The 129283-nt window shown below is 34.6% G+C and overlaps 24 protein-coding genes, 5 long non-coding RNA genes, 2 other non-coding genes and 2 pseudogenes across 45 annotated transcripts; 15 read left to right on the top strand and 18 right to left on the bottom strand.

The window, feature by feature from the left end:
- Nucleotides 1-2214: 2214 nt before the first annotated feature.
- Nucleotides 2215-4334, bottom strand: LOC123224248 (O-glucosyltransferase rumi-like). The gene is given in 6 exon segments (XM_044647855.1): nucleotides 2215-2671; nucleotides 2750-2960; nucleotides 3060-3228; nucleotides 3231-3316; nucleotides 3445-3977; nucleotides 4091-4334. Coding segments are annotated over 6 exon segments (1524 nt in total). The 5' UTR covers nucleotides 4259-4334; the 3' UTR covers nucleotides 2215-2314.
- Nucleotides 4335-4794: 460 nt separating this feature from the next.
- Nucleotides 4795-5429, bottom strand: LOC123223329 (annotated as a pseudogene).
- A 3258-nt stretch (nucleotides 5430-8687) lies between these two features.
- Nucleotides 8688-11726, top strand: LOC123223831 (uncharacterized protein At3g61260-like). The gene is made up of 5 exons (XM_044647228.1): nucleotides 8688-8923; nucleotides 10563-10613; nucleotides 10706-10793; nucleotides 10942-11023; nucleotides 11307-11726. The coding sequence occupies exons 1-5, from the start codon at nucleotides 8788-8790 to the stop codon at nucleotides 11499-11501; spliced, it is 552 nt and encodes a 183-aa protein (XP_044503163.1). The 5' UTR covers nucleotides 8688-8787; the 3' UTR covers nucleotides 11502-11726.
- Nucleotides 11727-12054: 328 nt separating this feature from the next.
- LOC123223830 (transcription factor MYB17-like) lies at nucleotides 12055-14141 on the bottom strand. Its single transcript, XM_044647227.1, has 3 exons — nucleotides 13587-14141; nucleotides 13102-13231; nucleotides 12055-12974 (listed from the first exon to the last, which is right to left on the bottom strand). Exons 1-3 carry the CDS (start codon nucleotides 13717-13719, stop codon nucleotides 12305-12307), a joined length of 933 nt encoding a protein of 310 aa, XP_044503162.1. The 5' UTR covers nucleotides 13720-14141; the 3' UTR covers nucleotides 12055-12304.
- LOC123223832 lies at nucleotides 12316-14518 on the top strand. Of its 2 annotated transcripts, none has more exons than XR_006503870.1 (4): nucleotides 12316-12439; nucleotides 12526-12630; nucleotides 12719-12904; nucleotides 14180-14518. It is a non-coding gene; the product is annotated as an uncharacterized LOC123223832 (long non-coding RNA). The 2 variants fall into 2 exon arrangements; XR_006503871.1 differs by having other exon boundaries at nucleotides 14171-14518.
- A 4061-nt stretch (nucleotides 14519-18579) lies between these two features.
- Nucleotides 18580-24397, bottom strand: LOC123224070 (DEAD-box ATP-dependent RNA helicase 8-like). Of its 3 annotated transcripts, XR_006503894.1 has the most exons (11): nucleotides 23740-24397; nucleotides 23250-23310; nucleotides 22288-22522; nucleotides 21483-21721; nucleotides 20858-21109; nucleotides 20588-20768; nucleotides 20058-20146; nucleotides 19898-19971; nucleotides 19651-19772; nucleotides 19226-19321; nucleotides 18580-18935 (listed from the first exon to the last, which is right to left on the bottom strand). XR_006503894.1 is itself a non-coding variant. In XM_044647587.1 (10 exons), the coding sequence occupies exons 1-9, from the start codon at nucleotides 24024-24026 to the stop codon at nucleotides 19694-19696; spliced, it is 1497 nt and encodes a 498-aa protein (XP_044503522.1). In that variant the 5' UTR covers nucleotides 24027-24397; the 3' UTR covers nucleotides 18580-18935; nucleotides 19651-19693. The 3 variants fall into 3 exon arrangements, 2 of the variants coding, with proteins under 2 accessions (XP_044503522.1, XP_044503523.1); XM_044647587.1 differs by lacking the exon at nucleotides 19226-19321; XM_044647588.1 differs by lacking the exon at nucleotides 19226-19321 and having other exon boundaries at nucleotides 18580-18927.
- Nucleotides 24398-27424: 3027 nt separating this feature from the next.
- LOC123223643 (zinc finger HIT domain-containing protein 2) lies at nucleotides 27425-30066 on the top strand. Its single transcript, XM_044646913.1, has 5 exons — nucleotides 27425-27684; nucleotides 27793-27865; nucleotides 28016-28190; nucleotides 28700-28741; nucleotides 28952-30066. Exons 1-5 carry the CDS (start codon nucleotides 27605-27607, stop codon nucleotides 29827-29829), a joined length of 1248 nt encoding a protein of 415 aa, XP_044502848.1. The 5' UTR covers nucleotides 27425-27604; the 3' UTR covers nucleotides 29830-30066.
- A 625-nt stretch (nucleotides 30067-30691) lies between these two features.
- Nucleotides 30692-32409, top strand: LOC123223645 (LIM domain-containing protein PLIM2b-like). The gene is made up of 5 exons (XM_044646916.1): nucleotides 30692-31070; nucleotides 31149-31248; nucleotides 31375-31400; nucleotides 31641-31730; nucleotides 31924-32409. The coding sequence occupies exons 1-5, from the start codon at nucleotides 30936-30938 to the stop codon at nucleotides 32218-32220; spliced, it is 648 nt and encodes a 215-aa protein (XP_044502851.1). The 5' UTR covers nucleotides 30692-30935; the 3' UTR covers nucleotides 32221-32409.
- Nucleotides 32410-33264: 855 nt separating this feature from the next.
- Nucleotides 33265-36029, bottom strand: LOC123223644 (bifunctional protein FolD 4, chloroplastic-like). The gene is made up of 5 exons (XM_044646914.1): nucleotides 35602-36029; nucleotides 34718-35043; nucleotides 34275-34511; nucleotides 33981-34148; nucleotides 33265-33685 (listed from the first exon to the last, which is right to left on the bottom strand). Exons 1-5 carry the CDS (start codon nucleotides 35798-35800, stop codon nucleotides 33515-33517), a joined length of 1101 nt encoding a protein of 366 aa, XP_044502849.1. The 5' UTR covers nucleotides 35801-36029; the 3' UTR covers nucleotides 33265-33514.
- A 2372-nt stretch (nucleotides 36030-38401) lies between these two features.
- Nucleotides 38402-49749, top strand: LOC123224297 (K(+) efflux antiporter 2, chloroplastic). Of its 4 annotated transcripts, none has more exons than XM_044647923.1 (21): nucleotides 38402-38637; nucleotides 38852-40571; nucleotides 40726-40897; nucleotides 40990-41080; nucleotides 41288-41424; nucleotides 41510-41569; nucleotides 41684-41803; nucleotides 42152-42220; nucleotides 42745-42810; nucleotides 43667-43756; nucleotides 44443-44547; nucleotides 44623-44751; nucleotides 45171-45380; nucleotides 45691-45822; nucleotides 46936-46989; nucleotides 47115-47173; nucleotides 47518-47584; nucleotides 47668-47844; nucleotides 48092-48148; nucleotides 48682-48756; nucleotides 48872-49749. In XM_044647923.1, the coding sequence occupies exons 2-21, from the start codon at nucleotides 38938-38940 to the stop codon at nucleotides 48992-48994; spliced, it is 3627 nt and encodes a 1208-aa protein (XP_044503858.1). In that variant the 5' UTR covers nucleotides 38402-38637; nucleotides 38852-38937; the 3' UTR covers nucleotides 48995-49749. The 4 variants fall into 4 exon arrangements, with proteins under 4 accessions (XP_044503858.1, XP_044503857.1, XP_044503856.1 ...); XM_044647922.1 differs by having other exon boundaries at nucleotides 38405-38632; nucleotides 45673-45822; XM_044647921.1 differs by having other exon boundaries at nucleotides 38405-38637; nucleotides 38934-40571; nucleotides 45673-45822.
- Nucleotides 49750-50137: 388 nt separating this feature from the next.
- On the bottom strand, nucleotides 50138-53036 carry LOC123224303 (phosphomannomutase-like). Its single transcript, XM_044647929.1, has 11 exons — nucleotides 52806-53036; nucleotides 52674-52718; nucleotides 52531-52597; nucleotides 52304-52380; nucleotides 52062-52097; nucleotides 51802-51857; nucleotides 51592-51691; nucleotides 51369-51464; nucleotides 51169-51258; nucleotides 50727-50778; nucleotides 50138-50415 (listed from the first exon to the last, which is right to left on the bottom strand). Exons 1-11 carry the CDS (start codon nucleotides 52872-52874, stop codon nucleotides 50351-50353), a joined length of 753 nt encoding a protein of 250 aa, XP_044503864.1. The 5' UTR covers nucleotides 52875-53036; the 3' UTR covers nucleotides 50138-50350.
- On the bottom strand, nucleotides 52913-56342 carry LOC123224304 (annotated as a pseudogene).
- A 2037-nt stretch (nucleotides 56343-58379) lies between these two features.
- LOC123224300 ((+)-neomenthol dehydrogenase-like) lies at nucleotides 58380-62561 on the bottom strand. Its single transcript, XM_044647926.1, has 5 exons — nucleotides 62412-62561; nucleotides 61995-62238; nucleotides 59669-59737; nucleotides 59247-59426; nucleotides 58380-58919 (listed from the first exon to the last, which is right to left on the bottom strand). The coding sequence occupies exons 1-5, from the start codon at nucleotides 62432-62434 to the stop codon at nucleotides 58542-58544; spliced, it is 894 nt and encodes a 297-aa protein (XP_044503861.1). The 5' UTR covers nucleotides 62435-62561; the 3' UTR covers nucleotides 58380-58541.
- A 1431-nt stretch (nucleotides 62562-63992) lies between these two features.
- Nucleotides 63993-64600, top strand: LOC123224305. The gene is made up of 2 exons (XR_006503925.1): nucleotides 63993-64162; nucleotides 64322-64600. It is a non-coding gene; the product is annotated as an uncharacterized LOC123224305 (long non-coding RNA).
- On the bottom strand, nucleotides 64582-67212 carry LOC123224301 ((+)-neomenthol dehydrogenase-like). The gene is made up of 5 exons (XM_044647927.1): nucleotides 67077-67212; nucleotides 66660-66903; nucleotides 65862-65930; nucleotides 65446-65619; nucleotides 64582-65128 (listed from the first exon to the last, which is right to left on the bottom strand). Exons 1-5 carry the CDS (start codon nucleotides 67097-67099, stop codon nucleotides 64751-64753), a joined length of 888 nt encoding a protein of 295 aa, XP_044503862.1. The 5' UTR covers nucleotides 67100-67212; the 3' UTR covers nucleotides 64582-64750.
- A 2053-nt stretch (nucleotides 67213-69265) lies between these two features.
- Nucleotides 69266-71968, bottom strand: LOC123224298 ((+)-neomenthol dehydrogenase-like). Its single transcript, XM_044647924.1, has 5 exons — nucleotides 71809-71968; nucleotides 71392-71635; nucleotides 70550-70618; nucleotides 70128-70307; nucleotides 69266-69805 (listed from the first exon to the last, which is right to left on the bottom strand). The coding sequence occupies exons 1-5, from the start codon at nucleotides 71829-71831 to the stop codon at nucleotides 69428-69430; spliced, it is 894 nt and encodes a 297-aa protein (XP_044503859.1). The 5' UTR covers nucleotides 71832-71968; the 3' UTR covers nucleotides 69266-69427.
- Nucleotides 71969-73389: 1421 nt separating this feature from the next.
- On the top strand, nucleotides 73390-73997 carry LOC123224306. Its single transcript, XR_006503926.1, has 2 exons — nucleotides 73390-73559; nucleotides 73719-73997. It is a non-coding gene; the product is annotated as an uncharacterized LOC123224306 (long non-coding RNA).
- On the bottom strand, nucleotides 73986-76673 carry LOC123224299 ((+)-neomenthol dehydrogenase-like). Its single transcript, XM_044647925.1, has 5 exons — nucleotides 76514-76673; nucleotides 76097-76340; nucleotides 75265-75333; nucleotides 74843-75022; nucleotides 73986-74525 (listed from the first exon to the last, which is right to left on the bottom strand). The coding sequence occupies exons 1-5, from the start codon at nucleotides 76534-76536 to the stop codon at nucleotides 74148-74150; spliced, it is 894 nt and encodes a 297-aa protein (XP_044503860.1). The 5' UTR covers nucleotides 76537-76673; the 3' UTR covers nucleotides 73986-74147.
- Nucleotides 76674-77889: 1216 nt separating this feature from the next.
- Nucleotides 77890-80701, bottom strand: LOC123224302 ((+)-neomenthol dehydrogenase-like). Its single transcript, XM_044647928.1, is given in 6 exon segments — nucleotides 77890-78393; nucleotides 78546-78613; nucleotides 78616-78721; nucleotides 79942-80004; nucleotides 80129-80372; nucleotides 80448-80701. Coding segments are annotated over 6 exon segments (882 nt in total). The 5' UTR covers nucleotides 80468-80701; the 3' UTR covers nucleotides 77890-78012.
- Nucleotides 80702-82499: 1798 nt separating this feature from the next.
- On the bottom strand, nucleotides 82500-84275 carry LOC123222733. Its single transcript, XM_044645665.1, has 3 exons — nucleotides 84116-84275; nucleotides 83786-83976; nucleotides 82500-82820 (listed from the first exon to the last, which is right to left on the bottom strand). Exons 2-3 carry the CDS (start codon nucleotides 83966-83968, stop codon nucleotides 82746-82748), a joined length of 258 nt encoding a protein of 85 aa, XP_044501600.1. The 5' UTR covers nucleotides 83969-83976; nucleotides 84116-84275; the 3' UTR covers nucleotides 82500-82745.
- Nucleotides 84276-84786: 511 nt separating this feature from the next.
- On the bottom strand, nucleotides 84787-87973 carry LOC123222731 (methionine adenosyltransferase 2 subunit beta). Its single transcript, XM_044645662.1, has 6 exons — nucleotides 87578-87973; nucleotides 87324-87486; nucleotides 87050-87237; nucleotides 86014-86137; nucleotides 85441-85571; nucleotides 84787-85278 (listed from the first exon to the last, which is right to left on the bottom strand). The coding sequence occupies exons 1-6, from the start codon at nucleotides 87803-87805 to the stop codon at nucleotides 85147-85149; spliced, it is 966 nt and encodes a 321-aa protein (XP_044501597.1). The 5' UTR covers nucleotides 87806-87973; the 3' UTR covers nucleotides 84787-85146.
- A 1785-nt stretch (nucleotides 87974-89758) lies between these two features.
- Nucleotides 89759-90505, top strand: LOC123223266. The gene is made up of 2 exons (XR_006503777.1): nucleotides 89759-90100; nucleotides 90212-90505. It is a non-coding gene; the product is annotated as an uncharacterized LOC123223266 (long non-coding RNA).
- On the top strand, nucleotides 90042-90121 carry LOC123224598. Its single transcript, XR_006504007.1, has one exon. It is a non-coding gene; the product is annotated as a small nucleolar RNA Z199 (small nucleolar RNA).
- On the top strand, nucleotides 90415-90507 carry LOC123224601. Its single transcript, XR_006504010.1, has one exon. It is a non-coding gene; the product is annotated as a small nucleolar RNA R64/Z200 family (small nucleolar RNA).
- LOC123223265 lies at nucleotides 90462-93202 on the bottom strand. 2 transcript variants are annotated; one of them, XM_044646403.1, is made up of 8 exons: nucleotides 93050-93202; nucleotides 92607-92775; nucleotides 92447-92513; nucleotides 92244-92337; nucleotides 91650-91771; nucleotides 91412-91561; nucleotides 90999-91096; nucleotides 90462-90721 (listed from the first exon to the last, which is right to left on the bottom strand). In XM_044646403.1, exons 2-7 carry the CDS (start codon nucleotides 92771-92773, stop codon nucleotides 91001-91003), a joined length of 696 nt encoding a protein of 231 aa, XP_044502338.1. In that variant the 5' UTR covers nucleotides 92774-92775; nucleotides 93050-93202; the 3' UTR covers nucleotides 90462-90721; nucleotides 90999-91000. The 2 variants fall into 2 exon arrangements, with proteins under 2 accessions (XP_044502338.1, XP_044502336.1); XM_044646401.1 differs by having other exon boundaries at nucleotides 92447-92775; nucleotides 93050-93201.
- A 138-nt stretch (nucleotides 93203-93340) lies between these two features.
- LOC123223264 (digalactosyldiacylglycerol synthase 2, chloroplastic-like) lies at nucleotides 93341-96857 on the top strand. 2 transcript variants are annotated; one of them, XM_044646399.1, is made up of 5 exons: nucleotides 93341-93540; nucleotides 93701-94013; nucleotides 94285-94551; nucleotides 95593-95942; nucleotides 96111-96857. In XM_044646399.1, exons 2-5 carry the CDS (start codon nucleotides 93732-93734, stop codon nucleotides 96613-96615), a joined length of 1404 nt encoding a protein of 467 aa, XP_044502334.1. In that variant the 5' UTR covers nucleotides 93341-93540; nucleotides 93701-93731; the 3' UTR covers nucleotides 96616-96857. The 2 variants fall into 2 exon arrangements, with proteins under 2 accessions (XP_044502334.1, XP_044502335.1); XM_044646400.1 differs by having other exon boundaries at nucleotides 93382-93540; nucleotides 93705-94013.
- A 955-nt stretch (nucleotides 96858-97812) lies between these two features.
- On the top strand, nucleotides 97813-100375 carry LOC123224507. Its single transcript, XM_044648195.1, has 4 exons — nucleotides 97813-98274; nucleotides 99185-99316; nucleotides 99406-99516; nucleotides 99597-100375. Exons 1-4 carry the CDS (start codon nucleotides 98137-98139, stop codon nucleotides 99738-99740), a joined length of 525 nt encoding a protein of 174 aa, XP_044504130.1. The 5' UTR covers nucleotides 97813-98136; the 3' UTR covers nucleotides 99741-100375.
- Nucleotides 100376-101238: 863 nt separating this feature from the next.
- LOC123223817 lies at nucleotides 101239-106680 on the top strand. Of its 6 annotated transcripts, none has more exons than XM_044647211.1 (7): nucleotides 101239-102178; nucleotides 102451-102531; nucleotides 103106-103342; nucleotides 103717-103768; nucleotides 104174-104275; nucleotides 105464-105524; nucleotides 105848-106680. In XM_044647211.1, exons 3-7 carry the CDS (start codon nucleotides 103326-103328, stop codon nucleotides 106498-106500), a joined length of 885 nt encoding a protein of 294 aa, XP_044503146.1. In that variant the 5' UTR covers nucleotides 101239-102178; nucleotides 102451-102531; nucleotides 103106-103325; the 3' UTR covers nucleotides 106501-106680. The 6 variants fall into 6 exon arrangements, with proteins under 6 accessions (XP_044503146.1, XP_044503143.1, XP_044503145.1 ...); XM_044647208.1 differs by lacking the exon at nucleotides 103717-103768 and having other exon boundaries at nucleotides 101240-101933; nucleotides 102073-102178; XM_044647210.1 differs by lacking the exons at nucleotides 102451-102531; nucleotides 103717-103768 and having other exon boundaries at nucleotides 101240-101933; nucleotides 102073-102178.
- A 508-nt stretch (nucleotides 106681-107188) lies between these two features.
- LOC123222932 lies at nucleotides 107189-109534 on the bottom strand. Of its 2 annotated transcripts, none has more exons than XR_006503730.1 (4): nucleotides 109376-109534; nucleotides 108648-109285; nucleotides 108075-108179; nucleotides 107189-107618 (listed from the first exon to the last, which is right to left on the bottom strand). It is a non-coding gene; the product is annotated as an uncharacterized LOC123222932 (long non-coding RNA). The 2 variants fall into 2 exon arrangements; XR_006503731.1 differs by having other exon boundaries at nucleotides 108075-108168.
- A 2822-nt stretch (nucleotides 109535-112356) lies between these two features.
- On the top strand, nucleotides 112357-113271 carry LOC123222843 (BON1-associated protein 2-like). Its single transcript, XM_044645823.1, has one exon. It carries the CDS (start codon nucleotides 112436-112438, stop codon nucleotides 113117-113119), a length of 684 nt encoding a protein of 227 aa, XP_044501758.1. The 5' UTR covers nucleotides 112357-112435; the 3' UTR covers nucleotides 113120-113271.
- Nucleotides 113272-114123: 852 nt separating this feature from the next.
- On the top strand, nucleotides 114124-114705 carry LOC123223328 (BON1-associated protein 2-like). Its single transcript, XM_044646475.1, has one exon. The coding sequence runs from the start codon at nucleotides 114124-114126 to the stop codon at nucleotides 114703-114705; it is 582 nt and encodes a 193-aa protein (XP_044502410.1).
- An 836-nt stretch (nucleotides 114706-115541) lies between these two features.
- On the bottom strand, nucleotides 115542-118177 carry LOC123222392 (E3 ubiquitin-protein ligase At1g63170-like). The gene is made up of 5 exons (XM_044645132.1): nucleotides 117503-118177; nucleotides 117284-117403; nucleotides 117052-117184; nucleotides 116296-116460; nucleotides 115542-116055 (listed from the first exon to the last, which is right to left on the bottom strand). The coding sequence occupies exons 1-5, from the start codon at nucleotides 118018-118020 to the stop codon at nucleotides 115879-115881; spliced, it is 1113 nt and encodes a 370-aa protein (XP_044501067.1). The 5' UTR covers nucleotides 118021-118177; the 3' UTR covers nucleotides 115542-115878.
- Nucleotides 118178-123945: 5768 nt separating this feature from the next.
- Nucleotides 123946-124768, bottom strand: LOC123223327. Its single transcript, XM_044646474.1, has 3 exons — nucleotides 124760-124768; nucleotides 124443-124664; nucleotides 123946-124350 (listed from the first exon to the last, which is right to left on the bottom strand). Exons 1-3 carry the CDS (start codon nucleotides 124766-124768, stop codon nucleotides 123946-123948), a joined length of 636 nt encoding a protein of 211 aa, XP_044502409.1.
- Nucleotides 124769-129283: the final 4515 nt, after the last annotated feature.

The following is a 129283-nucleotide window of genomic DNA, read 5'->3' as shown; positions in this document are numbered from 1 at the left end:
CTCATTCTTATATAAAAAAAATAACGACCATATCCATAATACTTTTTTTTGGCAGAATTTAAGTTGAAACACTCCTTAGTCGAGCATAAGCGGATCATATCAAAGTTAAAAAAAAAAAAAAGTGACATCATTTTTATAACCTAAAGTACATCTTGTTAGTTATAAGAAGGCCAAAGGACTATTTCCCACCGAAAGTTTAGTGAAAAGATAAATTTTTATTTGTTAACTTTTAAAAATTTAAATATTCACTCATCTGTTGAAATTTTCTGTTAGAGTTAGGAGAAAAATTGTTATTTAATAAAAATATTTAAAAAATTAAAAATTTATCATATTTTTCCTTAAGGTTTAAAAATACGATAATTCCCTTTTAGTTTAATTTTAAAATATTACTTTTTCCCTATTAGGGCTTCATCTTTTTCCCATTCAACCACCTCCCAGACTTTTGAAAACTTTATTTGGCCCCCTCTCCTTCAACTTCAAATTTTCCAACTAGGGTTTTAAAATTTTGATGACTTCTCCCACCATATTCGGCGTCATCCTTTGCCTGAGATTGAGTTGTCATCGGCCTTGCCTTCTCTCTGGCGCTCGAGCGATCCTCTCGCGATGACACGACACTATTTCTCTTCTCTCGAATTTGTTGTGCATCTCCTCTCCATGGAAATTTGATCCAGTTGGTCACCGACTTCAAGCACGATACCTACAGAGGGATAAGTTATTGTTGACAAGGAGAGTCGAAGAGAACTCAGACATCATGTTTGAATCATGGCACATTGCCTCTGGATGATTTCATATTCATCGATCTATTAATGATGTCATCAAAAAGAGAGAGCGCCCAAAAGGAAGAACAGAAGCGACAATGACTCTGTCTGAAGCAGTGGTTGTCACCAAAGATAGAGGAAGGATGTTCATCGAAATATTATCTGCAGAGTGAAACTCAAAAAGGAGTGAAATTGAAAGTTTCAATAAACTAGGGGCTGATTGCAAATGAGAATAATATGGAGGAAACCCTAATTTGGGGGTGAAAAAAATTTAGCAAAACTGAAAAAATTCGGTGGGAGAAATGTTAGTTTTTAAACCTTGGGGGGGGGGGAATGTGATAACTTTTTAGTTTTTTAAATATTTTTAATTAATGATAATTTTACTTTTGATCCTAATAGTGAATTTTAATATATAGGTAGATATTTGAGTTTTTAAAAGTTAACAAGTGGGAATTTGTCTTTTCACTAAACCTTGGGCGGGAAATAGTCCTTTGGCCTTGAAAATATGGTGCCGAATTATTATATATTTATTAGATGAAGCTTTCATTTTTCACCAATTTATGTAACTATAAAATCTCATAAATCTGGAACGTAACACAAGAACACAAGATCTTCCAAAAAGGCCCAGGAATGGTAAATGTAGAAATTTTACTAAAACTTGAAAAAGATTAGGAGATAAAAGGATAGAGATTGAAAATTCTTTTTGAACTAAAAATTGTACAATAACAAACGTTAATAATAGTAATTTACAATATCAAAGGTTTTACGCTCTGACCTCATGTGAGAGTAGAAGTGAGATACGAGTTGAATTTATCTATCCAATCTTTTTACTAACACCATGTATTTCTTTGCAAGTTTACATTTCCAAAAACCCTAAATTTGGATAACCCATTTCAAAATTAGAATCACCGCTGTAAATCATCACAAAGGACTCTAAAATATATATAATCAAAATTTCGGATAATGACATTATGGGGGCGTTTGGTTTCTGTATTTAAAGCTTATCTTAGTAATCTATCTTTTATTCTCTTGTTTGGTTTATCAGTAATAAAATATTACAGTAATCTTTTATTATCAATGCTGACATGACAAGTAATATAAATGGTAATCTGATTACCACTTTCACCTTAGGTATTTAAAGATTACTAAGGTAATCTTGATTTTATTATAATTATATTATTATTTATTAATTTTTTGAGACAAAAATAAATTTATTTTTAATTAATATGACAAATAATATAAAAAATATTTAAAAATAATTATATTTAAAGGTATTTAAGTAAAATAATTTACTAGTAATTTTTTATTACCTTTAACCAAACATAATAATTATTTATACCTACCAAATTTTATCAAACATAGTAATTATTTATACCTAGTAATCTTTTAAGTAATCTATCTTCAAGACAATTTTTTTATTTTAATAATAAAATATTATTCAAACTAAACGTTCCCATGAGTCAATCAAATAGTATAAAAGCAGATAATGGCTTGAAGAAACAAATTGAGGCAGAAAATATAGCAATTAAATTACTGTATAACATAGGTCACAACTGCTATTTCTCTAGATTTTCCCGGAATTCAGCCTCCCACATTTCCACTTGTTTCTTTGCCATCTCTTTATTCTCGAAAAAGGCTCGAAGGGCAACGGGCTCAAAAGGAGAAGGTAATGTGCACGCAGCTGTCTCACTGGAAGAATTCACTATTGACTCCATCATGAATTGTTTCCAAAAACCTTCTTCCGAGCAAGCCATTTCCTGTGAACAAATCTGCTTCGCTTCTTGAGGTATTCGTGGCTTGAATCTCAAAAGCTTTGAGTATTCGATTAACAAATGAAGCATGTAATCATAAACGTACTTCATTTTGAGCTGCTCCTGAATGTATTTGCTTGCTGCTTTCCCTATGGCCTGAGCCTGTTAAATTTTAATATTTAATAAGATTATGTCAAATGTAAAGCTTATGATATTTTGAAGAATATATATAGCGAGTACCTGCTGACTGTGCTTATTGCCCCAGTCGACTGCAAATTTAATATCCCTACATTTCCTTGTGGTTCTGATGGGCCAGAAATGCTTCATGGGCATCAAGCTTCTTAAAAAGAAATCATGATATTCAGGCTCTAACATCAATGTCATGGAATCGCATGCCAGTATGTATTTGTCACTCACTGACCAGGCTCTGCCTTCTACAAAAATTTTATATCTGCACAACGAAATTTACAATATCTTATTAGTAAATCAAGCATAACCATTTGCAAATTAAGCTCAATAATTAATAATTTATGTGTGTGTGTGTGCGTACCTGTGGGTGCATTGATCTTCTAATTTGGAATTCTGATAGCCCTCCTCCGCTTCTTTTTTCCAGTCCTGGACATGGAGGCGAGCATTCCAGTCACGTCTTTCTGATAAATTACATTTCATTAGGTCCCATCTAGTGAAAGACACATTGGGGTTTCCTTTCCAATATGCGAAGGCTCTCTATCTTGCCATTGAATCTTCTTGTTTCCTTTTTTTAGGTCTTCCAATATGCTTCCCCATGGCTTTATATTGGTCTCAGCCCTAACAAAATACAACCACATCACAAAAAAAAAAATGCTTGGTGGCTCCTTAATGCTGTCATAAAAATTAAAGCACTATCAAATGTATATAAAATGTGCAATTACTTAAACAAACACTGAAGGCTTTACCAACCCCAGAAGGTCCAATCTGGGAAAATAATGTCCAAAGATTCATTGTGTCCACAGTAGTGAAACACAGGAGGTGGAAAAGTTGCATTTGGTCCTTGGTAGTCAATTTTGAGGATCACTGGCTTGTCCTCACACCAAAACATCAGCTCCAAGTCTGGTACCTTTCCTGGGTACAACCTCAGCAGCTGCAAAATGCCCCATATTGTGACTAGATCCCTAGTTTGATATGGCTTTTTATACTTCTCCACATAAGCCTTGCCTTCAACAATCACTAGTCTAAAATGGGCATGATCTTTTCCGCTTTCAATTATTTCCCTGGTTATTCCCGTTTTCTTCCATGGCTGCAAGTCGTTGTGGATCCATCGAAAGTACTCAGGACATTCTTCACTCTGTAATTCTCTAATTTTGGGTGGAAATATATAGTCGGCTGGGCAGATTGACAAATCAGAGGCTGAGCAGTTGATTTGAACGGCATGATTGTGAAGGGAACTTTCAGAGGTAAATGAAGGCTCAAGAGAACGTGGAATAACAGACTGAATAAACAAAAAGCACAAAGAATTAATTTTTTTTAAAGCAAAATCTCATCACATACAATTAAAATGATGAACATAAAAACTGCTAGGGAACTTGACTTGGAGAGACTTACAATATGCAGCCAATATATGAAGCAGCCAGCGTAAAGGATGGTGAAGAAGGATAAAGAAATAGTTTTTGTTGCCCATCTCTTGGCAGATCTGTAAGTAGTCTCAACAAAATGACTGCGTTCGTGAGTCCCACGTGCCCAGAAACGAAGAATTGCACCACTGTTTTCCATCTTTTCTCCACTTTGCTGGCGGCTATTTTCAGACTTTCAGAATCTTGTCTAGAAGAAAATTAACGCAAGGTGTAACAGTAAACGTAATCTGCATTCTAAATTGATTGGATGAAGGGGATTTTTTCATCTATAGTAACAAATTCAACGAATCTACCATAGGCCATATTAGAAAATTGCGCCAAATCATTAAATGACAAGTCAAATCAAATCGAAAATGTCGTTAAATATCTTTCCCATGTATTACTCTTTTGCTCTTATGCGTATTTCAATTGACACCATCTTCGGATTACAAAAATATGAAGCATGTGTCAAGCCAATTAATTATTATTGCTTCTTGTTCAGATTCTGCTTCCGCCAGTCCAGTACTTATTCTCCCAGGCCTCCACCTGCTTTGTTAGTTTAACTTTTGTGTTAACAGCAAGAGGATCATATGGATTTTATGCATTGTACATGGAAGTCTATCACTTGAAGATTTTCACCAATGGTTCCACCATAAACTTCCTCCAATTACCCGTTGTTGGGCAAGCTACCGTATCTCATGAACATTGCTCAACTGCTCCAGATATTTCAGGTTTGAATTTCAAGAGTTCAGCATACTCGTTCAATAGATGAAACATGTGATCATATACACAAAATCCATCTTCAGTTCCTCTTGTGTGAACTTGCTTCCAGCTTCTCCAATGGTTTCTGCCTTTACCATGTGTTTGTTGCCCCATTCCACTCTAAGATATGTGTACTTGCTTTTATCCCCAGTGGGCGAGTAATCTTACCCCAAACCATTACTGTGGTGAAGAAAACATGATAACGAGGCCTCACTATAAATGTTGTGGGCTTGAATTTGGGCCTTGAAAGTCTCTAGCCCGGACGACAGGCGGATCATCACAGTCAAACATGATCTCCAAGTCGGGCAATCACCCGAGGTACAAACGTAGCACCTGCAATATTCCCCATAAACTGAACGTATCTCTGGTCTATTGACTGCTTGTACTTTATTACATAAGCCTGAAATGTGCAGTCCTACGTGCCTTTTCGATCAGTATTTGCGGGATTGTGTTTTGTGTTAAGTTTCCAGAGGTGCACTCGAGGGGGGATTCTTGCTAGTTTGGGAGATTTATCCTAGTTGAAACGGCTTTTTCAAGGGAAATACCTGAAAATATACACCGCAAAACATTGAATAAACATGGTAAATCAATCCGTAGCCATAGATGACAGTTGTAATTATATTGATATACGACAAGTTTTCAGCAAAGTTTTTAGATGATATCATGCATGAAAGAAGGGGGAAATAGGATATAGGGGAAGTGAAAGTTTGTAAAAGCAAGCCATTTGGACCTGAACTGAAAATACTACAAGGAAAGCAGGTGGTGCACGACTTACAGAATGGAACCCACCCAGAAAATCTTAGGCACAATCGACGAGAGAGCAAAAGATAGCAGCATTAATTGTTGCAGTCGTCTTCTTTGTTGTGTACAAAGGCTTCACCGTGATATGAAATGTGGGGTTTAGGACGGAGGTTTGGGCCTTGGGGTGTGATAAATTGATTCCCTTTCATGTTGGTCCTTAAAACACCGTAGGATTTCTTCAGCATAATAAGAAGAAATAGGCCAAAGGACTATTTCACCCCCAAGTTTAAGTGTTATCCCAAAGTCACACTAATGAAGTTTAAAAAATCCAAAATCTCACTCATCCATTAAAAATCACAATTATAGTTAGGGATAAAATAATTATTTAATAAAAAATTTTAAAAATCTAAAATTTCGTTACATTCCCTCTCTCAGCTTGAAAACTCACAATTCAACCCTCATATGAAGTTTGAAACATTAAAATTACTCCCCTAGGGTTTGCAAATCATGGTTGGAGTCATCAGAGATGGTTGTCTCAAGTGGCTTTGGCTCTCTCTTCGGGCTCAACTCTCCCTGCTGATCACTTTCCAACCATCTCATCTTCATCGGAGGAAATGACCTACGCTAGTGGTTAGGAAGTGATCAACAGGGAGAGTTGAGCCCGAAGGGAGAGCCAATGCCACCGGAGACGGCCATCTTTGGTGACTCCCACCATGATTGACAAACTCTAGAGGAAAATTTTGATTTTTCAAACTTCAGGTGGGGGTTGAATTGTGAGTTTTCAAGCTGAGGGGGGCCAAACATAATAAAACTTTAGTTTTTTTAATTAAAAAATAGTCTTATCATTAATCCTAACTGAGATTTTTAATAAATTGGTGGAATTTTAGATTTCTTAAACCACACATATGTGTCTTTAGGATTACACTTAAACTTGGGTGGGAAATAGTCCTTTGGCCCTAAGAAATAAAAGAAAGGGATGGGAAAGTGATTAAATCAAGTAATGATAATAATTGACCAGATGAAATAAAAATAGATCAAATTAATAAATATTTTATTTTCTTTATACAAGACAACTCTATGGCTCTTGGCACTACGTAGAAGATTTGATTCTAACAAGTTGGGTACAAATTTAAACTTAAACTTTGATCCAACTAATTGATTTTCTAATTAAAAACTGCTTCATTTTCATAAAATAAATTAATTTTAACATTTACCGTCAAATCATCAACCATTAATTGATCTCAAATTGATTAACCTTTCTCAAGTTGGACTAATTGGGGTTTGACTTCGATTGATCCTCACTCAAGCATTTTTTTTTTTTTATTATAAGTAAAATTAAATCCAAATTGAGTTAATATAGTTTTAAAAATTAGTTTATTATAACTTAAATTTATTTAAACCAAACTCAAATAAAAAATAGTCATTTGTTTTTAAAATTGAATTAAAATAGAATTAAAGAGAATTTAATTTAGTTTAATTTTTTAAATTAAACAATAATTTAATTTAAATTGAACTTAGTTTATGATTAGATTTAAAATATATTAAATTATTATTAAAACAATTTTTTTTATTAATAAATTATGAACTTGGGTTACATATTTAAAAGGCCAAAGAACTATTTTCCACCCAAACTATGTTGAATTCTCAAAGTTCCTTCCGTTAACTTTGAAAATCTTATTTACCCACCCATTACCATTTAAATCTGTTAATTTTAAGGGTAAAATTATCATTTTATATTTAATATTAAAAATAAATTTAAATATGATTTCATTTCCCTCCCCCAAATTTAAAAAACTAATTTTTCTCCCCTAAACCAAGTTTGAAAAAATCACATTGCCCCCTAAGGTTTAGTTTCAAAATTCGTTCACTTTCTCCGACGTCATCGCCGACCATCTCTCCCTCCAGACGGTTTTCCTTCCTCCGACGACCCGCCTCACTCCACCCCAACCCATACGACACGATCGTCTTCATCTTCCCAAACGACGAAGATGAGATCGATCTTGCCTTCGTCATCTGAAAAGATGATTTCTCTTTTCAGAAGACATATCTTGACGTCAGATGGGTTGGGGTGGAGTTGAGACGGGCTGTCGGAGGAAGGAAAATCTTCGAGAGGGAGAGATGGCCGGTGATGACGTCGAAGAAAGTGAACGGATTTTGAAACTAAACCCTAAGGGGGAAAATGTGATCTTTTCAAACTTAGCTTAGGGGATAAAATGTTAGTTTTTAAACTTTTAGGAGGAAAAATGAGATTAAATTTTTAGGGGTTAGGGTTTCGTTAAATTTAACTAGTCATGAATGGGTAAATGATATTTTTTAAATTAACAAGAGAAACTTTGAAAACCAACATACTTTGGGTGAGAAATAATACTTTGGCCTATTTAAAATTATAAATTCAAAACTTAAATTCCAACTGAATTTCAAACTCCTAATTCATCAGTCAAATCAAACTCAAATATCTTTAATTTTAAGGCAACTTCCTTCCATTTGTATTCGTCATGAAAGCCGCATAGGGGGTGTTCTAATGGGCATCCACGTGGCGACGGGATTGATACGGAGAAACTATTCGTCATCGTTAAACGCTCATCACAGCGCGTGTCCAATAAGCCTTTGATATTCTACGTCCTCGTAAAAGGGGACTCATGCACGTTACCATAAATGTAAGTGACAGACGCGAGACATGAGAGCGTGGGAAACCTAATTGTTACTTTCAAGCTGTGTTTTACTACGAGTCCAACTCAATCCAATTGAATCTCAAGTTTGTCTCTGACTAGCTGTCCACCCGTTCCTTTCGCCTTGCAGGCTTGCATTACAACGTCGTCGTATCATGCATGCCGACACAGCCGATTCTTAATGACTTATTACGTGGCATTACGTGATTTCATCACCTACACCTGTCGGCATAAATCATTACACGTTTCAACTACGCAATTTCCGCAACGGTCATCAAGGAACCAATCTATCGTTTCATTAAACCATCATCATGTTAAAGACCATGATATTGCAAGATCAACGGCGATTAGACCGCTTGTGTACGCAACTCAAAATTCCTAAAATATATCTGATAAATTAACTACACTCTTCTCCCGCTTCACATCGAAGCCTTATATTTAGTGACAGGCAGTCCCACACAAAAAGATGAGCTTATAAGAGCAACGCTCTCCATAGGATTCTGTTCACGTTAAAATCATGGCACAGGAAGACCTGAAGAACTCGACAGTCGAGTTGCCGTTGGCTCCGGTTCCGGCTGTTGCGGAGGAGAAAACTGTTAGTCAAGTCCCTGAAAAGAAGCCTGATGAATCCAAATCTCTCGCTATAGTTGATAGTAAGCTCTTTTTCTAGCTCAGACATGACAAACTCCCTGTGAACAGTCATAAGCTTACCTGGTTAGGTTGTTAGGCATTTATCGATTGTTGAATGTTCATTGATTCTTCCGTGAGCTGTAAGCTTTGATGTTCTGAGTCCTAAAAGTTGAATGGATTGCTTTCAGTTCCCTGAAACATAGAGATCTTTTATCGAATGATACGTGTGTCTGTTTTTGAGGATCAGTATAGATCATTAGGGAGAGAGGTTCATGTTTTTATTTGTTTTTGCTGCATTTATTTTCATTTTAAGATTGCAAGCTTAAGTGGTTTCTTATCGACTAGTAAATTTTGTGTTCACTTCTCTGTTTCTGTCATATGGCTGGATTAATTAATTTCCTCTTTTTGCTCTTTCAATTATTGTAAGTTCTGAGAAAAGATATCTTCAAGAAAATTTATAATGAGATCGTCCTTTTCTTTTGAATTGTAACATTTGTTTTAACAGATTTCAACGATTCTGTTATTTCCTTGCACAAATCCAGTTAAAAGATGCCTATCTCTCAAAGAATGAAGGTTAAATGTTTTTACAGGAAGTAAAATTTTCAAAAGAATTACGAATTTCCATATCCTTTCTATTCAGATTTTAAGGTCTAAGGAGAATCTCCTTTTGGCAAGGCCGCTTTTCTTTGGGGTGCTCTTCGCATTATCATTTCTGTTCCTCTACTCTATTCCTTTTGGAAGAGATTTTTCTTGTTATTTTTATTATTGTATTACTGTTCTGCATAGTATGCTTGAGAACATGGACTTTCTTTTATTATATATTCATAATTGGATTAGCTGTAAATTAAAGTTATTGGTCCACTTGCATAGTCGCTTTTGCATTTTAAATATTTCATGGAAGAAATCTGCCATTGCCAATTATATAATGAAAAATATTAAAGAAGACAAGACAATGAAAATGATGGTATAAAATGTAGAAGATATAATATAAAAGCACTAATTCATTTTTAAATTTGAAATGGGACATGCACTTTCCTTGTAAATGAAGCCCACAACCAAATTATCTCTTCAGATTTCTAGCTTTTTTATTTACAAGGCTTGCAATGCAGAACATTCTTCTCTTTTGCTCCTAGCAGGCTTGACTTGGCTAGCCCTTTATTAGGAAATTATTATATATTGTGAATATCCTTATAAATCATGTAATGGTTCTCCTTGCCTTGAGGAATAAGGCCACTCATATCCTTATCCTTCTAATCTCGTACATACGTATTAACTGAAATGAGAAAAACGATTTCTGAATTTGTCTAAGTAGGACTTTCATTCCTGGTTCAGAAACTACTTTTATAGTTACTTCTTCTAAACAATTGAATCTGATTCAAAATCAAGCGAGGTATTAGGTACCAACAACAGTAGATATGTGAATTTATAATAGCAAGAAATCAAGTCTAGCAATTTTAACATGAGAAGAATTGTTTATTGGGAAAAGAATTCCTTTTAAATCTAATAATGGGAAATAAAATAGTTAGTTTTCATTTTACTTTGGTTGGCTGAAAAATGATACAAAGCTATTTTAAATTACATAGGTAGTATATGGCTCATATATTTTTTCAACATACGAAATTAACATGGTTTTTGTGTTTATATGTATCTTGTCTTTGACAGAGGCTCCAGATTCTGAGAAAAAGAAAATTTCTGGGGGATCGCTTGATAGAGGCAAGTAGTCATAGTGCATGATAAAAGATTTTCCTTGACACCTGGAGAACTAAGTCCCAAGTGACTAACTTGTGTTATTTTTATTTCTTCAGATGTAGCTCTGGCTGGGGTTGAGAGCGAAAAAAGATTGTCCTACATAAAAGCCTGGGAGGAGAGTGAAAAAGCAAAAGCTGAGAACAAGTAAGGCTTTATCTAATCTTTTAACATATGTTACATTTGAAGTACAGCCAATTTGCAACCATGACAACAAGTCACCTCCATATTCTCTAGCCATTGACATCTGCTTTTTTCCTTTTCTTGATGGTATATGAATCTAATTATTGAAAAGGGCCCAGAGGAAGCTTTCTGATGTTACTGCATGGGAAAATAGCAAGAAAGCATCTGTGGAAGCTAAACTGAAAAAAATGGAGGTAACCTAGCCTGTAGCATCTATTCTAGATTGTTATAATCTGTGATTTCATAATCCATCTATTTATATATCACATGAATTCTTGTTTATGGCCTCTCTTGTTCTAGATTAGAATAATCTTTGACATTGTAGTACATCTAGCTGTCGGCACGAAATTATTTTTGGTTAGCATGGTTAACAAAAAAAAAAAAGGATAATGTGGCATGAAGTGCAGTAATATAGTACTATGAGAATAGAATTAAAAAATTGCATAATCTTTACGGTTCGGATTCAATAATTGGCAGGAGCAATTGGAGAGGAAGAAAGCAGAGTATGCTGAAAAAATGAAAAATAAGGTAGCATTAATTCACAAACAGGCAGAAGAAAAAAGGGCAATGGTTGAAGCCAAACGTGCGGAAGAATTTCTAAAGGCAGAGGAAACGGGTGTAAAATACCGTGCAACTAACACCACTCCAAAGAAGAGTTTTGGTTGCTTCTGAACTCTAAATTATCAAATGCATAATTTTCTTTTTTTTTTTTTTCTGAAACTTTACATCCGTATATTTTCTGAGTCTTTTTGTTGTGTGCTGGTGTTGTCTGTAAACCTCCTTGAAACTTTTGAGAAAATGCAAGAATTGTGTGTATTGATATAGAATTCTATATTATTTAATCTGATTTGAGTTTGATTGGAAAAAAAAAGAAAAAAACAGCTGTTTTACGTTGTATTTGACTCAATTCATTTTGAACTGAATAAATTTCTCTCAAGAAAACTACACTGGAAAACAGGGGTCTCAGATTGATTCCTTTAGAGTTGATTTAAATAGGCATGAATGAGAAGTATGTTAGGAAACAAAACAAGACAGATTTTTCTAGGTTTAATTAATAATGTCTACGTTTACAATTGCATTTGGCAACTCCAAAACCCTAATTACAAATTAAAGTTTCATTAAATTTAGGCCTGTAATGACTTTCGACTAACTTTAGCCAATATGTCTTCAATGAAGTTTTAGGAACAAATGATAGCAATTTAATGTATCTAAAAGACAATCAAAGTATAATGTAGAAAGTAGTATCTGCCATTCTAAGTTTAAAAGGTTTTAAGAGATCACTAGTAATATATGAATCTGCTATACATAAATAAATTAACCTAATCAACACTCTTATCTGCCCATGGACTAATATTACCAAGAACATTCACCTTCACAAAATTCTCTTTGCTCTTACACCATTCTTCATTACTTATGGTAACTAAAAACCGACATGAAAATTCAAGCAAAAGAGGTTTCAGAACAGGCATGTAAACTCAGAGGGGGTAGAACAAAGAGTTGTCCATCAACATTGCAGAAGTTGTGGCACAGTTATCCTCTAAGAAGCTCATATCATTGTTGATGGGAAAATCCAACAGCAGTTGCAGTGCAGAGTCTGATGAATCCTGCAGGTCAGAGCTTGATGAATCAGCAAAGGCATCCTCAGTGTATGATTTACAGCTCTTGCATTCTGTATCTTCATTTTGATTACTTGCAGGAGTTGAGGAACCTGCTAAATTGTGGCCAATGTCCATGGTGATAGCTGAAATTGATCCACATTTGGTACTCGAAGAACCCTGAGAAATGGGGCTTTCGCATGCAAGTTTGTCAGCCTTACTGAGATTCCTAAATGATTCTCCAACTTCAGAATTCCATATACGAAGAAAATAATCAGAATCATTTTTTCCCAGATGCAGAGGATTGAAGAGTAAAGACTCCCTGGAAAGCCTAGCTTCTGCTTCAAGCCTAGCATTCTCCCATTGAGCCATGTGGCGAGTGGTAGGAGATGCAGGAGATTTAATGGCTGGTCCGCAGGAAGAGGCAAAGGGCTCGTGAGTTTGTGGATCAAGCCCCATGCACAGCATGCGCTTCTTCAGGTGAGTGTTCCATAAGTTCTTGATTTCATTATCAGTTCTTCCTGGTAGCTGAGAGGCAATGGAAGCCCACCTGAAATCCATCGATGGTGTAGTTATTTAATTCTATAAGAATAAACCGTTCAAAACACAAACCGGCTAAAGGCCAAAGTATATATATAAAATCAATAAAAGTAACAGATGGAAGTAGAAAAGAAAACCTATTTCCCAGAATGCCATGAAGCTGAATGACAAGCTTCTCTTCCTCTTCGGTAAAGGGACCACGCTTTATGTCCGGCCTAAGATAATTTGTCCATCTAAGCCGGCAACTCTTCCCGCATCGAAGAAGACCTGTCAAAATACCAGATCACAGATAGTCCATATATAATATTTACATAGTTTTTCTCTTAAAGGAAATACTAATTTCAGATATGTGGACTGGTTCCCTTACACAAAACTGTAGCCTTCTATTTACTTACACATAACTTCGGCCATATAAATTTTCTGGTTCATTAGCCTTAACCACATCTCCATAAGCTAAATCTTATGTAACTTACGGCAACCCATAATCAGATACACTGGTTAAACTTCGAGAAGTGCTAAATAATAGTGGTCTTTGTACAAAAGAAAGAAGAAAACCAAGCTATGAGAGTGACTAAGCAAATAGCATTAAAATGTGTACAAAAGAAGGAGAGAAAGATGAAACCTGCGAGCTTAGGAAGAGAACGCCAGCTTCCATGGCCGTTCTTCTTGATATGCTGAATAAGAATCTCATCCTCTTCAGGAGTCCATGGCCCTTTCTTCAAACCCTTCTTATCACAACATGGTGTCCTCCCCATTTCTTCACTTAATACCAAAGCTTCAATAACCAAAACCTTAACACCATACACCACCACCACCAACGAATGGCAAAACACCTTCAATCCTTAAGGCTAACTGCTCACACTCACTTTGGAGATAAAAAAGTACTGATAAGCAAATTATATTGTATCAGAGATAAAGACAGACAGATAAAAAGAGAGAGGCAAGCTTTAAATGCTTGTTTGAATATTATCTATGGAAATCAAAAGTGAATTTTATTGCTGCTGGTAATATTAATAACGTGGGTGCAAGCCAGGTCGCTCAGCGAGCTTCAAGCTGGCTTTGCAATAAATACATGTATATGTATATGAAGTGTCTGTATTTATAACGAGATTGTGAACAGGCATTGAGAAATTGAATCATCATTGAGGTTGAGGGCAAGAAACTTGTACAAACAGTAAAGAGAGTAATTAGGGTTTCTTATTTGAGGTTTTTCAGAAGCACAGGAACTGCATGAGAGAGAAAGCAAATGCAATGAAGTTGAAAGCGATAGCATTAATAGTGGATTCACATCGAAGAGAAGACAAGGGAGAAATAAATTTATGAAGGAAGGGAGAGTTATGGCTATGACAGTGACTTGCAGCGTACGGATACACATGATGACCCGACTCGGCCATCAGTTATTCAATTGTTTCTGCTTGGTCAGTGAGAAAACGAAGCTAGAAACAAAGAAAAATAAGAAAAACATTAATGGCCATGACTGTATGACATGACATTACCCATATATTTATTTCAAAATCATAAAAAGGAAAAATAAAACTGAACACTGTTTCTCGACTCCTCCGTAGACCGCTTAGTATTACAAACTAGGGTTTTGTAAAAGAAGTTCACGTAGAGAGTGAACTTGAAGGAAGCTTAGAGCTGTGTTTTGCATGGCGAGTCCGCGGGTGAGCAAATCGTTCATGGACACGTGCTCAATTTCGTTTTTAATTAACAAAGAATATATTAAAGTTAGACATTTGTTTAGGGGGGTGTAAAGGTACCGCCTATAGCCCATAGATATAATTAATATTTAGTATAATTTTTAGCATTTAATTAATAAAAATAATATTTATATTATTTATATATTATTAAATAGATAATTATTTTAAAAATAGTTAAATCATCGCAAAGATATTAGTGTTTAGTATTTGATAGTAAGAATTTCATATATACTTTAGGAGATTATTCTTGAGATATTTATAATTGTGATAAGACCATAATAAAGGGTACGGATAATAGTGATAGAGTTATCATAATATTGAACAACAACATCATCTAAAGATGATTACAAATCTTATATGTCAAAACTATTTGTTAACGATTTGGTGTAATATATAGTTGTAAATTATAAACATGTCCATCGGACTGATCAGTTAAGAGATTTCATATGGATGATTGATACAGTATTTATGAAAAATATCCTCTTAATGAACAAAATTACATGTGATCCATAAACTTGTAGTCATGGATCATTTTGTATCTATGAAAGATTATTACAGTTCTTATATATCAAAACTATTTATTGACCACTTGGTGCAATATATGGGTGCAAATTGTAGATATGTCCATTGAACTGATCCGCTAAGAGATTTCATATAGATGGTTGATGCAATATCTATGAAAAATGTACTCTCAGTGAATAGAGTTACATGTGATCTTTAAACTTACAGTCATAAATCAATTTATACAAGAATTGATATGGTTTAATATCAATTCAAAATACACTAGTAAGAGAATTGTTAGAAAGGTGATCATTAGTCATATCAATATTTGTATGAACACTATGATATATCAATAAAAGATTCATCACTTCTACACATAAAAGTTGATATCTCAGTTAGGACTTACTGATAAATATTAATGACCAATTAAATTTGTGGCTATAGTATAATTGAGTTAATGCTCGATTCAATATTATCTAGTCATTAGCAAAAGTTAATCTATATAATTCGGGAAGTCTCAAGAGAGACATTTAATCTATACTTTAGCCTTGAAGAGATATTATATGACGAAAAAATCATATTATACAAATAACCATACCATTGACAAGTTAAAAAAAGTCGTATAATAACTCTACTAATCGGGTGGTCGTGATGTTTTGTTAAAAGTCAATCTTGGTTTGTATCTGGGCAGATGTTGGGTTGAGAATTTAATATAAATCCAATCACTACCGACTTAGTACAGAATCTATAGGTCACACATAAAAGGAGTTAATGGACTCTGAATATATGAGGATTATTTAAATTGGATTCGATTTGGATTCTAGATTGAGAATCTAGAGACTTAGAAAGGTTTATAAACCCAAAATATATTTTATAACCTTAATGTAATAATCTTGAATTGCTAGGATATATACAAGAATTAATAGGATTGACTTCGATTGACTCAAATTTATATTATCTAGTTTGAAATTTAAATTAGGATCACGTGAGATTTTATCTTAATTTTATTAAGTAAATAATCTTATGAATTAAGAGAATTAAATTATATATATATATATGTGTGTGTGTGTGTGTGTGTGTATGTATATATGTATATATATGTATGTATATATATATGTATATGTGTGTGTGTGTGTATAAAAAGACATTTATGCACCCCTAGGACATTGTTTTCTCTCAGGCATGCATGAGGATGTCGCATAAGACATGTTCAAGTCCTAAGCAGCACATACAATTATGTATATATACAGGTGCCTCCTCGTTTTAAATATATGAGTTTTATTTTTATAATTTTCATAACCCTAACAACAACTACAAAATATCTTTTTTTCTCATCTAAAGTCATACTAGTCTTTATAGTTATTGTTTCATGTAAATATCAAGGAACGGATTTATACTTGATTCTAAACGTGACCTTTTTGTTATCTTCCTTCGTTATCAAAAGATGAAGGAATCGTCTATCAAACATTTTACATGTGTGTTGTCCATCAAACACTTGATATGTGTTTTGTATGTTTATAAATTAATTAAAGTACAAAAATAATCAAAAAAAGGAGTTTTATAGAATATTTATTGTTTAGTTAAAATTTTTTAATTTTTTAATTTTTTATTCCCCTGTCAAATACCAGTGCAGGTTGAGCCCGTGATAACACATCAAACAAATGAAATTGTTAGTTTGGTGATCAACTTTTTTCTGGTATACGCCCGGTGATTTTCTATATATCTGTGTGATGGATAGAGTCAAAAGAACTTGAAAAGTGGACAAGCAATTCTATTCTAATAAATAAAACTATTGGCTAGTCTATTCGGTCTCATAAATGCGGTCAATGTAAGAGTCAAAAACCTGCAATGGGTAGAAAGCAGATATGGTTGTTTTCTTGTAGTTTCAAAGGGGCGACGAGCAGCTGCACCTGCTCATGCATAATATTTATTATACATGGAGAAAGTAGTAGAAGTTTTTAAGTACATGATGATTCAACCTAATGGAATGAAGAAAAAGTAAAGAATGTTTGGTCTGTTAAAAGAACCTTTAATCTCGTATCATTGTAAATAATATACACATGAAAATACAATTATGTAGAAAGGAAGGATAATCGTGATAGTCAGTCTGACAGAAGCCAGCAGAGGAAGAAGAAGAAGGAGTAGTTCTTAAGCAATTATTAAATACCAGAAAAAATGAGGAGCTAGACATTTTTATGAATCTTGGAGATTATAAGAATACATGATGTTTATTTAGCATATATAATATAATAGATGTTGGTGATTAACTAGAATAGATATCCGGCCAAATTCGATTTTAACGACGGAACGCCCCATTAAGGGATGCAACTAACAGTGACTCGAACTGAACAGAGCAAGTTCTATTTGAATTGTTTTTCAGTTTAATTTGAATCAAATTCATATTGAAGCTTCAGTTTAACAACTTGATTTAAATTTGATTTGAATCTTTTTCTAACTATAACCCTTTGATCATATCTTCAATGAAACTGATTTATAATATATTCAAACTGGAACTTATCTGTTCATTTTAATCCAAGCTTAGATGCAAGTGGACGACCCTGCAGGTAATATCGGCAGTAGGAAGCCCCACCATAGAGGTGAAATCTTTTAATTTGAATAAACTTTTATTTTTTGACAGATAAATTCTATGAATGAATGGATGGTTGCAGTTGCAGAACACCCATTTCTTCCACAGACAAAGAAGTGTGCCCTACGTAGAAGACAGTCTAAAACAAGAAGCATGTATTGGGATGGCCGATGGGGCAATGCATTGAATGAGGAGAGAGTAAAAGCATGTCTGTCTTTCAATTTTGAAAACTACTTTCGTTTCGTTTCGTTTCGTTTCTTACTTTGGCATCTGATTATTTATGGACATATTTTGCCGCCGGAAAACCCCTTAATATTGCAATAAATGAGTTACTTGTCGTAATGCCATTCGCTTTAGTTCAGCGGTTAAGTTTTGAACTCTTCATACCTTTTTAAGTGTTTTCTTCTCAAAAACAGCTAGCCCCCACCCAACAACCAAGTAAAGAATCATAAACTGATGACGCATTCATTGGATTCTAAAAACTGCCATTTAATCGCAATCTCTGAATAATTGTTATACAATAATTGTCTGCCTTATCACAAAACTGATGAGACAAATTGCGGTTCTCGAAATGAAAATAATCCCAGACAGACCCACCATTATTCTGTATAAATTAAATTTATCACAAATTCAAATTTCATTATAAAACAGTGACAACATATGTAGCTTTGTACTTGTATAAATCTTTTTTCTAGCAATAGTTAACAAATTTTTTATGTTCTAATCTTTTATTATTGACCTGTAAAGATATATCATACAGCAAAGAGAAATATTATTATTGTGTAATTTTAAAATGTATAAATATATATCTAAATAAATTAATAAGATTTGATCTCTAAACTAGTTTTATTCAAGTTCAAAACAGAACAGAAAAACGTAAATATTTGGCACAAAAAATCCTCCCAAAGTTAAGCAGCATTAAAACTAAAATACCAACATACAAGAACCAAACCAGTCTAACATAATCAAACGCAACTATGAACTAGACCCAGCTTTTATCTGGGATTTATAAACCAATCTAAAGCTCTCCTACAATCCTTTTAGATATTTAGGGCTATAATATCCGGAAACCTGGAAAAACATTCCAGGAAGCAACCACAAATCTTTAACCAACAATTCCAATTCCGTAAATCCTTCCTCAGTGGCAGAGCTAAGGACTTTACAATGGATGGCGTCTGCAATCCTAATCAACAACCAAATAACAAGCATCATTAATTAGCACATACACTACAGACAAACAATTAAAAATTTAAAATACACTCCAATTTCCAAAATAAATTTTCCATAGAAAAAAAGAGGTTGGTGGCACAACTCTTATCCACCTGGAGCTATGTAACGGTATGAAAATTGTACTAAGGATAATTCAATATCATCTTTTTGACAAGTAAAAGATAATAGGGCACTATTATTATAACCTGCTTTTCACCCTATAAATAAACAAATAAAGAAAATGAAAAAGACCATTGTCATTACTTGAAAAAAGGGTTGGAATCAAGAGCCCCGATTTATAATGCAATGCCAAAAGTTATAGCACTCTATAAATGCAGTTGGAATAACCAAAGATTGCACCTGAAACCACAATTCATAATGTGTTTATGGCATGCTAAGAATAATCACAACTTTAGTGCTTGATTTCAATGGTCTAAATATTTTGTCATAACAGATGGTAAAAGAGAAGCTGCTGTTCCTAACCCAAAGAAGATAGTCTGATTCCACAAAGCATAATATTAACTGATCTTAGTGATACTGCCAGAATATCATTTCAGCAATTTTAGCACATCAAAAAACCAATAAACTTTAAGCATGCATATGTGACACAATATTTACCACATAAGATTTAACAAAGCATCTTAACCACAAAGCTATAAATAATTCGAAAGTCAATAGCTATTACTCACCACTGTTACCAACACGGCTACATGGCAAGATACATGCCATAAGTTACCGGCAGTATATTGCCTGATCAATATGTGGAGGAATTTGCTTAATTTCAGTACCAAGTTCTTGCTCAATCCTATACCTGTTGAGGTGAAAAAGTTTACAAGTCAAATAAAGCAAATGAATGTGTTTGCTCAATAAAAAACACATGCGTAACAAAATATTTCACAAAACATGGTAGTGGATTCAAGGGAAAAAGAACCATACAAGTTAAAGCGGTCTTCGTAAGTAATCAAATTCACAGCTAACCCAAGGTGTCCAAACCTTCCTGATCGACCAACCTGTAAGTAAGATAAACTTCCATTAGAATTATACAAGGAAACTAACTCCTTTAAAAAAGAAAAACAAAAAAAAGTGTCCGACATACTCTGTGCAGATATGTCTCAGAGTTCTTGGGAAAATCAAAGTTAATGACGACATTCACCGCTTGAATGTCTATACCTCTCGTAAACAGGTCTGCATCAAGCATTGGTAATCATTAGTATCTGATACACAATATTAGAAGGTCTTCTTCAGTAAGGAAATAAAAACGATTCTCCAATCAACAGAGAAACTTCACCATTTGGAGCACATAAATAACTCTGTTAAAATATTATTTCATAATAATAGATAAAAAATACCTTCACTTTATTTTAAGCTTAAGATTAGTTTTTGTAAAAATTTTATGTTTCTGAAAATCTTGTTATTCAGATACAGTACCAAATACATTATTTCTCTGTTTTCTTCTATATAAACATAAAACAAGATGAGCGAAATCTTACATCCTTAAAAGCCTCAAACAACAAATTCAACGGATACTCATATTTAGAATAAATAAATAAAGAGGAGAGATAACTACATAATCACACTAATCATGATGAATCCCTTATGTTAAAAGAACAAGCACTGATAACATACCAGTACAAACAAGATTCCTGCATGCACCGTTGCGGAAGTCATGAAAGACTCTGTTGCGATGGTCTTGCAGCATCTTTGCATGAATGTAAAAACAAGAGTAGCCAAGTTCTGTAATTTTCTTTGCCAACAGTTCAACTCGATTCACCGAATTGCAAAAAATGATTGACTGATTTATTTGCAGCTGAAGACAGACAAGTTACAATATCATGTTGTATCTCACATTTAAAAAAGTAAGAGATGAAAGAATATGTAATTGGATTTAGCTCACACCTTAGAGAAAAGAGTGTTTAGGCAGTGGACTTTCTGCCTTTCTTCGACAAAAGCATAATATTGAGTGATACCCTTGAGAGTAAGCTCATCCATAAGATTAATTACATATGGTTTTTGCAGGTATCTATCTTTAAAGTCCTTCACAGTGACTGGAAATGTGGCTGAGAACATCAAAATTTGACGCTTTGCAGGCAGAAAACGAATGAGCTGCTCCACTGAAGGTTGAAACTCAGGCGACAAAAGCTTATCGGCCTGCAAAGCAATCCATTGCAATATTAGATTGTTGCATTCCATAAAGTTGAAATATAGAAAACAGCAATAGCTAAAATGCAGAAGGAATACTTTTATTTCCAAATTATAAAAATTCTCATGAACCACCCTCACCATGAACCAGGAATTTAGCTTAGATTAAGAGGAAAAGGCATGTCCATAAAACTTAATTCTTTCAACAGGAAAAGAAAAAACACCAAAATATTTGCTTTTATTTCACTAGAAAATTTTCAGTTCCTCAATCTTCAAAATGCTAGTCCTCTCGTGTAAAATGTGAAAAAAGATTAAACTTATTTGTCATAAAACTGACACTCCACCCATCAAAAGATCAGATATAATTTAATCAAACATCTACCTCATCCATTACAAGCATTGAACAATCTTTCAAAATGCAAACACCCTTTTTGGCAAGATCAATAATTCTTCCTGGAGTACCAACAAGCAAGTGAACTGGTTGATACAATCGCATGATATCATCCTTAAGACTGGTACCACCCGTGGTAACCATGACTTGGATTTTCAAATGCTTTCCGAGCTCCTTACAGACTTGTGATGTCTGAAGAGCCAACTCTCGTGTTGGAACAATGATAACAACTGCACACAAAAAATCAGAAGTAAAGAGTTAAAACACGAAAGAACATTGAAAAATGTTAAATTTTCCAAAGCTTAAAGCTGATGTGCCACAACTTTGCACGGTATACATAATTTGGAAACACCAGACTTTTCATCATTTTTTTATTTCAATAACACAATTTATGTTTTTTCTTAAGCAACTCAAGTGGAGAATCAAGTTCACAGGTTTTCCATACAAGACAACTATTTGACTCCAAAAACTTGCTCATACAGATGAGCCCACACTGGTCTTTGAGTATGCCAGTGATCCAACCTTTCTTACCACCCTACATAGAAATCACCATTCAACCTTACAAAAAAATTGAAACATTCATTAATGTTTCCATATTAAGCTTTTCTACAGCAAATACACTACAAGAAACACATGTTGACAGAATAATCCCTCTCGATCGGAAAATAATTCATGGTTGATGATGAGCAAGGCTTTTCTATACATGCACTGCTTAAGCATAAAAATAGCCAGTAGTTTTTAACGAGGCCCCTAGATGTCATGCAAGTTAAAAATAGCAAAATTGTAGGGACCATACCCTGAATCACATTGTTGTCATGGTCAATCTTTTCCAAAGCTGGAATGCAAAATGCAGCAGTCTTCCCAGTCCCATTTTTTGCTCTTGCAAGAATATCACTACCAGTTAAAGCAATAGGAATACTTTCTTCCTGAATTGGAGATGGTCTTTCAAACCCTTTTTCATATATTCCCATAAGAAGCTCTCGTTTCAGAAAATAGTCTTCAAATTCATTCCCTTTTGTGGCTGTCACATCCTGGATGGCAACAAATATCTTAGTACAACAATAAATACTATAGAAAATTTCAATATCTCCAAACACATGGTAAACTACTAGTTCAACAAAGTGAATGAAATTTGTTTTGCTTAGTCATTTGGTATCTACAAGAAAAAAAAGCGGTTATCAATCGTTGGAATATTTTCAATGACACCTCAAGTAAAAAGCTTTAAAATCAGAATAAATTTACACAGTTCTCATCTATTAATAGGTCATATGAACTATCAACAACATAAAAAGAACCAAAGAAATTCCCTTCATTCAGATTATGTGTGCACAGAAGGAAACATAACTCGTATCACTTTGTATAGCATCAACTCTAGAAAGAGTATATATAAAAAAATTACACGAAAAAACAGATAAATCCCCAAATCAGAAGCAATGTGTGAATTGATCATATTGGAGCATCATTGGGTTCTATTACCCAGTGAAAAGTGAACTGCAATATAATACATCCGCTTTATCAGCATATATGTAAAGCCCATTAGATCATTATGAGATCATTAAATGGAATTGTGAGTATAAACATTAAGGCCACATTCTACATACAGTAATAAAGATCATTGCTGGCTAAGACATCTGACAAATTAGATGTTATACAGTTTCTCAAAAGGATGCTAGAAAAAGTTCGTGGGAAAGTAGCCAATGATGACGCATTGCAAATGATGTTTGAAATCAGATTGCGAAACATTATTCAAAGCCATACCTCTGTTTTGTAACGTGTATCAGGTGGTGGTATCTTTAGCCTTGCCTTCCAATCTTGTGAACTAATAAGAGGCAGGAATTAAACAATAAAAAGAAAAAGGATCAGGCCCCCATTTGACTTGCAATAAAGCAAGAAACACAAGCAATGTATATATAATGATCATCCTAAAATCACTCAGCCCATTGCAACATCACCGCTGGGTTACCACAAGATAAATGCAAATACTACTACACTTAAACTTTAAAGTAAAATTTGAATATTGAATCCAAGCAAAAACAGAAGAGAGAAAAGAAAGAAACAAAACGTTAATACTTAAATTATCACGAAATTTAGAGTTACAGAGCTATGCAGAAACAGAGACAATGGTATGCAAGAAGCCAAGTATCTTAAATCATCTGGCTCGACCATAAACAAAGTACCAATGCAAAATATAGAATACTTTTCATTATAAAAGAACAACCTCAACCAACAGCAAAAGCTAAAGACAGACCTTGGGTCGATAGCAGCTTCGGACTGAACTGTCTTCTCGACCTCGTCAACGGCCGAAGAATCAGCTCCAGGAAAATTGTTTCGTCTCAGCCACTGCTGCTGCTGTTGATGTTGTTGTAGTTGTTGTTGCTGATGTTGTTGAAAATGATGCTGATGATGGTTTGGGACCGAATTCCGCTGCACGTATTGTTGTTGAGGTCGGTTGGACTGAAAACTAGGGTTAGCCGCGTTGATACCTCCTCGGCCACCGCCGATCCCTGGTGGATACCTTCCTCTACTATTATTCATCACCACCGTCTCAGAACCCAAAAAAAAAAAACCCTAACCACGAACAAACTCAACCGAAACTAGCAATAAAAATTGATGCTAGGGTTTGTTAGCGAAGTGAAACCTGAACAATGGCACAAGAAGAGAGTATTGACACGATAAGCTAGTGTTAGTTTGTTAGAGAAAGTTCGATCGTAAAAATTGAAGAAAATCGAGCCGCTATAAACAGATCTGAAAAATCTTTTGAAAAATGATATGATTTCAGGAAAGATGATATCTGTAAAAATGAAACGATTTGGTTTCTAGCCGAGGAAAGGAGAAGAGAGAGAAGAAGTAAGTTGATTCATGGATTGTTTGCTCTGTTTTGAAGAAACTGCAAAAATGAACAAATCGTATCTGCCCTTAGGGCGTCAATTGATTGAGTTTTTATTTACGAAAACGGCCCACCATTTTTACATATTCCTGTAGAGCCACCGACCTTTGTCTCCTAATTTCGTGGAATTTTTTTATTATTGTTTTTCCCTTTATTATTTAAAAAAACTGTCAATTATTTCTCATTTTGTAATTACAATGAGATTATCCTAGGGTTACAAAATATTAGATAGTCTCGACTCGAGCATGTTGAGTGGTGGTGTGCATTGGTGTGTTGTACAAAAGGGTAATAAGGGCAAAAGAAAAGTTGTGAAAGCATTACAATTAGGGGTGGATACGAGCCGAACCGAACCCGAACACTGTTTAGCTTGTTTTCGGCTCGTTTTTAATCAATTCGATTTTCGGCTCGCTTCAGGCTCGCCGTGCTCGTCAAAACTTATGTTCGTGTTCGGCTCGCTTTATAATTTAAGTGTTCGTATTCTGCTCGCACCTAACTTGGACTCGTCTCTAAATCTTCAAGCCTAACATGTTTTCCAAGACATATCAGGATGTAAATTACTCTTGTTTGATAAATAATTAAACAGAGTAGCAGAAGAAGAAAGGTGGAAAACCTTGTCGACGACTGAACAATAGAGAAGAAAGGTGGAAAACCTTGTCGACAGCTGAACAGTAGAGAAGAAAGGTGGAATGGAAAACCTTGTCGGCGTATTTTAGTTTCGACTAATATTTTCGACAGAGAAAAATGAAGAACAACAAAAAAAATATTAGGTTTGTTGCTTTAGTTTTTTTAATCGCTTCCAATTTCCAAACGACAACGTTTTTTATTTTAAGAGAAGCCAGCAAAGTAAAGCAAACTTTTTTATATAACTGTTGCAAAATACAAAGTCAACGCAGAAGAAGTCATATATAATACCGTCAAGCTACAGCCAACATATTAATAACGAGCTCAACTCGGCTCGCCGAGCCGAGCATTCTTCTATTCGGGTTCGGGCTCACATTCGTTTCTTGATTTTTGCTTCAGCTGTTGTTCGTATTCGTGTTCGCTTATAATAGGCTCGTTTCGGGCTCGTTCGAGCTAAGCTCGTTTCGAGCTTGAAAAAGCTGGCCTCAAATCCAGCCCCAATTATAATATTGTTAAAGCTTACAGGGTGTTATGAATTTTTAGGTTTGTTGCTTTAGTTTCTTTAATTGCTTCCAATTTCCAAACGACAACGTTTTTTATTTTAAGAGAAGCCAGCAAAGCAAAGCAAACTTTTTTATATAGCTGCTGCAAAATACAAAGTCAACGCAGAAGAAGTCATATATAATACCGTCAGGCTACAACCAACATATTAATAACGAGCTCAACTCGGCTCGCCGAGCCGAGCATTCCTCTATTCGGGTTCGGGCTCACATTCGTTTCTTGATTTTTGCTTCGGCTCGTGTTCGTATTCGCTTTCGCTTATAACAAGCTCGTTTCGGGCTCGTTCAAGCTAAGCTCATTTTGAGCCCGAAAAAGCTCGCCTCGAATCCAACCCTAATTACAATATTGTTAAAGCTTACAGGGTGTTATGAATTTTTAGAGTCTGTATTGTAATTATTGAAAAGATTGGGTATACAATTGGAATTTCCAATTATAAATGGGCTCTTTTTGCCGCCGGTTGTAGGACGTGAGAAACTCTTTTGTTATGATTTCTGTATTTTCTTTTCTTCTTCTTTTACACTTAATTTTTTTATTATAATAAATAATACATTATTAGATTTCATAATCTAAAGCAAATCCAACATTTAACAAAATGTTTTAACCATCGCTTTCAAAAAAAAAAAAAAAAAAGCAAGTGGTATTTCACCATCTTCCATTTTCAGCCAGGACCTTATCTTCTGACCCACTAGTTGTTTCCAAGAAGGATTGCAACTCTACTGGTAAATCTTCAGCCTTTCCTTCAATGCTGCAATGTCCGAAGGACTAAGAATCCCATTCTTGATCTTTCCTTCCATGCTCACTACTTTTGATGAACTTGAGCCTTCAAAGTTGTGAAGAGACTTTATGTCTGTACGAACATTTTAAATTATTGAAAATGATAAGAAATGATTAATTAAATAGTTTATAATAAAACTTAAAAGTTAAACTGTAATGAGCAATACCTTATAAGTAAATTGGGTATTTGAGTGAGATATTACAAAAGCCTTCAACGGTTCCTCTTTAGCTTTCCCACTTCACCAAATCTGTATCTAGTGGATCTCCTTTTGATGACTTTTCTTGGGCAAACCTAAGAAGTTTCATCTTTTTCTTAACCTGTTCTGGAACATTTTGGATAATTTTTTCTGTCAGCTTCTCACTTTTCTCTTTCAGCTCAACGAGCCTTTTAACTGCGTGAAGTTTTCCAAGCTTCTGTTTTAACCCAAGATAGGACCTGATTGGGACAAATTATGCCTAAATTATTGCATTATTTTGTCTACTTTTTTCACCTTTAGATTTTGATTAGGGGGCTGATCCCCTGGTGCTTTAAATATTGCCAACTTAGCTAGTTCAAGCTTCTCCTGCAATCCCATTGAAATGAAAACATTTGGAGTCTCCTTCTTTACATCTTGATTGACTTTTCACTTGCTTGGCTAGTAATTGGATCAGATGGTATCTCTGCTTTCATTACCTTTTTCTTTAAACGCTCAAGGTCTGATTCTATGTCTAGAAGGTTTTTGTATCCATTTTTGTCAATTATCAGGCTCATTTCAGCACGGCTTAAGTGGCAGATGACTGGGAAACCAACAAACGGAAAAAGGAAGAGCTATCAAAGTAGCCAAGACAAAAATGCAGACTGATAAAATATGGGTAAAATTATGCCTATAACCTATATTTATAATTTTATATATAAATAATAATACATTAATATATAATTAAATAATTTTAAATTAAAAATAAAATAATATTTAATTATATTATAATATATTATTATTTGTATATGAAATTATGAAAATAGTTTTTTTGGTAAAATATTAGAAAGAAAAGTTTCTCCGAATCAATACTGGGCCTATATGGGCTGGTCATTTAAAAATTCAAATAATTATACATAAGTGTAGATAGTTCTCCACCATCAGAGAGAAAATTTCTAGACTCGAGAGAGCGCGAGGCCGGCGGCAGCAGAAGCCAGAAACCCTTTGGAGTTTGATAATCGAATAATTTGAATCAAAAACCCCAACGATAATCTGGGTAGTCGCCCAACATTAATAATATTATTTCCTATTTGGAAATGTCAGACACAATCCTTACCTTCGATAAATCTTCCAGTTCGTCTTCACTGAATCCTCCCTCTCGGACGGTCTGCCATGTGTAAGTTCTTCCATTATATTGATGAAGTTTGAATTTTTATGTTGAGGCAGCGTTTGTAATTCTTATTATATTGATTTTAGTGTTAAAGCTTATCTACCCGCCCTGCAGATGTCAGAAGCAATTTTCTCAGTATACTTGCCCACGATGTAACTCTCGATATTGTTCGCTTAAGTGCTACCAGGTAGGCAGAAATTCATGGTGGATTGTTAGATTTTAATGGATGTTATGTTCTTGATTAATATACATGTCTTAAGAATTTGGTGAACATTGGAATCCAAAAATTCGATGGTGTTGGCTTAAGTGCTCTTTTTAATTATTTTCTTCTTAACAGTCTCATAGTCGTGGTTGTACGGAGTCCTTCATGCGAGAAAATGTTGTAGATGAGATGCGGCAAATGCAGCCTGATGATGAAACTAAACGAAAAATGCTTGAAATTTTGAAACGATTGCATTCGGAAGAGGAAAGTGATAGCATTGAAGAGGAGACTGATAGCATGGAAGAGGATGGTATGTTCTTATTGCTCTTTTTTGTTGCTTTAAAGTGTTCTCTTATGCCCTCAGTTAATTTTGGTCGAGGATTTCTTCTTGTTTGCCATCTTCAATGAAGCGGACCGGGTAAGAAATATTGGCTATTGGGGCTACTTTTTAGTGAATCTCTATGGAGTCCTTGGTGCCTAAATCTATCTTATATGAAATTCCACCGACATTTGCTTTGTTTCTCAAGCTGCTGGAGATACTTAATTACCTATCAATTTGTTTAGCTCCTTTTATATCTCTAATTTGATAGTTTCTTTTGACAGTCATGTTGGGTTAGTTCTTTATGAGTCTTGTTTGTACCGTGAGTGTATGCAAGATTGATATGACCATTTCTTTTGGTAACATATGAACATAATATAATTTTAAGCATTTGTTTGTAATTGCTATAGCAATTAGCAGTATTTCACATTCCATAATCTACTAACAATGCAATTGCTTGAAATGGTTTCTTATTGATTTATAATCTTCATATCTGGCAGAATCAACTCTTTCTGAGGAGACGATTCAAAAGATCTTGTCGGGTATGCTCTAATAATTATTTGCTTTCACCCATATTTTTGTGCTAGTTGACTTTCAGTTGCTTCCTATTAATCAGTTCTGATTTAATTTTTCTCACACTCCTTAGGTTGTAGTTGAAGTGATATTGTATGCTATTCTTCCGAGTATGTGTTCCTGGATTTTGGGGCTTTGCGTGAAGTTGATATGATATACATTTTAGTTCCTCTATGCAGGTGCACAAGTGAGTTTTGATGATTTATCTGCTAAAGAAAAGAAATTGTTTCAAAGAACCATGGCATCTGGTACACTGAGCAAGATGATTGAGCCGTGGGATCCATGGTGGTTGAAGCCTTCAGCTAGAACAATCTGTCTTAGCCAGCAGGGAACTCAACTTGTCCAACCTCTTGACAAGCATGACGCATCAGCGCCAGTTGATCATGATCTAGAGAGTAGTGAATCCACTGAAATTCCTCCCGCCCCTGACACTCCACTGCCCCCAGTTAGCAAACTTAGCTCTACAGAGCCGTCTCCACTTTTAGTTATCCACCTGGTTGACATGTTATTTAGCTACTGTTTCACCCTTCGCCTTTATAATGGAGATTGGCAATCAGACACCCTAGGGTCAGCAATGATGGCTTTGAGTGTGTCTGCTGTCTTGGGCAGAGGTGGGCAGCCAGAAACTGTAAAGGAAGCTGTGTCTTATTGCTTGGAGCAGACTTGCACTTCATACAAACAAATGGGAGGATTGCAGTTTGGATTGGCTGTTATTGATGATGTAATAACCCTTCTATCCCTAGGAGGTTCTGCATTAATCTGCTCGCTTTGTGATATTCAGAGGATGATTCAGGCAGGGGAAAGAGAACTAAAGTCAGAGAATACTAAAAAGTCAGGAAGGGTGGAAATCAGGAGGAAGCTGAAGCTTGCTGAGAGGAAGATTTATTTCATGATGTGTTGGGTGCATGAACAGCCCGGGGAAACATGGTCTTCTGCAGCAGCCATCTTAAAGGAGGAAAAGCTTTCATGTATAGATCATGGTGGTGTTAAGAGTTCTGCAAAATTGGGGGATAAAACAGAATCAAGGAGCAAAGTTTTGATTGAGGAAATGGAATGATATGTTGGCCGATGTTGTATTGGTGTTTGTGAGGTATATTCTCTGTGTTCATTGTTGTACTTTGGATAGACAGCAGACAAAGAGGTAATCGGCATGTACCATGCCAATAACAAAGTTAAAATACCTTCTGTTTGCTATTTGTAACTCGAAAAATAAAATCATCATCAGCCGGAACATGATAGAGAGACGAACTTCCAATTTGGGATTTATGCAGAAATTAAACAAATTCACATTGAAGTGTTTGAATTTACCATTGAAACTTGATATGATTTTATTTTACTGCCTCTGCCTGTCTTTCGTTTTTCATATGGTGGCAGGGTTAGATTACCCGATTATATTTAAATACATTAATTTGTATGGACTTGTGAGAGAGCTGCGAGAAAGTTGGGCTATGTTAAGCGGTCTTTGAATATGCTTGGGCGCAACAAACTTTGTTAAAATCAGTCAATGTTAATCCAAAACCTTCATTGTTTTGAAAGTACGCTCAAAGTTTATTGGATTTATGTACAAACAATAGATATTAATAAGCATATACAAACTAACGAGTCATTATATGAATGAATTATTTAATTGTTTACTTTATTATAAATTCAACATTTAGTGTCCAACTATTTGCACAAGAGACCAACTATTTGCACAAGAAGTATAATCAAAAAAATAATCCATGGCAACACTCGATTTGAACAGTTGTCATTGACTTGCATTAGAAGCCATTGTTATATTTGTCCTTCATTTAAATCTTACCGCAGTTTGGCTTTGAAATATAATTGAAAAAGTCAGAGTGCCAACCTTCTTTTTCTCAAATTTTATTGTATTACATCCACATATATCTCATAATGTTGAGGATCTCCAATCACGTGTCAGTCTTTTGTATGGACTTGCAGATCAATTTTACACCATTGCAAGGCAAGGCAAAAATTCCCTTGTGTAGTCTGATATATATTTTGTTTTGTATGAACCAACCAAGGACCTTTCTTCATTCTTCAAAACTTATCTGGGGCAGCAGCTCTGAAACCAGTGAGGTGCTTTCCTGTTCAACATTTGCTTGATCCTCGGGAAAATTTATAATTTTGTAGCACTGGATCATTCTCCAAGAAGGAAAAAGTATGGCATTCACAGGAACTTTGGACAAATGCAAGGCTTGTGATAAGACTGTTTATGTGGTTGATATGTTGTCTCTTGAAGGAACACCTTATCACAAATCCTGCTTCAAATGCAGCCATTGCAAAGGAACTCTAGTGGTATTTATGTTTCCATTCTTTTAATGGTTTCATTTTTTTTTTTTTAAATTATAATCTTGCATTTTTATGATTACCCAGATGAGCAACTATTCATCCATGGATGGAGTCCTCTACTGCAAGCCTCATTTCGAGCAACTGTTTAAGGAATCTGGCAATTTCAGTAAAAATTTTCAAACCGGTAAGAATTATTCTTTTTTTGTCTGTATGAGATGATATATTGGCTGCAAATTTCATAACAATATAGACATCTCATTGCTTTATATATACTTGGCTAACAATGTGTTGTATGATGATGATGTTACAGGAAAGTCAGAGAGGAATCCTGATCTGGTAAAACCCTTTTCGATTCATACATTAACAATATATACAAATAAAGTTATAAACTTTGATATGTCATTAAATGATTAATGTATATGGTATTATTTTTTTGATTATCCCTTTTAAAGTCTGGTGGAAGGGATTCTCTATGGTATTTATAATATCTACTATCAAAAATCAACCACAGTTCTAAGATTATTTTTTTTACCCTTTTCACTCATCTTAATACAAAAATTTCGATTACTGGTACAGTCTAGGACATCCAGCAAACTCTCTTCAGTGTTTTGTGGAACCCAAGACAAATGTGCAGCCTGTGACAAAACAGTGTACCCGCTCGAGAAGGTTTGAAATTCTGAATGCACAAGTTTCTCTTCTGGTCTTTTATTTTTTAAAAAAAAAGGTTGTTCCAGGTGCAACACGCTAGAAATTATGAGAAATTCAGATTACAGTTGGCTTTAGATTTGATTTGAAAAGTGGGTTTAAGCCTTTAAGCAAAATGAAGCATTGTTGATAATATTAAAAAATGAACTTGCAGGTGACAATGGAGGGTGAATGTTACCACAAGACATGTTTCAGGTGTGCCCATGGTGGGTGTCCTCTGACACACTCCTCTTATGCAGCTCTTGATGGAGTGCTCTACTGCAAGCATCACTTTTCTCAGCTCTTCCTGGAGAAAGGCAATTATAGCCATGTCCTCAAGGCTGCTAACCATAAGAGAAATAATTCCGGAACTTCTGAGCCATCTGAGACTAAACCAGATGAACCTACCGGTGATGGTGATGGCGATGGTGAAGCTGAAGAAGATAACGACACACAGGAAGAAACTTCATAAATCACCAACCTTTATACTTCTCATAAGCAATTTTTTTCATTTTTTCTGGTGGAAGAGGAAGACATCCTCTTCATCTTTAAACTCTTGTTTGAGTGTTGACTGAATTGTTTTGAATTTTCTAATTTATGTTATTGTTATTAAATCATGTGATAAAAAATATTTCTGCTGTTACAGCTTAACATATGCACATATATATTATATTTTGTTTCTCTGCCTGACTTGCCTTGCTTCATAAATCTAATTCGAAAGCCTTAGAAATGTTAATTACGAGATGTTAGAATACAAATCGAGCAAAAATAAATTGAAAATCAAAATTAATCACACAAAATAAAATAATTCTATGTAATTCGACTAATAATGCTCGTGATCGCGTTAGGTTTACTTATCATTTATATTTATATAGACATTTTTGGGACAATACAAATACAACCCACTAACTAGGCAATTCTGAGGTTCTACCCCATACCCTTAATTCTGAGGTTCTACCCCTTACCCTTAATTGTGAGGTTATGTCCTACAATGACTCATGATCAAATATATAATTGTTTATCAAAATTCATTAACTAATTCTTTTTAATATTTTAAATATTTATATAATTTTTAAAATTTGACATTGACATATTTTTAAATTTCATTTTTTATTCCTTGACTTTTCTAAATATAATTGGGAGAATTAAAGTTTTCATCAAGCAATAAGGAGATTGTTCTTAAAGAGGTATAATCATCTTCAACAAAACACCATGTATCCTAGTAAAAGATTGCACAGTTGAGGACATTGCTAACATCATATATTACTTCTTCTCTGAAGAAAGGTAGTTGAATGTAACCCAAAAGTCATTACTCAGTCAAACTCACATGGCTGTTTAATTAGGTGGAGGAGCTGAAGAACAGGGGAATCTCAGGCTGCAGTTAGACGTTTGAGTTTCTAAAATCTGTGCTTTGTTGTCATTCTATTTTTCCCCTTGGTGTGAAGATTGGTTAGTTTATTTAAGCCCCTGATTCTGGGCATAACCTGGAGCCGCAAGATTGAGTTCAACGAAAGAATAATAGCAACTTCAGCACAGGTAAATTAAATTATTTATTTGTACAGTTCCAAAATAACAGGAATTCTTTTAACTTCGTTCTGAAAATTTCTCTTGAAATTTAAGCCTTGTGGGACTCAGTCCCACAGAAAAATGGGCTGAAACTAAAACAGACTGAAGTCAGCCAGTTAGGTACCTGGATGTGAACTTTAATTTAATGGTAGAATTTCCTACCTTTATGATAACATTGAAATATTGCAAAAGGCAAAAGCTCATTTGAAGTTATGCAACCTCTTTGCTGAGCTTAGAGTATTAGAGAGTAGCATTGCTATTGTCATTGGACCAACTCCTCCTGGAACTGGAGTGACAGCTGAAGCAACCTTACATGCCTCCTCATAACAAACATCTCCAACCAGTCGGTAACCTCGGGGACTTTTAGCATCCTTAAAATATGCACACAAATAAAACCTGTCACTAGATAGTTATAGACAAGTAGTTACAGACAGGAAAAAGAAAAGCATAAACTTGGCACAACCCAGCTGAGCCCTCATTGCTTCAGAGAATATCCAACACAAGACACAACCTATAACACCTTAACTGAGAAATTTCATACCACTTTGAAATTAAAGGAGTAAAAACCAAAATCTGAGAGTGTCCGTTTGAGGAGAGAGGAAGAGAAAGCAGGCGAGGAAACAAAAGAAAAAATGGAATCACAAACCAGTGACAAAGTATTCTTACCTCAACAGGGTTTATTCCAACATCAATTATAACTGCACCAGGTTTTATCCAGTTCTCCCTAACCATATTTGGTTGTCCTACAGCTGAGATTATGATATCTGCTTGTCTTGTGATGTCCTCAGGGTTCGGAGTTCTGGAATGGACAATACTGATGGTAGCATCTTCCCTCTAAGAACATTGAGGAAAAAATGATGCCATTGTTTAAAGGAGAGTTAATAAATAAAATGAGGAAATTGAAACTGAGAAACTAGCTTACAGAGACTAATACTTAATATGAAGGTAAAAATTGATTACTTGGAGCAACAGGGCAGCAGGCATTCCAACAATATTGCTCCGACCAATCACAACAGCTCTTTTTCCTTTGATATTAATGCCATATCTGTGCAACAGCTCTATGCAGCCTTTCGGAGTACATGGAACAAACAAAGGTTCTCTACCTCGCATAGCAAGACGACCAATGTTTAGTGGGTGGAAACCATCCACATCTTTCTCAATGCTCACAGCATTTAAGACGCTCTGTTCATTCATATGCTGGGAAAAAAAGAAAAAATGAGTAACAGCTCCAATATGCATTAAAAAGGGAAAAAAGAGGCATGGACCTCAAAACTAGAAGTACAAATTTTGAACTATCAGTTAGTATCAAAAGATTTTCTTGTTATTTAGTTATGACTTTATTTTTCTTCAGCTAGCTTCAGTCAACCAACAAAGAAAAATAAGTGTTTAAGTTAGAAGAATACAGAAGGCAGAGGCAACTGCACAAGGATGCCATGAACTGAAGGATCTTCATTAAAGCCTGCAATATGGTTGTGTACTTCTTGTTTTGAAGAGTCCTCAGGTAAACGCACTTCAAAAGATTTAATCCCCACAGATTCACAAGCCTTTTTCTTGTTGTGTACATAAGTTGCAGAATCCTTCCGATCCCCAACAAGAATAACTGCTAACCCTGGAACAATACCAATGGCATCCTTCATCCTGGAAACTTCAGCAGTTATCTCATCTCTGATCTGTTTTGCCACAGCTTTTCCATCAATAACCTTGGCAGATGTCCCAGTACCCATAGTTGCTGTACAAAATATCAATGGGTTAAGAGAGATTATCAAATTATAGTCTTACCACCAATATACTGCATTATTAACCAGCCCAACTGCATATAAATGAAGATTTAAGTTCAAATAAGCACATGATTTCTCCTAACCATTCATCTAACTCTGATCATTAAGTTCCATCATTTTACGAGATAACAATAATATAACCCTCATCATATGAACTCCCATCTAGTCCATTATGAGATTCTAAATCCCGAGAGTTCCATCCAGACTCATTGAGTTTGGTCGATTCCTACATGTTATTCCCACAAGGGACCTGTACTCAATCGATTCCAATTTCTACACTAAAAAATAAGGTCCGACGCAAGGTTTACAGCTTTTCTAAACCCCTAAAATTTTAGATATGATCAAAGCGTTGATGGCTCTGAAAATTGGCCATTGAGTTCACATATTTGACGAAATGTCGAAACAAAAAATTACATTAGAACCAAACCACAGTAAACTACAGCGACAATTACATTAAGACTATAGTCGGTCTTTAATAGATTTACTAAAAGTCGTAAGGAAAAAGTTACCGTTGATAACAAGTGAAGGTGACGACCAGGAGTGAACAGCGAGGGTGCTTCTGGCTTGGAGAGAGACAGGATTTGGGAGTCGCCATTGGAGAGGACCCACTACCCGGCCAATGTTAACAGCACTGTCCGCAGGGAGCCTGCTACGGTTGAAGGGGAGGAACCGAGCCGTTGTAGCGGAAGAGCAATCAGAAAATACCATCGAATTCGATTTATGTATTCCCAAACTGTATTTCAATAATTCGGTGGTTGTTTCTCTATAACTAGGGTTTCTTGTGCCAAATTCAAGGAGCTGCGGTTGCGGTGACTGACGGAGCAAACGGTGCGTTTTATTTGGCCAGGCGCAAGAACTGTCCGTGCAAAAAAGGAAGCGGGGCGAGACCACCGGTTTGGAAAGTACCCTGCCCGCCGTTTAGGCTTTTCGAAAATAATATAAGACGCTTTTTCAGGCACTCTTTTATTATAAAATAGAGGGCAGAGGACTCAGTCCCACCCACATTTTAGCTGAATTTCCAAAATATGCCCACGGTAAATAAAAAACTCAAATATTCACTTATATACTAACTTCTGTTAGAATTTTTTGTTAAAAACATGAGAAAAATCGTTATTTTAATAATAAGATTAAAAAATATATAATTTTATCTCATCCCCCCTCCAAAGTTTTGAAAATTAACTTTTACCCCATACATCAACTTTGAAAAGTCACAATTTTCCTCTTAATGTTTGGAATTTTTAAGGTCTTTTCCTTTGGGGATTGGAGTCGGCTTTCCCCACCCCATCTTTCGTCAATGACCAAAGAAGAAAGAAGGGCGACCATCCATCTTTCATTTGATGTTTGGACAACCACTCATTTATCACATTTGGATGATACTCTGATGACGTACGATTCATTAATTTCAACCACGATGCTCAATTTAGCAATAACGACGATGGGATGATGTCAGACGATTACGAGAGACATTGAGACAATGATGATAGACATTCAAACAATACTAAGGAGACGAATTGAGTGAAAGAAAAGGAGACGATTCATGTGAAAGATGGGGAGACGCTAGCCAAGATCCATGCCTCCGATATTAGATGAAAGATGGGTGGTCCAAAAGAAGGGAGAGGAATGGTCGGACAATGTTGATTGCCAAAAAGAGAGATGTTTGACCTAAAAATCAAAACTTTTGGGAAAAAAATGATTTTTTTTAAAACTTAATTATGAGAAAAATTTTATAAGTTTTTAAGATTTTATGGTTTAAGAATAAAATGATGATTTTACCCTTTTTTATAATCTAAAATTTTAATAGAAATTAGTCTATAAATCAGTGTTTAGATTTTTAATTTATCGTAGATGTAATTAAATTTCAATTAAAACTTAGGTGGAAAATAGTCCTTTGCCCTAAAATTATAAGATTATACAATTATTGATTGATTGGAAATTAATAGGTATAGATAACGTTATTAATTAAAATGATCAAAATTAAGAAGTGTATATAAAGGAATTAACCTTTTTGAGGGTTATATAGATATAATCCAAATCCAAAGTTAAATATTTATAAACAATAAACATAAATAAAAATACCAACAATGATATATTATCAAACGTTTATGTGTTTTTTTTAATTCAAAATTATCTAATCATATAATCGTTTATACATATAGTTTAACTAATACCAAAAACCTTTTACCCTCTTTTAAATAAACTCTAATTCTTTGCATAAACTAAGGTCACAACCAAAACTTATAAAAATTTAAAATTTTCAATTTCATGCTCCCATTTAAATTTCAGTGTTGTGATTTTGAAATTAAAAAAATGTTCACTACATGAAGATATACATACTGATATTAACTTAAATTTTTATTTATTTAATAATTATGTAATATTTTTTTAAATATTTAATTAATATAATCATTTTGAAGTGTATAAAAATGGTTAAATCATTTTTTTTTTGGTAGATAGCCATTGGAGGGTAACTGATATTTTACATACAAGGGGTTTTTCGTTATTACATAAGCATGATTAAATGATATTTTCTTTTACGCCTACAAGCAACATTTTACACAAAAAAAATCCACCACCATGCATGCTTTGCACCGTTTCAAACCTCTTCATGTATAAGAAAACATAAAAAACTCTCACTATGTTGATCATATATGTTTGTCAAATATCCAAAATCCTTTTACCTTCGTATTATTTCATTATGTGTAACTCGCATGGTGAATGCAAATTATGTATAGTAACAAAACCACCCAAATTCACCTTAATATACAAAATATATGACAAATTTTGTAAAATATTGCAAATGATTTAATCTCCAATCAACTTTTGTCTCTTTTCATTTTACTCTATCGACTTTAATCTCCTCCTGTTCTCACTTCATCAATTTTCCATCTCTCTCAATCTTACTTCCCCGGCTTCCACCTCATTTCATTCTCATTTTCTCAACTTTTATCTTCTCTACTACTCAAATTGGCGATGGCAAGACAATTCTATGCAACACAATATACATAGAGATGGCAGATGGTGGAAGGGTGTGGTTGGGTGGTGGGCGTCGAAAGGTGGTTGGTGGGTGGTGGCAGGTGGTTTTTGACATATATAACAAATGGTACAAACTCAGGTACCTTTTGTACTTTTATACAGTTGGCCGTAACACTACTCGTATTTGTAATATTGTGTATCTAATTTGAATACAATACAGCAGACAGGGGATTGATTTTTTATTTGTCACATGCTAAAAAGTGCGAGGGGAGATATCCTTTCACCCCATGGAATATCCGAACAATATATGAATCTCACGTACTCCAAGCCAAGGCCATTCTCGTCAATTGATTTTTAGTAACAAAATCAATTTTCTTTTTCTCACTCTCTCCAAGCAAAGAAATAGATAGCCGAGAAAAAGAGAGCGAGAGAGAGAGACAGAGAGGGATACATGCTCTCTACGCTCCCTCTAGGAACAAATTAAAAGTGCCGCGTTGTTAATCTGTTAACAGTTCTAGCATTTTCTGCCTCAAATTCGCCGTTGATTTTATCAGATCCAATCCTCATGATCGGTAACTTTACTCTCTTCTTGTATCTTTCATCTTCTTTTTGACAGCCCTTTTTCTTTTCAAAATATATTTTGATCAGTTTTTTTTTTGTTTCTGTGTGTGAAGATTCCTATTTTAGGGTTACTTGATGTCATTTTTCTTTAAATTAAGAATATTCGGTTAAATTAAGTAAATATACTGGTTTTCTTATTCTCGTGTATTATTTGTTTTTCACCAGGTATTTGACAAAATTCGAATATGAGTGTTTGAAATACTCTGTAAACTGTTTCTGTAACTTTAAACCATATAAATTTTTGTAGAGAAATGGATTTTGCGTGTAGTATTCAGCGTTCAAATGTGCTTTTTACTGGGGAAGGCACTAGTTATCGAATTCCTGATCGATTAATAAATTCAAGGTTTAGATGCCAAGGTTTTGGCTGTAAGTTTTTCAATCCGAGAATTGTTTCAAAATCACGGTCCACCAGAAATATAAGGAGAAGTATTGCTGGTGGTTGTTTGGATTCAAGTTTGGTTTCAATCGGTACATTCGAGACTAATTTATGGGTTTCATATTCAAATAAGTCATTATTTCAAAGTGTGGATGGTGTTTTCAAGGTGCCAAGGGGAGTTATCTTACAGTGTCAAGATAATGATTCTGTAGCATATATCAATGGAAACGGTCGAAATGTAGAATTTGATAGTGGTGATGAGCGCTCAAGAGTGGAATTTGCTGATGGTGCGGATTCAAATGGTTTGGGTGGAGATGAAATAGAAGTCAAAGAAGATGCAGAAGCACCTAGTTTGGATGAATTGAAAGAATTGTTAGTGAAGGCAATGAAAGAATTGGAGGTTGCACAGGTTAATAGTACCATGTTTGAGGAGAAGGCACAGAGAATATCCGAAAATGCAATAGCTTTGAAGGATGAAGCATCAAATGCGTGGAAAGATGTTAGTGCTACCCTTGATATGGTTCAAGAAATTGTGAATGAGGAGTGCCTTGCCAAAGAAACTGTTCAAAAAGCGACCATGGATCTTTCTTTGGCTGAGGCAAGGCTTCAAGTGGCAATAGAATCGTTACAAGTTGCAAAAGAAGAGAATGATTCTTCAGAAGGTTATAGAGTTAATGATACTGAAAGTGGTGATAGAGAAGAAGATGGAGTGTTGCTGGCTGCTGAAACAGAAATCAGGGAGTGTCAAGCAAATTTGGCAAATTGTGAGGCAGAGTTGAAACGACTGCAGAGTAAGAAAGAAGAGCTGCAGAAGGAAGTGGATCGATTGAATGAGGCTGCAGAGAAAGCCGAGATGAATGCCTTGAAAGCTGAAGAAGAAGTTGCAAACATAATGTTATTAGCCGAGCAAGCAGTTGCTTTTGAACTCGAGGTTGCTCAACGTGTGAATGATGCAGAGATTGCATTACAGAGAGCAGAGAAGTCAGTTTCCATTTCTCGTGTTGATATCTCTGGAAGAAATAAGGGGTATGTTTCAGGTGATGAGGCTACTGTTGAGGAGGAGAAGATGGTCAAAACTGATGATGCTAGCACTGAAAGAGAAAGAGATTTGGCAATTAATGGTGACTATCTAATCAGTGAATCTTTACCTGATATTCTATCTGATGGAACCAACCAGATTTTGGAATATCAATCTGATGAAATGAGTGATGAGAATGGAAAGCTAGGTGTTGACTCTCCTGTAGAAGCTGAAATGGAAATAGAAAAGTCAAAGAATATTATGCAAGTTAAAAAGCAGGAGTCACAGAAGGATTTGACTAGAGAGAGTTCACCCCTTAATGCTCCAAAGGCATTGCTGAAAAAATCTTCTCGTTTCTTTTCTGCATCATTCTTCTCTTTTGCTGTAGATGGGACTGAATTCACACCGGCTTCAGTTTTCCAGGGTCTTATGGAATCTGTGAGGAAGAAGTTTCCTAAACTGGTTCTTGGGTTTTTGCTCATTGGAGCTGGGTATGTATTATTGTTGAACTTCTTTGTTTCATTATATCTTTTAAGCTTTGAATGTTTGTGCTCCATGTACTGTGTTACCAGTCTCTTTATTTTCCATAATTTTTTGTTGTATCATTTGCTTATGTTATTAGATTGTGACATTTTGTGCTCACAGAGTTGCCTTCTATGCCAATCGGGTAGAGAGGAATACTCTGCAGCTTCAGCAGCCAGATGTTATCACAACAAGCATTGAAGAAGTTTCATCAACTGCAAAACCTCTTATTCGACAAATGCAGAAACTTCCTATGAGAATTAAAAAACTGCTTGCTATGCTACCTCAGCAAGAGGCATGCAGTCTTATCTGCCATTTGATAGTTATACTTGGTTCATTAGTCCAATGCTATAGCTTTTTCTAAGGATTGATTTTGTGTTTTCTTAGATGAATGAGGAGGAAGCTTCCCTGTTTGACATGTTGTGGTTGTTGCTCGCAAGTGTAATATTTGTCCCTATATTTCAGAAAATTCCTGGAGGTAATTGGATTTATACATTTTATAATACTGGTAGTTCTAGACTTGTATTTTAACTACCTTGTTCAATTTTGCTATCTCAAATTTAAACCTGAAGTAGTATAGGTCTGTATCTTCATCTGGCTGTATAATAGTGGTTTTTTTTGTCTTAAATCCTGTCCAAGTCGTATGCATCATTAATTTTTGTAATATTTTGTTTTCTATGTTTAGGCAGTCCTGTTCTTGGTTATTTGGCTGCTGGCATATTGATCGGGCCTTATGGTCTCTCTATAATCCGTCATGTACATGGGACAAAGGCAATTGCTGAATTTGGAGTTGTTTTCTTACTATTCAATATTGGCCTTGAGGTAGATTTTTCTTTCTTTAGGTCCACTTTTCTATGTATAATAGAATCCACCAAGCTAATTCTGAAGCTTCACTTTGTGCTGACAGCTTTCTGTTGAAAGGCTAAGTTCCATGAAGAAATATGTTTTTGGATTAGGGTCTGCTCAGGTGATTGAGATAGTTCAATCTTTATAATCATATTTCATGTTTGGCTGTAAATCTTTCTTTTGAGGTGTTTTTGATGCTTATTTTTGACCTTGGATTATTAATTCAATATTGCAGGTCTTGGTGACTGCAGTGGTGGTTGGCTTGGTTTCTCATTTTGTTTCTGGGCAAGCTGGTCCCGCTGCAATTGTTATCGGAAATGGCCTGGCTTTGTCTTCCACTGCTGTAGTCCTCCAGGTAATGGTTACAAATGGCTTTTGTTTCAAACTTCTTGACATAATAACTTATTATACTTTGAATCCACCCATTTTGTCAAAGGAAAAAAAGTGAAGTATTTTAAATATAAGAAACTTGTCAAATTGAGATATTACATGCCTTGTTTTGTATATCCTAATTTGTTCCACAGTTTCAATCAAATAGAAATATCATTAAGTCTTTGGCATATGACTCTGATCAGATTTGCCTTGTTGGAAGAATTTTTTATCATAATAACTTCTTGTCCTATTATTTTAGAATACAAATGCCTAGTAGTTGACATCATTTTGCCACAAATGTGGATTTATATTTTTTGGACTCATTTTGCAGGTGTTACAGGAGCGAGGTGAGAGCACTTCACGACATGGACGTGCTACATTTTCTGTCTTACTTTTCCAGGTTACTCTACAATCTCAGAATAATACATTTTAGTTCTGGAATGTACTTTCATGTAATTGTTGTTGTGCCTAAAGGATTGTGGTTCTTTATGCAGTTAATAATACCCTACTGAACTTCTTGATAAATACTGATCTGTCCTTGCTTTAGTGATTTTTGCCTTGCCTTTCTCGCATCTGTATTCTCACAGTAATCGAGGATGATATTTAAAATCTACTGCTGCATTATATGGTAATCAGCTATGGATATTGATATGTTTGAAAAGTTGAACCTTTTCACCTCTGAAGTGTATTGTTGTACCATGTGTACCTCAATAAAACATGCATAAATTTGATTGTAGGTATATTTGTCTGTTTATCTATATGATTTTTTTTTATAATTTATTATTGCCATTATTTATAATTGGTAGACTATTATGATGATTTGTTTGTTATTATTTCGTGCTGCTTTTTGAAGAATAAGTAAATTGACTTAGAGTTGAAGGATCTGTTAACTAAACTGTTTGTTGCTCATTCTGTATTGTACAGGATTTGGCTGTTGTTGTTTTGCTAATACTCATTCCTCTTATTTCACCAAATTCATCCAAAGGAGGGGTAAGAAAACTCTAATAAGCTATTTCTCCTTCCATCTTTGTTGGTTAGTATGTTATGTAAATGTTATAATGGCTTGTTTTCTGTGCAGTATTTCTTACTCACTTCCCTCAGTTATACTTACACCTAAATCATGTCATTAAATTATTTCAGGTTATAGGTTGCCAATCAATAACATCTATAGTTTTATAAGCCAAAAGATGACCTACGTGTCAGTTTCATCTGATGGTTTCAATCTGTGGTGGACCTTTTTCCTTGCATCTGAAGCCTACCATTTTCCTTAAAATGGCATGCCATGCCCTCAAAATGGCTGTTTTTCCTATTGTTTTATGAGTGCCCGTTGGTAGTGGCTCCACTGGAATTTTTTGATAAATTGATCTTATGAGTCATTTAGTTTAAGATTCACATTGTAAGTTATGGCTTTCACAAATAAACAAGATTATGGATATGATAATTCTGATATATTAGCTCCGGAAATTGTGGGTCAACATGTTGCATCTTTAACAACAATTGAATAGTTAAATTTTGCTGTGTGAGTTCATTTTCTACAACTCCAGCTCCCATTGAGGACTAAATTTGGCTGTCTAATTTTAGATGTAAAATGTGATATCATTACTTTCTGTCTCCTAAGAGCATTCGTGCTTGTAGGTCAACCTAAACTGCCAGATCAATTCTTTCTTTCTTGTACTAAGAATCATTGGCAGCACAACGCAAGTAATATCATTCTTGTGAAGTGTATCAAAAATCATGATGATCAGTCATTGTTTGAGTCTTAACATTCCTCTGGTACTGCCATTACCATTGCTGTTACTGCCACTTATCTCTGCATCATGGGTGATATAATCCTGCTGTATTTCAGGTTGGTTTCCAAGCCATTGCTGAAGCTCTTGGATTGGCTGCTGTGAAGGCAGCTGTTGCCATCACTGCCATAATTGCTGGTGGGCGCTTGGTAAGTTTTGTAGCTTTTATTAGAGATGATATGTGATGATGGTTAATCAATTGCCTTAAGAGCTTTCACTTTCTTTTTTTAAAAAATATTTTGATCTTTCCAATTATATGGCCTGAGAGAGATTATGGTAAAAAATTGCTGTAATCTGGTATAGTACTCTGGGTGGAAACTGTTGTAAAATCTGTGCAATGTTATCCGTTAACGACTCAATGTTGAACCTTTCAATCTATTGATTGTTAAACCTTTATGTACCTCTTGAGTGGTATAATGTCTGCTTGATAACGAGACTGGGAAAAATTGGAGTTACTCTAGTGCCTCAAAATTTGGTTTACAACAATGCTTTTTTAAAATTTAAATTATATTTGTTATGAGCTTTTGTTTCTTCACATTGATTCAACCCAAAGTTGAATCAGATCTTCATTTTATGAATGGGATGTGTATTAAAGCTATACACTGGAATTTAGGTGAATACATCAGTTGTGAAGAAAAATGCAAGGCTTGGGCAAAGTAGCTACTTAAGAATTCTTTTTATTTATTTACTTTCATTTTTTCCCTAGGGTACAGCCATGATTGCACGGTTTAGTTCTCTATAAGCTTAAACCATAAGGTCTCCCATTACCCACCCTGCTGTACATAATGAAATTTTTGTGTGCTTGCTCTTATATTCTTTTTGTGGGTTTTTGCAGCTACTTCGGCCAATCTATAAGCAAATTGCAGAAAATCAGAATGCTGAAATATTCTCAGCCAATACACTCCTTGTTATTCTGGGAACTAGCCTTCTTACAGCTCGGGTATGAGAATGCATTTTATTCTTTGTTGTGCATGTTATAATTGTGAATATTTATTCACATCTTTTTTTAAAACAGGCTGGACTTTCCATGGCTTTAGGAGCATTTTTAGCTGGTCTGCTCCTTGCAGAAACTGAATTTTCTTTACAGGTTGAATCTGATATTGCTCCTTACCGTGGCCTTTTATTGGGTCTCTTTTTCATGACGGTAAATACCCTATAATGTCATCTCTCTGACTTGCATATTTATCTAGGGAGAATGTATATTTTTATTTCTTTAGTGAAAAAATGATTGAAAGATAAGATTCTCTCTTTAGTCCTAAAGGAAACTTGCTTATTACTTAAATCCATACAATTTTCTGAGATGATTTTGGTTTTTTTAATATGAAATCATGCTTGCTAATTTTCCATTTTTGAATTTTTAGCTTCTTTGTAATTTTGTTATTTGCATCTTTCTACAACTTTTGTATTTCAGTTAACAAAGGCTTTATTCATTTAGTGAGAAGAAAGAAATATTTAAGTAATTTGGCTTTTTTAACTTTTTGTTGTACTAGTTTTGCCAATTGTATTTTATTATCGAAGACTCTTATATTTGCAACTAACTACAATCTTTTTGTGGGTTTTCAGGTTGGGATGTCAATTGATCCAAAACTACTTATCTCTAACTTTCCTGTAATTATAGGGACGTTAGCACTCTTAATTGGTGGCAAGACCTTATTGGTTGCTTTAGTGGGCAGACTTTTCGGTATTTCTATCATTTCTGCAATTAGAGTTGGTCTTCTTCTTGCTCCTGGTGGAGAGTTTGCATTTGTTGCTTTTGGTGAAGCCGTGAATCAGGTTTTGTTTCCTATCAACTACATTTTTTTGCTTGCGTGAGCTGTTGCTTTTCTTTCAATGATTCACATTACAAGATAGTGTTTAGGAGTAGATCCTTGATGAATTTGCTAAAAGTTTATTGTGTTAGGTGTGGTTTTGATGAGATAAATTCTATATTATTTTGCTAAATTATATATTTTATGCTGATAGTCCTGTCATGCTTGGGAAGAACTTGGAGGCCCCAATTTTGTTTACAAAATAAATAGTTTTAATAAGGAACTATTAATGGTTGTTAATTTGTTTTTATCTATAGGGTATAATGTCTTCTCAGCTGTCATCTCTGCTCTTTCTTGTGGTTGGCATTTCAATGGCCCTCACTCCATGGCTAGCTGCTGGAGGGCAATTACTTGCTTCTCGGTTTGAGCAACATGATGTTCGAAGTTTATTACCCGTTGAGAGTGAGGTAAGGCACTAGGAATATAATTTTTAATGAGTTTGTAAGAATTATTTAGCTTGAGCAAATAGGCATCTGCAGCAGGCCTTGGTACTGTTAGTTTGCTGATTTACCTGTGTATAGAATGATAACATCTACATGGAGTGATGAGTAACTTGGAAATGTCATCATATGAAGAATTTATTTCATAATCTTAATATGGTAACTATGACCCATTTGAGGGACATCTACGTGGAGATGATGAGTAACTTGGAAGTGTCATATGAAGATTTTATTTCATAATCTTAAAATGGTAACTATGATCCATTTGAGGGACATTTACTTCCCACTTGAAAAAAAATTATCTTTGTTTTTCACTCTAGCAACTTTCGGGAGAAGCGCAAAATAGTGGAGCATAGTCTAGCTGATGTAAGATTTCTTAACTGTTGTGCACTCAGTAGTTAATTGAGCTTGTATTTGAGGATGGGAGCCATTTTTGTTTCACATGATATTGGTCTGCTGATTCTTTACAAATAACAAATTTGGTATAGTTCAATAATTGATCTGGTCATGTTTTCTAGATGGGGTTTTGCTCGTTGTCAAATTGTCACTATTTATTTTTCATGGAGGCTTGAAGGGTAAAGAATATGAAAATTGTAAACAGCAAGAAATTTATTTTGATTTAGAATGAGATTAATCTATCCTCACTAAGCCGTCAGTATGATCTCATTGCCAACAGAGATTTACCTCAGACAATATATGATTTTGAGTCCAATTACCCACTATTATGGATTCAGTTTCAATCTTAATATGCATTTCTGTGCAAATACAGTGCATGCAGGCATTATTCTGCACTCACATTATTAAGTTATTATGTTTTATGATATAACATGTTCATTATCACCTTGTGTCAGAAGATTTAATTGTTTAGTCTATGTCAAGTTATTTAATATATCCTGTTCCTTTGCTTTCTTATATTTGGAAATCAATTTATATTTTAAACTTGCTGTCCATTAATACCTGCCAGTGGCCTTTATTTTATGTACTTATTTGGCAATTTTATTAACTTTTTGTTGAATATTTAACGTGGTTATCATGTAAGCAATTCTTTTAATCTTTCTATGGGCATGATTTTATTTCCAGACTGATGACTTGCAAGATCATATTATCATCTGTGGATTTGGACGTGTTGGCCAGGTATTGACTTGATTTCTGTTGTGATAAGTTGGATTAAGTTTTACAACATTCATATGTCAAATTTGTTGTTAATTTACTGTGTTATACATGTCTGTGTTCACAGTTGTTGTACTGTATTTTTTCAGATCATTGCTCAGCTTCTTTCAGAACGATTAATTCCATTTGTTGCCCTTGATGTGAGGAGGTAAAATATCCTCCCTTCTCTTTTTTTGCCCTGTTTCATGGGAGGTAGTGCAGTCAAATAGTTTGATAAACTGTTTGTTTCCAGAACAACTAAGTCTAAACATTTTCTTTGTATTACACAGTTTCGTGTTTGCAATACATTTTCCACCAAAATAACTTAAAGAATAATCATGCGAGCATTTTGGTTAGGCTTCTCTAGAGATGTTTTGTGAACATTTTGAAACAATCATACATCAAGAAAAAGGGTACATTAATTAATGTTGAAAATTTCTGTGAGACTTCTATGAAATATTTGAAGATGTTGTGTTCCAAGATGTGTTTTATCGGAAATCTTTGTTATTCCAGTGATAGAGTAGCTGTAGGGCGGGCCTTGGACCTTCCTGTGTATTTTGGAGATGCTGGTAGTCGAGAGGTAGAGTAAAATGAATTGTAAAATGAATCATGAATAATGATTCTTAATTTCAGATATCTGACATGTTTCAACTGTGTGAACAGGTCCTTCACAAAGTTGGTGCTGAAAGAGCGTGTGCTGCAGCAATTACCTTGGATACACCTGGTGCAAACTATAGAGCTGTTTGGGCACTGAACAAGTATTTCCCAAATGTCAAGACTTTTGTTCGTGCTCATGATGTTGATCATGGCCTCAATTTGGAAAAGGCTGGGGCCACAGCTGTAATATTCTGATCCCTCATGAGATCTTTATTTATATATATATATATATATATACACACATTCCTTTAAAGTTTCCTATTAAAGGTTAATCTGGCAATTTGTAAATGCAAGCTGATATAGTATATAACTGTAAAATTATGATTTTTAAAATAAATGGTTGAGTTTGGAATATAATTACATAGATTTCATATCTTCTACATTCCATATCGAGTTCCATAACACACTCCTGGTGAAAAAAAAATTGCAGGTTGTCCCAGAGACTTTGGAACCAAGTCTGCAGTTAGCAGCTGCTGTTCTGGCACAGGTAAATTGAATTGAATGATGCTATCTAAGTTCCTTTTTCGCTAAGATTTTTATTTTATGGGATAATTATTAAGTCCCCAAGGTTGGCTATATACGACAAACCCACTCAGGTATTGGTAATAACATAGAACCCCCCTGCCGTCTGTACTTTTCCGTTAACTAACATTTTTGGAGTAAATGACCTTAATGCCCTCTTCTCACTTGCCGAGCAATCCCACCCAACCCATCCACTTTTCCTTGCCCAATGGCCACCCCTTCACAGTATACAACTAACTCTGTATTTTAATAACAAAATCATAGAATTGATCATCACCAAAAAAATCAAATGGATCAAATCTCTTAATCCATCTTTCTATGTGTGCTTTTTGATAACATATATGTTCAGTTTCATGTGGTAACTAAACGATGTAATCAGAGACTGTATTAAAATCTAATTGCTTGAATTGTGCAGGTTGCAGTAGAAAATAGGCCTTGTTGTCTACCTCCCACTATTGGTTTTTTAATTAATTTTTTTTCTTTTATCTTCTTGTTTAGGCTAAACTGCCCATGTCCGAGATTGTATCAACAATCAATGAATATAGGTCTCGCCATCTCTCTGAGCTTACTGAGGTACTTGGTTTTTTTCATTTTTAAAGATCTCAATTGTTTGTGACTGCTAAGTTTATAACTAAATACTTACCTTTCTTCAATATATACCTTGTTGACACCATTTTTATACCTGCAGCTATGTGAAGCTACTGGAAGTTCTCTTGGTTATGGATTTAATCGTATGACGAGTAAACCCAAAGCTCAGTCCTCAGATGCTTCAGATGAAAACGAAGTCACTGAAGGAACACTAGCGATATAGAAGATAGCCAGTACAAACCAGGTAAAAAGAAAATAAAATGATTTAAGAAAATGAAAATATAGTGGATAACTTATTTCATTGGTTTCAACTGTACGGATAGACTTAGAGAAAGAGGCAGTAGTATACTTTCAAATTATCCCTTAAGATAAATTTTGATAGGACCTTCATTTAGTTCATTTTGAAAGAACATATAAATGTTGCACGTACCTAGTATGTATGTACGGGCAGTTCTTTGCCCCCTCAATTACATATGATGATGACCATGTAAATACTTCCCCTATTTGAAATTGGTGATAACATTTCACAAGCACTGCTGTAGCAAGGCCAATAATGCAATCCTAGGCTCAATCTAGGCCGCCAGCCAAGCACAAATCTTGTTGAACTTGCAGCTCTTGGAGTTGGATTGATATCAAACTGAGCCCGAACAAGAGCAAGCTCGTGTTCAATTTGCTCGGTTAATGAGGTCATCGAAAAGGCTGTTTGAAAGTCATGAGAGAATAAGAAGGTTCATCAAAGATGAAGAAGAGAATTAGCATAAAAGAAACTGGAAAAGAAGATAAATGTGTCGGTGACATTCTAGTGATTCGATTGAGTTGAGTTAGGGTTACCTCTATTCAAACTCAGATAATTTGATCCGAGTCGTGATCTAAGCCTGAGTGGGCTTGGATTGGATTGTATAGCCCTAGCTGCCTGTGATCATCTTGCATCCAATTTGATGATATAGAATACGGCCTGCCATGTTCACTTTTGTGCAATTGGTTTCACGGTGTTTGTGTTTGGAACTAATTGCTGGTGACCGTTAATCCACAAGATAAATATGATATGACAACCAGCTGATGGGAAGACACCATATCTATATGAGCGGAATACATTTGCCTACAGCTGCACCCTCACTCTCAGTGCAGGGCACCTATCTGGAACGCTTCGGTTGCTCAAATAGTTTATTTAAATCGAACAATGATCCGAACCCCTGATCCATCTAGATCACATCTACCCACGTGCCTCGCACGGTTCCATGCAAATTTTGATGTGTTGGAGCGCAAGTTTTGTTTTGATAGAAAAATTAAGTTTAAGAATCGGAAGAACTTGAATACTAAATTTAAGGAAAATCTCTGAAACACAAATATTTGAGTGAGAATATTATGGCATGCCGAAGTTGAATAAGCATTATTGAACTGCAATTATACAAGAATGATGGCGCCAATGGATGGAAAAATATCTTCTCCAATTAGCATTACATCAGGCCTTTCCAGTGGTTCAAATAACATATATTATTGGTGAAACTAAATAGTTGCATCAAATTGCTCATAAAAAAATACATATTTATTCTCACAAGAGGAAAATCCGTATGCTGTCCTAAGCTGAGGGGTTGGCTAGGAAGAGAGCTTTGCACTTTTCCACTGTTTCTTCAGGGCTGGTAACTGCAGAAGCACATGTCATCAGATAATCTCATTTTATACATCCAACTGCTTTGTGGGCATTCAACAGAAATGAAATCATCCCACCTTGATTTAATGTTCGAATATATTCATTTTCTCACCAATGAAATCATTTCTCAAAATTTCGAGGAGAGATATTTACATATTTTCTTCTACCTACTCGTCAGCTCCATTATGGTCATTTACTGAATGGTTTCCATTAGTTACACCCAATTTAATTGAAACCTGGATGTAATAATACGATTCCAGGTGACATACAAAATTCCTGAATTATAAATCAAAGTCAAGTTTACCTGTGTGACCCACTGTTTGCTCAGATTCGTAAATTTCATGATCATTCCCTCCCTGCTCAAAACAAAAAATCCAATGTCTGCAATTAGTCTCGAGAGAATATGAAACTACCGAACAAAGATATAGATTGACATAAATTACCACGAAATTTTCAGATGCATCCAAAACTAGACTATAATGAACCATTAATGTTAATAATAATTCCATGTGCGATAGGAAGCTGTGGATCAAGCTAAAATCCATAGAGCAAAACTTATCCTAGAAGATATGATATTAGTGGTGAATGAAGCCCTTGAAGGAAAGATTAACTGAAAATAGAATAAAAATCATCACTAATATGTAGACACATCACTGCAAGTTCGGAAACATGTAGGACGCGAGTGGTGTGGGAAAGGGAAAGGTTGAGAATAGCAAAATAAATAAGCAACAAACTAAGAGGCTGACCTTGTAAGTTTTGTCTCCAAAGAAGTGAATTTCCTGGAAGTCACCAAGGTACTTCAAACAGTATGTCTTGTCCCAACCTTGAGGGAAAACCTATCACAATCATCATACAACATGAAATATTCAATAACAATACCTCTAACTTACCTTATATTTGCCAGTTCAAGGATACTAAAAGATCAATTCAATATAGTAACACAGACATCAAAGCTTATCTGTCCGCCAATTGAAAACGTCAAGTTGAGATGAGCAAACTTCTCCTGAAGCACAGATAACATTTTTGGTCGTATGTTGTGAACCTGAAACCTCAGTTGTATCATATATTTCAACTCAAACATCACCAAACAGAATATCTATACTAACAAAAAACACAAACTAATGATACTATCTATAGCATAACAGGAAAAAAGAAAAAAAAATTCACACCTTGTCATACTTTTCAAACTCATCCCTTTCTTCTTGGCTGCAGTTTCTCCCAATGGGTGAAACATTGAGCATCCCACTTCGGAATTCAATGAATGTTCCCCTACAGAATTATACAAAATGAACAGAAAAAGTATTATTCTGCTGTTCAATTAAATGGATGGACAGAGTATGGTTTGACTTAAATTGATAATAGGGCTCTGATACACAAACCTTTTTATTGGAATGTCCAAGTCAGCAATATAATGAAGTGTGAAATTTATAAATTCCTGCACAATTGTTAGCAATTTATCACAATAACAATTCAATAATTTCATATACAAAAATAGGTTCTCTGCACATCAAGTCTTTGAGCCCACGATTCAGCTAGCACTTAACAACAGCTTGTAAGCAAAATATGACCCAATATGTGTATGTATTTATTTCTACAAATGTTATTTAAAAGTCATCCATATGACAGGGACAGATCTTACCTTGAGCTTTTCCTCTCCAAGAAACGACTTCAAGCTCTGGACAAAGGAAAATATATAATCCAGAGTTAAATATAATGTTTACTGTCGCTTTAATTTTTTCCACAAACATCTATCAGAACAACATCAAACGAAGAAGGATCTACCACATTAAAGCATTCCAAAAGGCTCTTTGATATTTAGAGGGGCATTTTGATAATTCTAACATGTGGCTTACAATTTTGGGTTTACATTGTTAATAATACCTGGGTGCCAATTAATTTGCCATCCTTATATGCAACTAGACCATTCTCCGAAAATACATAATCATAGTCATTTATGACTGCAAAACAACAAGAACATGGTTTAGAGACTCTCCAGTCCATACATTCTAAAGACAATAATCGAGAAATCCACATTTAAACAAGCTTTTAAAACTGATTTATATCTCTTCAAGTATGAGATTATTCGATTTCAATAAAAAATTTCTAACCAGATTTTCCGAGCTGCTCTGATATCTTAGAAAGATCTGATCCACCCACAACACCAACTGTAGCAACCTACAAATACAATAAAACCAACTAAGCATGAAAAACACTTGATCTTCTTTCATGAATTGCTCATCACACTCACTACCTTTCTCAGTTCTTGCATGAACTCCAACATTTGCGCTGTGGCCACCTGGCAATCGAGTTAAAAAAGGAGTCAAAATTGTATTTAAAAAATAAACAATTACTATGTAAGGAAGATCAAATCATAGTTCCATACCTTTCTTGGAGCCGTAAGAGTTCCGTCAACATCGAACAAAGCAATTAAACCAGGCTTTCTCCCCGCCATTGAATTTGTGAAGCTTAATCACTTGCCTTCAATTCAACGATTATTTGCCCGCAAATGCAAGGCACTTGATAATAATGTGATCAGAAAGAAGAGTTTGACGTCTGTAGGAGTACAATACGAACATGGAATTTAAAGCAGATCTTGACTCAGGGACGCCGGGATCTCAAGGGAATTAAATAAATTCTTTAGGGGTAACCTGAGAGAGACATATTAGATCCAAAGATGACTATTTGCGGATACTGTTCTTTCTCTTGATCAGAGCCGTCCGTCATCTGATTACGACAGATTTGGACGGTCGTTATGAGCTGTGGGCTGATATCGGGAGGGACTATGCAGATGTTGACTTTTTCCACTGAGAGTTGCCGCGTCATAATTTCATTGGATGGAGTATATTTACATAACTGACCATAGGGCATAGGGTCCTCTGCTGAGATAGAACGTAACACTATAACTAACCCCAACGGATCACCCACCATAGAAAGCCTGTAAAGAATACTTATGATGTGATTCGAATTAATTCAAATTCAAAAAAATTAATTCGAATTAAAATTAAAATTTAATTTATAAAATAATTTTACTTTAAATTTATTTAATTCGAACCCAATTTATTCAAATTAACTAATAATCCCAGTTAAGTCGATTTAGACTGTATCTATTTTATAACTAAGAATACCCAAATATATATTCTGCTTGATAACTTTTTCAACAAGAGGAGATGTAACAAGCAAGGAAGAAAGATTGAAGTTTCGTTTGCGTTAGTACTTTTTATTTTATATCAAGGAAACTTCCTAGTTGTTACAAAAAACCTTCAATTCATTGTGGGGTCTTTGGCAACTTCCTCTACAGTTTCTTTCTTATTTCCATAATATTTAATTGTACTTGTGCTCTTCTGGTCCATTTGTATCCATAACAACGAATTAGAATTTAGAAGTATAATGAAATGACAAAGTTAAGTCGTCATCTGCTTTAATCTTGTTGCCAACATTCTTCCATGGACCAGTGATCTGTGTAGTTTTTGTTTTTGGTACTTATTTTTAGACTCATTTTTAATTGGGTAACTTCGTTTTGCAAATTCTCTTTGTTTGTTTTCTCTACTCTTCTTGCAGGCTGGTTTACTTGTTCAAATCATGGGATACACATTTTTATTGAAGTTTGCAGGGAGTTCAAGGCTAAGGGCTAAAGGGATTTCAACTACAAAATTGAAGGGGAGCTTGAACAATCATGTGAGATGCTATAAACGTTTGTCTGTAAGAGAGTGATTACTTAGCCGACTATATAATCCACTTTATTTTTCTAAGCTTATGTGCTTCTACTGTAATTGTTGTTTGTGTGCGAAGATTGGTTAATTTTTGGCATAATCTTTCATACAAGCTCAACAAACCAACCTCATATCATTCAAACTTTCAAATTACATTCAAATACCAAATTCACAAGTCCAGAGACTTGCAGACTTATTTAACAGTATATGTAGTTAAAGGGAAACAAAGGTTGGTATGGACTTCACATCAAAATATACGTAAGATTTATATGGTTGTGAATTCTTTAATCTCAATAATGGCATTTTGGAGTCTAGTTCTCCTAAGTTCATATTATATTTCAACTAGTATTAAGTTAAATGCAACAGCATATCAGAGTGTTTTTTTTTTTTTTTCAAAGAAGAAGAAGAAGAATTCTGATAATTTGTTACCTTCAGACTTCCTGCAGCAGAGGAAACATTGACAATCTTGGGTGAATCAGATAACTGGAGGAGGGGAATAAGCGCTTCACATGTTCTTTTGGCACCATAATAATTTATTTTCAGGCATTCTTCTGCTAATTCATATGTCTCCGTCGCCAGATTGCTCCAATCAGCAATCCCTTGCTGCAATTCTCCAATAGATTAATGTAGATATAGCCAAAATGCCCGAGACAATATCAAAGGCGAAGTAATTTCAAAATCTAAATAAACCGACCAAACAGTAGGAATGAACGAACAACTTAATAGCAGCAATATTAGTCCTAGATACATTTGATTTCTCTGTATCCAAGAAGAAATGAAATAATTTAACACTTTTAAACAAATCTCATATGAACAAAGGACGGATTTAGATATTGTAAACTAACCTCAGAAGAAATAAAAGCTGTAAGAGCATCACCATCCAATATGTTTCCAAAAACTCCTGCATTGTTCACGTGCGCACAATTTGAAGATTTTCATCCTTCTTGTAGAGGGAAAAAATCATATACAAACTACAAAATTTTGTGTCCTTCCAAATCTTCGGGAGAATTTTATGTCTTGATTTAAAAGCAATGTATCCCTATGATTAGAAATATGAATATTACAAGAAAAGTTTGTAGGAAGAAAAACGACAGAAACAAAACAACAAACACTTCGACAATATTTACAGTTTTCGGGCCAATTATAGTTACAGGGTTCGAATTAAGAATTGAAAATTTTCCAATCTGATGTCAAGAAATCATTCACTTTTCATGAACAAATTCTAAAAGTTTATTCCTTCTGTCATAATTATAAGTATAAACTGTGGTAAGTCAAACTTTTCCAATTAAGGGTGAATTCGACCAGCTTAGATAAGAGTTGACTTGATTCGAATTCAGAAAGTTGAGTTTGAACTGGTGATGAGTTGCCAGCCAAACTATCGAAGAAGAAAAATAAGGGTAATCGAAGATGAAAAAATAGAAGAATCACCAGAAAATACGAATTTTCGTTATTATAAATAAAAAATTCGTGAAGAAGGTGGATTTTGAGACTTAATGAAATCAAAGTGGCCCGGAGTTAAAACTAATTCTATTCAAGTTTAGACTCATTCAAGTCCGGACTCATTCAAGTCAAACACCAATCCACCACTACATCCAGTATGGGAAAGATTCAAAAAATAACTAAATGAAATAGTACAACTTTACCAGAATATCAAGTTTTCCAAATTGATCTTGGACGAAATCTCGAAGGGCAGCTATGCTAGCAGGATCTTGCACATCAAGTTGATGAAAAAGCACATCAGGGAGACCAGACTCTTTGAGTTTTTCAACAGCTTCAAGTCCTCTCTTCTCATCTCTAGCAGTTAACACAACTGTAATACCATTTGAAGCCAACTGCTTACACACCCCAAACCCAATTCCTTTATTTGCTCCGGTCACAACTGCATACCTACATAAAGAGAGAATTATTAGTGCTACGGAATTGACTGAATTTGAGCCAAACTAACTTATATTTGAAGCTATGATCGGTTGGAAAAAACCGAATTTAAGTTAGAGTTTCAACTTAGCTCGAATTCAGCTATCTTATTCATGCATGGGTTGAAACAATAATACGTAAGTACCTCTTTGTCGTTTCTTCTTCCATGATTGGAATTCTGTCAGAAGCCTGCGGAGAAATGAGAATTGAAACTGGAGTTGGGTTTATTAAGATGAGTAATCATAAAACTTGAATTTTCTGCAGAATACCGTGGCTAATAATTGTAGAAGATGTCATACATGGTGGATTTTTCCACCACATGATTTAGACTTTTGCTAAAAGATTATATGAATGCATTAAATGCTTTGGAAAATTGGCTTCGAAGATAGTCATTTTTGTTGATTGGAGGGGCGGCAAAATTTCCAATAAATACCCCCTCCTTTCCTAATGTAATATACACACTTCCTTCCCTTAAGCTTTCTTGCTTCTTCCTTTTGTTTCTTGTCATCATTTCGGAAGCCTTCCTTCTATTCCTTTAATAAAATTTTAGTTATAGTGTTCATCATTCAATTAATTCCATTATATTTATAAGAAGAGTATATTTCAGTCATTTTTGACCACTTTTTAAAAATAAATATTATTATGTGAAATGACATTTTTGTTTGCGCACGGAAATTAAGTCCCCTCTCTGGTAGGCCATCTTATCTTACATGAACAGATAAAATATTTTATTATATGAAGCAGAAAAATAGGGTTGAAACTGAAAATTGAAAATTTTCCAGTCTGATGTTTAGAACCTTTTCAATTGTCATCAACAAGTTCGAAACATAAATCTATGGTTCTTCGTGCTTAGTTGTAGATCAGAACATAGGAAATGTGTTCTATGATCAACAAAATAAATGAAAACACAATGTTACCAGAATATCTAGTTTTCCAAATTGCTTTCTGATGAAATTTGCTAAAGCAGCAATGCTAGCAGAGACCAAACTCTCAGTTTTTCAACAACTTCCAAATCATCTCTTCACATCTGTGAAACCTTAGTCTAGAGGTGGGAGATTATATTTTTAGGCTTTTCAACCAAAACCTTTTTTACAGTATAGTATTTAATAAGTGTTGTGTTGTCGTCCTTGCAATCATTGACTTGTGCAAAATCACACAATTGGTATTGCTTGCTTATGGTTCGCACAAATTTTCTTGTCAACATAGCGAAAGAGTCGTAAAAAGACAATTATATAATATTTTTACATATCGTAGAGTAAAAAATGGAACAATGACTTTTTTTAGTTTTTGCAAATTTAATTGTCACGCAAGTGGATTGGGATTTCCTTGATTGATGGGCTTCCTCTGGAAAAACGACTCATCTTCGTCGTTTGAGAAGACGATTTCTCTTCCTAGACGACGTTTATCGACGTTAGAGGGGATAGGATGGAGTTGAGACTAACCATTAGAGGAAGGAAAACCATCCAGAGGAGAGACGACTGACGATGGCACTGAAGAAAGTGATAGAATTTTGAAACTAAACCCTAGGGGGGTAATGTGATTTTTTTAAACTTGGTTTAGGAGAGAAATGTTAGTTTTTTAAATTTAGTGGAGAAAAATGAAATCATATTTAAGTTTATTTTTAATATTAAATATAAAATAATGATTTTACGCTTAAAATCAGCAGATTTAAATGATCATGAGTGGGAAAATATGATTTTTAAAGTTAACGAGGAAAACTTAAAAAAATCAACATACTTTGAGTGGAAAATAGTGTTTTGGCCTAATTTAAATCTTAAAAAATCAATTCAAAATTAATGAATTAAAATTTGAATTTAATTAAAAATAATTTTATTTTAAATTTATTTAATTCGAACTCAATTTATTTAAATTAACTAATAATCCGAGTTAAATCGATTAGAATTTAGAGGTATAGTGTCGTCATCTGCTTTAATCTTGTTGCCAACATTCTTCCATGGGCCAGTGATCTGCGTAGTTTTTGTTTGGTCTTATTTTTAGACTGATTTTCAATTGGGTAACTTCGTTTTGCAAATTCTCCTTGTTTGTTTTCTCTACTCTTCTTGCAGGATAGTTTACTTGTTCAAATCATGGGATACACGTCTTTTATTGAAGCTTGAAGGGAGTTCAAGGCTAAGGGCTAAAGGGATTTCAACTACAAAATTGAAGGGGAGCTTGAACAATCATGTGAGATGCTATAAACATTTGTCTGTAAGAGAGTGATTACTTAGCCGACTATGTAATCCACTTTATTTTTCTAAGCTTTTGTGCTTCTACTGTAATTGTTGTTTGAGTGTGAAGATTGGTTAATTTTTGGCATAATCTTTCATACAAGGTTAACAAACCAACCTCATATCATTCAAACTTTCAAATTACATTCAAATACCAAATTCACAAGTCAAGAGACTTGCAGACTTATTTAACAGTATATGTAGTTAAAGGGAAACAAAGGGAAACAAGCACTTTTATTTTTAGTTGCACAAAGAGGCTTTATTCAATTAGAAAGGTGTCTCTTCTTTCCTAATAAAGTAGAGACCAGAAGGACCATCCTTAGGCAGCAAAGCTAACCTCACAACACTTTCCGCACCCTCCTCAACAGTTAAGAAGCCAGTATTCTGGTTTATATCTGTTTTGACATAGCCAGGGCAAACACAGTTGATGCGGAAAGTGTTGTATCTCTTAGCCAGAATCCTTGTGTAAGCATTCAGGGTAGCTTTGGAAACAGTATAGGCAGAAAAATGGGGAGGCCAACCCTTGGCTGCTAATGAGCCCTCTCTGAAATCTTTTAAAAACTCAGTCAAAACCTCATCTAATCTCTCTTCCGTCAGGTTTTCAGCATCACTTAGAACTTCCTTAGGCCATCCATCAGGCATGTTCTGAAATAAAATTGTCAAAAATGATAAATCATATTTAGCATAATCTTTTTATTTCACATTGAAAGGTTTGAGCTTTTGGTATAGGATTTTTATGGCTTTGGACGCATCAGAAAGTATAGGAATGGGCTGCACATCAAAATATATGCAAGATTTATATGGTTTTGGATTCTCTAATCTCAATAATGACATTTTGGAGTCTGGTTCTCTTAGGTTCATATTATATTTCAACTAGTATCAAGTTAAAAGCAGCAACATATCAAGGTGTTTTTTTTTTTTTTTTTTTTTTTTTTAAGAAGAAGAAGAAGAATTATTCTGATCATTTGTTACCTTTAGCCTTCCTGCAGCAGAGGAAACATTGACAATCTTGGGTGAATCAGATAACTGAAGGAGGGGAATAAGCGCTTCGCATGTTCTTTTGGTACCATAATAATTTATTTTCAGGCATTCTTCTGCTAATTCATATGTCTCCGTCGCCAGATTGCTCCAATCAACCTGCTCTATCCCTTGCTGCAATTCTCCAATAGATTAATGTAGATATAGCAAAAATGCCCAAGACAATATCAAAAGCAAAGTAATTTCAAAATCCAAATCAACCAACCAAACGGTAGGAATGAACGAACAATTTAATAGCAGCAATATTGGTCCTAGATACATTTGATTTCTCTGTATCCAAGAAGAACTGGAATAATTTAACACCTTTAAACAAATCTCATATGAACAAAGCACGGATTTAGATATTTTAAACTAACCTTAGAAGAAAGAGAAGCTCTAAGAGCATCACCATCTAATATGTTTCCAATAACCCCTGCATTGTTCACCTGCGCACAATTTGAAGATTTTTCATCCGTCTTGTAGAGGGAAAAAATCATATACAAACTACAAAATTTTGTGTCCTTCCAAATCTTCGGGAGAATTTTCATGTCTTGATTTAAAAGCAATGTATCCCTATGATTAGAATGATGAATATTACAAGAAAAGTTTGTAGGAAGAAAAACGACAGAAACAGAACAACAAATACTTGGACAATATTTACAGTTTTCGGGGCCAATTACAGTTACAGGTTTCGAATTGAAAATTTTCCAATCTGATGTCAAGAAATTATTCACTTTTCATGAACAAATTGAAGTTGCCAATCAGAAATTCAAGTTGCAATCTCAAACTAGTCTCAAAAGTTTATTCCTTCTGCCGTAATTATATGTATAAACTGTGGTAAGTCAAACTTTTCAAATTAGGGGTAAGCTTGACTCGCCTAGATAAAAGTTTAGTTGATTTGAATTCAGAAAGTCGAGTTTGAGCAGACAATGAGTTGCCAGCCAAACTATTGAAGAAGAAGAACTAGGCTAATCGAAGATGAAAAAAATAGAGGAATTACCAGAAAATATAAATTTTCGTTTTTATTAAGGGAAATTGAAATTTTTAGTACTATTTTATTCCGTATATACAAAATTGTCACTTATCCTAAAACTTTAACAAATATACCATAACAGTAACCACCTTTTTCAAAATACCCCTCTTTAATCTTTTATGCATAAATTCTCTCTCTTCTTCTCTGTAACTTTTTTTTTTCTTCCTCTTCTTCCAAAGTGATGAAAGAATCACTCTCACTTCTTTCTCATCTTCAAAAACAAAAGCAGGAAGAAAAATATTGAATTCTTCATATTAAGAATTTTTCAAAATAAGGATTTAAAAAAAAAAGAACAATCCATAAAAACTCAAGTACATACACTGTATATATGTTATAAAAAATGATGATCAGAGAAGATGATATAATAGTATCTAACTAAAAAAAGATAAAAAATTGATATTTAAAGATTTAAATGAAAAAAAAAACTAAACATATAATTGAAATAAAAAAATGATGTTTTTTTTATTTTTGAAGGTTGACATTAACGTCAAGGTTGGCGTTACGTCAACCCATAATTTTAAAAATAGGTGAAAGGTTGACGTAAATATTAATGCATGGGAAGGGTTGGCACACGCCAACCCATAAATATTAAATTATATTAATATAATATATAATATTATTATATTAATATAATATATTATATATAATATAATATATATATATATATATATATATATATATAATATATTAAAACTAAAAAAAAAGGTGAAAGTTTATGATATAATATTATTATAATATAATATTATTATTATATATATTATACCACAACCGTATAATATATAATATTTTATATTTTATATATAATATAATATTATTAATAATATATATAATATTATAAAAAAATTTATATTATAATTATAATAATTATATTATGTAATATAATTATATTTTAATTATAATATAATATAATAATATTATATTATATTAAAACAGGCAAAGGACGCCAACCCTTTGCCTGTGTTAATTTTTTGGAGGGTTGGCGCATTAACGCCAAGGGCTAGCGTTAACGCCAACTTTCAAAAATTAAAAAAGGGTTGCATGTGGCCAACCCATGCTAGCCCTTTTTAATTTTTTTTTCAGTTTTTTTAATTAAATATCTACCTTATTTGTTATAGTTGAAATCTAAAATTTATAAAATAAAATTCCATAGGTTTGCCAACCAGTTTTTTTTTCAGATTTTTTTTTCTACCAACCTTTTTATTTTTTTCAGTAAATAATTCTTAATCTGAAATCTATTTCTTTTTTCAGTTTTTTTCTTTTGTTTTTGAAATATTTATTCTATTTTCTACATGATTCCTTTATCACTTTGAAAGAAGAGAAAGAAGAGAGAAAAAATTTACAGAGAATAAGAGAGAGAATTTGTGTATGAAAAATTAAAGAGGGGTATTTTGGGGAAGATGAATACTGTTGTGGTATATTTATGAAAACTTTAGGATATGTGGTATTTTTGTATACACGAAATAAAATAGTGGTAAAAATTTCAATATCCCTATATCGATAGAAAAGGTGGATTTGTTAACGACTTTTTGAGACTTGATGAAATCAAAGTGGCTCGAGCTGAAACTAACGCTATTCAAGTTCGGACTCGTTCAAGACAGACACCAATCCACCGCTACATCCAGTATTAGAAAGATTCAAAAAAATAAATAAATGAAATAGTACAACTTTACCAGAATATCAAGTTTTCCAAATTGATCTTGGATGAAATCTCGAAGAGCAGCTATGCTAGCAGGATCTTGCACATCAAGTTGATGAAAAAGCACATCAGAGAGACCAGACTCTTTGAGTTTTTCAACAGCTTCAAGCCCTCTCTTCTCATCTCTAGCAGTTAACACAACTGTAATACCATTTGAAGCCAACTGCTTACACACTTCAAACCCAATTCCTTTATTTGCTCCGGTCACAACTACATACCTACATAAAGAGAGAAATTATTAGTGTTACGGAATTGACTGAATTTGAGCCAAACTAACTTATATTTGAAGCTATGATCGGTTGGAAAAAACCGAATTTAAGTTAGAGTTTCAACTGAGCTCGAATTCAGCTATCTTATTCATGCATGGGTTGAAACAATAATACGTAATTACCTCTTTGTCGTTTCTTCTTCCATGATTGGAATTCTGTCAGAAGCCTGCGGAGAAATGAGAATTGAAACTGGCGTTGGATTTATTAAGATGAGTAATCATAAAACTGGATTTTTTTGCAGAATATTGTGTGGCTAATGATTGTAGAAGAGTATATTTCAGTCATTTTCGACCACTTTCAATAAGTGGGGCTCATTGTTGACACTTCTCTTTGAAAATAAATATTATTATGTGAAATGACATTTTTGTTTGCGCACGGAAATTAAGTCCTCTCCCTGGTAGGCCATCTTATCTTACATGAATAGAGAAAATATTTTATTATATGAAGCAGAAAAATAGGGTTGAAACTGAACAGTGAAAATTTGCCAGTCTGATGTTTAGAACTTTTTCAATTGTCATCAACAAGTTCGAAACATAAATCTACGGTTCTTCGTGCTTAGTTGTAGATCAGAACATAGGAAATGTGTTCTATGATCAACAAAATAAATGAAAACACAATGTTACCAGAATATCTAGTTTTCCAAATTGTTTTCTGATGAAATTTGCTAAAGCAGCAATGCTAGCAGAGACCAAACTCTCAGTTTTTCAACAACTTCCAAGTCATCTCTTCACATCTGTGAAACCTTAGTCTAGTGGTGGGAGATTATATTTTTAGGCTTTACAACCAAAACGTTTTTTACGGTATAGTATTTAATAAGTGTTGTGTTGTCGTCCTTGCAATCATTGACTTGTGCAAAATCACACAATTGGTATTGCTTACTTATGGTTCGTACAAATTTTCTTGTCAACATAGTGAAAGAGTTATAAAAAGACAACTATATAATATTTTACATATGGTAGAATAAAAAATGGAACAATGACTTTTTTAAGTTTTTGCAAATTTAATTGCCATGCAAGTGGATTGGGATTTCCTTGATTGATGGGCTTCTTCTGGAAAGACGACTGATCTTCGTCTTCTGAGAAAACGATTTCTCTTTTTAGATGACGTTGATTGACGTTAGAAGGGATGGGATGGAAGTGAGGCTAGCCGTCAGAGGAAGGAAAACTGTCCAGAGGAGAGACGACTGGCGATGGCGCTGGAGAAAGTGATGAAATTTTGAAACTAAACCCTAGGGGGTAATGTGATTTTTTCAAACTTGGTTTAGGGGAGAAAAGTTAGTTTTTTAAATTTATGGAGGAAAAATAAAATCATATTTAAGTTTATTTTTAATATTTAAAATAAAATAACGATTTTACCCTCAAAATCAACAGATTTAAATGGTCATTAGTGGATAAATATGATTTTTAAAGTTAACGGAAGAAATTTTAAGAAATCAACATATTTTGAGTGGAAAATAGTGTTTTGGCCTAATTTAAATCTTAAAAAATGAATTAAAATTTGAATTTAATTAAAAATAATTTTATTTTCAATTTATTTAATTCGAACTCAATTTATTTAAATTAACTAATAATCCGAGTTAAATCAATTTGGATAGTACCCATTTCATAATTAAGAATAAACAAATATATATCTTGTTTGATAACTTTGGCAACAAGAGGAGATGTAACCAGCAAGAAAGAAAGAAAGAAGTTTCGTTTGTGTTAGTACTTTTTAGTTTGTATCAGGGAAACTTCCTAGGTGTTAGAAAGCCTTCAATTCATTGTGGGGTCTTTGGCAACTTCCTCTACAATTTCTTCCTCATTTCCACAATATTTAATTATACTTGTGCTCTTCTGGTCCATTTGTATCCACAACAACCAGTAAGAATTTAGAGGTATAGTGTCGTCATCTGCTTTAATCTTGTTGCCAACATTCTTCCATGGACCAGTGATCTGCGTAGTTTTTGTTTTTGGTCTTATTTTTAGATTCATTTTCAATTGGGTAACTTCGTTCTGCAAATTCTCCTTGTTTGTTTTCTCTACTCTTCTTGCAGGCTAGTTTACTTGTCCAAATCATGGGATACACATCTTTTATTGAAGCTTGAAGGGAATTCAAGGCTAAGGGCTAAAGGGATTTCAACTACAAAATTGGAGGGGAGCTTGAACAATCATGTGAGATGCTATAAACATTTGTCTGTAAGAGAGTGACTACTTAGCCGACTATGTAATCCGCTTTATTTTTCTACGCTTATGTGCTTCTACTGTAATTGTTGTTTGTGTGTGAAGATTGGTTAATTTTTGGCATAATCTTTCATACAAGCTTAACAAACCAACCTCATATCATTCAAACTTTCAAATTACATTCAAATACCAAATTCACAAGTCAAGAGACTTGCAGACTTATTTGACAGTATATGTAGTTAAAGGGAAACAAAGGGAAACAAGCACTTTTATTTTTAGTTGCACAAAGAGGCTTTATTCAATTAGAAAGGTGTCTCTTCTTTCCTACTAAAGAAGAGACCAGAAGGACCATCCTTAGGCAGCAAAGCTAACCTCACAACACTTTCCGCACCTTCCTCAACAGTCAAGAAGCCAGTATTCTGGTTTAGATCTGTTTTGACATAGCCAGGGCAAACACAGTTGATGCGGAAAGTGTTGTATCTCTTAGCCAGAATCCTTGTGTAAGCACTTAGGGTAGCTTTGGAAACACCATAGGCAGAAAGATGGGGAGGCCAACCCCTGGCTGCTAAGGAGCCCTCTCTGAAATCTTTTAAAAACTCAGTCAAAACCTCATCTAATCTCTCTTCCGTCAGGTTTTCAGCATCACTTAGAACTTCCTTAGGCCATCCGTCAGGCATGTTTTGAAATAAAATTGCCAAAAATGATAAATCATATTTAGCATAATTTTTTTATTCCACATCGAAAAGTTTGATCTTTTGGTATAGGATTTTTATGGTTTTGGATACATTAGAAAGTATATAGGTATGGGCTTCACATCAAAATATATGTAAGATTTATATGGTTGTGAATTCTCTAATCTCAATAATGGCATTTTGGAGTCTAGTTCTCCTAAGTTCATATTATATTTCAACTAGTATTAAGTTAAATGCAACAACATATCAGAGTGTTTTTTTTTTTTTTTCAAAGAAGAAGAAGAAGAATTCTGATAATTTGTTACCTTCAGACTTCCTGCAGCAGAGGAAACATTGACAATCTTGGGTGAATCAGATAACTGGAGGAGGGGAATAAGCGCTTCACATGTTCTTTTGGCACCATAATAATTTATTTTCAGGCATTCTTCTGCTAATTCATATGTCTCCGTCGCCAGATTGCCCCAATCAGCAATCCCTTGCTGCAATTCTCCAATAGATTAATGTAGATATAGCCAAAATGCCCAAGACAATATCAAAGGCGAAGTAATTTCAAAATCTAAATAAACCGACCAAACAGTAGGAATGAACGAACAACTTAATAGCAGCAATATTAGTCCTAGATACATTTGATTTCTCTGTATCCAAGAAGAAATGAAATAATTTAACACTTTTAAACAAATCTCATATGAACAAAGGACGGATTTAGATATTGTAAACTAACCTCAGAAGAAATAAAAGCTGTAAGAGCATCACCATCCAATATGTTTCCAAAAACTCCTGCATTGTTCACCTGCGCACAATTTGAAGATTTTCATCCTTCTTGTAGAGGGAAAAAATCATATACAAACTACAAAATTTTGTGTCCTTCCAAATCTTCGGGAGAATTTTATGTCTTGATTTAAAAGCAATGTATCCCTATGATTAGAAATATGAATATTACAAGAAAAGTTTGTAGGAAGAAAAACGACAGAAACAAAACAACAAACACTTTGACAATATTTACAGTTTTCGGGCCAATTATAGTTACAGGTTTCGAATTAAGAATTGAAAATTTTCCAATCTGATGTCAAGAAATCATTCACTTTTCATGAACAAATTCTAAAAGTTTATTCCTTTTGTCATAATTATAAGTATAAACTGTGGTAAGTCAAACTTTTCCAATTAAGGGTGAATTCGACTAGCTCAGATAAGAGTTGACTTGATTCGAATTCAGAAAGTTGAGTTTGAACTGGCGATGAGTTGCCAGCCAAACTATCGAAGAAGAAAAATAAGGGTAATCGAAGATGAAAAAATAGAGGAATCACCAGGAAATACGAATTTTCGTTATTATAAATAAAAAATTGGTGAAGAAGGTGGATTTTGAGACTTAATGAAATCAAAGTGGCCCGGAGTTAAAACTAATTCTATTAAAGTTTAGACTCATTCAAGTCCGGACTCATTCAAGTCAAACACCAATCCACCACTACATCCAGTATCGGAAAGATTCAAAAAATAAATAAATGAAATAGTACAACTTTACCAGAATATCAAGTTTTCCAAATTGATCTTGGACGAAATCTCGAAGGGCAGCTATGCTAGCAGGATCTTGCACATCAAGTTGATGAAAAAGCACATCAGGGAGACCAGACTCTTTGAGTTTTTCAACAGCTTCAAGTCCTCTCTTCTCATCTCTAGCAGTTAACACAACTGTAATACCATTTGAAGCCAACTGCTTACACACTTCAAACCCAATTCCTTTATTTGCTCCGGTCACAATTGCATACCTACATAAAGAGAGAAATTATTAGTGCTACGGAATTGACTGAATTTGAGCCAAACTAACTTATATTTGAAGCTATGATCGGTTGGAAAAAACCGAATTTAAGTTAGAGTTTCAACTGAGCTCGAATTCAGCTATCTTATTCATGCATGGGTTGAAACAATAATACGTAAGTACCTCTTTGTCGTTTCTTCTTCCATGATTGGAATTCTGTCAGAAGCCTGCGGAGAAATGAGAATTGAAACTGGAGTTGGGTTTATTAAGATGAGTAATCATAAAACTTGAATTTTCTGCAGAATACTGTGGCTAATAATTGTAGAAGATGTCATACATGGTGGATTTTTCCACCACATGATTTAGACTTTTGCTAAAAGATTATATGAATGCATTAAATGCTTTGGAAAATTGGCTTTGAAGATAGTCATTTTTGTTGATTGGAGGAGCGGCAAAATTTCCAATAAATACCCCCCTCCTCTCCTAATGTAATATACACACTTCCTTCCCTTAAGCTTTCTTGCTTCTTCCTTTTGTTTCTTGTCATCATTTCGGAAGCCTTCCTTCTATTCCTTTAATAAAATTTTAGTTATAGTGTTCATCATTCAATTAATTCCATTATATTTATAAGAAGAGTATATTTCAGTCATTTTTGACCACTTTTTAAAAATAAATATTATTATGTGAAATGACATTTTTGTTTGCGCACGGAAATTAAGTCCCCTCTCTGGTAGGCCATCTTATCTTACATGAACAGATAAAATATTTTATTATATGAAGCAGAAAAATAGGGTTGAAACTGAAAATTAAAAATTTTCCAGTCTGATGTTTAGAACTTTTTCAATTGTCATCAACAAGTTGGAAACATAAATCTACTGTTCTTCGTGCTTAGTTGTAGATCAGAACATAGGAAATGTGTTCTATGATCAACAAAATAAATGAAAACACAATGTTACCAGAATATCTAGTTTTCCAAATTGTTTTCTGATGAAATTTGCTAAAGCAGCAATGCTAGCAGAGGCCAAACTCTCAGTTTTTCAACAACTTCCAAATCATCTCTTCACATCTGTGAAACCTTAGTCTAGAGGTGGGAGATTATATTTTTAGGCTTTTCAACCAAAACCTTTTTTACAGTATAGTATTTAATAAGTGTTGTGTTGTCGTCCTTGCAATCATTGACTTGTGCAAAATCACACAATTGGTATTGCTTGCTTATGGTTCGCACAAATTTTCTTGTCAACATAGCGAAAGAGTCGTAAAAAGACAATTATATAATATTTTTACATATCGTAGAGTAAAAAATGGAACAACGACTTTTTTTAGTTTTTGCAAATTTAATTGTCACGCAAGTGGATTGGGATTTCCTTGATTGATGGGCTTCCTCTGGAAAAACGACTCATTTTCGTCGTTTGAGAAAACGATTTCTCTTCCTAGACGACGTTTATCGACGTTAGAGGGGATGAGATGGAGTTGAGGCTAGCCATTAGAGGAAGGAAAACCGTCCAGAGGAGAGACGACTGACGATGGCACTGGAGAAAGTGATAGAATTTTGAAACTAAACCCTAGGGGGGTAATGTGATTTTTTTAAACTTAGTTTAGGAGAGAAAAGTTAGTTTTTTAAATTTAGTGGGGAAAAATGAAATCATATTTAAGTTTATTTTTAATATTAAATATAAAATAATGATTTTACCCTTAAAATCAGCAGATTTAAATGATCATGGGTGGGAAAATATAATTTTTAAAGTTAACGAGGAAAACTTAAAAAAATCGACATACTTTGAGTGGAAAATAGTGTTTTGGCCTAATTTAAATCTTAAAAAATCAATTCAAAATTAATGAATTAAAATTCGAATTTAATTAAAAATAATTTTATTTTAAATTTATTTAATTAGAACTCAATTTATTTAAATTAACTAATAATCCGAGTTAAATCGATTAGAATTTAGAGGTATAGTGTCGTCATCTGCTTTAATCTTGTTGCCAACATTCTTCCATGGACCAGTGATCTGCGTAGTTTTTGTTTGGTCTTATTTTTAGACTGATTTTCAATTGGGTAACTTCGTTTTGCAAATTCTCCTTGTTTGTTTTCTCTACTCTTCTTGCAGGCTAGTTTACTTGTTCAAATCATGGGATACACGTCTTTTATTGAAGCTTGAAGGGAGTTCAAGGCTCAGGGCTAAAGGGATTTCAACTACAAAATTGAAGGGGAGCTTGAACAATCATGTGAGATGCTATAAACATTTGTCTGTAAGAGAGTGATTACTTAGCCGACTATGTAATCCACTTTATTTTTCTAAGCTTTTGTGCTTCTACTGTAATTGTTGTTTGAGTGTGAAGATTGGTTAATTTTTGGCATAATCTTTCATACAAGCTTAACAAACCAACCTCATATCATTCAAACTTTCAAATTACATTCAAATACCAAATTCACAAGTCAAGAGACTTGCAGACTTATTTAACAGTATATGTAGTTAAAGGGAAACAAAGGGAAACAAGCACTTTTATTTTTAGTTGCACAAAGAGGCTTTATTCAATTAGAAAGGTGTCTCTTCTTTCCTAATAAAGTAGAGACCAGAAGGACCATCCTTAGGCAGCAAAGCTAACCTCGCAACACTTTCCGCACCTTCCTCAACAGTTAAGAAGCCAGTATTCTGGTTTATATCTGTTTTGACATAGCCAGGGCAAACACAGTTGATGCGGAAAGTGTTGTATCTCTTAGCCAGAATCCTTGTGTAAGCATTCAGGGTAGCTTTGGAAACATTATAGGCAGAAATACGGGGAGGCCAACCCTTGGCTGCTAATGAGCCCTCTCTGAAATCTTTTAAAAACTCAGTCAAAACCTCATCTAATCTCTCTTCCGTCAGGTTTTCAGCATCACTTAGAACTCCCTTAGACCATCCATCAGGCATGTTCTGAAATAAAATTGCCAAAAATGATAAATTATATTTAACATAATTTTTTTATTCCACATCGAAAAGTTTGAGCTTCTGGTATAGGATTTTTATAATTTTGGACGCATCGGAAAGTATAGGAATGGGCTTCACATCAAAATATATGCAAGATTTATATGGTTTTGGATTCTCTAATCTCAACAATAACATTTTGGAGTCTAGTTCTCTTAGGTTCATATTATATTTCAACTAGTATCAAGTGAAATGCAGCAACATATCTAGTGTTTTTTTTTTTTTTTTTTTTTTAAGAAGAAGAAGAAGAATTATTCTGATCATTTGTTACCTTTAGCCTTCCTGCAGCAGAGGAAACATTGACAATCTTGGGTGAATCAGATAACTGAAGGAGGGGAATAAGCGCTTCACATGTTCTTTTGGCACCATAATAATTTATTTTCAGGCATTCTTCTGCTAATTCATATGTCTCCGTCGCCAGATTGCTCCAATCGACCTGCTCTATCCCTTGCTGCAATTCTCCAATAGATTAATGTAGATATAGCCAAAATGCCCAAGACAATATCAAAAGCAAAGTAATTTCAAAATCCAAATCAACCAACCAAACGGTAGGAATGAACGAAAAATTTAATAGCAGCAATATTGGTCCTAGATACATTTGATTTCTCTGTATCCAAGAAGAAATGGAATAATTTAACACCTTTAAACAAATCTCATTTGAACAAAGCACGGATTTAGATATTGTAAACTAACCTTAGAAGAAAGAGAAGCTCTAAGAGCATCACCATCTAATATGTTTCCAATAACCCCTGCATTGTTCACCTGCGCACAATTTGAAGATTTTTCATCCGTCTTGTAGAGGGAAAAAATCGTATACAAATTACAAAATTTTGTGTCCTTCCAAATCTTCGGGAGAATTTTTATGTCTTGATTTAAAAGCAATGTATCCCTATGATTAGAATGATGAATAATACAAGAAAAGTTTGTAGGAAGAAAAACGACAGAAACAGAACAACAAATACTTGGACAATATTTACAGTTTTCGGGGCCAATTACAGTTACAGGTTTCGAATTGAGAATTGAAAATTTTCCAATCTGATGTCAAGAAATTATTCACTTTTCATGAACAAATTGAAGTTGCCAATCAGAAATTCAAGTTGCAATCTCAAACTAGTCTTAAAAGTTTATTCCTTCTGCCGTAATTATATATATAAACTGTGGTAAGTCAAACTTTTCAAATTAGGGGTAATCTTGACTCGCCTAGATAAAAGTTTAGTTGATTTGAATTCAGAAAGTCGAGTTTGAACAGGCAATGAGTTGCCAGCCAAACTATTGAAGAAGAAGAACTAGGGTAATCGAAGATGAAAAAAATAGAGGAATTACCAGAAAATATAAATTTGCGTTTTTATTAATGAAAAATCGATAGAAAAGGTGGATTTGTTAACTACTTTTTGAGACTTGATGAAATCAAAGTGGCTCAAGCTGAAACTAACGCTATTCAAGTTCGGACTCGTTCAAGACAGGCACCAATCCACCGCTACATCCAGTATTAGAAAGATTCAAAAAAATAAATAAATGAAATAGTACAACTTTACCAGAATATCAAGTTTTCCAAATTGATCTTGGATGAAATCTCGAAGAGCAGCTATGCTAGCAGGATCTTGCACATCAAGTTGATGAAAAAGCACATCAGAGAGACCAGACTCTTTGAGTTTTTCAACAGCTTCAAGTCCTCTCTTCTCATCTCTAGCAGTTAACACAACTGTAATACCATTTGAAGCCAACTGCTTACACACTTCAAACCCAATTCCTTTATTTGCTCCGGTCACAATTGCATACCTACATAAAGAGAGAAATTATTAGTGCTACGGAATTGACTGAATTTGAGCCAAACTAACTTATATTTGAAGCTATGATCGGTTGGAAAAAACCGAATTTAAGTTAGAGTTTCAACTTAGCTCGAATTCAGCTATCTTATTCATGCATGGGTTGAAACAATAATACGTAAGTACCTCTTTGTCGTTTCTTCTTCCATGATTGGAATTCTGTCAGAAGCCTGCGGAGAAACGAGAATTGAAACTGGCGTTGGGTTTATTAAGATGAGTAATCATAAAACTGGAATTTTTTGCAGAATATTGTGTGGCTAATGATCGTAGAAGAGTATATTTCAGTCATTTTCGACCACTTTCAATTAGTGGGGCTCATTGTTGACACTTTTCTTTGAAAATAAATATTATTATGTGAAATGACATTTTTGTTTGCGCACGGAAATTAAGTCCTCTCCCTGGTAGGCCATCTTATCTTACATGAATAGAGAAAATATTTTATTATATGAAGCAGAAAAATAGGGTTGAAACTGAACAGTGAAAATTTGCCAGTCTGATGTTTAGAACTTTTTCAATTGTCATCAACAAGTTCGAAACATAAATCTACGGTTCTTCGTGCTTAGTTGTAGATCAGAACATAGGAAATGTGTTCTATGATCAACAAAATAAATGAAAACACAATGTTACCAGAATATCTAGTTTTCCAAATTGTTTTCTGATGAAATTTGCTAAAGCAGCAATGCTAGCAGAGACCAAACTCTCAGTTTTTCAACAACTTCCAAGTCATCTCTTCACATCTGTGAAACCTTAGTCTAGTGGTGGGAGATTATATTTTTAGGCTTTACAACCAAAACGTTTTTTACGGTATAGTATTTAATAAGTGTTGTGTTGTCGTCCTTGCAATCATTGACTTGTGCAAAATCACACAATTGGTATTGCTTACTTATGGTTCGTACAAATTTTCTTGTCAACATAGTGAAAGAGTTATAAAAAGACAACTATATAATATTTTACATATGGTAGAATAAAAAATGGAACAATGACTTTTTTAAGTTTTTGCAAATTTAATTGCCATGCAAGTGGATTGGGATTTCCTTGATTGATGGGCTTCTTCTGGAAAGACGACTGATCTTCGTCTTCTGAGAAAACGATTTCTCTTTTTAGATGACGTTGATTGACGTCAGAAGGGATGGGATGGAAGTGAGGCTAGCCGTCAGAGGAAGGAAAACTGTCCAGAGGAGAGACGACTGGCGATGGCGCTGGAGAAAGTGATGAAATTTTGAAACTAAACCCTAGGGGGTAATGTGATTTTTTCAAACTTGGTTTAGGGGAGAAAAGTTAGTTTTTTAAATTTATGGAGGAAAAATAAAATCATATTTAAGTTTATTTTTAATATTTAAAATAAAATAACGATTTTACCCTCAAAATCAACAGATTTAAATGGTCATTAGTGGATAAATATGATTTTTAAAGATAACGGAAGAAATTTTAAGAAATCAACATATTTTGAGTGGAAAATAGTATTTTGGCCTAATTTAAATCTTAAAAAATGAATTAAAATTTGAATTTAATTAAAAATAATTTTATTTTCAATTTATTTAATTCGAACTCAATTTATTTAAATTAACTAATAATCCGAGTTAAATCAATTTGGATAGTACCCATTTCATAATTAAGAATAAACAAATATATATCTTGTTTGATAACTTTGGCAACAAGAGGAGATGTAACCAGCAAGAAAGAAAGAAAGAAGTTTCGTTTGTGTTAGTACTTTTTAGTTTGTATCAGGGAAACTTCCTAGGTGTTAGAAAGCCTTCAATTCATTGTGGGGTCTTTGGCAACTTCCTCTACAATTTCTTCCTCATTTCCACAATATTTAATTATACTTGTGCTCTTCTGGTCCATTTGTATCCACAACAACCAGTAAGAATTTAGAGGTATAGTGTCGTCATCTGCTTTAATCTTGTTGCCAACATTCTTCCATGGACCAGTGATCTGCGTAGTTTTTGTTTTTGGTCTTATTTTTAGATTCATTTTCAATTGGGTAACTTCGTTCTGCAAATTCTCCTTGTTTGTTTTCTCTACTCTTCTTGCAGGCTAGTTTACTTGTCCAAATCATGGGATACACATCTTTTATTGAAGCTTGAAGGGAATTCAAGGCTAAGGGCTAAAGGGATTTCAACTACAAAATTGGAGGGGAGCTTGAACAATCATGTGAGATGCTATAAACATTTGTCTGTAAGAGAGTGACTACTTAGCCGACTATGTAATCCGCTTTATTTTTCTACGCTTATGTGCTTCTACTGTAATTGTTGTTTGTGTGTGAAGATTGGTTAATTTTTGGCATAATCTTTCATACAAGCTTAACAAACCAACCTCATATCATTCAAACTTTCAAATTATATTCAAACACCAAATTCACAAGTCAAGAGACTTGCAGACTTATTTAACAGTATACGTAGTTAAAGGGAAGCAGAGGGAAACAAGCACTTTTATTTTTAGTTTCACAAAGAGGCTTTATTCAATTAGAAAGGTGTCTCTTCCTTCCTAATAAAGTAGAGACCAGAAGGACCATCCTTAGGCAGCAAAGCTAACCTCGCAACACTTTCCGCACCTTCCTCAACAGTTAAGAAGCCAGTATTCTGGTTTATATCTGTTTTGACATAGCCAGGGCAAACACAGTTGATGCGGAAAGTGTTGTATCTCTTAGCCAGAATCCTTGTGTAAGCATTCAGGGTAGCTTTGGAAACATTATAGGCAGAAATATGGGGAGGCCAACCCTTGGCTGCTAATGAGCCCTCTCTGAAATCTTTTAAAAACTCAGTCAAAACCTCATCTAATCTCTCTTCCGTCAGGTTTTCAGCATCACTTAGAACTTCCTTAGGCCATCCATCAGGCATGTTCTGAAATAAAATTGCCAAAAATGATAAATCATATTTAGCATAATCTTTTTATTTCACATTGAAAAGTTTGAGCTTTTGGTATAGGATCTTTATGGCTTTGGACACATCGGAAAGTATAGGAATGGGCTTCACATCAAAATATATGCAAGATTTATATGGTTTTGGATTTCTAATCTCAACAATGACATTTTGGAGTCTGGTTCTCTTAGGTTCATATTATATTTCAACTAGTATCAAGTTAAAAGCAGCAACATATCAAGGTGTTTTTTTTTTTTTTTCAAAAAAGAATAAGAAGAATTATTCTGATCATTTGTTACCTTTAGCCTTCCTGCAGCAGAGGAAACATTGACAATCTTGGGTGAATCAGATAACCGAAGGAGGGGAATAAGCGCTTCACATGTTCTTTTGGCACCATAATAATTTATTTTCAGGCATTCTTCTGCTAATTCATATGTCTCCGTCGCCAGATTGCTCCAATCAACCTGCTCTATCCCTTGCTGCAATTCTCCAATAGATTAATGTAGATATAGCAAAAATGCCCAAGACAATATCAAAAGCAAAGTAATTTCAAAATCCAAATCAACCAACCAAACAGTAGGAATGAACGAACAATTTAATAGCAGCAATATTGGTCCTAGATACATTTGATTTCTCTGTATCCAAGAAGAAATGGAATAATTTAACACCTTTAAACAAATCTCATATGAACAAAGCACGGATTTATATATTGTAAACTAACCTTAGAAGAAAGAGAAGCTCTAAGAGCATCACCATCCAATATGTTTCCGATAACCCCTGCATTGTTCACCTGCGCACAATTTGAAGATTTTCATCCTTCTTGTAGAGGGAAAAAATCATATACAAATTACAAAATTTTGTGTCCTTCCAAATCTTCGGGAGATTTTTATGTCTTGATTTAAAAGCAATGTATCCCTATGATTAGAAATATGAATATTAAAAGTTTGTAGGAAGAAAAACGACAGAAACAAAACAACAAACACTTGGACAATATTTACAGTTTTCGGGCCAATTATAGTTACAGGGTTCGAATTGAGAATTGAAAATTTTCCAATCTGATGTCAAGAAATTATTCACTTTTCATGAACAAATTGAAGTTGCCAACCAGAAATTCAAGTTGCAATCTCAAACTAGTCCTAAAGTTTATTCCTTCTGCCGTAATTATATGTATAAACTGTGGTAAGTCAAACTTTTCAAGTTAGGGGTAAACTTGACTCGCTTAGATAAAAGTTTAGTTGATTTGAATTCAGAAAGTCAAGTTTGAACGGGCAATGAGTTGCCAGCCAAACTATTGAAGAAGAAGAATTAAGATAATCGAAGATGAAAAAATAGAGGAATTATCAGAAAATATGAATTTTCGTTTTTATCAATGAAAAATCGACAAAAAAGGTGGATTTGTTAAGGACTTTTTGAGACTCGATGAAATCAAAGTGGCTCGAGCTGAAACTAACTCTATTCAAGTTCGGACTCATTCAAGTCAGACACCAATCCACCACTACATCCAGTATCGGAAAGATTCAAAAAAATAAATAAATGAAATAGTACAACTTTACCAGAATATCAAGTTTTCCAAATTGATCTTGGATGAAATCTCGAAGAGCAGCTATGCTAGCAGGGTCTTGCACATCAAGTTGATGAAAAAGCACATCAGAGAGACCAGACTCTTTGAGTTTTTCAACAGCTTCAAGTCCTCTCTTCTCATCTCTAGCAGTTAACGCAACTGTAATACCATTTGAAGCCAACTGCTTACACACTCCAAACCCAATTCCTTTATTTGCTCCGGTCACTACTGCATACCTACATAAAGAGAGAAATTATTAGTGTTACGGAATTGACTGAATTTGAGCCAAACTAACTTATATTTGAAGCTATGATCGGTTGGAAAAAACCAAATTTAAGTTAGAGTTCCAACTGTGCTCGAATTCAGCTATCTTATTCATTCATGAGTTGAAACAATAATACGTAAGTACCTCTTTGTCGTTTCTTCTTCCATGATTGGAATTCTGTCAGAAGCCTGCGGAGAAACGAGAATTGAAACTGGAGTTGGGTTTATTAAGATGAGTAATCATAAAACTGGAATTTTCTGCAGAATACTGTGTGGCTAATGATTGTAGAAGAGTATATTTCAGTCATTTTTGACCACTTTTTAAAAATAAATATTATTACGTGAAATGACCTTTTGTTTGCGCACGGAAATTAAGTCCCCTCCCTGGTAGGCCATCTTATCTTACATGAATAGAGAAAATATTTTATCATATGAAGCAGAAAAATAGGGTTGAAACTGAAAATTGAAAATTTCCCAGTCTGATGTTTAGAACTTTTTCAATTGTCATCAACAAGTTCGAAACATTAATCTATGGTTCTTCGTGCTTAGTTGTAGATCAGAACTTAGGGAATGTGTTCTATGATCAACAAAATAAATGAAAACACAATGTTACCAGAATATCTAGCTTTCCAAATTGTTTTCTGATGAAATTTGCTAAAGCAGCAATGCTAGCAGAGACCAAACTCTCAGTTTTTCAACAACTTCCAAGTCATCTCTTCACATATGTGAAACCTTAGTCTAGTGGCAGTGGATTTTGTTTTTAGGTTTTACAACTCAAAACGTATTTTACAATTTATTACTTAATAAGTATTGTGTTATCGTCCTTGCAATAATTGATTTATACAAAATCATACGATTGGTATTGCTTACTTATGGTTGGTACAAATTTTCATGTCAATATAGTGAAATAGTCGTAAAAAGACAACTATGCAATATTTTGCATATTGTAGAATAAGAAATGTAATAAAGACTATTTCTAGTTCTGCAAATTTAATTATCAGGCAAGTGGATTGGGATTTCCTCCTCTCATTGCGCAAACAAAAGTTCAATCATTCCTCTTTCACTTTCAAGACTTGGATGGGTTAGAATTGTTGATTGCTTCATCTCAAAAATATTGACTCAATTAACAACAATCCCATTTTGGATAAACCAAAATTGATCATACATTCTTTATCTTTATTGTTTATATTTGTTTGATTATGAGTGTTTGTTTTATTGATTCATAAACTGTAATTCATTAGATTTGCAGATTTGGTAAGTCTGATTTCTTGTTTAGCTATATATTTTCCCAGTCCATCACAGAAAATACTCTTACTTTCCTGTAGTCAACTGAGGAAGCATTCACATCCTTTTGGTTCAACGAAAGGGCAAGCCCAGAGCCATTTAAAAGAACTTCAATTTCTAAGTTAAAAACACTTAAATTTCTTCTGCAGTGAACACAATTTTGAGTATCTTTTAAGCCCTCTGTGGATCCAAACCAACATGAAACTTTATACTGTATAAAAATGACACTGCATAAAATATATGAACATAAATATATAAACACATCATAACTTAGTCATACAGTAGAAGGGTAATAACATCAGATATAAACAAGCTATGTTGGTTTAACTTTCATAAACAGAATCTAGAAAAGGACTATGTTCACTCAAACGAGGTCTCTTCTTTCCTTGAAAAGAACATTCCAGATGGACTGCCCTCAGGAAGCAGTGCTAACCTCACACAACTTTCAGCACCTTCTTCTACAGTTAATACGCCTGTATTGAAGTTTATATCTGTTTTGACATAGCCAGGGCAAACACAGTTGATGCAGAAAGTTGGGTACTTCTTGGCCAGGATCCTTGTATATGCATTCATAGCAGCTTTTGAGACAACATATGCAGACATAAAATCAGGCCAGCCTTTGGCTTCAAGTGAACCGTCTTTGTAATTCTTCAGATACTCATTCAACACCTCGTCTACCTTCTCCTCAGTAAGGTTTTCAATATCACTAAACATTTGCCTGGCCCATTCGTTTTTTACATTCTAAAACAAAATGATAGGAACTATAAGTTCCATTTTCCAGGGAATATATTATTTTTAACCATTCAGGCATATGAACCAAAATGAAATAAACAACTTAAGAGATATTTTTACAGTTCTAGAACTGATAGGTTGATTCTGAGTAACATTATTACCTTTAACTTTCCCATGGAGGAGGAAACATTAACAATTCTTGGTGAGTTGGATAGCTGGAGGAGGGGATAAGAGCTTCACACATTCTTTTGGCGCCATAGTAGTTTGTTTCAAGGCATTGCTTGGTTAACTCATAACTTTCAGTCATTATTTCTTTCCATTTGACAGGAACTCCTTCCTGCATAATGAGCCAAAACACATTCCTATTATTGGTTTCCCATACATTTCTTCCAAAATGAACAAACGTATTTCTATACCATCAGTTCATCAAGAGCACAACAAGTTAATCTCAGTTCACCTCAGAACATTCAAATGTGCTCTTTAAAGGGCAATTGTCGAAAATTATCCCTCTATTTTCAGCCATCATCAAACAAAATAACATTATATATAAAATCATTTAAAACCTGACCCTAACCTAGAGGTAGATTCAATCTAAATTCAACCCAAGGACTGGAATTATTTTTATAAAACATCAAGTTCAAACAAGTATAAACATTTAATTTTGAGTAGATTCAAATCAAATATAAAATAAAACTGTTTTCAAATTGAGTTTAAACCTCAGTTTATCCATCCATTACCATTAATAACTAAAATTTGATAACAAATTCTTTTATAACCTTGCACAATCTTTATTAAACTCTTACTATTATACTAAAATTACATTTTACACATTAAACATCATGTTTTTTTTCATTTTTACATTTAGAATATCTTATATATTTAATTACTTTATTTTAGTTTATCTTTCATTTTGTTAATGAAACTATTATCAACCTCTAATTTGTTTTGTTGAAAGTCTTAAACACTCAGGGGCCGTTTGGTTCCAGAGATTTAAAAATTACTTTGGTAGTCTATATTTTATTATTTATATTATCTTGTTTAGTTTATCAGTAATAAATGATTATGATAATCTTTTATTATCAATACTGATATGACAAGTAATATAGGTAATTTTGATTTTATTATAATTATATTATCATTTATTAATTTTTTGAGATAAAAATAAATTTATTTTTAATTAATATAATAAATAATATAAAAAATATTTAAAAATAATTATATTCAAGGATATTTAAGTAAAATAATTTACTAATATTCTTTTATTATTTTTAACCAAACATAATAATTATTTATATCTATCAAATTTTATCAAACATAATAATCATTTATACCTAATAATCTTTTAAGTAATCTATTTTTAAAATAATCTTTTTATTTTAGTAATAAAATATTATTTAAATCAAACGCCCTTTACAATTTTGACCTTTGTTGTGGGAAGATAAGTTTAATTCCCTTAAAAAAAAAATGGAAATTCACCCACTCCAATATTTCAAAAAAAAAAAAAACAGTTCGATTCTATAGGTAACGTTGTTTTACGCCCTCGAAATATTTATATACCTTCTTGAAACAGGATAAAGCATCAGTATCCACTGTGGTTCCACCAATCCCCGCATTGTTCACCTGCCAGCGAATGTCCAAAACTTTTGATTCACTTCAAAATTATTCAACAATGAGATACAAAAATGGTTCATGGCATGGCCTTACTATTGCACAAAGATTTTGAGAAAACGATATTGAGTCATACCAAAATGTCAAGCTTGCCATAATGATTTCTGATGAAATCAGCAAAAGACTGAATACTAGCACTGTCGGCCACATCAAGCTGACGAAAGACCACGCCGTCACAGCCAGATGCTTTCAGCTTCTCAACAGCTTCAATGCCTCTCTTCTCATCCCTGGCCGTCAATACCACAAAGATCCCATTTGAAGCTAATTGCCTACATATTTCAAACCCAATTCCTTTATTTGCTCCTGTAACAACTGCACACCTAAACACAGAAACGCACAAAATTGGCGCGAAGTGTAAAGAAAACACAAAACAAGCAAAATAAATAAACAACTACCTTTTTGTCAATGGTTCCATTGATGATGAAGGGTATAGCACTTGAGAAAATTGAGACAACGAAGATGTGGATTTCGGAACGTATTTAGATACTTGGCGTATGAACGTACGTCATTGAAGCCACAGTTACCGAGCCCTATTTCTTACCCCGGATCTCATCGATAAGAGAAGAAAAAGCTAAGGCCAGAAGGCAGGCCACGAAGCAGGTCAGCTGACCTCACGAAATTTTGGCTCCTTTCAATAATGCTGAAGGTGCACTGGACGGCATTGTCTTAATTGCAATTTTGACTCGAATTTCGTTGAGCCCAATTTATATGCCCTACTAAACACGCCGGAATAGCGATTGGGCCAATTGTCCCAACATGCACACAATTAGAAGTGGATCTGACCGAATTGATTCAGACTTAATCCATTTTTAATTTCAGTTTGAGGGTTTTCTCTGGTAATTTTTATTTTATTTGTATTTTTTTTTTCCCGGCGATTCCTCTTTTAATATCTGGAAAAATTTTTCACTGACAACGTGGCAAGTAGGGATTATTTGATCGCTTTGTACGTTAAGTAGAATTTCTATGAGCTGCGACCTAACGCAAAACAGTACGGAAGATTTCATGGAGCCCAATTTATGTACCCATCAAATTTCTTTCCAGTTTGAATATTGGTTTATAATTCTTATCTCATAATTCCAAAAATACCCATTTATGTCTTTTAGTGATTAGCATGTGTTGAATTTTAACTTTCAACGCCTTCTTCAACACCGCTAAAATGATATGAGACTCTCGTGGTCTCCAGTACTCCTATGGTCCATTCATTTACCACGTACGAAAACAATAATCCTTCATGCAAAAGTGTTATTAAGACCTTACTCTTTAAGTATATGATATAATAATTATAAAATCCATTCCTAAATTTTAGGTTTTTTTTATTCGGTACGATTGATAATTATTTACAACTTTTAATTAATTAAAAATTCCATAATTGCTGTATAAAAATAAATTATACTTGAAATGACCGAGTTGATGTAATTCTAACTCTCTTATCATGTGACATGAATAGTTTAAAACTATATAATGTATAGTTATAATGAGTACTTATTTAAATATCAATTATAATATGATTAAATGTTATTTTATATTTAATTCAAAATTATTCAATCATATAATAACACATATTATTTGTATACTAAGTACAAAAGTATATACAAACTTTGATATTGTTTAATTTCACACATTACTTTGTTTCATTATGGTCAAAGATGAAGGTGAGCATGTGTTGAAACATATTCACAAATAGCCAATATGGCCGATGTTTATGGGAAAAGTTCCATCCACAAGAGGTAAGTAAGATTAATGTTGAATTTTACGCAAGTTGAGACTTTTGAAGTAACTCATTTTGTGGATGAAAACTCATATCCACTAGTGAGTTATTGTTTTAGAGAAATTTCAAAGAAAGTAAAATATGAGATACAAAAATCGCTCTATGAATATAAGAGGCATGGATAGAATGTGACTGATTCAAAGCGTAAAACTACCAAAATTTATTCTTGTTTTTGGGTAAAAGACTGACCAATTCAAACTAGACTTGCTTGACTAATAGACAGTATCATCAAAGAAGAAGATGAATTGCGGAATAAAACAAATCACCAACGAGACAAGCTTCAATTCAGCAATGCCAACAAGATAAGAGGGTTTAAGGCGAGTCAAACAGCCCTCCTCAGTCTGTTCTATCACTATTTATGAGCTAAAATTACTTGACCTTTCAAATTGATCAACGTTCAACAATCTCCAGTAAATGTGAGGTGACAAATGAGCTTCAACTATCTCCCCAAACCCTAAACCTTCTCTGTCCTTATTTCCTTCACTTGGAGCCCACCTCCACTACCTCCAAACTCACACTAACAAAGCCCTCTAATTGCAGAAATCAGTTTCAATAATAAATTCATAAAAGTTGGCCTGCAGAGGTAGTTTTTTATCTTACAATCAAATCAATCTTGTCAAGATCAAGTTATCATCTTTTAAAGATGCCGATGTTGAACATCACTAGATGAAGAGATTAATGAAAGCAAGATATAATCACAATTTTCAATAACAGTCATAACATCTATATGATAACAAGATGCAGGCAATTCCGCAACTTATTGATAATATCATCCTGATATGTTCCAATGCAGAAGAAGATCAAATCTTTGAAAATACTATCAAAGCAAATTATTAAAGGCTAATAAAACCAGGCAATCAAAATACAGGCACAGTTTTGACAAAGACCTCTTCAAGCACTTTTCCACTTGGTGATCCAGACAACTTCAGTAGTCTTTGGTTCCAAAGTTCTTGCACCAGAGCTGGGAAGGAATTGGGCGAACAGGATGATGAGGCCGTTGCTGCAAGAAAAGAAACTTGCAATTACTCATCAAGGTCATCACTAGCAACATAGTAGTACAGACAAGTAAAAAATGCAAACGAAAGTCAATGAACATGTGATCCTTCGTCACAGACATTTCAAACATCAAAATAAGAAGTTAACCAAACAAAAAAACAAAAATCAGGTTCAAAAAATAATGAATCTAATTTCCACTTTCACAAATGCATCATTTCAGAACCCAAATAACAAACTAGACCTCATGGCTACCTGTCATCAAACAATAATTATGTCAAGCCAGAGAATGTAGTGAACTTAAGTGATCAGCATGGCATGTAACAATCAAGTTTAGGTTAGCAAGCGCCTATACATAAGTATGCTTTGCTTAAAAAAGAAGACTTAAAATTTATAACCTAAAAATCAATGGCATAAGCCAAAGGCTTCATGCCAAAAGTTAAAAATTGATGAAAACGTCCACTCAAAACAGTCTGCATTAAAGCTATGTCAACCCTCCAGTGTATTCAGTTCATAAGTTATCATTTTAAAGATTTTGGTCCCCTGTCAGGGGGCATCCAGAGAAAACCCCATAATCTAATCATTGACTTATCATTATACAAGTTTATAAACAAGAATAATGCAAGGCTTAAACAGAATTATGGTTTATTAGCTTGAAGATTATTTTTTGTATCTCGCGGACCAAGATAGCTTGAATATTCCAGTCACACTGTATAATTGACACCCACTTTACTAAAACCTAGTCTAAAACCTTCACTCAAATCACAATAAGCTTACGACACCATAATTTAGATTTTACAAATAATTCAATCACCAAACAAGATAAAAATATTAGAATCATTAAAATTGATTTTGTAGCCGAGAAAACTCATTAGACGACATTTAAAATCTCAATTTTCCACGAATATCGTACAGTTCCTCGACAACTACGAAGAAGCAAAAGTAAATATGACAAAGAAAGAATTAAGAGACCTCGAGCTCGGCGGATTTCATGGCAATAGGAATGCAAATAAGGAAGATGCCAGCCATAGCAATGGCCGTGTTGCGCTTCCAGTGCTTGGGCCTACAGTATGGACCACCGCTCATGCTCCAGACCTTGGACCTGAAATCACCGTGGGCCGCCTCTCCTCCGTGTCCATGCTCTGCTCCTCCCATTGATTCAACTGCAAGGAAATCGATCGAAATGTTATTTCGATATTCAAAACCCTAAATAACACGATTTGACATTCGCCAAATTAAGAGTCAGTAAAGTGTTAAGTGTGTTGTAATAGGATGCCGGAAATTCAGATTACGGGTGATTACCAGATATAATTATAACACTGGAGAGAAGATGACAACGAGCTTTTCGAAATCGAAATGTTCGATAAAGATTATCACTACGTACGAGTTGCTATGGAGTCGAAGAGGGGGCCGTTCCTCTTTCCGCTGTCACACGTGCCGAAAGTGGGTGTAGGTTTTCACTTGGTAAAGGCCTCATTCATCATAATACGGCCTAGCTTGTTTTGGGCCTTCCATATTATTTTCTGTTCTTAAACCCACATTATCTTGTTTAATGTTTCGGACATTCAATGACTGCAAGCTCATCAGCTGAAACAAACACTATCTTCAAATGAGCTGCCTCAAACTGGGGTATACTTGAATCGGGTCAAATCTAGATCCAAACAAGAGTTTGGCTTGAATTCAGAATAGATAGTTTGAGACTAAGTTTGGTTCATTCAGGTTATTAAAGATGAAAAAGAATCGTTAAAAAAATCATCCAAATCATTGATGAGCCAGTTTTCTGGTGGAACAATGATCGGCTCGAATTGGAATTTCTTCAGCTTCAACTTCAATTTGCTCCCAACCAAAGATAATAAAGTCAACAAGAACTTGATTGGATAAAGCATACTAAGTTGTATAATTTTATTGCCAGGTGATGGTTATTAAAGGTGAAATAATATAGAGGAAACAAAAACATAAATAGCCATTATTTTGGGACATATCGCATATGGCATTTCAATCAATTAAATAAATGCACAGTTTGTACAACATATAGATATCTCCCAGGACTTCAGCCACAGGTACTAGTTTTCCTCAGGCTTATTTTCCAACAAGAACATAGAATATGGAGTTGAGACGACAAATGGAACTTGCTGGGCTGCAAACACAGGCAGCAGTTATGCACAGGAACAACAGAGATCCTGTACTCCAACAAATCTTGTTATCTTGACACCAGACTTGCACATATTGAAGAATATATCAGAGTATTGAAGGTGTACATTTCTGTCGGTGCAATGGCTTCAAGTAGAAAGTTCACAAAGCAATCGAGAATCATTGACAGTATAATTGAAACATTAAGATTTTGCTTCTTCTTGTAGTGTCAGTTTGACCCCATCTTTGAATGAAACTGGACAGATATTGAGTGTTTGAACCAGTTTAGTGATATCCATGGATATATCAGCCGGGGACATGACACCTCGATCAACCTGAAAAATATTCTCATTCAATCATGGCCAATCACAGAAAATGGGAGCAACATTATACCTTACTGGTGGGAGGACCAATCACGAAAAACGCACATTACTAAAATCATATTTCGGACATAACTACGATTTCAGGAAGATAAGATAAAAGATTAAGGAAATTACAGATGATGCAGACACTGGTTTGATTAGGGATGTGTTGTATCCTCTTATATCTGCCACTGCCTCAGCCATTTGAACTCGTGATACCCTATCTGGTCCACCAACATTCAATAGTAACTGCATTTGATTACCCTCTGGAATAGTAACATCAACCAGAGTTACATTCCAGATCAGAAAGCATAGAGAAAACAGAGAAGTTGTACATAACCAAACAGAGAATACTCAATGACCGGTGATTGAAGAAAAAGAAAAAACTTGATAGAAAGAAAAATTATGAGTGTCAAAAGATGCTAGCACAGCATATCATACTTAAAAAGGCAAAGTTTGATGATTAGGACTCCCTTTTCTTTCATTTTGGAATCTCATCATCAGCCTTCTACTACATGTAAGAAGTTAATTTTGAATTTCCACTGCCTTAAAAGGAGTATAACTAGATAAAAGTGCAGATATCTTCCAAGTTAGTAAAAAGTTTAACCAAAAACTTTGTTTAGTTATATTTGATGCAAAACCATGGAGTTTATGTTCACTATTGTTCTAAGTTGTAAATATGTAAAACCATACCAACAGGATTAATACCTGATAACCATCTATCTATCAAAGCCTTTATGATAGTCACAACATCCTTCACATATACTGGGCAGCGGTACTCATCATGGAAAAACTCCACTTTTTCTCCTTTAGCAAGGACACCATCCATCCACTGCACATTTAAGATTTAAATGCAGGTTAGACACCAATAAAACATGACGACCAACGTATTTATCCCTTGTAAATCATGAAGATACAAAATCAACGAAATTTCAATAAATACAATTCTTAAGCTGATATTTAAGAGTGAACAAAAAAATCATGAATTGAGAACTAAAGCTTCTTATTATTAACACTTCATATGCTTTACTTGTTTTGTTGATTTCTAATCCTGTTTTTGACTGAATCATTAATCTTTTATTTGAAGTTTATTCTTATTATATGGTCAAAACTTCTCCTCGGTCAAACTCATAAATTCAACACCTAAGAGACGATTAGTGGACAACATATAGATTCTCTACTAACAAGCAAATTGATTCAAGAAGTGAACAGGAACCATTTTATCCAGCGAGAACTGAAATTGGCAGTTACCATAATTTCTGCAGGTTCCTCTACATTAAATAGCAGTTTTCTATTATCATGGAATCACTTCCATGACTTCAACACTTACAATTAAAAGAGCAATTATTCTCCTACTACCTCCAAAGCGCACATCCATCCAATATGACACACTTGTCATACTTGGAAGTCCAGGCTCCCTTCCTATAAATTCAAGATTGTAAACAGGCTCAGGGCATCAAAAACAGTATTGATAGCTTCTAGCATTCTTATTATAAACTCTGTCATTCGCTTTCTAAACAGTAGGGTTTCGAATATTTGGCCTAACCATGCTAAAAATCTTACTGTTTCTTTATTCCTTTACACTGACTCCAGCCATTGATCACAGTACATCTCTTTCACTAACAATTTTTGTTGTCAGCTCAACTACCATACTCCAGTCAGAAATGATTTATAAAAAAAACAACAATTGAGTTCTTGTTTTCAGTTTAGTCAACAATCAGCGAAGACCATTGTTAGCACACACCTGAATTGGAAGAGATTTAGGTACAGGTGAAATAGTTTGTGGGCCAAAGATAATACTGCTTCTTAAAATTGCAAAATTGGAGCATTTTTCAGAGATAAACTTCTCGGCTGCTGCTTTTGATTTGCCATAAACATTCACAGGAACAGTTTCATCTTCTTCTTTGTAGAACGACTTCGCCCCTTCGTAAACTGATATTTAAATATATAAAACGTTAAAGTCCAATACCAAAATCATATCAACATTCTTCAAATTTTATGCGCATATCCGTAAATACCTTGATCTGTTGATAGATGAATCAGAAGAGTTTCTTTGTTCTCAGAGAAGCTCGATAACCAATTTACAATGGATGAAGGAACATTAATAGACATAGCAGAATCAGGATCTTTTTCACATACACGTGGCACGGAGAGAGCAGCACAGTTCACAACGACGTCGGGCTGCCATACCAAAAAACATTTATTGCTTCAATGCTAGAAAATTTAGAAATCCGTATTAAGTAGAAAATCGCAAATTCAAAATGAAACAAACCTGACCAAATTTGAGTGAAACGACATCGAATCCTGATCCAGATTTCAAATCAACGTGAAAAAAAGCGAAAGAAGGAGGAAGGCCGTCGAGCAAAGGTTGAGGAAGTGGAGTGGAGTGGTGGGTGGCTGCCACGTCATACGGCGTTCCTTGGATCTCTGATAAGGCTTGAAGTAGATGCTGCCCCAAGTAGCCAGTGCCTCCCACCACCAACACTTTCTTTTTACTCATTTCTTTGAATTTGGACTGAATCAGTTGGGCGGTTCCGGAGAAGAACGATTTCCGGTTGGTTAATTGTGAAATGATTCAGAGAGGGTGACTTATGAGGTCGAGAGAATGGGGTGGGTTGTCGGAGTAAGGGGTGGCGATTGGACTATTGGAAAGAAGAGGGTGTTTAAAAAATATTATATTTAAATGGGTAATATCTAATATGATAATTTTGTTGAGTTTTTTTTTTCTTTTTTGGATAGAAATATATTAAAAAAATACAAACCTTTATAAAAAAAAAAAAACAAAGGCAGCCTAATTTCACCCTTTCCCATGGTAAGGACAAAGAAACCAAAAAACTTACACAACAATAATTAAAAAAAATGTTTACTCTTATTAAGTGTCTAGCAAAATTCAAATAAAGAATTTAAAAGGAGAATAATGCAATACCCTAACAACAATAATTACAAAAGAGATAACTTGTCACTCTCTATTGTACAAATATTATAAGATAATTTTATAAAAACTTTAATGGATTTTTAATGAGAGAATACGATAGATATTCTTAGTTAAGTTTTTTTTACAAAAGTTATTTTAGTATGATATCCTCTCGTTTAGAAAGATTAAGCTTAAATTATTTTTTGGGTCCTTTTTAAGAGGGTAGTTGCTTTTTTATTATATACATTTATTTATCAAAAAGATATTATAATTAAAAGTGCTCACATTATTGTTCAAAATTTTTTTATAATAACATAGTTATATTTTGATTGAGAAAATATGATTTATATATTCAAAAGTTAAAATAGTATTTTTAGAGTAAACCTTACGTGGGAAAATGTAATGCACTCTTTTATGTTATTTATTGTATTTGTAGTTTCTAACGAATATTGTTTAGTTGAAGCTAATGATATAATCAACTAAACGTTCGCGACAATGGTCTTGTTGAGATTGTAGTGCCAACAATCATCAATGGGGTTGTCAATGAGACATTCATATTTTATTGAATGAACAAAGTTTAAAATCTTGAAAGAGAGTGTTCATCACCGTATAAAAGAAAGATTGTGTTGAGAAGCTATTAGAATTGTGTAATTCCAATAAAAAAGAGGCTCTAATAGGTAGGGGTTGGACTAATGATTCTGTGAATTAAGTATGAAGATTAGGAAGAATAAAGAGATGTAAAGTGTTTTGAGCTGTGGTAAGATAAAAATTAAAGAAAAAGAGTTCTGGGGACCAAATTAAAAAAAATTAAAAATTTATTTCAAAATTATAATTACAAATAAAAATTTACCTAAATAGTATTTTGTAGTTAAAATTGACAAAACAAAAATCGAATTTAAATATGAAAACATATCTTTTTGGCCAAAAAAAACCCGGGGTAATTAATTAAAATAAGCAAAATTTTAAGCGTTTATACGTTTTTAGGCCACCCTGGACAAATTTTACCAAAATAAGCAAACCGTATTTTTTTTACTTTTTTTACCCTTATGTTGATAAACCAAGTAAAAATATCTTTTCTGAGAATGTGCGTCGGTTTATGGCGGTTACGATGATAGCTAGGGATTTTACAGTGAAACCCTAAATATGTCGAATGTATATGGATGTTTTTGAATGTTTCGAACGATTAAAATGATGTAATTTCGATGTTAATGGATGTCTAAAAGTGTAGTTATTGAGAGACAAAAGCACAAAAAATGAACAGTGTCACGTAAACTGTGAACAGTGTCACGCAAACTGCGCAAACCACCAAATACTCTTCACATCGCGCAAACTGCTTGTAAAATTACGCAAAAAATACTGTTTATAGACTATGATATCTACTTTTGCGCGATGTGAACAGGTTTGCGCGATGTAAACATATAAAACATTGATTATAAGCAAATTTATATTAGTAAATTACAATTAAAAAGAATCTGTCCGCGTAAATTTTAAACGGTCGAAAATGACAGCTCAGCACAAGTTCGCGAATTAGGGTTTCTCACCTCCTTTCTGGTCTTATATAAAGGCCACTCCACAGCCGTTTCAGCACACTGGTAGTCTCGTATTCTCCTTATGCGCTTCTGAAAATCTATGGTTGGGGTTTCTCAGATTAACCCCTCGTTCTTTTTTTAAATAGGATTAGGGTTTCCCGGTGATCTTCTCTTAATTTTCTTGCGGCTTGGTTGATGTTTCGTTTCTTATGGTTTCCCTGATAAATTAGGGTTTTGGTTGGTATCGCCGATGTTTCGTCGGCAACATGTTTTGATAATAAGGGAGCAGAATGAGATCATATGATGAGGAAAAAAACTGCAACAAAATGATCGATTATTATCGTGATTACCTGTATTTAAGTCTCTGATGATTACTTTTCGTCTCCCTTACGATTATACGAAAAACTATTTCTACCGCAAAACTCACTTATTGTTTGATCTTTTGAAGTTCTTTTATTTTCAGAAAAAGACAGGTTTGTGAAATGGGAGATATGATGATAAATTTATTTGGTCCGTGTTTCTGATTCAACCGTGACCGACAAACCTATACCAATATCTGATTCTCCCGATACATCAATTTTCATCTTCAATTAATCGTGAATCTTTTTTATCTCTGCTGTATTTTGTTATGTGGAGTCAAATACTGTTGTTTCTCTTGATCAAATTTTACTGCTGTGATGATTTATGAATAAATTCACATGTCAGACTTCAGAGACTTCTAAGTCTATGAGAATGTAAATTCATGATTCTGAGCAGTTTCTTTTCTGAAAGGATTTTGAACTTCTGAACTATTAACGAGATCATAAACATTACAATAAAAAACAAAAACACATTGTTATCTCTACATGATAGACTTTTAACTAATGAGGGTGCTGTGTTTCAGCCACCATAAGGGCAATCTTAATCTTTGTACTTCCGCATTTCATCTACGTTCCGGGGAATCTTTGGACTTTTCAACGAGGAACTCAATTTTCTGTATGTCAAACATGAGATTACCTTCAGCAAGTGAGCTAAAACATGTGCATGTAGAAATTAGCAGTAAAGAGTTAATTAGTATAACAAGACATTATGGAAAGAAAGAACAATGGGAAGGGTGAAAAGCTCGGATGAAAATAAACTTTTAAGACTCTGAAGTGTTCAAAAGAGAGATTTTGGAGCGTTCTGAGAATCTGTCCATGTTCTCTGTAACTAAAACAATGAAAAACTGATTTGACACGGGATAAACAAATGGTACAATCCACATTCCATACCTTTACCGATTTACTGACTTCATCAAGTTTTTGCAGGAGAAAGTCTCCATGTACAGACCCTCTGCGTTCCACTGAAGTTTGGTAGGGGGAACCCGGGTCTATATCCATGAAAAATTACAATAAAAGTTAGTCTTGCGTTCAGCAACAGAATTTTCTTGCATACAGAAGAAAGTGGAGCCCAATCCTAAATAGGCGATGCTAAGTTCACTCTGCTCCTAGAACTTAATGAGAATGATGTCATTTTTACCATCTAATTCTTTTCATGAAAGATGTTAAATTCTTTTCTAACCACCAATATACACCTTTAACTCTTCATTTTTGCACTTGGCTCAGTATTGATGATCAGTAATTTGGTGGAAGACAAGATTCTTACAAAGAATAAAGAATTTAAGAATTTTGAGAAATTGCTTAACCTTCCAACTTTTGGATGGTGACTTCCAAGGAGCAGGTCCCTCTGTCAATGAAGCCATTCTGGACACATTGTCCCCTTCACCAGTATGAGTGTTAACTTTCCAGTTTCTACCAACCGCTTGTATAACCTTGGCTGCTTCTGCTACAATGACCTGCACAAAATCCCCCCCTTTAGTGCTCTATTAAAATTCCCATTAGTTTACTAATGAAGATACAACTAAGGTGAGAAATCTTATATACCTTCCTCAGGAGACTAGGGTTGGCAACACCCTGTACCTGTAATTCATCAACAGGTGCCGCTTTTCCATGTGCTATGCTTTCTACTCTAAAGGTATGAATTCCATAAACTGACTGTAAGCAACCTACAAAAATTAAAAAACAGAATAGCAATTGGCCTTTATGTTCATAACAAAAAATGCTGAATCAAAATCATCTTAAAAAATCAATCAAGAGGCAGAAACAGAGATTTTGCCAATTAAATTACCAAAATAACTTAATGTGTTGGAGAATAATAACTTGACAATATACTACCACAATTGTTTTTGTGTTTTTAGTTTCTGAGACATAAATTAGTAGTAACCTGATGACAGAATCACTTGCTTGGCTTGTCCATATTGTTTGACTCTTGAAAACTACAAGGAGATAATGTTACAATCATGCCTTCTGCTTTTGAACGTTTTGGATATTGCTTGATGAATTGGTGTGTAAATTGGCAATAATGAATTTGGTAGAAATATATTGCATTTTCAATTCAATACTATGACAGAGAAAAATAAAGGCATTCAATCCCGAAGAAACAATTCATGCTAAAGCATATACGAGGTCGCATATTACCTTGTTCAATAATTATATCAATCACAAGGGAAAGAGGTACATGCTTCTCAATTGTTATTTGGCCCCAAAAGGGTATGAAAGACGGCCTAGAAACCTTCACAAACAAAACATTAAAACAAAAAAGATTAAACTCTATAACTTCATTTATTTTCATATTGACAGAATAACTGCATACATTTGAATGCATGTCTGTATCTGCATACCTTATAAACTATTTCGCTTGGTGTGACATACAGTTTGCGAGAGGAAAGATCCTTTTGAAGCACATATCTTCGAATGGGCAGATAAAGCAACATAAAAATGCCGACTCCCCATGCTAAAACCAGTAAAAGAGATATAGAAACCCAAATGATCGTATCATACTTGATGTGATTTTCGGCAAGCTCTTCAAAGGAGGCTTCATACACTATCTGTTCAGATTCAGTATAAGCTGCTTCTTCATCATCCTCTAAGTCCAGCTCAGGATCACCAAGTAGCTGATCTCTTGATGATCTAAGTTCTGATAGAACATCCGCGTGACCCATCAACATATCTTCAAGCACACAAAGAATAAACACTCAATACAACAATGCAGGCGATCAACACAACATTCTTCCAGAAGTAAAATCAACCAAAAATGAACCGATTCTCTCTTCTACTCTTACTTTTAGATAATTAATTACCAATGGTGTATTCTATTAGTTAGTGAAAAATCTCATTATCGTTTCCATTCTCGGAACCGAACAGTGGAGATTCGAGAAAGTTTGAAACAGTAAGGCAATCAGATGAATGAAAGGAACAGAATCAAACGAGTGCTCATTGCTTACCTGATAGTTGTTGCAAATGCTTTTGATTAATTCGGATTTGCGTAGACAATTGCAGATTTATTTCGAGGGTTTCCACGTGAAATTTGGGGTTTGTTATGAACTCCGAAACTACCAGTCCACCATGGCCTAGACCTAGAGTTTAGTGTTTTTTCAATTGGACGATGACAAAAAAGAATTTCTGATCTAACGGTGTATGAAGAAGCATGAGCACCAAAACATGATACAACAAGTAGTCTATTAATACTTACCCAAAAAACAACTATTAGTCCATTAATATATTCAAAATTATGGCCCACGCGACATTAGGGATGAAAATCCCTCGCCTGTACTAATGATCTGGCATGGACGCCGAATGAGGACGGAAACGACACCGTATCGAGGAGAAAAAACAGGAAGAATTCTTCTATACCATTTTTCTCAGGTCTTCTCACGTTTCTGTTACTTTCTCATCGCGTTCAAGTCCTGAGGGATTATTCAGAAAAATACCAAAGGTACACGACTCTTAACAATTTATTCAATGTTTGCTGCATTTCAAATTATGTTCTTACATGCTTGTGTCTCTCGGAATCATTTGTTTTTAAGAAACCCTAGGTATAAATCTTAGCCATGAAGTTGTAAATTTCTAATTTTGAGGAGATGGATTTTGTTTAGATAGTGTGAGGTTAAGGCAAGCTGATGATGAATGGATAAAAAACGGCATATTGCGATTTTTACTACTGCGAGTCTTCCATGGATGACTGGGACGGCCGTTAACCCTCTGTTTCGTGCTGCATATCTTGCGAAAGATGGAGAAAGAAAAGTTACTTTGGTCATTCCTTGGTTATCTGTTCAACAGCAAAAACTAGTATACCCTGGCAACAACACATTTAGTTCACCTCAAGATCAGGAAAGTTATGTCCGACGGTGGCTCCAGGAAAGGATAACGTTTACTTCTGATTTTGTTATACGTTTTTATCCTGCAAAGGTAATCATACTTGTAATTTTTTTTATTCTAGCTCTGATGTAGACGATTTTTTTTGTTCTTGTTCTTGTTTTTATATTTGACTTCATTGTGACTGTAACACTTACATTTTTGTTGCGATGAAATTCAATGCTCATTGAGCTTATTTCACTGCCATGAGTTTGGACCCTGTTTCGCATCATTGTTATCTTCTGTTGCTTTAGAACAGCATCTAGGAACAATATAAGGGTTTGACAGACGAGAATCATTGATGACTTGCTGTGTGTGGTTGCAGTTTGCTGTAGATAAAAGAAGCATTCTTGCTGCTGGAGACATTTCTGAAATTATCCCCGACGAAGATGCGGATATTGCTGTCCTTGAGGAGCCTGAGCATCTCACTTGGTTTCATCATGGGAAGAGATGGAAAACTAAATTCCGCCTTGTTATAGGAATTATACACACCAATTACCTGGAATATGTAAAGAGAGAGAACAATGCACGGCTTAAAGCGTTTTTTCTTAAACATTTAAATACCTGGGTTGTTGGTATCTATTGCCACAAGGTATAATTATTATAATCTTACATCTGTGCATGTTAGGTTAGATATTCAAAGTTTTCCATATGTCTGAAACTTAGTAGTCTTTCGCCATTGTATAACCACCTGGAATTAATAAACACAAATTGTTAATACATGAATTCAATTATTTAAAGGACTATTGCACAAACGAACACATCATGGGTTTAGTATATATTTGGATTTACCAAACTAAACTTAAATCTTATTAAAGGTGTTGGATTGAAAACAGATGGTCCAAGCTCCTGTTGATAAAATAATTCCTTGTTGCAACTAGAATACAGGTCAAATTTATATCATTTTCTGTGTCTGGATATAGATTTGTAGATGTTCGTAGATATAAATGCTCACCCACACATTGAAAGATGAAATGTTCTTTATCTGATTTTACCTGTACATATTTACAAGATGGTGTTTGATGATTTTACAATAATTAAACAGGCGTATGCCTATTACTGGTTGAATTAAGAAACTTAGCGTGACAACTCAATAAATATTTAAAAAGGCAGTGTAGGGAGCATGTGGGGTGTCAGAGCCAAGGTATATCTAACCTACAGGAAGAAAAATGTAGGGAAAGTTGGGTAATTATGCATATATGATAAAGTTGGAGAGATTATGGCCTCGCAAAAGCCAGAAAAATTGTGTTTGGTTTTTGTTTTTGTTCTAATCCTATTTTCTGCTCCATTCTATTTATGTCGTTTGGATTGATTGTTTGAGTGTTAAGAGATTTATGGGTTCCTAACATGGGGCTACCAAATGATCTAGGCACAAGTTAGTTCCAAGTTTTGGTCAAAAAACATTATATGTTCAAATCTTATTGCCACAATATTGACTGTAGTTTTGCTAGCAAATATTAGTCTTCAGGTTGTTCAATCATTTTGAACCTGTGTAATTTCCAGATGGCTAAATAATCCTCTATTGGTGCTCCACATTCTTTGACCAAAGAAGTACACTGTGTTCTTATTCTCGTTTGTTGTTGTATTATTTGAAAAGTTGCTTTGTCACAACACTGTGCTATCTTAATTGCAGGTAATTAGGTTATCCGCTGCCACACAGGATTATCCTAATTCCATTATCTGCAATGTTCATGGAGTCAACCCCAAATTCCTTGTGATTGGCAAGAGAAAGATAGAACAACAGCAAAGTGAGAATCAGGCCTTCACTAAGGGTGCCTATTACATTGGGAAGATGGTGTGGAGTAAAGGCTACAAGGAACTTCTTGAGCTACTTTGTGATCACCAAAAGGAACTAGCTGGGCTTCAAGTGGATTTATATGGCACTGGGGAGGACTCCAATGAAGTTCAAGAAGCTGCTAACAAGTTAAAACTAATGATTAGAGTTCATGCTGGGCGTGATCATGCTGACCCTGTATTTCATGAGTAAGCACGTGTATTCAGAATTAAGAAAATGCAACACTGATTGCTAATCCAATCATGGATCAACCCCTTCCTTATAGTTCTGTTATTTCTTTCTTAGTTTTTACAATAGGTTGAGTTTAAAATGCAAATTAACTTCTTGTTATTCTCTGTTTTTTCTGCTTCCTCCAGTTATAAAGTCTTCCTGAATCCAAGCACAACAGATGTGGTTTGCACAACCACAGCTGAAGCATTGGCCATGGGAAAAATTGTTGTCTGTGCTAATCACCCCTCTAATGACTTCTTCAAGCAGTTCCCAAATTGCCGAACTTATGATGATGGAAATGGATTTGTTGAGGCCACACTCCAGGCACTCACAGAAAAGCCCTCTCAACTCTCTGAAGCACAAAGGCATGAACTATCATGGGAAGCTGCTACAGAACGGTTTTTGAGGGTTTCTGAATTGGACCAGGCTTTTGTGAATGAACTTTCAAAAAATCCTTCGAAGGAATTTGCATCCACATCATTAAATTTGACAAAAAACATGGAGAATGCTTCAGCATATGTACACTATGTATCTTCTGGGTCCGAGGCAGTGAGAAGAGTGTTTGGTGCAATTCCAGCAAGCCTGCAACCAGATGAAGAGCAATGTAAGGAGCTTGGGTTAGCAATTACTCCACATACACGAGGCATATAAAGTTTATCTTTAGATATGTTTCTGTATTGAAAAATGCTCTACATGGATTTCTACTTTTCTTTGGGATGCGCCTGGTGCCTTGATGGTTTCCTGGTTTTCCTCTGGCCAAAAACAGAAAACTGAAGAGGGGGAATTGAATTCTAAAGCCAGTTTGATTGTAATTTCTGTGCAGATAGTCACGATGGACCTATTAATTGTTAAATATTAATGAATGATTAATAACTAATTATGATTTAATTATACACTGTTTTGCCTTAATTCACTGCAGGCAAAAAAGAAGCGAAATGAAACATCGGAAATAGGTGAAAATATAAAGTGAACAAAGATTTGGGATTCAGAGGTGGCCTAGAACTTCAACATCAGGCATGATATTAATGGCGTGGTTCACATTTTGATCTTTTTCTCATTCTTGTTTACCTGGTAATTGAAAGAGGTGGACATTTTAGTCTGACTTTAACAATAATTCTTCAATCAATAATGGTAAATACAAATACGGGTATATTAACATTTGTATTTGTATTTATATATATTATTAATATATATAGTATTACTTTGATATAAATGAATAGAACATCTTTATCATGTGTATTGTATTAATATATATAGTATCACTGACTAGTGCACATAGACAAACGAATTCAATAAAAAATTTATATATGATGATTAAATGAACAAAAAAAAATACTTGAAAATGAAAATGAAAATCTGTTGATGTTCTCAGTGAACACGTTTTTACAAGGAATTTCATTGAATACAGAATCTGAGATTTCTTTAAAGGCAAGGAAATAAATTTTTTTCAGATTTGTGAGCATGTTCATACTAGGAAATACATTCAAGACAATTAAAAATATTGAGTTGATGCAATAAAGATAATACACTGAAATTTGGTAAGTAGTTGGAGGTACAACCTAAGTTTTTTCCAATTATGAATTGAATTACCAAGTATGTGTGTGTGTGTATATATATATATGTTCTTATCCATTAATAATGTCTTGTAGATAGTAAATGGTACAATTTAATGTTGCACTGGGACAGGGTTAAAATCTCACCGCTATTCTATTCTATTATGGCAACCAACATGCTGATTCTTTATAACTTCATTTACATTCTTGTCTGGAATAGTTGCCATATATGCAGATATGGCAAGAACTGCGATATCTGCAGATTCCTGCCGGCGCCACCGGCTTACCAGAAAAACTCAAATCCAGCGAACCCAAAAACCAATATCTCTAGCCTCTATTCTTATATGGCAACACAACTCATCACTCTTAACTCTGATTTGTCTCATTTCGCATGCTAATAACTCAGTGCAAGCGTGACTGAAATTATGAGGAATCAATTTTCTTCTTCATCTTTTATCAGTAATCTTCCAAGTCAAACTCCCAGAAACTATGCTTACAAGTGGGATTTCTGGATTGGTTCACCTCCAATCCACCCTCTTTATAAGCACCACCTTCTTAACACAACTTCACTATCATCGTACACCTTGACCTTGCACTCACAGTCTTCACTTCTGTAACCATGGTTGCTCACCACCGAAGCATGGCCTTTCAACGAAATGATCTCCCTCAGATTGGTCTCTATGACGAGATTTCTTGTGACTCTCTTCCAGAAGGATGGATTGTCGTAAATGAAATTAATGAAGATGGCATCGTGGAGGTATTTTCACACTCAAGAATCTGTCAAGTTCTCTTGTTTATGCTTTGTGAACTCATGTTATCTTTGTATATTGATACAGTTCATTGTTCATGGTAACTTTAATAATTTGATTATCATTGAAAAATACTGCTTTAATCAGGTTTTGTGTATAGAGAAATCTTTTCTGCCTTTCGGTTCAAACAATCTCCATTCTCTTTCACTTTCAGGATTGTGCGTTGACATGCTCCGTAGCTTGGAATTACACCTTGTTTTCTGTTTCAACTTCATTATGAATCGCCATAAGAAGTATGAGTCTAGTTCACATCAAACATTTAAAATATTTTTATCACTTAGAATTATTACGAAAACTATCGATTTTAGTTAACTTAACACTTTTAAATTTTTTATCATCATCTTGTTTTTATATTTATTTCTAACAATAAAAAAAATGTTTCAATGCTTTTTAGTTTGATAATACTTATTAATTATTTTATTTCAAATAATAAAGAATTGTTATAAAAACTATCGAATCTAATTCACTTAAAACATTTAAATTTCTAATTATTTTACACTTGTTATTGTTTAATTGCAAAATATTAAGATTTGCTATAAAAACTATGGAATCTTATTGATCTAGAAAGTGCAACGAAATGTTGCATTGAAATATAGGCATCCACGCAAGTTTGAATTCATAATGTCTGCTTTGCTACCAAATTTGTCATTGATATATGGTTCAACTAGTCTTGTTGATTCATGATGGATACAAATTAATAAAAAAGGACATAAAAATATGTGCTTCTGCACAAATTTAGCTTCTCTTCTGAATGCACAAAGAAGTTGAATATTGGAAATTGTATCATGAATTCAATCATACTTTTTAAGTCTTTCGAACAATTTGAAAACGCTAACTCTTGGCAATGTTACTTTGTAGTATTTCCTCAACCTGAAAGCGAACAAGACAGTCCACACAAGGGAAGAGCTTATTCGTTATGTGGCATATGCACAAGCACCGCAGTTGCAGAATAATTACGTCCCTATCGCCCCTGCCCCTGCGCCTGTGCCGGTTTGTTTTTAGACCCTTCCCTTTTGCCATCCTTTTCTTCACTCACCTCTCTTATGCATAACACTGAAAACCTTCATAAATATATACAGGGCATGGGTCAGCCACAGCCAATGATATTGCCACCTACAGTGCGCTGCGGTCGATGCGGAGGCGTTGGACACCTGGTACACCAGTGTCAATTGGCTGGTCCATATGTTAAGGTACCCAAGTTTCATTTTCTTTTTCCACTCCTTCATAAGTAATTCTTACATAAATCACAATTCAGTTTCCTAACTTTCAGGCAATGCATGCGCTGTATCAGTCAGTTGCTTATAGGAAAGGCAAGGGAAATCACAGGAGTACTTACCAGTGTAGCCGCTGTGGTCAATATGGACATAACAGACGCAGCTGCCTTCGACCTTGGTCGCGCCCACCCCCAACCTAAAACCGAATCGCAGCCGAAACCCCAAACCCAACCGAAATGCAAACCCCAACCCTATGGAATTTAGTATGATAAAGCCGTGTCTGTGGTTGGGAGGTTGGTTTTAAGTTATGTATGAGTGGAACTCTTTGAAGTTCTGTTATATATTTGCAGCTAATTAAAACAGTCTGAATAATGACTTTCTTGTGTTGTTCCGCCATGGAAGAACTGAAATAAGTTTGAAATTGAATTGGTAATAAAGCTGCTTCATTTAAATTTTTATTTATTAGAATAGAATATGAGTTGCAGGTTTTTGATATATTTTATGTGGATGGATTTGAAATATACAATTCTAACTCAAGCTTTATATTCTAATCTCTATCTCCTACACCTCGCCCTGTAATCTCTCATCTTTGTCTCCTTCACCTTCTGCTCTGGAATCCGCTCTAATCTGTATTCTCTTATGTCTCTGAAAATTGGAAACCCTAGGTTGGCTTTACAACCTAACAGCTCATCTTTGTACAACCCTTACTCAATCACACCTCACATATCATCCTCAATTGTACACCTCATCCTCAGTCGTTGATCTCAGTGATTGCTTCATCACAACAAATCACTCATCCAATGGCGGCAGCTTCTTGGCCTACTTTCCTCCACCTTTTGCTCCTCATCCTTCTCATTTACGCTCTCTCTTCTCCATTGTTGCCGTCGTTGCTTCCCCTGATTTCCTTGATCAAGTGAAGTATGATTTGATCCTTCTTTGATCTTTGGCTTTTACATTTGTTTATGTTGATGTTATGTCGTTGCTTTGCTGAATCTACTGACTAATTGTGCTGACTAACAGGAACATAATTGAATTTTACTATGATTTTATTTGTGTTTATGATGTTGCCGAGAGTTTAATTTCTTGCTAAAAGAGTTTTTAAATTAAATTACGGTTTACCCTTATTCATAGGCTGGGTATGAATTTTTAGAAGGCCAAGGAATTATTCCCACCCAAGTTTTGTGTATTCTTAAACTCATACTATAATATTTGAAAAATTGAAAATTTTATTTATGAATCAATTATTATTAAATTTTTTTATTAAAAATAAAGATAAAATCGTCGTTATTATATATTTTTTTAAATTTTAAAAATTAATAATTTTTAAATTTCGAAAAATCACAATTTTTTTATTAACTCTTTTGTTTATTATATCTGACATCAACAATCTTTTCTTTTTATTATAAAATATCGATTGATGTATTTTTTTTCTAAATCTTTTCATTCAAGACGAGAAAATCGGTCCCTTCGTCTCTATAAAGAATTACTGTTTTTGTTTTTGAAATAAGTATTTTATTAAATCTGTATCGATAAATTTATAGTTTTTGGCCAGTTCTTTGCACTTTAATGATTCATACCATCTAAGGAACACGATATAACATTGTGGTCCAATGTCATGTAGCGATTAGACTTGGCACAAAATGGATTACGTCTTGCTGGGCACGTCTTGTAACATGTTTCATGAGCATTTTATAACATAAAATTTTTAAAGAAACACTGATAACTAAACATATGTGTTGCTTCAAAATGGCCAAGGGCAGGCGCGGCGGCATCTTCGAACTCGCTTCCTGCTCTACTACTCTCTCTGAACACATCGCCTTCGACATTTTCGACAACTTTTATGACGTCGCCTGGTCCAAATTTCATGACTCTCTCATAATCGTCGTCATTGTTGCTGGCTTTGTCAAAATCTACGACACTGCCCTTCCCCCACCGCCAACCCCATCTTCTCTCTCTAGGAACACACTCGCGAGGTCCACTTCGCTGATTAAAGGGTGGAAGATTCTTTTTAATCAAAGTTTGGGTGGAAAACACCATTGGCCAATATTTAAAAAGCAACAAGCAGAAGCCTTGACGGAAAACACAGTGACCCTTGTTTATGGCCAGCGAGTCCAAAGAGAAAAACCAAAACTCTCTATGGCGGTTTATGTCTGCCATGAAACGGGCTTTCCTCGCTGTCGTCTCTGTTCTTGGCAACGTTTTATTCGAATCGCTTAAAAAGGAAAAAAATTTTGAACACATTTGATTAATTCCCCTTTAAGATCAATTTGTTTTAATTGTTATGTGAACCTGCTGGTTTTGAAATTGAGGTTATGGTAGATGTATTGATGCTATGACGGTCGCCATTCAAGTGTTGGATTTGATTATATATCTTTCTCATTTGCACTTTAGAGGTAGATAATCTGTCATTATTCACATGTTTAAATACCTATTTTAGGGTTTTTGGAACGAAATTTTGCACGATTCATGGTAATTTTCTTAATTTTGTATGTATTTACAATTTTTATTTGAGTCGACTTTATTTTATTGAAGGATGATTCGAGCACAAATGCTTCTGAAGGAAGTTGTTCGCTTGAACTTGATGCCAGTGCCATTGATGGCGATTCTGGAGTTTTCAGACCTGTTGAAGCTGTGCTAGGTAACGTTCATGATTAGCTTATATGTTGTTAAATTTATTTAAACTGTCTTTTCGGTTGTTTATTTGATTCCTCAAATACTGCTAATAATGGATCGGTTTTCACTTTTTATGTATTCCGAGAAGTTTCTTAATTTATTAGTTATAGACCCGGAGTCCTGAAATGCCATCCAGATTAAACTCTGAACTTTCATCACTTTATTAAGTTGCTTGTATTTTCAGGGTGAATAGTCTTTGAATGAAATCAAGTGATACTTCTTTTATTTTTTTCCCAGTTGGAAAGAGCTTTAAAAATTTGTGTATTCGATTCAATTACTCTGTTTGATGTTGATGGAACTCTTACGGCTCGAAGAAAGGTATCAAGGTTTCATTTGATCTTTCTTACATGATAAATTGTTTAATCTTGTTGCAATGCAATATCAGACTCTTTTCAGCCGATGGACTTTGGCAGGAATGGCATGACATAATTGGCCTTTTATACATCTGATTTCAGATCTGTGCTTGTTAATTTGATGTTCATTGGAAAGCCATCATCAATGTGTTATCGTATTACTATAGACATGATTGAATTATTTTACTATTAATGATTGTCCGATTCTGACTGACAGTTGACTTGATGTTATCTAATCTTCTTATTTTATTAGGGATAACAAATCGGATTGTTTCTTTTAGTCATACATGTTTTCCAGAGAGGTTACTCTAGCTCTGCATGCATTGCTAGGATGACTTTCTTTTAATTTGCCCTGGGATTGGCATTAGTTTTTCTTTATATACCTTTATTATCAAAGAAAACTATAATCAGTTTAATTCGCTGTTGTTATTTTGCTTTATCGTTTCTTACCAAATAAGCCTGGAAACAAAAGGAAAATATTTATTTGGATTGGGTAATAAGAATTTCAGTTACCTTTTGTTATTGTTGGGCACGTTTAGGTCTCCAGTCATAACACGCAGAGAGAATTGGAACACGTGGCAAGAGGCATCTTTTTCCTGGCCGATGCATTCCCCTTTTAATGCCTTGTTCTCATCAAAACCTAGACCACGCTGCTTCTCTTGCGGAGGGCACTGAGGGAGAGATTATTCAATATGGAAGATAAACATTCATCAGAACAGATTCCTGAGGGCTGGAAGTTCGAGACAAAAATGAGGAGAGATGGATCTCAAGTTTCGGTAGACCCCTAACCAGTACATTTCTCTGTCAGTTATCATTTTAGGATCTGTTTGGTTGAATCGTTTTTCACTTGCATTAATATTAAATTCCTTAATAAATTTTTTTCTTATAGATTGAGTTAACCAATTTGATTATTTCCATTTTGATGTGTTGCCTGATCTGTTAAATCATATAATTTATCTGAGTCATGAACATTTGATCTTGTTGACTTCTAAAGCTATCGATTATGGTATCGTTTTTAATGATTGTTAACTAAGAAGGCTTCGTTTGACAGATTTAAAGAAACTCATGAACATTTGATCTTGTTGACTTCTAAAGCTGTAGAATATGGTTTTGTTTTCAATGACTGTGAACTAAGAGTTTCATTTGACAGATTCAAACAGAGTAGTTACTTGTGGTGGAGAAAAGTTTTGGCTTATAGTAGGGTGAGGGTGCTTTTTCTCTGAGAGTGGTCTGCCTAATATTTGGAATAATTCATTTTAGAGCTAATCAGATTGCTTATTCTTACCAGTGATTATATATTAATGCATCAAATTATTTTGTTGCTTATTATACAAAATTGTTAAATATCTAAGGAGATGATATTCTGAACTAGTTCTAAAAAGTGGTTGGATTGTGAAACATGGGCTCCTAGTCTCATGGCTATGAGACCCACAATCTTGTGATTAGATGTTTTTGAATTATTTGATTGAATGTATGTTATCAGAATAAGTTGCCTTCATATGCTGAAATGCAAGATTATGTAATTTCTCAAAGGGGATTATGGAATTTGAAAATTTCAAAAGAAAGAATATTATTGACATGTTCCTTTGAATGTTTGGCTGTCATAGTACTACATCTGCCGTAAAACTGGACAGCGGTTTTATACTTATGAAGATATGATGCACTATGTCAAGTATGCCAAAGAAGCCGGGCTTCCTGTCTATTTCCCAGTGAGTTTGAGCTTCTTCAATACTGTAATCCCTTTAATTTGAAATTTTATTTTGTTGCCACTTATACCTGAGGTTTGGAATTTGAACGAGGAAAATAGTTTCTGACAGTGGAACATGACACAAGGTTGGAAAGACATTGAAGGAGCTGTATGATTTTGTCTAATCATGATTTTTTATTTTTAGCTTCTTAAAATTTAGCACATACAATTTGTCTTCTGCATGCTTATTTAAGTTTTTGATAGTTTTGACAAATTTAATCACCTTAACCTGTTGTCTTCATTCTTTCATTTTTTTTAAATCTTGGATGGATTTAAATTCCTTAAATCCTATTCAAAGCCCTCCATGTCCAGGCCCTCCAATTCCATAGGTGTGAAGGTGGAGAGCTCTATTATTACTTTTCTTCCAGGATGAGTTGGTCATCTATAGCTTCTCAAGATTTCGCCTTAGCTATATAATGACTCAAAAAATCTTTATTTTCATAGCTTTCCTTGAAAAGGCTAAATATCTGGCTTCCCTTGTTTCTATTTTCTTGCACTGGCTGAAATGGATCATGGTTTTTTCTTCTTTTTCCCATTGCAATGTGGTTGACCTAAACCATCACTTTCCTGTTTGTTTGGTTACTTCTTCAGTCCCTCCTAAGATATTGTTCTTGTTTGGAGGCTGATAAGGTTGCTGGTCATAGAAATTAGTAATTATGCAACGGCAAAGAGGAAATAAGATTCATCTTTATCAAACATGTTTTGTTGGAATTATATAATCAGCTCTGAGTCTGCATGATGTCAAATTATTCTGTCAATTTCAGTAATTGTTTGAAATACTGTAATGAAAGTGGTGTTACTTTGCCCTCATGTAGCTGTTAGACTCTGCACAATATGAAACGAGCATCTATTTGCCTTCATATTTCTTTCTTCCAAGCATTTGGGCTTTGATTGCAGCTCTGCATTTAGGGTTCTTTTTGACATGATGTTGAGATTTAATTTTGCATCCTGTATCTCCTTTTGTGGATTTCTTTTTTCAATTTTTTGTTAACACAAGTCGTTTTCATGTCAATCGCTAATCTTGCCCTTTTTCTGAATCCAGCTATGATTAAAGTTGTTATGTATTCTTCTTCTTTTCTCCCTCTACAATGGAGCATATACTCTGATAATTATTGCTTGCTTTATTTATATTTATCCACTTTTCTTTCAGAATTTTGATTTCAGGAAGAAGAAGAAATCTGGCCTGAGCCTAGAGTCTGCTCCCTATCAGAGTAAGTTCTAATGTATGCATGAATGTACCCCCACCCACCAACTGATTTTAATAGAACAACCAAATCCTCACAGCAGTTAAGATTCCATCTCCTTCTCTCACGACTACAGAGTTTACCACCCATAGTAGCTAGTACCTCGCTCAAGATCCCAATAAATGTTGAAGATATTTCTTGATTGGAGCATCATGTGATGCATGTAAAGAAGTTTCTAATCACTTTCTGTGAGGAATCCCTCTGAATAATTTTGGTCATTGTCACTGATGAAGATAATAATGAAAACATTTGTTTTTTATATGAATTCTTCTTTTTTATTAATATTGCAGTTGAGGAAAGCTTGGACTCAGGGGAAGAGTCTGACACTGAGAAAAGTTTGGACTCAGAGAAAGACGATAGTGATACTGATAAAATCATGGACTTGGAGAAAGCCGTCGACATAAAGATGATCTTAGACTCAGAGAAAGACACTGGTCCTGGAAAGTCAGAGTTTCTCAAGAATGATCCAATTGAGAATATGGCAGCTTCCTTACTGGATTCTTTACCTTCCATTTCTGAATTCATAGCCTACCCGCAATCCATGCAAATCAGCAGTGAGCAAGTTCCTGTAGTGGAAATCCCCACTTCTGTACCTGATACCTTGCCTTCTGGTTCTGGATTAAATGCAGAACAGGAACCCATGCAAATTAGCAGTGAGCAGGCGCCTGTTGTGGAATTCAAGACCTATCACAGGCGAATTATCAGGAAGCAAGCTCCTAATATGGAATTCAAAACCCGCCTTTGCAGAATTGACCACCGTCGCAGGCGAATTAACAGGGAGCAAGCTCCTGTGGAGCAAATCACCCGTTCTCATCCCTATGCCTCTCCCAGAATCATCGAGTTTGCAGTACCGCGAACAAACCCTAGGATCATGAAGCGCTCACATCTTTGCCCAAAGCCCCACAAACCCCAGCTGCTGCGCAGGGACCCAGGGATAATATAAAAAGTTTATCAGCCTCTTGTATGGAACCATAGAATTGTGGTAAACCTATGACTGTTGTCTTTGTTAAAGACTTGAGTGTTTTTCTTTTCGGGCTCTTTTCTATGTTCACTGTCGTTGTTTTTCGATGGTTAAACTTCATAATAATCCATTTATCTGTAATCAAGAGGCTTTTTGGTAGTACTTACTGGTGTTTTATACTTATCCCTAGAGTAATGTGTCTGTTTCCTTGTAAGCAGCCAGTTTAGGTCAACATAAACATGAAATTTAGCATATCCTAATTTTTGAGTTCTGAAGTTACCATAAAAAAAAAATGTGTGCGTTGTGTAAGGAGCCAAACCACGCTCATTTCTTGAAGCTGGTTATTAGTATGTATAATATTTTAATATAATATATTATAGGATAGAAATAATAAATAATAAATATTTAAGATGTATCATAAATTGATATATATATATATATATATATATATATATATTATGATATAATATTGAGACTCATTTTTTATAAAGTGATAATGTTGTAAGAGTATATTTATGATACACAATTTAAAAAATTTTATACATAATATTATGTATATTTAATTTGATATTTAAATAATATATTATAATTTGATTAAATAATTAAAAATATATATATATAATTATATAATAACATAGTAGATATTTAAAATCAAATGCATGTAACATTGTTTAGCTTGTAAGTTTTCTTGTTAACTAAAAGGTTCTGGAGAACACTGATTTGCGGCTATGATCTTCCTCTCTCAATATTAATTAAACACGTGAAACATATTTACCGTATGCCTTTTTGAAGGAGACGGTTGGATCAATCTAGATTTAAAATATGATTCATTTGGAAAAGATACTTGTTCGCTGGATTTAACTCTTGGTACTCCAGAAGGAGGGGAAAAGAGGTAATTGATTCAGTCACACACCAAAAGGAATGGGATTCGAGGAGAAAGGTGCTGCTGTATACGACTTGACTGTTGAACTGTGCCAACAAGGTGGTGGCACTGCTCACAGATACAAAGACTTGTGTGACTGAAAGCTCCATTTTTGCAAGAAACATCCCCTGACCATGAATCCAGAGACCTTATCTATTCCCTGCCTTCAAGAGGATATCTGGGTCATTTGAATCAGAAAACAGAATTAGAAATTGGCAAGAGAAATTATAAATTTTCCTATTCACACCACTCATATACATTACCCAAAATCAGTAATCAGAATCATATTCAAAGATTTATCCTATGAACCAGATAGGATAGAGATTAAACAACACAAAGGTTCATTAATGATTATGTGTGTGATCAAATGAATTATCCTTTAAGAAACCTTTAACAGTAACTGCAGAGGATGGTTCTCAGTGACAGAAATCAAACTCAAACATAGCTGCCAAAATAAGAGGTACACAAAACAATATCAGAACCCAGTTCTTTCCCTTGTTTAACAGCCTGCGAGAGATCTATTCAGGAAGCACTTTAAGATTATATGTTAGTAGTTATAGCATGTCTGAGATTTTTGTAATCCAAGAATAAGAATCAAAGCAAAAAGATTCCATAAGACATTTTTTCTTTCTACCTGATGGTGGTTTAGCATTTCTAGTCCTCAGAGCCCATATCTCAAGTTGATCCTTAGCAGCTGCTGTATATGTGTCTCCTGCTGCCTTCGATATCTGGCAAAGTTCTAAACCACAAGGCAAAGGAAATTATAAACACTCTTTTTAATTAAGACATGCTCTTTGAGAGCAAGAAAACAAGCAATAATAGGTCTTTGGAGTTTTTTCGGACTGCCAAAATAGACACTTCATCTATTCAACCAGGGCTGAATTCGAACCGAGCCAGCTCGAGCTCGGCTCAGTCGAGCCCAAAACGAGCCGGGCTTAGCTAAGCTCGGTCGAGCTCGAGCTACTCGTCAGATTTTTTAATTTAAATTTTTGATATAAAAAAACGTCATTTCGATCAATATGTACTAAAACGACATTATTTTGATAACGAAAAACGAACCAAACTTAAGCTCGGCTTGGTCGAGCCCGAAACGAGCCGGCCTTAGCCGAGCTCAAGCTCAAACTTGAGCCAACTCTATATGAACCGAACCGAGCTCGTTCAGCCCTATATTCAACTAGTTTAAAAATTTCTATATTTTGTGACTCACCGATAGATGTTGTATTTCCACCTCCATTAATACCAACAAACATTACCGCTCCTAACCATTAAAATGTAACAAAAAATAAAGAACAAAGCTCTGCCTTGGCTCCCTTGATTAATCAATAATCCAGCCCCCTTTTCTTCAAAACTTCCTAAATAATAATAATAATAATAAAGTACTTCCAATTCCAATAAGGCAAATAATAGATTAATATAAATAATATATAATCATTTCACTCGCACATTTGAGCTTCCCTGCCAGTATATCGCCTCGCAGGCTCTCCACAACCTTAATTGCAATTCTTGGCCCAAAATCAGAATCCAACAAAGGCTCTAACTAAGAAACAAGTAATTCACTTTCTTTTCCCGAAAATTTTGCGAAGAAACAATAAAGAGGAGCAAAATCGAAAACTTTTCGAGTTCATCCGGGACTTGGTCTGCGTCGGCCAGGTTCCGGTGAAGCTCGTCAATTACGGCGAGATATATCCTCTCTGGTTTGGGAGAATCCAGAAAACATATTTTTTTTACTTTACTCTTTGCTTTCTCCTTCATCAACCGACCAAGTCAATCTTTAACCGTGTGTGCGTTTCCTGCAGCAGTGTATCTGCTTAGTTGCTGCAATGATATTTCCTTTGTCCCAAAAAACTGAAAGCATTAACGGAGCTTATATTCAGCAAGAAACAAGAAGGAACATAGAATTAGCATCAGTACTTTATTGGGTCGAAGTCCACTTACCTTAGTTGATGTTGAAATTCCATTTTATGAAAGAACTAGAGATGCGAGATTCCAGGCACATGCGCAGAAATTAATGAAACATGCGGAAACTCGCCGTGTGTCTCCCTCGGAGACGTCTTCCTTCAGACTAAGACCAAAATATGTATATATAAATATATTTTCTCCAAATCAAGCGTAGACTCGGTCATCATTATGCCTTTACTCGTTCCAAGTCAACCATTATTTTAATTATATGCAACAGCCAGTAGCCTTCCTTTCAAATTTAATTATGTCCACCAGGACAAAAAGCAAAAAGCTTTTTGGTCGTTCACCAAATCAGAGTAATTTTTCCTATGGATTGTTTCACCCACCCCAACACGGGACGGGTTGGAAACGAAACCCCGATCGTGACTCATGAGTTACCCATTAGCCGTGCTAATTAAGGCCCCGCAATGCACCACGTCTACTACGCTGTTTTAAAAATCCCACCCAACGTTTAGCACATTCTTAAATATACACCTACAAAGTTTTAAAAAACACTTATCTATAAATTAATTATTTTTTGTTAAGATTAAAAATAAAATTATTATTTTATCAGTAATATTAAAAAATATATAATTTTATTATTTTTTTTTTTTAAGTTTTAAAACTAATATTTCATGTGTAACCCTCAATTTTAAAAAGTGACTTTTTTCTCCACATTTTAAAGATTTTCTTCACTTCTGCAACAGCGATAGCAACCAACTCTTCCATTTTTCTATTTTCTTTTACTGCCACCACCGACGACATTCAATAATAGGCACCCAAAGACTAACCAACAATGAAACATGACGATCAAAGATGAAGAGAAATTTGATTCGGTGATGAATGACAAGAATCTGTCACATTTTCCATCGATTTGACTTTAGATGAAGATGAATCACACGACAAAAGCTTCATCTAGAGTTGATTCAATCGAAAATGCTCTAGAGAAGTTGGCCACGACTTTTTCATCTTCAATTGGTCATCATAAGGGCTTTTTTGCCTATCATCAAATATCATCGGTGGTGTCAGATGGAGAAGGGAAGAAAATGAAGGCATTGGTGGTTGTCATCGAAAAGAAGAAAACCCTAGAGATGTGAGGGAAAAAAGTTATTTTTCAAAGTTGAAAGCTATAATGAAATGTTCATTTTCAAAACCTAAGAGAAAATAAGATAAAATTATATATTTTTTAATAACTCCAACAAAAAATTATAACAAAAGCTGGTTTATAAGTGAATATTTAGATTTTTTAAATTTTATTATGTGTATTTGAAATAGATTAAACCTTGTATTGAAATAAGTCTTTTCGGTTTTTCTTTTCTTTTTTTTTTTTTTTTTGTCTATAATAAAAATAATAGGTTTAATTATTATACAGTTTGATAATAAAAATATAAATTTCGGTACAAAATCCCACCTTTTCGCATGCAATTCTGAGATTGAATCATACCTTTTTGGGTCATTTGCAAGTTCCAACCTCAAGATGTGAAATATTGTAGACAACCACATTCAAGTACAAGATGGTAAATTCACAAAAATTCAAAACTCAACGGTTAGGAACAATATGATTAGTTATTTTTTTAAATACTGTAGTATAAACGTTTTTCAAAAAGTAGATTTTAAAAGAAATAATTAATTGAGAAATTCATTGGATGGAAGAAGGCGATTTCGTTAAACTTTATAGGGAAACAAATAATGTACTCTATTGTAAAAACGTGTGTTACAAATTTTACAACAATTTAATACACATTAATACAATAAAATACTGTAATATAAAAAGAGTGTTATTACAGGTATATCTTTTACATATAAATAATGTCGTATTATCATATAATTAAATACAAAATAATATTCGAGTGAAAATTGTATATTACAGTTTAATTGATATAAAAAGGCCTATCACAATACAGTAATTTATAAGCCAAAGGACTTATTCTCATCCAAAGTATATTGTTTTTTAAAGTTTTTTCTCGTTAATTTTGAAAATTTCATTTATTCACTTATAGACTATTAAATCTGTTAGTTTTAAAAATAAAATCATTATTTTATATTTAATATTAAAAATAAACTTAAATTTTATTTTATTTTTCTCCATAAACTCTAAAAATTAACAATTTTTTTCTAATCTAAGTTTTCAAAAACAATATTTTCCCTTCTAAGGTTTTCAATTTTTCATATTTAATTTTTTGACAACCAAGAGAGTTCTTCGACGATCTTTAGACAACGTCTCTTCCTCTCTGATGTGTTCTCTTTTTTATATTGTGCAACGTTGTTATCGACAAAAATAAAGACGAGATCTTTGTTGATAAAAAGTTTTCGTCATCAATGAAGACTTCGTCTTCTTCAATAATGACGACGCCACACAATATTGAAAGAAGAACATACTAGAAAGGAAAAGATATTGTTTAGAGATTATCGGAGAACTCTCTTCATCATCAAAAAATTGAATTTGAAAAATTAGAAACCTTAGGAGAAAAATATTGCTTTTGAAAATTGGATTAGAAAAAAAATGCTAATTTTTATTATTTAAGAGAGAAATGATATAAATAATTGACTCAATTAATTTTAATAATTTATAAATAAATAAATAAAAATTTTAAAGATAACAGAAGAAAATTGGAAAAAACAAAATACTTTTGGGGTGGGTTTTGTGGGGGAATAAGTCCTTTGGCTTACTTATAACTTCTAAGATGGTCCCAAACAAAATTTACACGCCAGGTTTGAATTTCTGCACGATTTCCTTTGAATTCTAAATTATTGTTACGCGCCAATAAACACTCACGAGGAAGCTCTGCAGTCAAACTTCACGACATTCATTTGTCGTTGTAGTATGTCTCCATGAAACCGGTTGCGTGATAGTATTTCTCTTTCAAACTTACCGTTGGCCAGACACTAGAATTTTTGACCGCAGAAACATCGTATCTACTTCTTTCGCCTTTCTGCAGACCTTCCGTCGCCAACTATATATAGCCTAAGCTCATTTCATATCAATTCAATCTCCAAACACACACATAATCACGAATTTATAGCTTTGATCTTTCGTTGCTTGACACTTCGATTAAAATGGAGGCTTCCTCTTCTCGTACAGTAGAAATCACAGTCTTGTCTGGGGAAAATCTCCGTCTGGATAAGAAACAGGTGAAAAAGAACACATTCGTCGTCGTCCAAACCGATCTTTTCAACTGTCATACAACAAGAATCGATACAGTCGGAGGAGCGTATCCTTCATGGAACGAGAAGCTTGTTATGGAGTTACCCATGGATGCACGGTGTGTTTCTTTAGAAGTACAGACCAAGACTTCTTCAGGGAACAGAAGTATTGGCTCTGCGAAGATACCCGTATCAGATTTTATCGGAGGGTATGCACCAGAGAATTATTTGCACTTTTTGAGTTATAGATTAAGGGATGCAAAGTGGGAGAAGAATGGGATAATCAATGTCTCAGTGAGAGTAAAGACGCCAGGATACGCCAAGAGTTCGTCCAAGAATAAAGGATTGGAGATGACAGGTTACTCATCGTTTTCTTCGCAGGCTTCAAATTTAAAGGTGCTTGGAACTGGGTCTTGTTCAAGGCAGTTTACAAGGCCGAATGTGCAAGGATATGGAACTGGGTTTTGTTGTTCGTCGCAGACTACAGGGCCAAATGTGCAGGGATATGCATCGTTTTCATCTCGGCCGCGGTTAGGAGTTCCTCCGGCTGGTGGCGTCGTGATGGGTGTGCCCATTTGGGGTACAAATCATGCATAAATATTATTTCAAACATCAATATATTCAAGGGACTTGATGCCCAAGGATTAAATCATCTTCATTTGACATTCTTTCATATCATAAAGTGTGATATTTCTCCTCTTTTATTCTTTTATTAATATTATAAATAAAGTCTGCAATTAATAATACTACTTTATTTGTAAACTTGCTTGTTTCACAAGAAATCACGGGCAAACAGGCACAGCTGCTCCAACCTAACGGGGGAACAGTTGTGCGTTTGACTGAGTCCAAAGACTCCAAACATTTTTCCACCTCAAATACAACTAAAAATAACCTCTTGCGTATTACTTTACCAACTTAAAATATTATTATTTAGGCTTACATATCTATATAAAAAAAAAAAAAACAAATAAAAATTCTAACTGTAGTTCCAGCCAACTTCGTACATATAATCACACTATTTTCAATTGAGATTATGGTTTAAATAACACTAATTTCAATACCATTTTGACTAAATCATACAAGACTTTTTGTATAATTCAATCAAAATTCGCCAAAATAGGTGTGATTTCAATCGTAATTATAACCGTGTGATTCCAACCATAATTATACCATTATAGCAATCTCTAGTATCATATTTTAGTCATCAATTCATATATAATACCATTAAAATTTAAAATTTATTTATTTTTTTAATTATTACACTAAAATTAATATAAATTAGATATTAAAATATATTTAATAAAATTTGAGATAAAATTTAACATATTAAAATGAAACACTCACTTGTTTTGAATTTTAAAATTTTGGTAACGCGTGCGGAAAAAAAGAACTTTTCTAAAGCAGGTAATCATTGGAAATTTGGAAGGATGTGAAATTTCTTTTTAAAGTTACTGGCGCGACCGGCTTTATCGGCAATTTGAAGGATCCCAGAAGCATCCGTTACGCCTTCCTTCAAAGACCTTGAATAAAAGGGCAATCTCACTTAGTGGAGTAAGATTATTTCCGCGCAGTAACGCATATTTGTGACTTCCAAACTCAACATGAGCAACTCTCGTTCGCGTACGTTGGAAATCAGAGTCCTGTCAGCGGAAGACCTACGAATCGGCGGCAGATTTGTGAAAAAGAACGCTTTTGCGGTCGTGAAGGTTGATTCTTATAACTATCAGGGAACAAAAGCCGATCCTGTTGGAGGAAGCTATCCTACCTGGGACGAAATTCTTGAGATCAATTTCCCTGTGGCTGCAACTTCCTTAACCCTGGAAGTACAATGCAAGACTTCTTCAGGTGACCGGCTAATAGGGACTGCAAATTTACCAGTTTCTGATATCATTGGAGGGTATACTCCGGAGAATTATTTGCGATTCTTGAGTTATATTCTGAAAGATACAAGAGGGAAGAGGAATGGGATTATTAATGTTTCTGTGAGAGTTAAATCGCCAAAACAGGTGCGTTCTTCGCTAGGAAAACCCAATGTGCCTGATTATGCAGCGTGTTCATCCAGTGCAGGGTTGAATGTGCCAGGATGCAAGGGCTCTGAGCAAAATATTGAAGTTTCGATTGGTGAGAGGAAATTTGGGGGCGTTGTGACTGGGGTTCCTCTTTGGCCACCTAATCGTGGCTAACTCTTGGCTTGTTTAGGATGGGAAATTTTTTCCAACGACTAGTTACATCGTTTTTCTTTCGTTTCCGTTGAGATTATCAGATTTCCCTGAGTTGGCTGTAAATATGATAATTGGTTTTCTTGTTTGAACCGCTGAATGTGACAATCTTATAACAGTTTCTATGTCACTTTATAGATCAATTGGTTTCCTTCAAATAAAGATCTTAATTATCTACCTTTATTATTTTTTTAATAATAAAATATTATAGTAAGTTTATATTAATAATTTAATTATCACTATTTTTAAATATTAAAAAATTATTGATATAATTTTAATTTTATTTATTAATTTCTAAAGAATAAAATATTTTTATGTTTAATTAATATAATAAATAATACGATACATATTTTAAAAAAATTATACCTAAAGACAATATTTTTCTATTATTTCTATCTAAATATAATATATATTTTTTTAATTTTAATAATAAAACATTCTTTAAACCAAATAGTTAATGTTAGGATCATCTTGTGCCCCATTACAAATAAAATATCCTTAAAATCCTTAAAACTTTAATTGATCATCCAAGATTTCATTTTATTTATTAACCTATATATACTAATACGAATTTCCAGAGATCCACAACTCAAATTAAAGTGTCAAAAAGCATATAAATCCGAGAAACTCAGCTCAAAACCATACAAATGCCACACTAAAAACATCCCCATACCTTGCATTTGAACTCCAAAATCATATAAACCTGCAGAATAACAAACTCACAATTGACTCAAGAGTCAAACTGGAGTTGATTAAACTCTCTCCTAAGCTCTTCTTCTGTTTCTCTCTTTTCAAAAAGATATTAAAACGCCGCTCCTATACGATATGCAAAGATGCAATACACTAAGCACACAAATACAAGAGCAAAATAACAGTATTTACAATGAATACAAAAATATACCATTTTCGCATAATCTAGCATAGCAACTAAGATACATAACAAATATACATATAACAGATATATATATATTAGTGGAACAAGCAACACCTGCTGATAGGCTGAAACTACACAACTTTGCTACAAGGCTGACTCCAGGACTCAAGGTAATGGTCCCAACAACATACCAATTGCACTAACCAATAATAGGCAGCCATCAAAGATGCTCAATTCACCAGTCAAATGTCTAACCTGACTTACTACACCTCTTCGCTGCCTCTTTGGTTGCCCATTTTCAAAATGTTGAACTTGCAAAGAGGGCAGGTTGCATTAACGTACAGCCACTTGTCTACACAAGCACAATGGAAATGGTGATGGCAGGGAAGCTCACGCAGTTCAGTTTCATCATCATAGGCAGAGAGGCAGATGCAACATTCCTATCATTTACATGAAATATTTGTGTAAGAAATATGGTATATATATCCACCATATGGCATGAATATCATTCATTAACACCAAAACTTAAAAGGGTACCACATTTAAATGGACTAGTATCAGAGGGCAGACAAAAGGTGAGTGTCAATTTTGCTAAATCAAGAAGCTCAAATATATACACAAAATTTGGAATCTTTGAAAAAACTATCAAACAACATATATAAATGCAACAAGATACTTACAGCATCCTCGTGGGAAAGTGTGTGTTCAGTGGGTGAATCAGTGTCACACTCAATCATTATCCCACCAAAATATCCTTGAATTTCACCATTAATTTTCTGGAAATCCCCTAATCTCTGGAACTTATACTTTGGCAATTGATCAACCTCTTCTTCTGTAGCTCCTTTCTGTTTTAAGGTGGAATTTGGACAAAATTAAATAAGAATATACAAGAATGGAGAACAGATGAGATAGTATAATTTAAAGAACAATAACCTGCTCCCAATAAGCAAACAAACGAGGAAAATCCAAAAAAAGAAAACCAGCACAGCAATGTAAACAGAGGAAATTTATTTTAAGTACATGCTACATCCATGATTCAACATACCAAATGACCTTACTGAAGCACACATGATATCCACTGCTCCAAGACAATGGCATTATTACAAGAAGGTGTTATCTAAAATTGTCTGTGCAAGATATATTCTTCCCAACAGTAAAATTGCCAAGTTCTTGAATTATTTAAGGTGCTTGCTCCTTAAAATCAAACACATATAAAATTGTAAGCATGAAATTAGTATTCCAAGAACAAGCCCCACTTCTTAATCATGCAATGAAACGTACAAAAAGACACATAAAACAGTAAAACATGCACAGGCATGAATCTCATGAAGCACAAATTCAGCCACTCTTCAGGAGGAAACTTTGAACTTAATTGTGTGTGTGTGTGTGTGGTAAACATACTAACGTGAATTTTTAAAATCTTCAAAGTGAATTACCCGCTCTGTCAAGGCATATAGTACTCCAAGTATACAAGGAAGACAGCAACAAACAGCAATACCAATTAGACATGCTACCGCAACACAGAGCATAGCAAACACCACATCAAAAGCAAGGAATATTACACAAAGCCTGCAAAAACAAACCCATCTGGTCAGGAATGCAAACCAACAATTAAATAAATAGAGCTCAAAAATCAAAACACTTAAAGAATATTCTATTAAAGCTGACCAATAAAGCTGCGGCGAATCAAGTGTTAATGTTTCACCACTAGCAGTTATCCAGTAAAACCCAATGATCCACCATAAAAATGAAAACATAGTATTTGCAGACTCCAAATTCTTCGCAATACTGCATCCATACAAATAAAAAGAAAAATCATTAAGCCTTGAAAATTAAAATGCAATAAATAAATGAATAAAGCAATTAAAAAAAAATTGTGAGTTGTACCTGGTTCCATCTTCAGTGTGAAGGTGGTCTTGTTCATCATCTTCGGAATCAGTGCCCTCACTACTGGACCCAGCAACCAAATCTTCCCCTTCACGTCTTCTTCTACTTTCTAAAAACACGCAAAAAACGTGAAGCATACATTGCAAAGCATAGCCAGCAACCCACAACCTTAAAGGCACTAGAGGATTCTCGTTTACGCTCAAACCCAACACCACAACAGCAATTAATACAAGTGCTAAATTCCACAGAACGTCAAGAACTATGATGGGCCTCGAGTAGGCCCAGTCGCTTTGACGCTCGTCCAGCTGTTCCGCTGCCGTTTCTCTGACGCGCACCGATGGCTCTCGCAGCATCATGCGACGCCCGCTAACGCGTCTGAGGAGACGCGCCGCGACACCGCGTAGAGCGGTTGGCGGACGACGGAGGAGGCGGCGGCTCCGGATAAGGTGGTCGGGAATTGTGTGGGTTAGAAATGGCGAGGTATCGGAGTTCTCGGATGGAGGAGTCGGGGAATGCATATCGAGAGCAGAAAGACTGAAATTGGATTAGGGCTCGGAGAAGAAATTCAATTGGTTTGAAATTTGGTGGGAGGTTGCATATCTTTTACTCGCGCTTGCTTGTTAATCACGCTCCTATTATTCTCACGTTTTCTTTTTCGTTTTTTTGGTTTTTTCCCTTTAACCTTTAATAAAATAACAAACATATATTCATAATTTATTAAAATAATTAAAAATTATTTTACATAACTTCAGGAAATAAATCCTTAAATAACAATGGGAAGGGATAGAGTTGAATTTCGCATTCCTAATTCTATCCCCATTAGATTTCTATCTTGTTTTATATCTGAATAATATTTAAATAATTATTTTTGAAATATTAAGATTATTTTAATAAATTTAGAAGAAAATTATTTTGATAAATGACCATTGTCATCTCAACTTACTATTATTTTTAATTTTAAAAATAATAATATTATATACATAATTTTTATGTATAAATAATAATATATTATTATATAATTAAATATTATTTTATTTTTAATTATTTAATAATATAATATTGTTTAATAATAATAAATTACATGTAAAATTATTTTTTTTTTGAAAAAGTAATTTTCTAAGGTGCCGACACGGGGGGATATTAATTAAAATAGGCACCTGCATCTCCGTCTAAACCTTTTTCGGCAATAATTACTCCGTTTTACCTTTTTAAGCAAACCAACTGTTTCATTCCAAAAATACCCTTCTTCTGATTTTTCAAACGCAACGCTTACGTTCCGCCGATTAATTCATTACTTTTCAATAAAATCATTAATATTAAATTATCTGAAATAAATAAAATTTATAAATTAAAAAAGAGATCAATATTTATAAATTATTTTATTCTTATATATAAAAAATAATGGATATATAAAAAATAATACGTTTTTCTTTAAATTACCTGTAATGAAAAATAGATGAAATTTTATTTTTATAAAATAATTGATTTTTATATATAAAAGATAATAGATATATTTAAAACGATACCTTGTGCGTTTTATTTTCAAACAGATTGCGCTGAAGAGATGCAGGAAACAAAGAAAGGGGTGCTTTGAAACCTTGGGAAAAATTGAGAAAGGGTGCGGAAATGGTCGTTAATTTGGAAAGGGGTGCAGAAACTTAGCGAAAATTTGAGAAAGGGTGCGGAAATGGTGGATAATTTGGAAAGGGGTGCGGCAAACCATCAAAGGGTGCGGCAAACCGTGAAAGGGTGCGTGGAAGGTGTGAAAATTGCGGAAAAGGTGCAGCGGCAATTGCTGAAAGGGTGCGGCAATGGCTGAAAGGGTACGGCAATTTCTGAAAGGGTGCAGCAGTTTCTAAAAGGGTGCGAAAATTACCGAAAGGGTATGTTAATTTCTGAAAGGGTGCGGTAGTTTCTGAAATGGTGCGGCAATTGACAAAAAAAGTATGGCAATTTCTGAAAGGGTGCGGGAAGTGTCAAAAGGGTGCGGGAATTATTGAAAGGGTGCGGCCGTTTATAAAAGGGTACGAGAATTGCCGAAATGGTGCGGGAATTACTGAAAGAGTATGTTAATTTCTGAAAAGTTTCTGAAATGGTGCGGCAATTGACAAAAAAGTATGGTAATTTCTTAAAGGGTGCGGCAGTTTCTGAAAGGGTGCGGGAATTACTAAAAGGGTGCGGCATTTTCTGAAAGGGTGCGGGAATTACTGAAAGGGTGCGGCATTTTCTGAAAGGGTGCGGGAAATACTAAAATGGTGCGGCAGGGTGCGTATGTTTATGAAAGAGTGCGGCAAACTGAAAGAGTGCGAGAAAGGGTGCGGGAATTACTGAAAGGGTATGGCAATCCCGAAAAGGGTGCGGTAGTTTCTGAAAGGCTGCGGCAATTGGCCAAAATATATGGCAATTTCTGAAAGGGTGTGGCCGTTTCTGAAAGGGTGCGGGAAATACTAAAATGGTGCGACAGTTTTTAAAAGGGTGCGGGATTTGTCAAAATGGTGCGAAATTGCTAAAACGGTGCGTCCGTTTCTGAAAGGGTGCGGCAATTACCGAAAGGGTGCGGGAAATTTTAGAAAGGGTGCGGCAGTTTCTGAAAGGGTGCGGCAATTACCGAAAGGGTGCGGGAAATTATAGAAAGGGTGCGGCAAGCATTATAGGCACGTTGAAGGTGCAAGAATTGCTTAACGGGTGCGTGGAAGTGTGCGAATGGGTGCGTGGATGGGTGCATTCCATTATAATCTAAAGGGTGCGTGAAAACCCTAATGTTCAGACTTGTGCATGCATGCACAACTTATCATTTTTAATTTTAAACCTTTATTAAGACGTTAATAATTAATTTATTTTTATATTAAGAGAATTCAATTCTTCATTAATATTTAGGTAGGGTAGATTTGTGGCAGATGAAAGTATTTACTGCAATATTAAGTAGATAAATCTATGATTATCTACTTTCTCCATAAACAAATTATTGTTATTTCACAAAGATCTCTTTCTTTCTTTATTTGTTATAACTTCAATCTCACCTTTTTGATTTTGAATCCATCCATAAGAAAGAATGGTAGGAGTGATGTTTATGCTAGGATTCGGAGGAGAATGGCGCAACGATGAAGGTAATCACCTCAAATATATCGGTGGGTTGCAGAAATTATTTTCAGCTGATAAAAGAATCAATTACGAAGGATTTAAGGAAGGAGTATGCTTTCGTTTAGGTATCGATCGAAGTTTCAATGAAATTAAAATTTATATGCCGAATCCAACCAAGTTTAGCGATACACCTTATTTATTGAAAGATGATTATGATATCCGAATGATGATGCAGTTATGTAAATCTCACAAAAAGTCTCCTTTTTTCCTTGAAGTGGTTTTACAGCAAAATGAATTTCCAGATATTTATCAGCAATATTCACAACTGGATCGGGAGATTCATCAAGGCATCCGACAAAATCCATCAGTCGAAATTCATTCCATGGATAACATATATACACAACCAGAAAGTGTACCAGAACATATACCAGAAAGTATTCCAGAAAGTGTTCCAGAAAGTGTTCCAGAAAGTGTTCCAGAAAGTAGCAGGATAAATACAGATGGTATTGAGAACGATATTGGTTGGAATCCTTTTTCTCAAGACTTGGCATATGGTGAAAGAGGCCCAGAACCAATATGGGGTACACCTGAAGGCTGTTATCAAACAGATGATATTCCAAGAAATGATATTAACCTTCCAGAAGAAAATGAATATTGCGGTTTTGATAACGTGGGTGCTAGAGATTATAATGGTGCGGCAATGTGTGATAATGTTGTTGATGATGTAGGGGTTGGTACATCAGTTACAACACCTGAAAGTTTAGTTGGTTGCAATCCATTTTTTGGTGGTCCAGAACCTTACAGAGATGTTGAAAATGAAGGAATTACAGTTCATACTGTTGCACCATCACGCGACAAATTCAAAGTGACAGACCAGTTTGCATCTAAACAAGTTTTGAAAGATACATTATATAGAGATGCAATAGAAAATGGTTATCAATTCAAGGTCTCGAGCTCAAATAAGAAGAGGTGGGATATAAAGTGTTTACATCAACAATGCAAATGGAAAGCGGGAGGGAGCAAGTTAAGTAATAGCGATGTATTTGTCTTACATAAATTCGGAACACATACTTGTCCTCGCGATATGATAAGGCCTCATCACAGGCAAGCAGGTAAAAGGGCACTTGGAAAAATCTTACAGACTGTATTTACTGCTGGGGATTGTGTGTATAGGCCGAAAGAAATTATAACAGATATGGCAGATAGGTTTCAAATTGATATATCTTATGCACAAGCTTGGCGTGCAAAGAATTGGGCGTTGAATGAAATTAGAGGTTCACCAGAAGAGTCTTTTAGATTATTACCACTATTTTGTTATAACCTTCAACAACGAAACCCTGGTACTATTACACAAATTGAAACTGACTCAGATAATCGATTTCAATTTGTTTTCATATCTTTAGGATGCTCTATTAGAGCATTCCGTGAGTATTGTCGTCCTGTTATTTGTATTGATGGAGCATTTCTGAAAGGTCGATATTGGGGTACACTTTTTATTGCTGTGGGGAAGGACGGAAACAATCAAATTTATCCAATTGCATTTGGAGTTGGCGGAAGGGAGGAAACAATGACTTGGACCTTGTTTCTCCGAGCGTTACATAGATGTATCGGCGATCTCACTAATCTAGCAATCATCTCAGACAGACACCAAGCCATCACTCGTTCTGTGAGAGAGGTGTTTCCGAATGCACATCATGGCTGGTGTAACCATCATATAAAAGGAAATATGCGTGCTCGATACAAGCAAACAAAACATATGGAGGGATTATTTTGGAGAGCGGCGAAGGCTTATCGAACAGAGGATTTTGAAGAGGCTTTGCATATGATTAAAGCTGAAAACCCCACTGCAGCTGCTTATTTGGAAGGGATCGACTACGCACGGTGGGCTCGTGCTCACTTTCCTGGCATCCGATATAACATTATGACCACAAATATTGCTGAATCGTTTAATGCTCTAGCACGACATGCACGTAAATTGCCAGTGGTTATGCTCCTTGAATTCTTGCGTTCGACTTTACAAAAATGGTTTTATACTCGTCGCAATATGGCAGGTACAAACCTCCTAAATTTGTTACTCTTTGCAGTATGATAGCTAAAAACCCTAAATATCTGTATTTTCTAATTTTTTATATGTTATAATATCTTTCAGATACTTGTACTCATCCTCTGACTCCGTGGGCTGAAGAAAAGTTAGCCAATCATATTCGCAAATCAGCTAATATGATTGTCAAACCAGTAACCATTGATAGATATGAAGTGTATAGTTCTGGTAGATCCGTCGCTATAGTCAATCTTACAACAAAAGAATGCAGTTGTAAAAAGTTTCAACTATCACAGATAGCATGCACGCATGTTGCGGCAATTGCCAGATTTCAAAACCTCTCAAATTGTTATCCTTGGGTAAATAAATATTACTCAACTGAATTTTGGAAAGCTGTTTACCAGGAGGCTGTTGAACCTTTGGGAGATTCTTCCGAATGGGTACAACCTGAAGATATTCGTATCGTTAATCCACCACAAATGCAACAGCGACGTTCTGGTCGTCCATCAGAATATAACAGAAGACCATCAGAAGGAGAAGAAATCCGTCAAGTTGAATGTAGCAGATGTCATCAAAAAGGGCACACACGTTTAGTTTGTAAAAATCCCTTAACTGAGGCTACAACATCTTCATGATAATTTGGTCTCTGATTCATGACAATTTTTTCCTTTTCGCAAGTGAAACTTCATGAGGGGTTATGTTAATTATCAATGGTGGATTTAATTTGCTGAAGTGATGATTTTCTTTACTTTAGGGATATCTTTACTTTAAGGATATCTTTACTTTAAGCAATTTCTAAATCAATTTTTTTTTTTTTTTTGCTGTTTCTAATATATTGCCGCAATTATTATTATGTTTTTTGCGCATGGAGTTGAGTTTAAAATTTTAAATATTTAATAGAATATTGAAAGATGAAGAATAGCAGATAGATTTATATTTATTTTATATTTATGTTTTGATATTATTATAAAATGAGTAATTTCATTATGCATATTTATTTTTGAATATATGAATGATATATATGTGATTAAGTATTATTTAATTTTTATTATAATATGAATACAAATTCATAAAATTAATAGAATCATTTAGGCCAAATTTTTTAAAAATTTTGGCAGCATCTCCTTTGTATTTTCAACAATTGCCAATCTGTATATAACAAATCAAAAAAAAAACTGCACTCCAATATATATATATCCATCTATATATCCATCAATATATCCATCAACCCAAATTCCAACCACATCAACATATCAATCAAAATATGCATATGACTAAAACATATTAATCATATTCATATGTTTATATATAATACAAAAAATCAAAGAATTGTATTCCCGCCATGCCTCCATATTCTGGAAGCAACCATACAACGCATTACAGAAGCATTCGATGCCCTAAAAGTTAATCTCCTGCCAGTGGCGAGATACTCTAAAATAAATAATGAGAATATCCCGCAGTCACCGGAGGCAGTGCCTTGTTGTGGCACATCTATGCATCTCGTGATGGTCAATGGGTCTAACTTTGGCTCAAGACCCCGTGACTCCCAATAGTTGGTCGCATTAATAATAGACGGAAGATAAGAATACCGTTTCATAGCCTCTAAGAACTTCTCTGTAGAGTCAAAAAATGCTTTCGATGAATCATACACCGTCAAAGTCCAAGCATTTAAGTCTAATTCACCGCATGCCCAGTGTTGAGATTCATAATTGATCGGAATATAAACCTGTAATAAAATGAATTCATTACCATCAGTCAAAATTTATCTAATATATTTTATCAAAATAATATATAAATATCAAGATTCATAATACAAACCCGATCAACGTTAGCCCATGAGATATAACCTCTATGTAAGTCTGAATCATTTATCCCTTCAATCGGATCTAATAATAATCGTGGCCATCGATAATTATCTAACCTATAATCTTCTCGTTCTTTTATTATATGCGGTAACCACCCATCAAAAGAAGTTTCGACACAAGTCCATTTAGCCGATGGAAATGTATGTCGTAATACCACTAAATAACTATCGATATGCTGAAAAGTTAAATAATATTAAACTGATTAGCAAACATTAAAAAAAATAATAATATAAAAGTAATGTAACTTCAGGCTTTTTAAGATTAATATACCTGATCCATGAGCCAATGGTTATCTTCACATACTAGTTTCCACCATTTTATTTTATCGCATGGCCCATATAAATAAGTGTTTCCCAATCCCGGTTCGGGAGGGTCTCCGTACCATTGCAAATATTCCCACATAAGATTTACTATATCCTCTCTGCAGGATGCCCCTATCACTGCCCGTGCACGACGATGTTCAAAAGGATCAGTGTATGGGCTCCGAAGTGCTTTACCCTTCTTCATTATCCTTCCACGTAATGTCCTCCGAGTAATGGAACGATTCTCTGTTTGAGTTTTATTTGTGCCATCCATTGTTTGTTGGATATCCGTATCCAACTGATCAAAATACTCAAACAGAACTTCTGTTGGCTCATCCTGAAAATAAAAAACAAAACACTTATCAATTTCTAAAATAACATCATTCAATTATTAAAAAATATAATATATCATAATATAGTTTAAATATATATATATATATATACCACTTCAGTTGGGCTTGTTGGGTTTGAATGGTACTTATGTTGAAGCTCGGTCAATTTGGCTTCTATGGATATTTGACGTGCTTCAAGTAGTGTTTGCCGCTCATCAATGCTTTCAAGTTGTTCATCCACTTTTTGCATAAACCCTTGTAGAAGCTCTTGAAGTCTATCAAATTTATCATCATCCATCCGGGTAGATGCACTTGGAATATTGCAAGTATGTGTTTCTTCAGCCGGTTGAGGCGAGGGCACATGACTACTTATAAATGAACTTCGTCGCCTACGAACAGGAGTACTCCAAGGTGCAGGTTGGATATCTGGAGGGGATGTAACGCCATAAAGGATGTCTGGAGGGGATGTTACATCAGGTTGGATGTTTGGAGGGGATGAAGGTGCATCAGGAGTTGTATCAGATTCTTCTAAATCATCAATGTCATTTATAACATCTTCGTAATACCATGATTGCCTCTCAACTTTGGATGCAATCATACGAGATGTGACAACATCCTAAAGATATTCAAATCAAGTTTATTAATGGAAGTTTAAAATGAACTAATAATACAGTATGAAGAGATGCATAAGAACTTACTTCAGAAGAGTTTAAAATACGATCCATATCCTCCCAGCTTGGAACTTCTAAACTTTTCCATCTCAACATTCGAGGTATTGTCTTAACCGATTTACAGACTACAAATCTTTTCAAATTATTAAGCGTCTCGTATATCCAAACCTATCAATAACAAATATACAAACAATACTTAAAATAAATGAGTAAACATTAGATACTTATGAAATATTAAAAAGGGGTTAATATTACCTGAAATGCTAACGTACATCCTCGTATACCGTAAGTTAATATTGGGATATCATTTGAATTCGATGGATACAATCTGGAAACTTCATTGTATTGTTTTACCAAAGCATCACCCAAAGATTTTACTGTCATCTTCCAAACAAGTGTGCCCCAAGGATATGAATTAAAAGTATCCCAATCATCAAAAATACTTAAAATATTCTCTGGAATAGTTTTTCTATTATCGGATCCCAATAATGCAAAATGAAGTAGATATAAAGCAGATATTTTAATGGCATCATCATCATTGTCAATCCATACTCTTTCTTTAAATACTGCTGCTAAATCACCATAGCTAACTGCCTTTTTACCTGGGAAATACTGAGATTTCAATCGGGATTTTCCTATAACCTTCCTCTTAACCATTTCCCTACTGAATTTTAATCCTGTTATTAAAGCAAATTCAACAGGACCAAATCTGCAGTCCACCCCATTAAGCCGAAACCACATTTCCTCTCCCACCACTCCTTTGTTGATTTGACGAAATAACACAGAATGTAATAAACTGGAACTATGCTTCAAAGTCTCCATCTTAAAAAATTGCCCGAAGCAACATGTTTTAAACAATTTTTTCTGGGTATTTGTAAGGGCATTTCGGATTTCTTTGACAGTTTCCACATGAGCTCTAACTTTTAACTTCGCCAAAAAATAATGGCTGTCATTATACCTCCTTTCCCCAGGAATTTCATTAACTCCATTATCCTAAAAAGCAATCAACATGTTGAAAAAAATTAGGAAAAGGTTGAAAGGCTAATATAACTAATATAATCCAACAAATTGCAAACTGTTAAAGGGTGCGTGGATGTGCAAAGGGGTGCGGCAAACTGTGAAGGGGTGCGTGGATGTGCAAAGGGGTGCGGCAAACGGTGAAAGGGTGCGTGGATGTGCAAAGGGGTGCGGCAAACTGTGAAGGGGTGCGGCAAATTGTGAAAGGGTGCGTGGATGTGCAAAGGGGTGCGGCAAACGGTGAAAGGGTGCGTGGATGTGCAAAGGGGTGCGGCAAACGGTGAAAGGGTGCGTGGATGTGCAAAGGGGTGCGGCAAACGGTGAAAGGGTGCGTGGATGTGCAAAGGGGTGCGGCAAACTGTGAAAGGGTGCGTGGATGTGCGAAGGGGTGCGGCAAACATGTGAAAGGGTGCGTGGATGTGCGAAGGGGTGCGGCAAACATGTGAAAGGGTGCGTGGATGTGCAAAGGGTGCGGCAAACATGTGAAAGGGTGCGTGGATGTGCAAAGGGTGCGGCAAGCTGTGTAATGGTGCGTGGATGTGTGAATGGGTGCGTGGCTGAGTGAAGGGTGCGTGAAAGAGCTGCTAAGGGTGCGTCGACGAGTGAACGGTGCGTGGAAGTGCTAATGGGTGCGACGAAACGAGTGAAGGGTGCGTGGAAGTGCTAAGTGGGTGCGACGAAACGAGTGAAGGGTGCGTGGAAGTGCTAATGGGTGCGACGAAACGTGAAAGGGTGCGTCAATGTGTGCGTGAACGGTGTGAAATCAACCAACGCAACGCAATAAATCCGGCAAAATCACATCCAAAACTAACACAGTTAAACCGGCAAACCAATCACAAACCCTAAACAACCACCAATCGATATACATACATCCAACCAACCAAACGAAAACCTAAATCTTATACAATGTGCCAAAGCCGAAGCGTCAATGCAGAATAATGCCGAATAAATGGTAACAAATACGCACCTGAGACGACTGAGACGACTCCGACGACATTGCCGTAATTTTCCGACGACGGTACTCTGACGGTGAATCGAGAGTGTGAGAAATTTTGGTTTTGCGGAGACGGTTGAAGTTTGGCTGAAGTTTTGATTTGCAATATTAAAGTTATAAAAAGTTAGGGTTAGTTTCTAACTCAAACGTTACAGCCCACGCGCCCAACGCGCCCAACAGTTCCACGCACTCTTTCAGAACATGCCGCACCCTTTCAGAAAATGCCGCACCCTTTCAGAAATTATTGCTCCTCTCAGCAATTCCCGCACCCTTTCAGTAAATGTCGCACCCTTTCCACAATTGCCGCACCCTTTCAAAAATTGTCACATCTTTTCCGTAATTGTTGCACCCTTTCAGAAGCTATTATACCCTTTCCGTAATTGTCGTACCTTTCAGAAGCTATCGCACTCTTTCCGTCGCACTCTCTCCACACACTTTCAGAAGCTGTCGCACCTCTCCGCACCCTTTCAGAAGTTGTCGCACTCTTTTCGCAATTACCGCACCCTTTCAAAAATTGCCGCACCCTTTCCGCAATTGACGCACCCTTTCAGAAGCTATCGCACCTTTTCCGCACTCTTTTAGAAATTGTCGCACCCTCTCCGCACCCTTTCAGAAGCTGCCGCACTCTTTACGCAATTGCCGCACCCTTTAAAAAACCGCCGCACTCTTTCATAAGCTGCCGCACCTTTTCAGAAATTCCCGCACCCTTTCAGAAGCTGCCGCACCCTTTCAGAAATTTCCGCACCCTTTCAGAAACTATTGCACCATCCACGCACCCTTTTAGAAATTCCCGCACCCGTTTCCAGAGTCCCGCACCAACACCCCTTTCCAAATTCCCAGATATCTTTGCACAACCTGAGAAGAAAACGCACCGTTTTCGATATAAAAGAATCAATTATTTTATAAAAATTAATCTTTTTCTCAATTTATTATTTTATACAAATTAATCTGCTTTTCAATTTATACATTTTATTAATTATAGATAATTTAGAAAAAAACTTAACATTTTTTATATATAACAATTATTTATTTTATAAATAAAATTTTCTAAAATTAAAAAATAAATTAATAAAGGTTTAAAATTAAAAATGATAAGTTGTGCATGCATGCACAAGTTTGAACATTAGGGTTTTCACGCAACCGTTAGATTATAATGCAATGCACCCATCCACGCACCCATCGACGCACCCATTCGCACACTTCCATGCACCCGTTAAGCAATTCCTACACCTTCAACGTGCCTATAATGCTTGCCGCACCCTTTCTAAAATTTCCCGCACCCTTTCGGTAATTGCCGCACCCTTTCAGAAACGGACGCACCGTTTTAGCAATTTCGCACCATTTTGACAAATCCCGCACCCTTTTAAAAACTGTCGCACCATTTTAGTATTTCCCGCACCCTTTCAGAAACGGCCACACCCTTTCAGAAATTGCCATATATTTTGGCCAATTGCCGCAGCCTTTCAGAAACTACCGCA

Source organism: Mangifera indica, chromosome 8, assembly GCF_011075055.1.
Source record: "Mangifera indica cultivar Alphonso chromosome 8, CATAS_Mindica_2.1, whole genome shotgun sequence".
Classification (NCBI taxonomy): Eukaryota; Viridiplantae; Streptophyta; class Magnoliopsida; order Sapindales; family Anacardiaceae; genus Mangifera; species Mangifera indica.
The sequence above is the reverse complement of the archived record's forward strand: the minus strand, read 5'-3'. Positions and strand labels throughout refer to the sequence as shown.

What these genes read in the sequence shown, in the direction of transcription:
- LOC123223831 (XM_044647228.1), top strand. Translation starts at nt 8,788, where the DNA reads ATGGCACAGGAAGACCTGAAGAACTCGACAGTCGAGTTGCCGTTGGCT. An exon ending in TGGGGGATCGCTTGATAGAG is followed by an intron (nt 10,614 to 10,705) that starts GCAAGTAGTCAT and finishes TTATTTCTTCAG; the next exon opens with ATGTAGCTCTGGCTGGGGTT. An exon ending in AAAGCAAAAGCTGAGAACAA is followed by an intron (nt 10,794 to 10,941) that starts GTAAGGCTTTAT and finishes ATTATTGAAAAG; the next exon opens with GGCCCAGAGGAAGCTTTCTG.
- LOC123223830 (XM_044647227.1), bottom strand. Translation starts at nt 13,719, where the DNA reads ATGGGGAGGACACCATGTTGTGATAAGAAGGGTTTGAAGAAAGGGCCA. An exon ending in TTCTCTTCCTAAGCTCGCAG is followed by an intron (nt 13,232 to 13,586) that starts GTTTCATCTTTC and finishes GTATTTTGACAG; the next exon opens with GTCTTCTTCGATGCGGGAAG. An exon ending in CATGGCATTCTGGGAAATAG is followed by an intron (nt 12,975 to 13,101) that starts GTTTTCTTTTCT and finishes GATGGATTTCAG; the next exon opens with GTGGGCTTCCATTGCCTCTC.
- LOC123224070 (XM_044647587.1), bottom strand. Translation starts at nt 24,026, where the DNA reads ATGAATAATAGTAGAGGAAGGTATCCACCAGGGATCGGCGGTGGCCGA. An exon ending in TGACAACAATGTGATTCAGG is followed by an intron (nt 21,722 to 22,287) that starts GTATGGTCCCTA and finishes TTTTGTGTGCAG; the next exon opens with TTGTTATCATTGTTCCAACA. An exon ending in TAAACACTCTTTTCTCTAAG is followed by an intron (nt 20,769 to 20,857) that starts GTGTGAGCTAAA and finishes GTCTGTCTTCAG; the next exon opens with CTGCAAATAAATCAGTCAAT.
- LOC123223643 (XM_044646913.1), top strand. Translation starts at nt 27,605, where the DNA reads ATGTCAGACACAATCCTTACCTTCGATAAATCTTCCAGTTCGTCTTCA. An exon ending in TCTCGGACGGTCTGCCATGT is followed by an intron (nt 27,685 to 27,792) that starts GTAAGTTCTTCC and finishes CCCGCCCTGCAG; the next exon opens with ATGTCAGAAGCAATTTTCTC. An exon ending in TGATAGCATGGAAGAGGATG is followed by an intron (nt 28,191 to 28,699) that starts GTATGTTCTTAT and finishes CATATCTGGCAG; the next exon opens with AATCAACTCTTTCTGAGGAG.
- LOC123223645 (XM_044646916.1), top strand. Translation starts at nt 30,936, where the DNA reads ATGGCATTCACAGGAACTTTGGACAAATGCAAGGCTTGTGATAAGACT. An exon ending in CAGAGAGGAATCCTGATCTG is followed by an intron (nt 31,401 to 31,640) that starts GTAAAACCCTTT and finishes TTACTGGTACAG; the next exon opens with TCTAGGACATCCAGCAAACT. An exon ending in CAGTGTACCCGCTCGAGAAG is followed by an intron (nt 31,731 to 31,923) that starts GTTTGAAATTCT and finishes ATGAACTTGCAG; the next exon opens with GTGACAATGGAGGGTGAATG.
- LOC123223644 (XM_044646914.1), bottom strand. Translation starts at nt 35,800, where the DNA reads ATGGTATTTTCTGATTGCTCTTCCGCTACAACGGCTCGGTTCCTCCCC. An exon ending in ACCTTCACTTGTTATCAACG is followed by an intron (nt 35,044 to 35,601) that starts GTAACTTTTTCC and finishes TATTTTGTACAG; the next exon opens with CAACTATGGGTACTGGGACA. An exon ending in TTGGAATAAACCCTGTTGAG is followed by an intron (nt 33,686 to 33,980) that starts GTAAGAATACTT and finishes GCATATTTTAAG; the next exon opens with GATGCTAAAAGTCCCCGAGG.
- LOC123224297 (XM_044647922.1), top strand. Translation starts at nt 38,938, where the DNA reads ATGGATTTTGCGTGTAGTATTCAGCGTTCAAATGTGCTTTTTACTGGG. An exon ending in TTTCTGTCTTACTTTTCCAG is followed by an intron (nt 42,221 to 42,744) that starts GTTACTCTACAA and finishes TGTATTGTACAG; the next exon opens with GATTTGGCTGTTGTTGTTTT. An exon ending in TGGGTCTCTTTTTCATGACG is followed by an intron (nt 44,752 to 45,170) that starts GTAAATACCCTA and finishes GTGGGTTTTCAG; the next exon opens with GTTGGGATGTCAATTGATCC.
- LOC123224303 (XM_044647929.1), bottom strand. Translation starts at nt 52,874, where the DNA reads ATGGCGGGGAGAAAGCCTGGTTTAATTGCTTTGTTCGATGTTGACGGA. An exon ending in GCAAATTAATTGGCACCCAG is followed by an intron (nt 52,098 to 52,303) that starts GTATTATTAACA and finishes TCCTTTGTCCAG; the next exon opens with AGCTTGAAGTCGTTTCTTGG. An exon ending in TTGGAGACAAAACTTACAAG is followed by an intron (nt 50,779 to 51,168) that starts GTCAGCCTCTTA and finishes TGTTTTGAGCAG; the next exon opens with GGAGGGAATGATCATGAAAT.
- LOC123224300 (XM_044647926.1), bottom strand. Translation starts at nt 62,434, where the DNA reads ATGGAAGAAGAAACGACAAAGAG. An exon ending in GAAGAAGAAACGACAAAGAG is followed by an intron (nt 62,239 to 62,411) that starts GTAATTACGTAT and finishes CTCTTTATGTAG; the next exon opens with GTATGTAGTTGTGACCGGAG. An exon ending in CTGCTGCAGGAAGGCTAAAG is followed by an intron (nt 58,920 to 59,246) that starts GTAACAAATGAT and finishes ATTTTATTTCAG; the next exon opens with AACATGCCTGATGGATGGCC.
- LOC123224301 (XM_044647927.1), bottom strand. Translation starts at nt 67,099, where the DNA reads ATGGAAGAAGAAACGACAAAGAG. An exon ending in TTGGAAAACTTGATATTCTG is followed by an intron (nt 65,931 to 66,659) that starts GTAAAGTTGTAC and finishes AATTGTGCGCAG; the next exon opens with GTGAACAATGCAGGAGTTTT. An exon ending in CAGCTTTTATTTCTTCTGAG is followed by an intron (nt 65,620 to 65,861) that starts GTTAGTTTACAA and finishes GGAGAATTGCAG; the next exon opens with CAAGGGATTGCTGATTGGGG.
- LOC123224298 (XM_044647924.1), bottom strand. Translation starts at nt 71,831, where the DNA reads ATGGAAGAAGAAACGACAAAGAG. An exon ending in GAAGAAGAAACGACAAAGAG is followed by an intron (nt 71,636 to 71,808) that starts GTACTTACGTAT and finishes CTCTTTATGTAG; the next exon opens with GTATGCAATTGTGACCGGAG. An exon ending in GAGCTTCTCTTTCTTCTAAG is followed by an intron (nt 70,308 to 70,549) that starts GTTAGTTTACAA and finishes GGAGAATTGCAG; the next exon opens with CAAGGGATAGAGCAGGTCGA.
- LOC123224299 (XM_044647925.1), bottom strand. Translation starts at nt 76,536, where the DNA reads ATGGAAGAAGAAACGACAAAGAG. An exon ending in TTGGAAAACTTGATATTCTG is followed by an intron (nt 75,334 to 76,096) that starts GTAAAGTTGTAC and finishes AATTGTGCGCAG; the next exon opens with GTGAACAATGCAGGGGTTAT. An exon ending in CTGCTGCAGGAAGGCTAAAG is followed by an intron (nt 74,526 to 74,842) that starts GTAACAAATGAT and finishes ATTTTATTTCAG; the next exon opens with AACATGCCTGATGGATGGCC.
- LOC123222733 (XM_044645665.1), bottom strand. Translation starts at nt 83,968, where the DNA reads ATGGGAGGAGCAGAGCATGGACACGGAGGAGAGGCGGCCCACGGTGAT. An exon ending in TGAAATCCGCCGAGCTCGAG is followed by an intron (nt 82,821 to 83,785) that starts GTCTCTTAATTC and finishes CTTTTCTTGCAG; the next exon opens with CAACGGCCTCATCATCCTGT.
- LOC123222731 (XM_044645662.1), bottom strand. Translation starts at nt 87,805, where the DNA reads ATGAGTAAAAAGAAAGTGTTGGTGGTGGGAGGCACTGGCTACTTGGGG. An exon ending in TCATCTATCAACAGATCAAG is followed by an intron (nt 87,238 to 87,323) that starts GTATTTACGGAT and finishes TTTAAATATCAG; the next exon opens with TTTACGAAGGGGCGAAGTCG. An exon ending in CTAAATCTCTTCCAATTCAG is followed by an intron (nt 86,138 to 87,049) that starts GTGTGTGCTAAC and finishes TTAAATGTGCAG; the next exon opens with TGGATGGATGGTGTCCTTGC.
- LOC123223265 (XM_044646401.1), bottom strand. Translation starts at nt 92,773, where the DNA reads ATGTTGATGGGTCACGCGGATGTTCTATCAGAACTTAGATCATCAAGA. An exon ending in ACCCTAGTCTCCTGAGGAAG is followed by an intron (nt 91,562 to 91,649) that starts GTATATAAGATT and finishes GATTTTGTGCAG; the next exon opens with GTCATTGTAGCAGAAGCAGC. An exon ending in CACCATCCAAAAGTTGGAAG is followed by an intron (nt 91,097 to 91,411) that starts GTTAAGCAATTT and finishes TCATGGATATAG; the next exon opens with ACCCGGGTTCCCCCTACCAA.
- LOC123223264 (XM_044646399.1), top strand. Translation starts at nt 93,732, where the DNA reads ATGGATAAAAAACGGCATATTGCGATTTTTACTACTGCGAGTCTTCCA. An exon ending in TTGGTATCTATTGCCACAAG is followed by an intron (nt 94,552 to 95,592) that starts GTATAATTATTA and finishes TCTTAATTGCAG; the next exon opens with GTAATTAGGTTATCCGCTGC. An exon ending in GCTGACCCTGTATTTCATGA is followed by an intron (nt 95,943 to 96,110) that starts GTAAGCACGTGT and finishes TGCTTCCTCCAG; the next exon opens with TTATAAAGTCTTCCTGAATC.
- LOC123224507 (XM_044648195.1), top strand. Translation starts at nt 98,137, where the DNA reads ATGGTTGCTCACCACCGAAGCATGGCCTTTCAACGAAATGATCTCCCT. An exon ending in ATGAAGATGGCATCGTGGAG is followed by an intron (nt 98,275 to 99,184) that starts GTATTTTCACAC and finishes GTTACTTTGTAG; the next exon opens with TATTTCCTCAACCTGAAAGC. An exon ending in TGGCTGGTCCATATGTTAAG is followed by an intron (nt 99,517 to 99,596) that starts GTACCCAAGTTT and finishes CCTAACTTTCAG; the next exon opens with GCAATGCATGCGCTGTATCA.
- LOC123223817 (XM_044647210.1), top strand. Translation starts at nt 103,259, where the DNA reads ATGGAAGATAAACATTCATCAGAACAGATTCCTGAGGGCTGGAAGTTC. An exon ending in GAGATGGATCTCAAGTTTCG is followed by an intron (nt 103,343 to 104,173) that starts GTAGACCCCTAA and finishes TGGCTGTCATAG; the next exon opens with TACTACATCTGCCGTAAAAC. An exon ending in AGAGTCTGCTCCCTATCAGA is followed by an intron (nt 105,525 to 105,847) that starts GTAAGTTCTAAT and finishes TTAATATTGCAG; the next exon opens with TTGAGGAAAGCTTGGACTCA.
- LOC123222843 (XM_044645823.1), top strand. Translation starts at nt 112,436, where the DNA reads ATGGAGGCTTCCTCTTCTCGTACAGTAGAAATCACAGTCTTGTCTGGG.
- LOC123223328 (XM_044646475.1), top strand. Translation starts at nt 114,124, where the DNA reads ATGAGCAACTCTCGTTCGCGTACGTTGGAAATCAGAGTCCTGTCAGCG.
- LOC123222392 (XM_044645132.1), bottom strand. Translation starts at nt 118,020, where the DNA reads ATGCATTCCCCGACTCCTCCATCCGAGAACTCCGATACCTCGCCATTT. An exon ending in GATTCGCCGCAGCTTTATTG is followed by an intron (nt 117,185 to 117,283) that starts GTCAGCTTTAAT and finishes TTGTTTTTGCAG; the next exon opens with GCTTTGTGTAATATTCCTTG. An exon ending in CACTTTCCCACGAGGATGCT is followed by an intron (nt 116,056 to 116,295) that starts GTAAGTATCTTG and finishes TGTAAATGATAG; the next exon opens with GAATGTTGCATCTGCCTCTC.
- LOC123223327 (XM_044646474.1), bottom strand. An exon ending in CATGGGCTAACGTTGATCGG is followed by an intron (nt 124,351 to 124,442) that starts GTTTGTATTATG and finishes ATTTTATTACAG; the next exon opens with GTTTATATTCCGATCAATTA.